Below are 143,349 nucleotides of genomic sequence, written 5' to 3'. Positions count from 1 at the left end.
CCAGATGCCACAATCTTAGTTTTCTGAATGCTGAGTTTTAAGCCAACTTTTTAATTCTCCTCTTTCACTTTCATCAAGAGGCTCTTTAGTTCTTCTTCACTTTCTGCCATAAGGGTGGTGTCATCTGCATATTTGAGGTTATTGATATTTTTCCTGGTAATATTGACTCCAGCCTGTGCTTCATCCAGCCCAGTGTTTCTCATGATGTACTCTGTATGTAAGTTAAATAAGCAGGGTGACAATACACAGCCTTGACATACTCCTTTTCCTATTTGGAACCAGTTTGTTGTTCCATGTCCAGTTCTAACTGTTGCTTCCTGACCTACATACAGATTTCTCAAGAGGTAGGTCAGGTAGGTCAGGTGACTATGATCCACATAGTCAAAGGCTTCAGTGTACTCAGTGAAGCAGAAGTAGATGTTTTTTTGGAATTCTCTTGTTTTTTCCATGATCTAATTTGATCTCTGGTTCCTCTTCCTTTTCTAAAACCAGCTTGAACATCTGCAAGTTCACGGTTCACGTATTGCTGAAGCCTGGCTTGGAGAATTTTGAGCATCACTTTGCTAGTGTGTGAGATGAGTGCAATTGTGCGGTAGTTTGAGCATTCTTTGGCATTGGCTTTCTTTGGGACTAGAATGAAAACTGACCTTTTCCAGTCCTGTGGCCACTGCTGAGTTTTCCAAATTTGCTGGCATATTGAGTGCAGCACTTTCATGGCATCATCTTTTAGGATTTGAAATAGCTCAACTGATTCCATCACCTCCACTAGCTTTGTTCGTAGTGATGCTTTCTAAGGCCCACTTGACTTCACATTCCAGGATGTCTGGCTCTTGGTGAGTGATCATACCATCATGAGTATCTGGGTTTGAAAATCTTTTTTGTATAGTTCTTCTGTATATTCTTACCACCTCTTCTTAATATCTTCTGTTTTCTGTTAGGTCCATACCACTTCTGTCCTGTATTGTGCCCACCTTTGCATGAAACATTCCCTTAGTATCTCTAATTTTCTTGAAGAGATCGCTAGTCTTCCCCATTCTAAAGAGTTGGAAATATACATATGCTACCAATTCAGTTAGGGCTCTCTTTCTAGAACAGAGCTACCTAAAAGCAAGCAGTCATATAGGTTGTGAACAGAGGGTTTGTTTTTTTTAAGGTGTATTTATTTCGTTTTGGCTGTGTTAGATCTCTCTTCGTGCAGCTGGGCTTTCTTTAGCTGCGGTGAGTGGGGGCTACTCTTAGTTGTGATGCATGGGCATCTCATTGCAGTGGCTTCCCTTGTTGCAGAGCACCAGCTGTGGGGCACACAGGCTTCAGTAGTTGTGGCATGTGGGCTCAGTGTTTCAGTTCCTGTTCTAGAGCACTGGCTCAGTAATTGTGCCTCATAGGCCTAGTTGCTCTGAAGCCTGTGGGATCTTCCCAGAGCATGGATCAAGCCCCTGTCTCTGTCTTTCCCTTTCCTTTTCCAGTTTGGCCCACGCACATTTCACTTTGGGCTTTGACCATGACCATAGCCTAGGATAGACCTCCCTGTCTCCAGTCTTTCTTGTCCAGTCTGTTCCACAGCTCACTGTCAGATTAGTCTTGGCTTCACTCAGGCTTATAGATGTCAAGTCCCACATCAGAAGCATTCCATGGCTTCCTGGTGAAGCATCTGAAAGCTTCAGCTGAACTTCAAGGCCTCTGCAGTTCCTCCCCAACTCAACTTTATGGCCAAGCCCCCACCACCACCACTTCCAGGAACTTCCTGCTCCTGACCAATCAGATTCTCTGCTGACCTGCCAATCCTTAGTCTTCACCTCCTCCATCTTTTCGTCAATATGTAGTCCAAATCCCACCTCTCAGGACTTCCCTGCTGGTGCAGTGGATAAGCATCCTCCTGCCAATGCAGGGGACATGGATTTGATCATTGGCCTGGGAAGATCCCACATGCCACGGAGCAACTAAGCCCTTGTGCCACAACTACCGAGTCTGCGCTCTAGCGCCTGTGTTTTGCAGCAGGAGATGCTCTCGCAATGACAGGCTTACGTTCTGAAAGGAGGAGTGGTCCCCACTTGCTGCAACTAGAGAAAGCCCTCACACAACAAGAAGACCCAGCACAACCACATACAAAAAAAAGAAAACAGCAGAGATTAAAAAACAAAAGCCAACCAAACAAATCCCACCCCCAGGTAAGCGTCCCTGCCCCCTCAGCCAGAGGTGATGCCTCTCGGTGAACTCCTACGATCCGGAAAGGACTGTGCAAAGTCCAGGCGGGAGAGCTGAGGGAAGGATAACTGAGTCCCATCAATGAAAGAGCCTGTGCTTGCTCACTTGGACAGCTCTCGTGGTCACTTAGGGGAACTTGGGTGTGCCTCCCTGTGCAGAAGTTCAGCAAACTCCATCCCGGAGAAGCCAAGGGGTTAACCCTTGGTGTCGTCTCCTCTTCACTCCATTCTCTGGTTTCACTCTCTGTTTCCATCACGTGGTGATGCCAGTGGCCTCCCTCCCGCTGGCTCTCCCATCTGAGTCAAAGGGCAAAGGTTAAGTCAGCATCTCGAAGATCCTGGAGACTGGGCTGATCTCCATTCACTGGAAATCTTAAGCAAGTACCAGGAAGGGCTTCCTTTAAGAGGTGCACTCATGGCATGATCTGCTTATCTTCAGATGGGGAGTCCCAACCTGGCCCATGGAAGTCAGGACACTTCCTGCCTTCTTCCACCCATATAGAAAGCCCAAGTCTTCTCCTACCCTTGAAGTTAAGCCTCAGTTGGCTTCAACCATCTTTGGTTACACACACACACAGAGCCTTGAGTATTCATAACACTTTTGATCATCCATCCCAGACTTTGTAATTGCCTTGACTATAAACAAATGCCTTTACAACACTGTTACAATGAATATCTTGCAATTACTTTTTTGGCAATGGATTATGCATGTGTTAAGAAACCATAGATTCATAAGTTTCTTTTTATCCCTGAGAGAATGCCAAAACAATTAGCTACACATTAGACGGTCATCACTTACAATACAAATTGGAAACAAAAGGAACTTGAATATTGCCACTACTCATCTATTAGAATGGCCAGTACACTAAACAAAACAAGACTAAATGCTGATGAGGATGTAGGGTAGCCGAAGCTCTCACTCGTTGCTGGGGGGAATGTAGAATGCACCATACTTTAGAAGACGATTTGAAAGTTTCTGGATCCCTGTTCAGGGAATTGCTCCATGTGGTGCTGTACTTTCGGTGGATCCATGAGAGGAGGGAAATTCAGGAGCCTCCTATGTCCCCAGCCTGGTGACGTTGTGCATCACCTTTTTGTAAGAGCGTTATGCTCATTCATTAGTGGTCTTGTGTCATCACCAGGCATTAGCAATCCTAGATCTATGATATTCAAAATAACAGATTTAGGATAAAGATAGAAAATTAAACAGGATTCAATAATTTATGTCAAAAAAAAGGAAATTAAATTAGAATATTTTTAAGGTTTGAAAAAACAAAAAAAGAGAGAGCTTCCCTAGAGCCTCAGTGGTAAAGAATTAACTTGCCAATGCAGGAGACATGGGTTCAGTCCCTGATCCAGGAAGATCCCACATGCCACGGAACAACTAAGCCCGTGTACCACAGCTACTGAGCCTGTGCTCTAGAGCCTGGGAGCCACAATTACTGAAGCCTGCGTGCCCTAGAGCCCGTGCTCCGCAACAAGAGAATCATGTGCCCCGCAACTAGAAGTAGCCCCTGCTCTGCACAATTAGAGAAAAGTCGGTGCGGCAACAAAGATCTAGCACAGACAAAAATAGAAAGAAAGAAATAAAACTATTTTTTTTTAATAGAGAATATACCAGTCATTAGAGCCAGTGTTTTTCTGTTGTTGTTATTTTGTTTTGGAGTTTTTTGGCTGCGCTGGGTCTTAGTTGTGACATGCAGGGCTCTCCAGTTGCAGAACACAGGATCAGTGACTGCCAACCTCAGGTTTCTCTAGTTGTGGTTCTCAGGCTTAGTTGCCCTGTGGCATGTGGAATCTTAGTTCCCCGACCAGGGATTGACCTGTGTCCCCTGCGTTAGAAGGCAGGTTCTTAACCACTGCACCAACAGGAGGTCTCAGAGCCAGTGTTAAATTTAAGTCATGCCAAACTAGCTTCATTTTCTTTCTTTATAGAGTCACCAGGTGGATAGACAGACAGTCCAAGAACCTTAGGTAAAGTGTATTGGTTTCCAGTAGCAGATCATAACGTCCCTCATAGTAGCTGGGATAGGCATTAACACTGTGCACAAAGACGCCATCTCTCCTCCTCTCACCCATGTAGTGAAGCTGAATCTGGCCTCTGAACCCCAGGACTGAACTAAATCTCGGAGGCAGAGTTTTGGGTGAAGTAGAAAAGAATAGCATTATTGCTTTGCTAGGCAAACAGGGCCACTGTGGGCTAATGCTCTTAAAACTGTGTGATCCAACTTGGAGGAGCTAGTGAGAAGTAACGGTTCAAAGAGGGCATGATCAGCTTGTGGACATTCTTCTGATTGGTTGGTGTGAGATAAGTGGGAGTCAGCATCCTCCACCTTCTGCCTCCAACTTTTCTGGTGTCTCTGTGCTTGTGGGCAGTCTACTGTCATTAACCTTTAACTTCTCCCACCTGGTGGGGGTTTCAGTATCTGCAAAACAGTTCAAAGATATTGTGTGTATCCCCTGATGGGAAACCAGAACCTTGTCCCAAGCCAGCACTATTGTTTCTTTTGGCTGTTACTTCCCTGTCTCTGTCTCTGGAATCTGCCTGCAATGCAGGAGACCCAGGTTCGATCCCTGGGTTGGGAAGAGCCCCTGGAGAAGAAAATGGCAAGCAACTCCAATATTCTTGCCAGGAGAATCCGCATTGACAGAAGAGAACCTGGTGGGCTACAGTCCATGAGGTCACAAAGAGTTGGACACAACTGAGCAACTAACACTTTCACTTTCAATCCTGTCTCTGCAACCCCTTCCTTCCCTAATTAGCAGCTATTTGAACCTGCTGTAGGAACTCAGGGAAGGTCATGGAGACTGAAGGAAGTCTATTTCCTATAATCAAAGAAATGGAGAACAGGGACTTTCCTGGTGGTCCAATGACTAAAACTCCATGCACCCAATGCAGGGGGCCAGGGTTTGATCCCTACTCAGGGAACTAGATCCCGCATGGCACAACTAAGTGTTCATTGCCTCAACTTAAGAGCCTGCATGCGGTAACAAAGATCAAAAATCCCAGGTGATGCAGCTAAGACCTGGCACAGCGAAATAAATTAATAAATATTAAAAAACAAATGCCAGGCTGGATGAAGAACAAACCAGAATCAAGATTGCTGGGAGAAATATCAATAACCTCAGATATGCAGATGACACCACCCTTTTTGCAGAAAGCAAAGAGGAACTAAAGAGCTTCTTGATGAAAGTGAAAGAGGAGAGTGAAAAATCTGGCTTAAAACTCAACATTCAAAAAACTAAGATCATGGCATCCAATCCCATCACTTCATGGCAAATAGATGGGGAAACAATGGAAATAGTGAGAGACTTAATTTTGGGGGGCTCCAAAATCACTGCAGATGATGACTGCAGCCATGAAACTAAAAGAGGCTTGCTCCTTGGAAGAAAAGCTATGACCAAGCTAGATAGCACATTAAAAAGCAGAGACATTACTTTGCTGACTCTGATTACTGGTTTTTCCAGTAATCATGTATGGATATGAGAGTTGGACCATAAAGAAAGCTGAGCGCTGAAGAATTGATGCTTTTGAACTGTGGTGTTGGAGAAGACTCTTGAGAGTCCCTTGGACTTCAAGGAGATCAAACCATTCAATCCTAAAGGAAATCAGTCCTAAATATTCATTGGAAAGACTGATGCTAAAGCTGAAACTCCAGTACTTTGGCCACCTGAGCAAAGAACTGACTCATTTGAAAAGACCCTGATGCTGGGAAAGATTGAAGGCAGGAGGAGAAGGGGATGCTGGAGGATGAGAAGGTTAGATGGCATCACCAACTCGATGAACATGAGTTTGAGCAAGCTCCAGGAGTTGGTGATGGACATGGAAGCCTGACATGCTACAGTCCACAGAGTCACAAAGAGTCAGACACAACTGAGAGACTGAACTGAAAAAAACAAACTTTCAAACTGTGGTACTGGTGAAGACTCTTGAGAGTCCCTTGGACAGCAAGGAGATGAAACCAGTCAATCCTAAAGGAAATCAACCTGGAATATTCATGGAAGGAGTGATGCTGAAGCTGAAGCGCCAATCCTTTGGCCACCTGATGTGAAGAGCTGACTCATTAGAAAAGACCCTGATGCTGGGAAAGATTGATGGCAGGAGAAGAAGGGGAAGACAGAGGTTGAGATGGTTTGATGATTTGATGACACCATTGACACAATGGACCTGAATTTGAGCAAACTCCAGGAGATGGTGAAGGACAGGAAATCCTGGTGTGCTGCAGTCCGTGGGGTCACAAAGAGTTGGACAGGACTGAGGGACTGAACAACAACAACAAAATAATAAATGGGGGACACAGAAAAGGCCTTTGTGCCCAGGAACCCCCAGGGTCCTGCTTGATATCAATAGCAGGGTTGCATTTTCTTGCCTTCTTTGAAGTTAGGTGTTATCATGTAAATAGCTTTGGCCAATGAAATGTGAGTGGGAAGACACTCCATGATGCATCCTTGGATGAGCACTCACAGACAGTGGACACCTTGACTGCAGCCTTGTGGGACCTTGAGCAACAGCCCAATTCAGTCAAGCCCAGATTCAAGGAAACTGTATTATACTTGGGTGTTCTTTTAAATAAAGTTTGTGGTTATTTGTTAGGCAACCAATACAAAGTTAATATACCCTATTGTGGATCTAAGATCTCCTGTGTCCAAGGAGAAGTTATGGGCTTCTTTAAGGATGAGACTGTCAGGATCAGATCTATCTATACATATATATATATATATATATATATATATATATATATATATTTTTTTTTTTTTTTTTAAGTTCACTCTGCTTTAAAGACGGAGAAGGCGATAGCACCCCACTCCAGTACTCTTGCCTGGAAAATCCCATGGATGGAGGAGCCTGGTGGGCTGCAGTCCATGGGGTCGCTGAGTCGGACACGACTGAGTGACTTCACTTTCACTTTTCACTTTCATGCATTGGAGAAGGAAATGGCAACCCACTCCAGTGTTCTTGCCTGGAGAATCCCAGGGATGGGGGAGCCTGGCAGGCTACCGTCTATGGGGTCACACAGAGTCGGACACGACTGAATCGACTTAGCAGCAGCAGCAGCTACTTTAAAGAAGCTGAGTATGGGAGCAGGGGAACCACTTGGGAGGCTACTGAGATGACAGAGCAGAGGCAAGAGATGACACATTTGCTTCGACTCCACTAGTGGCAAAGAACAGAAAAAGATGGACTAGTTCAAAATATACTTGGGAGGTAGGTGACAGGTTGGGAGGGTTGGGGTCAGTGAAGAAAGAGTCAACAGTGTCTTCCTGCTTTGGGTGTGAGTAGCTGTGATGAGGAATCCTAGAAGGGAAATACCTCCTTGGAATCCTTCCTGAAAATTCTCTGCTATTCAGGAATGCAATTGCTGCTAGTGACAGAAAACCCAATGACTGGGGTTTAATGATAAGGATGGTTAATTACATTGCCTAACAAAGGCCTACAAAACAGGAGTACCAAGTTGGTTCAGCAATTTGTGGAAAGAGGAAACTATATGAGCCACATATTCTTCAATTCAGCCCTGGCTAGACAAGTTTAATCCAAGTTCAACGCTGCAAGACTGAGGTTAATGAAGAACTTTGACAGAATGGGAGTCAATGACACAGATGATTAAGGAAAACAGGCCCTGAGCCAGCCATTATATCTTGTGAGATAAAGAAAAAGCAAATATTTACATGCCTATGGAGCCTGGTACTTTGACCACCTCATGCGAAGAGTTGACTCATTGGAAAAGACTCTGATGCTGGGAGGGATTGGGGGCAGGAGGAGAAGGAGATGACAGAGGATGAGATGGCTGGATGGCATCACTGATTCGATGGACGTGAGTCTGAGTGAACTCTGGGAGTTGGTGATGGACAGGGAGGCCTGGCGTGCTGCGATTCATGGGGTCGCAAAGAGTTGGACACAACTGAGCGAGTGATCTGATCCGATCCGATCCGATCTGATGGAGCCTGGTAGGCTGCAGTCCATGGGGTCACTAGGAGTTGGACACAACTGAGTGACTTCACTTTCACTTTTCACTTTCATGCATTAAAGAAGGAAATGGCAACCCACTCCAGTGTTCTTGCCTGGAGAATCCCAGGGACCGGGGAGCCTGGTGGGCTGCTGTCTATGGGGTCGCACAGAGTCAGACACGACTGAAGTGACTTAGCAGCAGCAGCAACAGCAGTACTATACAATAGAAATTAAAACTATACTTTTGGGGGTATAATTTCATTATAAAATTCAGTTTCTGCTGGTTCACTTCTTAATGGAGAGGGACAAGATCTCTCCCAAAATAGGGAAAGTTTGCAATCATAGGTTTAAGAATCCTACAAAACCTTGAAATATTGACTTACAAAACCTTGAAACCAGAATATGTTTATTCCAGCAATATTTACCAGGACACTTGTAGAAAACTGAATTTTTTCACATGCATGCTAAGTCATTTCAGTTTGACTCTTTGGGACCCTATGGACTGTAGGACTGTCAGGCTCCTCTGTCTATGGGATTCTCATTTGTTCACATAAATTTTCAAATTCCATTTGAATAGCTGCTGCTGCTGCTGCTAAGTCACTTCAGTCGTGTCTGACTCTGTGCAACCCCATAGACGGCAGCCCACCAGGCTCCCCCGTCTCTGGGATTCTCCAGGCAAGAACACTGGAGTGGGTTGCCATTTCCTTCTCCAATGCATGAAAGTGAAAAGTGAAAGTGAAGTCGCTCAGTCCTGTCCGACTCTTAGCGACCCCATGGACTGTAGCCTACCAGGCTCCTCCATCCATGGGATTTCCCAGGCAAGAGTACTGGAGTGGGGTGCCTTTGCCTTCTCTTATCCACTGGTCCAGGTGATAGTGAACTTCCCTTGACCTCACTGATCCATTCTCATTTCCTCAACTTACATATAAGAACTGTATGTAAGATACATACTGTACATACATACAAAATTTTAAGAAGATTTTCTTAAAATTAGGAAATTAGTGAAAGGCATGGTCCTTTTTGTAAAATGTAAGAGTGATGACAACAGATGAACTTTAAAATACTATGCAGAGGACTTCCCTGTTGGTTCAGTCACTGAGAGTCTGCCTGCCAATGTGGAGGTCAAGGTTCGATCCCCGGTCTGGGAAGATTCCACATGCCACAGGGCAGCCCAGCCCGTGTACCACAACTACTGAAGCACCATAACAAGAGAAGTCACTGCAATGGGAAGCCTACACATTGCAACTAGAGACTAACCCCTGCTCACTGCAAGTAGAGAAAGCCTGTACACAGCAACAAAGACCCAGCACAGACAAAAATAAATTAAATAAATGCAAAGCAGGATTGAAGTTGGTCACAATGTTACTGAACCAAACTTGGGTCTGCTTACCCACATGGAGTAAAGCCAATCTACTGATACCAGCATGGGGCAAAGTGCAATGTTTCTTGTAAGGTGCCAAGCAAAGAGACCACATGGCTCACGCTCAGAGTCCCTGAACTCCCTAAAGGATTTCAGCAAAGCATTTTAAAGGACAGGCGAGGGAGAGCGTCCCAGGGTATGTGATCAGCTCGTCACAGTTCTCTGATTGGCTGATGGTGAGGGAACACGGTGGTGTCACAGGGATTAACTTTATTCATCCTTAGGCACCAGTAGGTCTGGGGGCTATATGCTTTTAGTCATCCAGTAGTTAATTTCTTTCATTTGATTGGGGTCTTAGCATCTGTAAAACAACTCTGCAAGTGTGCATCAGATACTATTATCTAGGAACTACAGAGAGGAGCTAAAGTAGAGGATATAGGGAGAGGTCTGTCCCAGAAAGCCCCCACAGGGTCCTGCTCAGTGACAACAACAGTCTCCATCATGTCAACCGGAGGTGGCCCTCTGTGGTGATGTGGTCTTCCAGGCAGGATGTTTGCCTCAGCTCTATACCCTTGCAGGACCACACACAGCAGGAAAGGAATGATAAGAATGGCCCTTTCCCTATATAAGTGAAGAATGTATTTTCCCAGAAGTTACTTACCTGTCATCAACCAGGGTCAAGAGCAAAGGGACTGGAATTACTTTTGGCTTAGAGCAAGCAGAGTATATTGCAGCCTGGTTGAAAGTGGGGCTCTGTTAGTAAGGGATGCAGGGGGCCCAGGGTTGCTGATAGGAGCTGTACAGCCCTGGCCCCATTCTGGGAGCCCACAGTAGAAGACACATGATGGGCAGAAAATGGCTGTGAAAAGAGTCCATTTACTTTTTACTTATTTATTTTTTGGCCAAGCCATGTGGCTTGTGGGATCTTAGTTCCCTGACCATGTATTGAACCCTCACCCTGCTTCAGTAGAAGCACCTTGTCCTAACCACTGGACCACCAGTAAATTCCCCAATTCCATTCTTACAAAGCAATAAACACGAAACAACTTTCCTGGGAAGTCAGGAGCCTCATAAAGAGTGAGTCACCCTGGGTTCTTGTCACAGGACTCAGGTTTGTCCACAAGCAGGCTTTGAACAGAGTCCTGACCATTTCTCAACACACCACTGGAGGGGTCGGGTACTCAGTGGCAAGGCTGTTCCCCCAGAGCATGGGCGCCTCACCTTCTCTCTGTGACTCCACCCCAGGGGCTCCACTGCCTTCTTGGCTGGACTAGCAGGACCTGGAAGAAGATGCTGAGGAAGTGGAAAGGCCAGCGCCCTCCTTGTGGATCTTCTGAGATAACCTGGGAAGGGCTTGGGAGATGATCGCTGGCTTTATCTAGCCTTGGGAAACTCGCTGGATGCCAGACCCTGGTTGAGAGCTGGGCTCTGGACCTCCACCTTAGCACGTAGCAGAACGGGGCTCAGCTTCCTTCTCTCCCAGTAGTAACTTCATGAGACCGTGGCCATGGTAAGGAGAGAGAACTCCGAGTGAATGGGGTGCAAGAAATCCTGCTTTGTTCTTGAGGTCGCATGACCCAGAGAGCAGGCGCCTGCTCTTTGCTGCCTGGGGCTTCCCCGGTGGCTCAGACAATAAAGAATCTGAGGAGACCGGGATTCAATCCCTGGGTCAGGAAGATCCACTGAAGGAGGGCATGGCAACCCACTCCAGAATTCTTGCCTGGAGAATCCCATGGACAGAGGAGCCTGGCAGGCTATAGTAAGTACACAGGGTCACAAAGAGTCGGACACAACTGAAGTGACTTAGCACATTAGCATGTGGCTCCAATAACCACCCCCCAAATCTGGTCTCCCCTTCCCAGCCCCATGCCCCCACCATGACTGCAGGCAAACAGCAGGGTTCACTGGCCTGAAACACACCCACACACCACTGTGCCTGCTTACCTGTCCTTGCCACCCAACCAGATAGGGGCATGGTCTCTGGCCTTCCCAACACACAGCCCAAGGTGGTCCAGCTGCTGACACTGGCCACGAGCTCCTCATGGGCAGGAGCACATGTCACAGGGCTAAGCATGGCACTGCCTGAGAACTAGTGCCATGTGGGGAGAAGTCTTAGCAGGCAGACCAGGAGTGAGGCCAGGGCAGGGTGTCTATCCACAGCCCTGAAGGGGCTCAGGCACATGGCACACAGCCAGGCTGGCAGAGGCAGCATGGCTGAGCATGGGCACAGGGGTGACAGGCTGGGGAGAGGCAGCCCCATAACACACACACACCCAGACACATGCTCACAATTACGTGAGCGGTATTGCTAACAGGTATACTGGAGACTTCAGTGCATGCTTAGTTGCTCAGTCATGTTCAACTCTGTGACCCCATGGACTGAAGCCCATCAGGCTTCTCTGTCCGTGGGATTTTCCAGGCAAGAATACTGGACTGGGTTTCCATGTCCTCCTCCAGGGGATCTTCCTGACCTGGGGATTGAACCCGAATCTCCTGCATTGGCAGGTGGATTCTTTACCACTGAGTCACCTGGAAAGCCCTGTGGTATACTGGAGACTTGAGTACATTTTCCCTTTAAATGTGACACCCTCCCCCCATCACATACACCCTCACCTGCTCTCAATTTCCTGTATCACAGCAATGGTTAGCATGTGCCCCCAACTCCCATCAGAAGGTTAGTCAATCCTCACCCCCTTGTTCTACCAGACTTAGAGGCCACAGCATATGTTTGACTCATTTGAAGTGATTGGTAGCCAGAGGATGGGGTTGGTGGCTCTAGGATGAGTGGGGATGCAGGGGTGTCAGGGGACAGCAGGAAGGGTGAAGGCCTCAGCTGCTCTAGGAGACAGTGGCAGCAAGAGCCACCTGTAATCTGGATAGACTCTGGTCCAGGCATCCATGCAGCCTCTAGGTCAAATGCAGCAACTCCAGCATGGAGTGAGAGACAGAGAGAGGGGTGAACACCTTCAAGGAGATTTCTAAGTATCTTTAATTGTTTGGACTGACCTCTCATTCTGCTGTGTGAGATCATGGATGAGAAATGTGCTTTGAGACAACTACTCACTTGATTCATTCATCAAAAAATGTATTGAGAGCCTAGAATGTGTCAGGCATTGTGCTTGGGGCAGAAGAGAGAGTGGAAAAGATAAACACATAAAACAGACAAGAAAAATACACAGTACACGAGCCACCACAGTTCCTTCTTTCTAAGCCCCAGATGAAAGTGAAAGTATTAGTCGCTCAGTCATGTTCGACTCTTTGTGACCCCGTGAACTGTAGCCCACCAGGCTTATCTGTCCATGGGGATTTTCCAGACAAGAACACTGGAATGGGTTGTCATGCCCTCCTCCAGGGGAATCTTCCTGAACCAGGGATCAAAGATGGGTCTCCTGTATTATAGGCAGATTCTTTACCATCTGAGCCACCAGGGAAGCCCCAGGTAGACATGAATAATCAACCATAGGTAGACGTGACTAATCAACCATAGCTCTTTTTACCACAGAACCTGGGAAGGACCTCAGAATTCTTTTTGACATAGTTCTCTAGGCAGCCACTCCTAATTTCTCTCTCTCTCTCTCTCTTTTGTCTTCCCACAAAGCTTGTGGGATCTTAATTCCCCAACCAGGATTGAATTTGTGCCCTTGGTAATGAAAGCGTGAAATCCTAAGCACTGGATCACCAGAGAATTCCCTGTCACGACTAATTGAATGTATGTTATGGATTGAATGTCTGTTTCCCTACCAAATTCATACATTGAAGCCCTAACCTCCAGGGTGGCTGTAATTAGAGATGGGGCCCCTCCAGAAGTAACTATGGTCAAATGAAGTCATGAGAGTCATGGGGTCCTGATCTTATAGAATTAGTGTCCTTAAAAGAAGAGATGCCAGAGAACTCACTGCCTCTCTCCCCATGCTCACATATCATGTGAGCACATAGCCAGATGGCAGCCACCTACAAGCCAAGACAAGAAGCATCAGAATGAAACCTACCAAGATGCTTTAAGAGCAGAAGAAGGTGCAGAGAAGTAAGATGGGGAGATCGCCTGCCTCCTCTACCAGTATATCAAAAACTCACCAAAATATGGAACAACTCCTACAGAGCAACTTTTAAACAACAGCAGAAGACCCCAGGCCTCCAAATAGGCAAGCTAATCTCCTTGGAACAAGGTAGAACAAAAGATAAAGACATTAAAAAAAAAAAAAAAAAAAAACAGAATGAAAACTACCTTGATCTTGAACTTCCAGCCTCCAAGATCATGAAAGTAAATTTCTGTTGTTTAAACCAGCCTGAACAGACCATGGTACTGAGTCAACATGAAGGATGACATTTGTCGTTGCTGAAGCAAAGACATGGAGCTATCAATAGGCAAAGCTGGTGTGAGAAACAGGGAGCAGCATGGCATGTCCCATCCATGGTATTTAGAGAAGGGAATGGACAGAGATGGGGCTGGAGAGTGAGGCAGTAGCTGTGTCACATATAGATGTGTAGGTCATGCTGCGTCCCTGGGACTTACCCTAAAGCATTGGGGAATGATCTTCAGATCTGTATTTAGAAAGATCAATCTTCTGTTTTTGTTTTTTGTTTTTTTTTTTTTTTGGTAGCAATTCATGGCTTTCAGGATCTTAGTTCCTTGACCAGGGATTGCCCCTGGGTCCCTGGCAATGAAAGTGTAGAGTTCTAACCACTGGGCCATCAGGGAATTCCCTAGAAGGATCACTATGACATCCATCTACATGTAGGCTTGATGTGGGGTGGGGAGACCAGGCAGGGAGGAAGACAGGAGGTCAGTAGATGGCTGCCCCATGAATCAAGTCTGGTATGGACTTGGACCATGGGTGGGGACAGTCCTGGTGACCAGTTAGTTGCAGATGAAAAGGAGGTGAGGTGACTCCCAGGTTTCAGATGTGGATGATGGGTTGGATGGCTGTCCCTCCCTTTGACAGGAATGTGATCTCCTGTCAAAAGATCTCCTGTAGGCAAGCCCCAGGTTGAAAGCAGAAGTCCCTGAACCTCACTGCAACCACATTGTACTGGTCAGAGTTAGGCTCAGGCCAGCCCAGATCCAATGTGGGTGAGGGCTGCCTGAGGGTGTGAACACAGGAATGTATGAGTCCTGGGAGCCACTGGGTAACAATCTGCCACCGCATCGAAGTAAAAGACAGGAAGGAAGGGGAAGGACAAGGCCCAAAGCCAGAGAAACCTGCCACCTGGGCCTGTCGCCTTTGATAAGAATTCTCTGAAGCCCTACTCTGAATTCCTCTGGATCAGAAATGAACCAGATCACATGACTAGGACCAGGTCACATGACTACCCTTAGCTGCAAGGGAGTCTGGGAAACTGAGTGTTTTCACCTGAGCATATTGCCAGTCCTTCAGTGCTAGAGAAGACTCTTGAGAGTTCCTTGGACAGCAAGATCAAACAAGTCAATCCTAAAGGAAATCAATCCTGAACATACATTGGACAGACTGACGCTGAAGCTGAAGCTCCAATATTTTGGCCACCTGATGCAAAGAGCTGCACTGAAAAAGACCTGATGCTGGGAAAGACTTGGGGCAGGAGAAGGGGGCGACAGAGGATGAGATGGTTGGATGGCATCAATGACTCAATGGACATGAGTTTGAACAAGCTCCAGCAGATGGTGAAGGACAGAAAAGCCTGGTGTGTTGCAGTCCATGGATTTGCAGAGTTGGACAAGACTTAGCAACTGAACAACAACAGAAACCTGAGTTCTCAGTAGGGAGAAGGGGAAAGCAACTCTTAAGTAGGCTATTAGCAGAGTCTTCCGTAGAAACCTCAGAGGACTGGGGAGGAAATAACAGCCACTGAGCACCTTTCTGGGAGAGAAGCCATGCTTAGCGCTTTATGCAGAATCTGTTTCAGTAGGTCAAGGGTGGGGCCTGATTATTTGCGTCTCTAACCAGCCCCCAGGGGATTCCAATGCTGCAAAAGCAAAACCACACTTGGAGTAGCCCTGAGCTGGGTTACACCGAGGAAACAAGCAATCTCCAAATCTCAGAGGCTTCAATGACAAAGGCTTGTTTCTTACTCATTCAGCATGTCCACTGTCAGGTGCTAGGGCTTTGCTCCCAGGAGTCAAGTGACCAGAGTGAAAGGAGAGATATCTTGGCAAAGCACCACCTGGGGTGATCCAGTGGCTAAGAATCCATGCTCTCAGGGCAAGGGGCTTGGGTTGGATCCCTGGTCAAGGAACTAAGATCCCACATGCCGCAACTAAGAGTTCTCATGCCACAGCTAAAAATTCCACATACAGTCCATGGAGTCGAAAAGAGTCGGACACAACTGAGCAACTAACACACACACACATTGCAACAAAGATCGAGGATCCTATGTGCCACAACTAAGGCCCAAGGCAGCCAAATAAATAAATACTTAAAAAAATAAACTCTTAAGAAAAAAGCACCATCTGACTCTTTCAAGTTGCATGACTGTGCCAGACACAGAGGATGAGGTGGTTTGGTGTGCGATCCTGCAGGCTACCGCAGGCTTCACAGAAAAGCTGGGATTTGAGCTGGCTGGGCTTTGAAGAATAAAACAGGAGCTTGCCCTGTTGCAGGATGAGGAAACGCCATACATAACTACTGTTGACTGAGCACTGGTTATGTGCTGCGAGCTTTCAGATCACCTCCTTTCTGGCCCTCACCAGAACCCTGAGACAGTATCTGTTCATTTCATAAAAGTAGAGACTGCAAGTTTGAAATCAGGTCACAGCGTCGGAGTATGGGAGCCCAGGAAGTCGAGCCCAATGTCCAGAACTTTCTCTCCCTTGTCACAGTGGAGTCATGTGGCTGTGTAGGGTATTTGCCAAATGATCTATATGCTTTGTTTCCCTGAAATTGATTCCAATTCCCAGGGGATTTAGGGGTGGGGGCAGTGGGACTCATTAATGGATAGCAATTTTTATTGTGGTGAAATAGATATGACATGAAATTGACCATTTTAACCATCTTTAAGTGTACAGTTTCAGGGGCATTAAGTACATTCACATTGTTGGACAATCATCAGTACCGTCCACCTCGGACTTGCAAAACTGAAATTCATCTTGCAAAACTGAAACTCTGTACCCATTAAATGCTAACTCCCCATTACTCCTCCCACCCGGCCCTGGCAATCACCCTTCTTCCTTTTGTCTCTATGAAGTTCACTACCTTATTCTGTAGAAAAGGAATCATTTAGTATTTGTCCTTGAATATGTCTGGCTTTTTTCACTTGGCATAATATCTTTCCAGTTGTACCATGTTTTTGAAAAAGGGAAAGTGGTAGTCATTCAGTCACGTCTGACTCTTTGTGATCCCATGGACTGTAACCCCCTAGGCTCCACTGTTCATGGGATTCTCCAGACAAGAATGCTAGAGTGGATTACCATTCGCTTCTCCAGGGGATCTTCCCATCCCAGGGATTGAATTCTGGTCTCCTGTACTGCAGACAGATCCTTTACTGTCTGAGCCACCAGGGAAGCCCCAAGCATGTTTTGGGCGGTAGGTGACGGGGGAAGCTTTTTTTTTTTTTTTTGGCTACACTGTGCAGCATGCAGGACCTTAGTTCCCTAGACCAGGGATCAAACCCTTACTCCCTGCAGTAGAAGCATGGCGTCTTAACCACTGGACTGCCAGGGAATTCCTTGAACCATGTATTTAGAAAGAAAGTGAAAGTTGCTCGGATGTGTCCGACTCTTTTCGACCCCATGGACTATACAGTCCATGGAATTCTCCAGGCCAGGATACTGGAGTGGGTAGCGTTTCCCTTCTCCAGGAGATCTTCCCAACCCAGGGATTAGATTCAGGTCACTATGTATTTTAATGGCTCAATAATATCCCATTGCATGTATATACCCCATTTTGTACCATATTCATCCATTGATAGATATCTGGGTTATTTCCACCTTTTGGCTCTTGTGACTAATGCTGCTATGAGCATGGGTGTGCAAATACCTTTCCAAGCCCCTGATTTCAATTTTTTGTGTATATACCCAGAAGTGGAACTGCTTTGTCTGGAGGAATTTTTAACATAGAGGACTTTGCACGGGTAAGAGGTACTGGTGGGCTTTGTTGAGGTCCAGAGGAAAATTCTGCCCACCAGCACTGTAGGAGGAGGCCCAAGGCCTCCCCGTTCCTCACTGCTCCCCTTCCCCAGGATGTCCTAGTTAGGCACCCCTCACCTACTGAGGGGCTTCGCCGGTGGCTCAGCAGTAAAGAATCTGCTTTCAAAGCAGGAGATCCAGTAGACTCAGGTTCGATCCCTGGATCTGGAAGATCCTCTGGAGAAGGGAATGGCAACCCACTCCAGTATTCTTGCCAAAATAATCCTATGGACAGAGGAGCCTGGCAGGTGACAATCCATAGGGTCATGAAGAGTTGGACACAACTGAAGTGACTTAGCATGCAGGCACACACCTACTGAGGGGAGAGGTGGGGCTGTAGGAGGTCAGACCCACCACTCAAGTGCAGGAATTCTCTCCATCTGGTTATTTAAACTGCTTGTCAGGCATAGATCTTGCCCCTCAAGGAGTTGGGAACCCCTCTGAGCCTCTTTTTCTGTCTATTAAACTGAGGTGCTGTATTTGCCCTCACAGATTGTCAGTTCAGTTCAGTCACTCAGTTGGGTCTGACTCTTAGCAACCTTATGGACTGCAGCATGCCAGGCCTCCCTGTCCATCACCAACTCCCGGAGTTTATTCAAACTCATGTCCATTGAGTCAGTGGTATCATCCTCTGTCATCCCCTTCTCCTCCCACCTTCAATCTTTCCCAGCATCAGGGTCTTTTCAAACGAGTCAGTTCTTCTCATCAGGTGGCCAAAGTATCGGAGTTTCAGCCTCAACATCATCAGTCCTTCCAGTGAATATTCAGGACTGATGTCCTTTAGAATGGACTGGTTGGATCTCCTTGCAGTCCAAGGGACTCTCAAGAGTCTTCTCCAACACCACAGTTCAAAAGTATCAATTCTTCAGCTCTCAGCTTTCTTTATAGTCCAACTCTCACATCCATACATGACTACTGGAAAAATCGTAGCCTTGACTAGACGGACCTTTGTTGGCAAAGTAATGTCTCTGCTTTTAATACGCTGTCTAGGTTGGTCCTAACTTTCCTTCCAAGGAGTAAGCGTCTTTTAATTTGTCAGGTGGCTCAAATGAATTAATGGATGTGAGGGACACAGAGGTGCTGCAGCCTGCTGGAGACCCACTGCCCCGCAAAGGCTGCTCTCCAAGCGCTGCCCCGTCCCATGGGTCAAACACGGGCAGTGCGGGGGCAACTGTCTGGGAAGGCTGAGACTATTTCCTGAAGGCCAGAAGAGCCCTAGGGCTGAACTAGCTTTTTAAAAAAGGACAGTGCCGTAAGAACACTTCCTCCTGACATTTCTGGGGCAGTGATTTGCAAATTAGAGCCTGACCAAGAATCCCCCAGAGGGCTGTAAAAACAGAGCAGGGGCCCCACCCCAGAGTCTATGACTCAGGAAGGTTATGATCTGGTCCAAGGATTCGTGTTTCTACAAATGCTTGGGTGACCCTTAGGCTGCTGACCCAGGGACCGTACTTTGAGAACCACGGCTCTGCAAAACGGAGGAGAAAATGTACTTATTTTGAAGACACGACACATGAGCTCCCTGCATCGCCCTTTTCCTCTCCCCTCCCTTTCTTGTTTCTTTCCTTCCTCCGTCGGATATGTATTATTAGAGCACAGAGTCTGGGCTGGACTGACCAGATGGTCCTTGGCTGCCCAGGGCCTGAGCTGTGACCAGATGCGGAGGAGTCCAAGTGAGTCAAGCTGCTGGGGGAGGGAAAATACCCCTGATCTGGGAGAGCCCAGGGCATTGTGTAAAGCTGGGGCAGCTTTTACCCCGGGTCAGCTGGTCCCCTGGCTGCAGACTGCTGGGTGAGGAACTGGTCTTGGGAGAGGCACCTAACACAGCACCATGTTGGGTGCAGCAGCCAGGCCCCAGGGTGCTTGCCAGCCCAGGCCTTCTGACAAGGCTGGAAAGCAGGTTGGGAGGCTCAGAGAGTAGGGGCAGAGGTCCGTGGGCACTGGGAATGGCCAGCCCTTGGCCTTAGATGCCCAGCCAGGTTGTGATATTTTTCTTTGAAGGCTTCATCACCCTTGTCCCGCCCGTGACCCACAGTGAACCCTGCCGTCCAGCTTCCCGAAGACTCATCCATCAGACTTCTCTGGACCTTTCCCCCCGACCCCAGCTCCCAACTCAGTCCCTAACAGACCTGGGTCTCATTTCCCAGGGCTCCCTTTTCTATTTTCAAAGGAGATCCCAAACCCATCTGTTCAATAGAACCTAAGACTCATCCTCAGTTAGTGAGTTCAGTCAGTCAGTCATGTCCGACTCCTTGAAACCTCATGGACTGCAGCACACCAGGATTCCCTGTCCATCACCAACTCCTGGAGCTTGCTCAAACTCACGTCCATCAAGTTGGTGATGTCATCCAACCATCTCATCCTCTGTCATCCCTTTCTCCTCCTGCCTTCAGTCTTTCCTAGCATCAGAATCTTTTCAAATGAGTCAGTTCTTCCCATCAGGTGGCCAAAGTATCGGACTTTCAGCTTCAGCATCAGTCCTTCCAATGAATATTCAGATTGATTTCCTTTAGGATGGACTGGTTGGATCTCCTTGCAGTCCAAGGGACTCTCAAGAGTTTTCTCCAACACTACAGTTCAAAAACATCAATTCTTTGGTGCTCAGCTTTCTTTATAGTCCAACTCTCACATTCATATATGACTACTGGAAAACCATGTCTTTGACTAGATGGACCTTTGTTGGCAGAGTGATGTCTCTGCTTTTTAATATGCTTTCTAGGTTGGTCAGAGCTTTTCTTCCAAGGAGTAAATGTCTTTTAATTTCATGACTGCACTCACCATCTGCAGTGATTTTGGGGCTCCCCAAAATAAAATCTCTCACTGTTTCCATTGTTTCCTCATCTATTTGCCATGAAGTGATGCACTGGATGCCATGATCTTAGTTTTCTGAATGTTGAGTTTTAAAGCCTACATTTTCACTCTCAATAGTCTTCTCCAGCACCACAGTTCAAAAGCATCAATTCTTTGGTGCTCAGCCTTCTTTATGGTCCAACTGCCAGGAGATGTATGTGCAGAGGCTCAGCTCCAAGAAGGATGCCAGACCTGGGCATCTTCCCTGGAATTTTCGCTGAACCCAGAGCATTGCTCTCACTTTCTCTAGATCTATTTCCTCAGCCATGAAATGGGGTGGATAGGATGAGTGCCACTGGACTGAGGGGATCACACCAGATAATACCGCAGGAATCCTTGCTACCTGGCACTGCTCTCCTCTGCAGCCAAGGGCTCGCACCCAGGTTTTGAGATTCTTTCCAGTAACACACATGATATATTTCTCCAACTCTTCAAAATTTACCTCCAAGGACTTCCCTGGTGGTCCAGTGTCTAAGACTCTGAGTTCCCAATGCAGGGACCCGTGTTTGATCCCTAGTCAGGGAACTAGATCCCACATGCCACAACTAAAGATCCTGCATGGTGCAACTGGATGCTTTTGAACTTCGGTGCTGGAAAAGACCCTTAAGAGTCACTTGGACTGCATGGAGATCAAACCAGTCAATGCTAAAGGAAATCAGTCCTGAATATTCATTGGAAGGACTGATGCTGAAGCTGAAGCTCCAATACTTTGGCCACCTGATGTGACGAGCTGACTCACTGGAAAAAACCCTGATGCTGGGAAAGATTGAAGGCAGGAGGAGAAGAGGAAGACAGAGGATGAGATGGTTGGATGGCATCACTAACTCAATGGACATGAGTTTGAGCAAACTCTGGGAGATGGTGAAGGACAGGGAAGGCTAGCATGCTGCAGTTCATGGGGTGGCAGAGTTGGGCACAACTTAGCAACTGAGCAACAAGGAGCAACAAAGATGGAAGATCCTACATGCTGCAGCTAAGGCCCAGCACAGACAAATACATGAATAAAATAAATACTAAAAAAATTTACCTCCGCTTTGATTTGGGCCATAGATTGGGGTTCTTAGTTCCTTAAGGTGGCTGCTGGCCATTTATTCATTCCAGTTTCATCTTGTGAGCTGCCAGTTCCCCAGCCAGGCAAAGCACAGGAGCCCCTCTCCAGACCTGGCTGTCCCTTCTACACGCCCAGGAGGCATACTCAGGAGGGGTGCTCCTTGGCCTGGGGAGGCATGTGGTATCCTCACATTTACCAGCTCCTCCGATGTGAGACCCTTTCCCCAGTGCCCCAGCGGAGGGGGCGGGCACAGTGTGGAGCCCGGGAGCCCGGACTCTCGAGCCGGCAGCCTGGCTCGCATCCTCGAGCTTCTGTGTGTTGACTGTGCAGCGCTGCCATGAAAGGAGCAGCATAGCCTCATTCCTCACCACCCTGGGTGAGATGCAGGGGAGAGTGGTGTCTGTACCTGGAACCCAGCTAAGAGCAGCCACTCAGGAGTGCAGGGCTCTCTACGCTCTGCTCCTGACCTCAGAAACTTTCTGCAGTTACCATGGTTTCTCCAGCATCATGGAAATGCTATCACATGTGGAGATTTCCTGTTAGTCCCTCACAAGGGAGAACTTGCTTTGTCAATCTCTGTACCTCAGAAGACGACCAGCTGTCCTAACTAGAGTCAAGAAGTGAGCACAGCTCTATGCAGCCAGCAGTGAATCTCCTTAACCACATGGTGGTGAGTTCTTGGTCTGTATAATTTCATTCGGGCTTCCCTGGTGGCTCAGATGGTAAACAATCTGTCTGCAGTATATGAGACCCAATTCTTGGGTTGGAAAGATATGCTGGAGAAGAGAATGGCTACCACTCCAGTATTCTTGCCTGGAAAATTCCATGGACAGAAGAGGAGCCTGGCGGGCTACAGTCCACTGGGTGGCAAAGAGTCTACCAACACTTTCACTTTTCTTTATCGCCTTCATTTAATTTGGGGTGTGGGGGAAGTAATGCAGCTGACAAAAGTTTATCTATTAATATAGCTGTAAGAAATCAGAGTCCTTTAAAATTGACAGTAAAGGTCAATGGAAACCAACCAATAGGAAATGGGCAAATGATACAAATAGACAGTCTCACAATGCAAATCAGACTAGCCAACACACCTGTGAAAAAATGCTCAGAATTATAACAAGGGAATTGCAAACTAAAGTAACAATGAGATGCTGTTGTTTGGCTCTCAGAGTGGCTAAAATTTAAATGATTCCATTTTGTAAAAGAAACAATGTTACCCCCTGACACCCCCACCCCCTTACATGTGTAGGAGGCAGGGTTTCTCAGCTCTTCAGTAGTTGCAGCACACGGGCTCTACTTCCGGCACAGGTTTAGTTGCCCGGCAGCATGTGGAATATTCCTGGACCAGAAACCGAACCCATGTCCCCTCCATTGGCAGGTGGGTTTTTAACCACTGGACCACCCCGGAAGTGCAGTTTTTCCTTTTATGAATCAAGCAGTTTATTAACCCAGTATCAATTGTTGCAATGTTTCTTTTTAAGCTTTTTTTTTTTTTTTTAATGTGGACTATTTTTATTTTCTTGAATTTGTTACAATATTGCTTTGGTTTTATGTTTTGGTTTTTTTTGGCCTGGAGGCTCCCTGACCAGGGATCCAACCCACACTGCCTGCATTGGAAAGCGAAGTCCTGGAGAAGGCAATGGCACCCCATTCCAGTACTCTTGCCTAGAAAATCCCATGGACGGAGGAGCCTGGTAGGCTGCAGTCCATGGGGTCGCTAAGAGTCAGACACGACCGTGCGACTTCACTTTCACTTTCATGCATTGGAGAAGGAAATGGCAACCCACTCCAGTGTTCTTGCCCAGAGAATCCCAGGGATGGGGGAGCCTGGTGGGCTGCTGTCTATGGGGTCGCACAGAGTCGGACACGACTGAAGCGGCCTAGCAGCAGCAGCAGCAGCAGCCACTGACAGCCAGGGAAGTCCCTATTGTAATGCTTCTTGTTTGCGGCTGCCACCTGGCTTCCCAGGTGGTGCTAGTGGTAAAGAACCCACCTGCCAAAGCAGGAGATGCAAGAGACCCTGGGTCAGGAAGATTCCCTGGAGGAGGGCACGGCAACCCACTCCAGTATTCTTCTCTGGCGAATTCCATGGACAGAGAGGAACCTGGTGGGCTACACAGTTCATAGGGTCACAGAGAGTCAGACACAACTGAAGCCACTCTGCACTCACGCAAGCCACCTGTCTGGCTATTCTGTTCAGATCTCTCTGTCCTAGACATGTCCATTTGCAGCTCCCATCTTGGTCCTTTCCCACCATCTTCAGGCCCTCCAGGGCTAGGACCTGGCGAGACCTGCTCTCGGGGTTGAAGTGGTCAGGCAGCATTTCTCTAACACTCTCTAGCAATGTTGGTCATGGAACCACCTCAGCACCACCTGGGAAGTACAGGTGCCGTGCTGTGGAAGCAGCTCGTGTGTAGAACCACGGTGAATGAGCTCCTTATGCTTGGCCAGCCTGACAGCATCCACCTTTCAGCTTCCTGGACTTTGTGAGGAAGGCTGCCAGGGCTCTGATGAACTCTGGCTGGTTCACATCTTTTACGGTAACTCCAGGCATGTCCGTGCCTCTGCATGGCCACCCAGGGGAATGTGCTCATGGGCTCAGTAGTGACCCCATGGACCTTTGCGACCTCATTGACTTTTGGGATCCCATGGCCTGTAGCCCGCCAGGCTCCTCTGTCCATGGGATTCTCCTGGCAAGAATACTGGAGTGAGTTGCCATTTCCTCCTCCAGAGGATCTTCCCCACTCAGGGATTGAACCTGAGTCTCCTGCATTGGCAGGGGGGCTTCTTTACTGAGTCACCAGGAAAGCCCGCCAGCAAGCAGAATGTGGAGGGGTAATTCTTTACTGTCCTTGGATTGTAGGCGATGTAGCAGCATCTCAGGCCCCAACCCACTAGGTAACAGTAGCACCCCCTGCTCTCCAGCTGTGATGACCACAGATGACATGGCCGAATGTCCAGGGGGCAAAACTGTCCCTCACTCCCACTTAGAAAACCACTTGCTATATAGGTAAACATTTATAGCCGCATGAGCTTTTATAAACAGATTTAATTTTAATCACTGTTTTACAGATAAGGAAACTAAAGCACAAAGAGGCCAGCTGAGGTCCCAAGATTCCAGGAGGAGTCCGATTTCATAGCTCAGTTTCTTGCCTGAAATGCAGCCATGCTGCTCAGCTCCATTCTTGAGGTTTGACTGGTTCAATATACCAGCACTTCAAGTTCATGTTTCCAGGCAAGAACCATGGATCAGAGAAGAAGACCCGAGGCCTGTGGTTTCTGGCTGGCTTGGCTCCCTGAGATAATAGTGCTGGGCAGCCAGTGTGGAAAGCAGTGGTCAGTGGATGCCTGACCTCTGAACAGGGTTGACTTACCACTTGCAAAGAAAGGCCTGGGGGGCTGCACCATCGAGGGAGAAAGTGGGGGAGCTGGGCTGGGAGTGGGTGCATGAGAAGGGTAGTGATGACTGGACTGCTGATTCTCATTCCCCTCCCTTCTGGCTTCTGGGCACCCGATTGCCTCCTCACTTCTCTTTCCCACTCTGGCTTCTCCCCAAAGCCAGCTGCGTGGGTGAGGGCCTCACCCCAAGTAGCAGGGGGGAGGCAGGGTGCATGTTCATGCAATGCCTCGTGACTTCCTCAGCCTCTGGCTGGGTCACACAGGCTGAATTTCACATGTGCTTGTCAGTTTGGGGCCCTAGACCCTGAGCTCAGTCAAAGCAGGGCCTGTGTACTTCCCGTATCTTTGGGAGCCTGGTGCAGTGAGCATCAAGATTGCATGTATGCAGAAATTCCCTGGCAGTCCAGTGGTTAGGACACTGAGCTTTCACTGCAAGGGGCATGGGTTTGATCCCTGAATAGGGAGCTAAGATCCTGCATGCCGGCATGCAGTCAGAAAAATAAACAACTTGTTGTGTTCAGCTGCTTTGGTTGTGTCCGACTCTTTGTAACCCTTTGGACTGTAGCTTGCCAGGCTCCTCTGTCCTTGGAATTCTCCAGGCAGGAATACTGGAGTGGGTTGCCATTTCTTCCTCCAGGGGATCTCCCTGACTCGGGGATTGAACCTAAGTCTCCTGCATCAGTAGGCAGATTCTTTACTGCTGAGTCACTGGGGAAGCTTGCCACCTCTTTCTTAAAAAAAAAAAAAAAGATACCCATGGAAAGATAGTACATCAAAAAAAAAAAAAAAGATTGGGTGAGTGCAGGATGAGGGGAGAGGGAAAGAGGGGCAACTGCTTAAGCGCTGAGCAGCTCCAGGGACAACCAAGCCCAGCCCAGGTGAGCTGAGGTGTTCAGCCCTGTTCCCGGGTACCAGGTTCTGGCCTCTCCCTGGGGCTGCGAGCAAACCAGAGCTGTATGAACTCAACAGAGCTCTTGACTACCTCTCCAGGGAGGAGCGAGGAGCTGCTTAAAGAACTCAAGGCACGATTCTTTCAGTAATTCAAGCTTAGCTTTTTAAATAGGAACTTCTCAGAGCTGCTTCTAGAAACATTTCCTGGTCATGTCCCCTCCTCTTGCCCCTGCAGGAGCCCTGCTGCTAGGAACTTGTAAGTTGAGCAAGCAGGTGACCTGATGTGCTGGGCTGGGAGGCAGCTACAAACCTCTTGCTTTCTGGCCAGAAGCGTCACCACCTCTTTGCTGAGGCTCCAGGTAGAGCCTATCAAGGTGTCCTTTGAACCACACTGTGTTCTTGGCACCATGAAAGCTTCATCTCATACACACACACACATACTCACCTGCTTCCTGAGGGCAAGTATGCAGACCTTAAGATCTTTGTGGGGAAATCAGTTGTCTGACTCACGTGGAAGAAGTCAACTCACCAATTAGAGGGGATGCTGTCTGTGACCTGGCACAACCCAGGGCTTATTCTAATAAGTTGGCGATTCTCAACCCTGCTCATATTAGACTAATGCTTGTTGCTCAGTAGTAAAGAATCTGCCTGCCAAAGCAAGAGACTCGGGTTCGATCCCTGAATTAGGAAGCTCCCCTGGAGAAGGAAATGGCAACCCACTCCAGTATTCTTGCCTGGGAAGTCCCATGGACAGAGGAACTTGGTGGGCTACAGTCCACAGGGTTGCAAAGAGTCAGACACGACTGAGCACACACACATGTGGGGTATGCAGGATCTTAGTTCCCCAACCAGAGAATGAACCCGTGGCCCCTGCAGTGGAAGCGTATCATCCTGACCACAGTATCGTCAGGGAAATCCCAGGTGTGTCCTGTTTCTGCCAGCTTTCCCCAGGTGCCAGTGCAGGACACACAGGCTGAGTCTGGTCATCATGTGTCTGGAGGGAGTAGTGTGGTCACTTTTCTCAGACAAGGCCTCCCCTCCCAGCCCAGCCATCGCTTCTTCCCACCGGCTTCTGCTCCCCTGGCCTCAGGGATAGAAGCTGGTTGTGGATGGGGGACACGGCAGGGACTGGCTGGGGTCAGACGGGGAGGCTGCCAAGGCTGAGCTCTCCTTCCACACCCTCTGCCAAAAAAACAGGAAGAGGAACCTGAGCTGTGACTGCGCTGAGTAGTTCCAGTTGTGGGCTCTCAAATCACAACACAGAAACCATAAACCAAAGAGCCAAGAACAAAACCAAAAGCCTGAAGTCTTTTCTATGTTTCTCCTCCCGATGGCTGGTTCCAGTGATGTTTATTACTCAGCCTGAGTTGGAATAACATTAGACAAAAATAGAAACAGCCTCTGGTTCTACAAAGCCTGGGTCCAAGTCCTCTGACTTTTCTGTCCATGCCAGGGCCCCATGCTGCTGGTACCAGAGGTCAAGGGAGGCCCGGATCGGGCAGAGCCTATAGAGAGACACAGGCCTCAGTGCTGGATTGAGAGCAGAGCTAGGGAAAGACAGCCAGGCAACTCACTCCAACAGTGCAGCCCGGCTGGGGATTCAGGGTTTCAGGTGGGGGTGAGCTGCTGGGGCCCCGGAGAGGCCTGCCCCAGGCGCAGGGCTGATCTGGAGTGCGAAGCCACATGCCCCAAGCATAGAAAGTGGGTAGGGAGAGGTCTCTACCATCCTGTGCTTGGTCCAGAGAGAGCACCTCAGGAATGACTCTTACGGAACTCTGTCCCCAGCGGCTGGTGCAGCCAGCAGAAGCAGGCCAAGGGGCAGCAGTGTTCTGCCCGTTTTGAGCCCCCAGGAAGCCTGCCTGCAGTCACTGGCTGCTCACAGCACTGAGACCTCACCTCCCTACCCTGGGGGTGTCTGGGGGTTCCACCTCCGAGGCATCCTGCAGCACAGGGGGAGGTCCGGCCACTTTGAGCCGGGGTTAGGAGGTCTGGGGGGTATCTGGTAAGGACTTCATTCACATCCTGAGATGGGAAGGGGTGAGGATGAGCAACTCATCCATTTCCCAGGTGATCTCAGTCCAGCTCAAAGGCCAGCTGCTCTTTGGACCCCCAAAGTCACTGCCAGGCCCTGCGCCATCACTGTGAACTGCCCAGGACTCTGGTCTCCCGGTTCTCTCCTGTGACGGGCGGGCTGGTGCGCGGGGGGCACTATCTTAGTGGCTGCTTGAGCTCGAAGAGGCCGGTCCCACCCTTGACGACCTTCCCGACCACGAGGCAGGCTGATGGGGACCTCAGTTCGTCATGGGATCCTGGGAGACACAAGAGTGCTTGTAAGGTATAGCTGGGGGTGATGGGAGGGGAAGAGACAGGTGTTGGGGGCACTCAGCAAGAGGCTTGGTGGTTAGGGCACCTCCAGAGCCACGAGGGTGGTCCTGAAGCTTGGGGCCTGGTGGGAACGAGGCCACATTGCTTCTGCATTTTGAAGAGAGGAAGACCCTCCCCTCTCCTCCAAAAGGCAGAGGTGGCCTTCCAGTCCGGTGCCCACCCACCAGCGCTTCCTGTACCGACAGCCCAAGCTCTCCCCAACGTGCGAGGCTGTGGAAGGGTGCCTGAGGGATGAGCCTTGTCTGCCCAGAACAGATTCAGGCAGGGGTGGGGAAGGCCAAGGACGTGCCCACGACTGACCCATGAGGGTGGCCTGCTTCAGAAACTGGAAGCTGGTCTCAAACGTCATCTGCTGCAGTGGCGAGGAGTTTGACCGGATCCCAAAGCGGTTCAGTGGCTTGTAAACACCCTCGAAGCACATGTAGTCAGCCACCAGCGAGAGGTGGCGGGGGTCAACGGCGATGCCTGTCACAGGGGTGGCAAGAGCAGGATGGGGGTTCAGTAGTGAAGAGGCGATGGGGAGAGGGGGGAGCAGCGTCACCTAACTCCAGGGCTCCCCCTGACCCGGCTCCATTACCTACTCACTCAGCTCTCTGACCCGACCTCAGTGGGCAGCCCTGTGTCCCCGGGCATCACAACTGCCTCTAGCAGCATGGGGAGCAGCCCTGCAGGACATGAGCCGCTACAGCACTGCGTGCCTTTGGGAACTGAAATCCTGAAGGCGAGGCGAGGAAGAGACTCTCCCTCTTCCCTCTGAGGCCAAGATCAGAAACACGTGGCGGGTGGGGAGGCCCTGGGGACGGGACTGACAGGACCGACACACAGGGACCCTTCTTCATGGGGCCTGAGGGTCCCGTGGGCTCCACCCTCGCTGCACCCATATTTCAGCTCCTTGACGGTCTAGACCGGCACCCGGGGCCTCCTGCCTGCCACCCGCATCCCCTCTCACCGTATACGGCAAACACGTCCTTGATCTCCTTTTCAATCACTCGCAGTGCGGCCTCGATGCCGTACGTGCTGGCCATGGCATGGATGTCATTGGAATAGAGACGGCGGAGATCTAGGACCTGGGGGAGGCGGGAGAGGATGTTGTGGAGGGCCTTGCCTTCTGCTCCCTCCTGCGGACATGTCCCACCCCAGGGCCTCGCTGCCGCCTTGGCTGCAGCTGATGACAAAGTGGGCGTGAGGTGGCCCAGGACTAGCCTAAGGAATGGTGTGGGTGGAGCGGCTGACAGCATGCTGGCTGGGCGCAGGGTCTCTCTCACCATCAGCCAGGGCCGGGAGATGATTCGCTATCCACTTTCAGAGTCAGGAACAAAGGTGTTTGTTTATGTAACAGAGAGACCTGGCTCTGCTGGTAGGTGAGGCAAGTTCCCTGGCAGAGATTCGATTTCCTTCGCTGGGCATGGGGTCTGCCAGGCCTCTCCAGGGACCTGAAGCTCCAATTCAGCCATCCCGGGGCGGGGCTCACAGTGGCTGTGTGCTAGGGCATGTCACCCCCACAGGAGACAGCAGAGACCCCGGCGGGTCACCTGGCCTTGTTAAGACAAATCCCACGGGCATGACTCGAGTGTGCCCTGTCAGTGGCTGACGCTGGGGAGGCCTGAGCCCTTCCAGCTCTGTCCTCTGGGGAAGCAGCTGGTGAAAGGCTCTGGGCAGAGGTGGGGCGTGTGCAGGGCAGTGCTGTGGGAGGATGTGTGTGAGGCTGGAGGACCCAGCCAGCTTAGTGCAGACGAGGGAAGAGCGGGCTGGTCCCAGCAACTCTGGAATGCAGTGGGGAAGACTTGTGCCTGGGGATTGAGAGCATCTCAGAAGGTTCTGGGAGATGAAGTGAACTGGGGAGCAGCAACAGAGAGCTCAGAGGAAAGGATGGGTGTGCTTGGGAAGCAGGGGGAACAGGATACATAGGACTTTGCTGGGTGGGGCCCAGGGCCCCCTTCACCAGATAAACCAAGCAGCTCCCCAGCCAGCACTCAGTATAACTATTTCTTACAAGTCTATGTTCGGAGGTTTCGATTTCCAAGAAAAGAAACTACATGCAAATTAATTTGGGAAACTCTGGGTTCAGTAAAGTTAAGCAAGTTTCGTTCTGCGAATCTTAACCAGGCTCATGTGCACTGGAGATCCCCAAGAGGTGGCCTAGGCTGCAGACTTGGTTTGGGAACAGTGGGTTAGAAGCGTGAATAGCCCAGGAAGGGCCAGGACAGAGCGGCTGGAGCCTGAGCTGGTGTGAGGACCCATCAGCATGCGACCTTGAGGAGACACGAACCTCGGCGTACTTGAACAGCTCCGGGAGGTTGATGCCTTCTGTGTTTAAGACAAGCTCCTTCTCATTCTTACTGTTGATGGTCTCATTCAGGAGGCACCTTGTGATACCCTTGGTTGCATAGATGATGGCTCCTTGGGCCAAGGACGCTACCAGGGAGCTCATGTCAAAGTTGACTTTCATGAGAGGGAGCTTCAGCGTCACCTGCAAGAGGAAGGGGAGCTGAGCCAGGAGACAGGGCTGCCCCAGCCCCACACCACTCAGGGTCCCTGAGAGACCCCTCCAAGCCCCACTGGGGCAAGCCAGGCAGTGGACTTGGCACGGAACGTGGGCTGACTTAATGACCACACGGCAGCCATGTCCGGTCCCACAGACTGAGGTGAAAACAGCAGAGCGCCATCCATTTTCACAGATGTCATTGGTGAAACTCACCTCCACTCAACATGAGCTCCACTCAACAGCACCCTTGATATCCTTTCAATGACCACAAAGTGTAACACACATCCCTCTGTACGTGTACTTCTGGTCAATGACTCATATCTGTGCTACCATTTACGAATCACTGAACTGGATCAAAGGAAAGGACTAAAGCCAGTGTATGTGTAGACGTCTAGGCATCCAGACCAGTGAGCCTTCCAGGGACACTGCAATCCTGGAAGTGGTACCAGGCAGAAAGGTGGTGTGAGGAACACAGTGTCTGCCGGCCTCTGTGATGTGCATCAACACACGGGTTGTACTGAGGCCTGAAGTTCCCACATGAAAGTACCTTCAGGGCCTAATGCCTCAAACCCCTACAGGCTGTTATTGGAAAGTCAGAGTGAGCGGGCCCAAGAGGGGGCTGTGATCTGGGGTTGGTGACCCCCTCACAGGTACTGACCTGGCACCACAGGCTGCCCTGTGTGTCATACTGGTAGTCCTCTATGAACGGATGGCACTCGCGCACCGCCTGTGCCCGGCGCTCCACCGCCTCGGCCCCCTGGGGCTCCCGGCTTCGGGCGCGCTTCTGTGGCTGCGTCAGGGGGGCACCGGGGAGCGAGCTCTCTTCGGGGGCCCAGCCGCCTTCCTCCTGCTCCTGCTGAACGCCTTCTTTGAGGCCGGTCCCTTCCTCCTGAATGTCCTCTTCCTCCTTCTCCTCTTCCTCCTTCTCCTCCTCCTCCTCGCTGTCATAGTCGACCTGGCAGGGTTGGAATGCAGGCTACGTCACTTGGGCCCGACCAGCAACCTGAACTTGACCTTGTAGAACAAGTGCCACCCCCCACCCCCAGAAGAGCTCTCATCTGCTGGCTGACCCCAGCCCCACCGGCTCTATCGGCCTGGCCTCTGCCCTCTGTTTGCCCCCTGGGGACACCAGCCCCTCAGTCCCAGGGCCCCCTCCTCGGAGCTGTGTGCCCCACCTCTAGCTCTCTCACCTGGGAGCCCTACTGGCCCCTCCATACCAGCAGCAATCGTGGTGGTAAAGGACTGAAAGAGGGAAGGGGAAGGACTCATTTTCTGTAAAGACAGAAGGTGGCCTGACTTTCCCTCCCGAAGGCCTTGGGGTCCCCCAATTTGATTCAGGTACAGGGACAGCCAGTCCTTAAGGGCAGCCCTGGGCCGGCTCCTGTCTATTCATCACCCCACGAACACCACCTTCTCCATCGAATGGTTGTGTTTGGCAGACTGGTTTTGCTTCAAGGTTCCCCATGGTTCCAGCATGATGCAGAGGCATGTCCTTACACACCCAGGGAGGGCAGCCCTCAGGTGTGACAGAGGTGTCACCTCAGCCAAAGGCCCCTCACCTCCTCCTCTTGTTTTTCCTTGCGTTTGGCATCTGAGGCATCAGCATCTCCCTCCTCAGCTTCAGCGTCCACAATGTGCCCCTCCTCTTCCTCGTCGCCCTCCTGCTCTCCCTGGGGTTCCAGGAAAAGGAAGAGAAAGATGAGCTCCAATACCACGTGCCTGGTGAAGCCATCTATCCATGCACCATACTGGTCACCCATCCACCCGCCTGTCTCCTTACTTAGCCACCCAGCCACTCACCTGCCTCTCACCCACCTATTCATCACACAGTACCTACCACCTTCCCAATTCCATCTACATCCCTTCCACCCACCTACCCACCCCTGGATTCCATACTTCCTTCTCTTCAGCCTAAATCTTTACACATACCACTCATAAAACCTTGCATTAAGAAGAAGAAAAAAAAAAAGTACCAAGGCTTTCCAAGTCATTAAAAGAAGATGGTGCTAATATTGTTCCAAGTATTTATGCTTTGGGTGGAGATGAAAAGAATTACCTTGGCATTTTAGAAACTAAATATTTATTCATTTTTCCTGACCCTGGCACCTAGTTCTTTATGATCTCCTCCTGGGTGAATTAAGACTGGGCAGCCTTTCAAAGACATTCCAATTGGTAGACTCCAGGGCAGGAGACCTGGAATTCTGTCTAGGCCAGATCCTCATTTTAGGGATGAGGAGACAAACCCAGAGAGAGGAGGTGTCATAGCTGAAATCACGGAGCTGGAAAAGGATGGGACCAGTCTTCATTGCACCCCCGTCCAAGCAGAGAACAGCCAACTGTTGGCCCAGACAAGACCCAGGGAGTTGGCTCCACACTGCCTCTGCATCTCTGGGCAGATGTATATATGTATGTCTTAGTCGTTCAGTTGTGTCCGACTCTTTGCAACCCCATGGACTGTAGCCTGCCAGACTCTTCTGTCCATGGAATTTTACAGGCAAGAATACTGGAGTGGGTTGCCATTCCCTTCTCCAAGGGATCTTCCTGACCCAGATAAGGTATCATCATTTCTGGATTATTTTGCCTCCAATGGCTTCCTCTGGCTCCTTCCTTTTCCATCACTGAAGCCCAACTTCCCTGCTTCAGAATGCCTCTCTGGTCCCTGCCCAGTACTCTGTGAGTCTCAGTTTATCTGGCCTAGGTAAGCCAAAGCCAGAGCCAGTGAAAACAGATAAAAAAACTTCCAAAAGTCTAGTAGGTATCATTACTTTGAGTCTATCCTCAGGATAAAAAAAAATTACCTACAGAGGAGAGGGGGCCCTGAGAGCAGACAGACGGATGAGCTGGGGCCCGCACCCAGGGCGAGGCAGGCCGCCCTGGGTGGCTGCCAGTGGCAGGTCCCTGTCGTGGCCCTCCACACCCAAGAAGGAAACACTGCTTCTCGGCTCTCAGAGCAGCAGATAAATCCTCAGGTAAGGGACTGCCCTGGTGGTCCAGTGGTTAAGACTGACTCCATGCTCCCAACGCAGGGTGCACAGGTTCAATCCCTGGTCAGGGAACTAAGACCCCACATGCTATGTGGCCACACACACACACACACAAGCCAAGGTAAGCAGAGAGAGGGGCCAACCCTAGGAAGGAGTGCAAGGAGCACTGAAAACAGTCACAGAGCCATCCCAGGAGAGCAGACTCAGTGAGTCACCACCCTAAGGGGGCCCCAGCCTTGGACCTCCCTGTCATGGTCCCCAAGGGGCCCCCAGGGGACTTGCTCACCCGATTCCTCTCGGACTCGCCAGCATTGTCTAGATCCCGCTGGGTGGCTTTCCGCGTGTTCACATTTCTGAAAGCTGATGCTTTGCTGTTCTTCTTCCTGATGGCTTCCATCAGAATTTTAAAGAATCTAAAATTAGAAGAAAGCCCCGCAGCCCCGTTCAGTACCAGCATCTCCACTCTTCCTTCACTGCGGGGATAAGGTGCTCTAAGGACTTCGCCCACTTGAGGTGATGCTGGGGACTGATTCAGGAGACAGAGACCTTGCCTCTCCAGTCGGCTCACTTTTTTCCCCTCTTGCTACTTTTGGGCTGAGGGGGCACATACGGTGCATCAGAAAGGCAGGGCTGAAAGTGTGCTCCACCATTCGCAGGGGGCACAGCCTGGATCACCACCAATGGTCTCCTGGGCCATTCCCAGGGGGCATGGCCTCAATCACCACCGATGATCTCCTGAACTTTACTTCTCTTGTCTGGAAAGTGTGGGTGTCATGCAATCTTGCTTTAGGGATCAGAAACACCCCCACGTCCACCAAAACCTGTCATGGGGCCTGGCAGGCTGGCTGCTCAATAAGTGACAGTTGTTGGTGCCGTGTGGGGCCAGCTAACCAGTACAGCAGGGCCTTCAGTAGGAGGGGCACCCAGGCTGGGGCCAGGGCTGCCCCCAGCCCACCTACCGCATCTCCAGGAAGTGCTTGGGGCTGACAACTTCTGTCTCCTTGGTGTGGGAGCCCTGACAATTTGATGAGAGAGCTAAGATGTGGAAGAGCTTATCAGAGTCTCCAAGGCAGTGATAACGTACTTTGTGGTAGTAAAGCACGTCGACAGACTGTGGTGGTGGTTGTTTAGTTGCTCAGTCCTGCCCAACTCGTTTGAGACCCCATGGACTGTAGCGCACCAGGCTCCTCTGTCCATAGCCAGGCAAGAATACTGGAGTGGGTTGCCATTTCCTTCACCAGAGGATCTTCCCGACCCATGGGTTCGATTGGCAGCTAAAGTCTTTACCACTGAGCCAGCAGGGAAGCCCATCGACAGGTTAGAACCAAAGGAAGTTAAAAGGACTAACACGAGGCAGAAAGAGCCCAGCAGGCCTTCCCCGGCCCCTCCTCCTGGGTTATCTATTCGTCGCCCACCTTGTCTCCTGTCCCCTGCTCCTGTCTTCATATATCCTCTTGCTGGTCTTCTGAGTCAGGCTATAACAGCACACCAAATGGACTGCTTTTAATTATACAAACTATCAGTTCCTCATCTGCCCAGCCAGCCAGCCTGTGTTCTCTGAGCATCTGTGATGTGCCTGCCACGTGCCAGCCCAGGGGGCAAAGCCAGGATGAAACGACAGGCACTCAGCACCTTAACTGGCGGAGTGAGACGGTCACGTGTTTACTATTTTGTTCAGTAAAAGCAACAGACTGCTACTCTCCCTCCCAATTTCCAACCCCCCCCCCACCGCCTCAAGTTTTTAAAGCTGTACATGGTTTTGGCTGAGGTTTCTGCCTTTGGAAGGCTCCTTACCCACTGATCCAGGAAAAAGCCTGGTCAACAGGCAGGAGGAACAGGAACAAGAGGGCCAGATAGGGAGATGCCCAGCTTGACTTTAGAAAGATATAAAATCAACTGGGAAGAGAGGGAGGAAGAGATGCTTCTGAAAGGACAGGTTCAGGTCTCTGCTCTGCCAGAGTCTAGACAGAGACAGACGAGGGCCTTGACCTCATCTGCAACTGTGGGGACCACTCCCGCCACATACCCAGAGTCAGGGCGCAGTCAGTCACCACAGGCCCACAGTGATCACTCTGTGAAGGTCGTGCCATCTGTCAGAATGTGACAACTGAGGTGGAGCCGGACGGGGGCAGCAGCGGAGAAACCTCCCTCCCACATGAATTAATTACCAAAGGGAACATGACTCTCGGCTGTTTCCGAAGGTGCCTGCCAACAGCTCCACCACCTGCCATGTGCAGGGTCAGTCTCACAGAAGCCAACCTGGTGTGACACAGCTGGGGACCGGAGGTCGGAACGCACCTCCTGCCTCTGAGCTCAGTATTCTTCCCACCTCACAGCCCCAGCCTGCCTTCTGAATCATTTACACACACACCCAAAGGAATGGGTGCCAGGAGGAATATTTAGGAGAGCTTCATGGCTTATTTGTCTCCATTAGGGAAGCACCTCATGTGTTTCTATCTTTTTTCTCTCCCATTTATGGAAAAAGAGTCTCATGAGGGACTTCCCCGGCAGTCCAGTAGTTGAGACTCCATGCTTCCACTGCAGGGGCTGCGGGTTCGATCCCCGCAGTTGGGGAACTAAGATCCTATAAGCCACGCAGTGCAGTCAAGAAAGTAAAGTTTCATGATTCAAAAGAAGGGAAGAAAGGGAGGGGAAAAGGGAAGAGAGACAGAAAAGAGGTGGAGAGAGATGAGAAAGGGGAGAAGGAGAAAGAAAAAAGAAAAAGCTTCTGGGGGTGTGTGTTGGGGAGTGGTCACCCTTCTGAAGGCACATTCCCATCCCCACGTGGTCTGCATGGGGCCTGCACAGCGCAGGCCTGGCAAAGGCAGCCCAACCACTCACCCCCCGATGCTGCTCTCTCGCTTGAACCCTGCCTGCCCAAGCCACAGAGTAGCTTCACCAAGGGCGAGGGCCCATAGCTTTATCACAGCTCTTTAAGTACTCTAGCCAAATGCCAAGTAGGAGCTGACTAAGGAGCCGACTAATTTCACCACTAAGAAGAGAAGTCAGGGTTCTCCCTAACAAGAAGAAATTTTTAAACAGTGATGGATTTTCAATCCCCCAAGTGAATATAAAGAGAAAGAACTCTGGGCACAGCATGGTGCACACCTCATGCGACTTTCCTGCCTACACCTGAGATGCATGGACATAGGGCCGATCGGCCCGCTCTCGGTAATTCTCAAGAGGCCACATGATCCTAATTCCCGTTTCTCAGACAAGGGCTGCCTGGCCAGCACAAACACGTGGCACGCTGGGAGAGGTGTTCCTCCCAGTTAATTATTGAGCTGGCGTCCGGTCTCCTGCGACATGACCCAGCACCCCGAGAGCACTCCTGACAGAATGAGCCTCCTCCACCCTGGTGAGGGGTGACACACATGCTCCCCAGAGCCCGGCCGGCTCCCCCATCCAAAGGGCTGAGCTCACATCCAAGGTCATTTAAACAACCCTGGCCATCCTATACGCCACCTGCTTAGTGGGGCCAGGCTGCAGCCAGCCCAGGTCTTCAGGTGAGAGGGAAGAAGAGGGCCTGGGCAAGACAGTCGCTCCCTCCTGGCCACACTACCCCAGGACTGCCCTGCGAGTGGGCGGCACTCAGCAAATATTTGTGGAATCACTGTGTGGATGGACATCCTGCCTCCACCCTGCCCTTGGTTCTTTGATTCAGAGTAGCATTGGAAGACCTGAGGGCTGTTCCAGACTGAAGACAAGGGCCAGGGGTCCGTGGCCAAATCCTGTTAACATGTCTAGTTGAGCCTCAATGGGCTTTTACAAAGATATGAATTAGCTGTAAATGCTTACAAATTAGAGACTAATTTATAAAAGTAAAAGCAAACAAGGGCTTCCCAGGTGGCACTAGTGGTAAAGAATCCACCTGCAATGCAGGAGACATAATGAGTCGTGAGTTCGATCCCTGGGTTGGGAAGATCCCCTGGAGGAGGGCATGGCAACCCACTCCAGTATTCTTGCCTGGAGAATCCCCATGGACAGAGGATCCTGGTGGGCTACAGTCCATAGCGTCGCCAAGAGTCAGACATGACTGAAACGACTGAGCAAGCACACACACACACACACACAAAAAAAACAACCAAAGACAGGAAAAAAAAGAGAGGTAGTTTTGTTATTACTTTTTTTGAATCAGAAGGTCTGGCCACCCTGGCCCACATTCCTGCCCTCTCGAGGCAGATGACATGCTCTCCAGCTGGCCAGGGGCTCCCAAATGCCTCACCAGCCTTCTTACCTGCCGACCCCGCAGCCATTTGAGTCTGTGCTCCACCATCCAGGGTCGGATGGCAAGTCAGCAGTGCTTTATTGGCTCTTGTTGGCTTGCACCAGCGCTGATATGAAACCCCTTCCAAATCCTGGGCACTCAGCACTGTGGCCCATGCTATCCAGTGTCTAACAGTGACTTGAACTTGAGAGAAAAATGGATGCTCAATCTCCCTACCAGAAAGGAACCAGATCTTTTCCATAAAAAGGTAGAGGTAGAACCTCCCTGGTGGGTCAGTGGTAAAGAATCTGCCTGCCAAGACAGGAGACGTGGTTTGATCCCTGATCCAGGAAGATACCATATGTCTCGGAGCAACTAAGCCCATGTGCCACAACTACTGAGAGCCTGTGCTCTAGAGTCCAGGAGCCACAACAACTGAGCCCACGCACTGCAGCTACTGAAGCCCGAGTGCCCTGGAGCCCATGCTCCAAAACAAGAGAAGCCACCGCAGTAAGAAGCCTCTGCACTACATCTAGAGAGTAACCCCCATTTGGGGCAACTAGACAAAAGGCCGCGCCATGACAAGACCCAGCACAGCCAAAATAAATACATAAAATTATTTTAAAAAGCTGGAGGTTAATCCCAATTATAGAACTATGTTTAAGAGCAGCATGTTGTTAGCACAGGGCTCCTTCCTGACAGAATATAAATGTATTAAGAACCACGTCATGTCAGAAATGAACACCACATGCTGGTCTGACATCACAGCACCATCCCTCTGATAAAGTTCTGTTCTCTTCATGGTCCATGTACTCCTACACCTTAAATCCTCCAAATATGAGTAGATGAAACTCATGGGCCAGAGAGTAGGAGGCAGGCAGGGCAATGGAGTCACACCCACAAGCCAGATGAGGCCGCAGGACCTCCTGTTTTCCTAAACACTTCCCTTGAGCGAATCATCTGGGAAAGAGCCCTCAGGCCCTGGGAGTTCTCTGGCCAGGAGCCCTCGAGGTTGATGACAAAGTCGTACAATAAGAATGTGCCAAAGTCAAATGGCCTGAGTCCTGACCTGGTTTCCATGAAGTGTAAGATGTCCTCGGGCCTCGTGCACTTCTCCTGCTGGTAGTACGCATGCGGCAGGAACTGAAACCGCAGCTGGTATACCCGGAACTTGTTCTGTTTCTCCCCTATACGGAAGGACTCCTGGACATCAATTTTCTCCAACACCTAGAAGCAGACAGACAGGACCCGGTGTGCCCCATGCCTGGGACTGAGCATTATAAGTGGGAACACTGAGTTTGCAGGCACAGGGGCTGGGACCATGAGCCAAAGTTTAAAATGAGCGCTACTAATGTAGATCCCTCTCAGGGTAGGGAGAGGGACCCCCGCCCTGTAGGTCACACCTCCTGAGAAGGGCCTGAGGCTGCAGGGGGAGGGCTCCAGTAGGGCTGGTAAGTTAATCAAGAAAGTATCTTTATTTGTAAGGCACATAAGAGTGCTGCAGAACCAGTGGTTACTTTTAAAGCTTCCTGACCCACCCCTGCTCAGCACCTGGCAGAGGAAGCCTGCCTCTCTCACTGGTGAAGTCTGAGCCCAGAGTCAGAAGAGCTGACAAAGGCCCTTCTTCCTGGATGGGAGGATGGATGGAGACACAGGAAAACGCCTGCAGCCGGGTCTGAGGGAGATCATTACCTCCCCGAGACACACTCTGGTGAGTTGCTTCTTCAGGCTTTTCACTTTCTTCAGTGCTTTCTTGGTATTGAACACAGGTACACTCATCATCGGCGTCTTGATGTTGGAACTGGCCACCATGAGGATCTCCCGCAACCTGTCATGGAACAAGGGCACATCTGAGCCAAAGCAGCACCTGGAGTCTCTATTTTGCAAAGTCTTTCTCATTAACATGCTGGAGTTCTTTCAGGATCTGCAAGGGACCTTAGGATCTTGAGGAGGAAATAAGCTGATCAGGGTGTCCCTGCTCTGGCCCTGTATGTGACAGCAAGGGACTCTGCAGTCAGCTTCCTCCACTGAAGCATGGGCTCCTCAAGGACAGGGCTGTGTCTTCTTGCTCCCTGTCACCTATGCCTCACTTACAGTGCTTACTAAGGGCTTACCGAACAAACGAGAGATGCAAGGAAGGGAACCAGTGTCTGCAGCGCTCCTACTAGGCACAAGGACCACAGCCAGGCCTCAGCCACGGCTCAGTGAGCCAGCCTGGCCAGACTGCCCTGCGGCCCCTGCCCTCCTCCTCCCCACAAACCCCAAGGCTGAGAAAGCTGAGGAGCCTGAGTCACTCAGCTAGAAAGCGGCCAGGCCAGGCAGGTGAGCGTGATCTCCGTTCTCTCCTCTCACCCAGCAGCCATCATCCTGCAGGGTGCACACTTTGACCTGAAGAGCCAGGGTCCCTCTGGATTCTGTTCTAGGTGAGTGGTACCCCCAGAGCCAGGCAACCAGATGGCCTGACCCTGGGAGCCTGCAGTTTCACAAGCATTCCAGGAAACTGGGATCCAGGAGTTGGTGGAGAGCTAAATGGAGATGCTGAGAAGCCTGGGCATGGATCCAAGTGCAGAAACCAGTTGGGCTCCGGAAATTCCAACCCTGACCCCCGCTTTGATGACCCTGTCTCTTTCACAAACACATACTCTCAAAACTTCATATACACACACACCCACACTCTCATATTCATACTCACACACACCCTCACCCACACACTCATACATTCATACATACATTCACATTCATACACACTCACACACACATTCATACACACACACTCTCACTCATACACACACACACACACTTTCACACTCTAATGAAATCCCCTCCTTCCCAGGAGCAGGCTTGGACAGACCCTGCCTGTGTACCCTTGAAGCCCACCTCGGAATGCCCAGGGTGACATTCATCTCGCCTCTGCCGGCAAAGTGGAAGGTGTTGAGCGTCATCTGTGTGGAGGGCTCCCCGATGCTCTGGGCGGCCAGCAGGCCCACGGCCTCACCCGGGTCGCATAGAGAGCGCTGCCACTTGAGCTGCAGCAGAGTCCTCAAACTGGAAACAGGGTGGGGGGACATCAGGGGTCAGAGATACAGACACCACCTGCCTGTCACGAGCTGACGACAGACCCTGTGAGCAGGGTGCATGCACCTGATGCCTCGTCCTCCTTCTGGGCTTGTTTTACCAGGCAAATGGTCCTTCTAAGCCTTCAGTTCCTGCCAATGACCCTGAAATGTCCTAAATGACGCAGCACAAAGCCCAGCTGGGTGGCTGAAGCGCTGGGTGTCCACGTTCAGACTGCTCACGTCTACCCAGAGAATGCCATGGAACCTGTGAACTCACTGTTCACATTTCCCTTGGCTAATTCTTTATTCCCCACTGGCTATGACAGCTTGGAGAGGGCTGAAACCTCCCTCTGTAGAAACTAGGGAGAGGTTCACGGAACAAGCAAGGGGATCTGGTCGGGGAGGCGGGAATAGGGCACTTATCTTCTTAATTAGTGCGAGTGGCTATGGGCCACTTTGGAACTATGCGTGCTATATGATTTTGTAACCTTTGTAACTTACTAATAACCCTTTTTCCTATTTTTAGAACAGCTACAGAAACACTGTGTGACCCCAGCACACAGGACAAGGAATTGACTCAGTAAATCAAGACTAAATGGACCTTATGTGTGAGTACAGAGGAAAGTAATAAAACTACATTTCTACGCAAGTTCTTTTTATTAATAAAAATCAGACTTTTCGCTAACCTGATGTGTATTCTCTCCCAACTACTTCAAACCAGTGAGGTTTGAGTGCATATCAGTATTCCTGACAGAAAAAACCTTCGAATACGTTGGGGTTGCCCCCAGAGCTTGGGGCTTGCTAACAGAGCCTCTGTGAGAGTCACGGAAGCACACTTGCCTCCCCATCTCGGCCCACCGAACCCAAGTGATGCTCCCGGGGGCTAAGCCTGCACCACTCCTGATGCAGCACAGTTGGAGGGAGGACCCACGTGGTCCTTCTGAAAGTAAATGGCAGCATCCTGAGCGGCAGGGAGGAAGGTGAAAGGGAATCAGGGCCTTGCTTTTTCAGGGAAAACCCAGCTGGCAGCTAAACCACAACCTGCTGTGATTTAGTACTCCATCTTCATACCTCTGAGGCCTGGCTGGAGCAATCAGTTTAAGGCGTAAAAAGTGACAGCTGTCCCTCCACTCCAGGTCCTCCACCCAAGAATCTGTCTTTGCTCCTCCCCCTGTCGCAGTCCCACTCCCTGGACCCTCAGACTCCCTGTATATCTGGCAGGGTTTCATCAGGTGCAGGACATGCAGCCAAGCTACAGCAGGTGATCTCAGGCCTCCAGCTCTGCAGGCCAGGCTAAGAGAATTGAGAGGGAAGGACCCCCTGATGACTGCTCTGAGACCAGTGCCCCAGCAGACATTCCTTGGGGGTACATATCACCTTTCAATTCACTCTGCCTCAGTGCTAGTCCATGCCTGGCTTCCCACTTGTCTTGGTAAGTCACTAGTCACTAAGTCGTATCTGACTCTTTGCAACCCCATGGACTGTAGCCTCCCAGGCTCTTCTGTTCAAGGAATTTTCTAGGCAAGAATACTGGAGTCGGCTGCCATTTCCTTTTCCAGGGGATCTTCCTGATCCAGGGGTCGAATCTGTGTCTAATGCATTGGCAGGCAGGTTCTTTACCACTGCATCACCTGGGAATGGGAAGCCCAAACTCTACTTCAAAAGCAGTCAAAGACAGCAATGATCAAGGAACTGTTCATTAATTCCTTAACATTCTACTTTTAATCATGATAGTTATTTATATTAGCTTTGAGCAACAATATCACATTACACCATATTAAATTTACAGCTGACAAAAGTTTTATTTTTCATATTAATTAATTTCTTTTCCCTGTTTTATTTTTCTGTGAACAAGTCCAAGCTGGGGACTCCATGTGGTCCTTCCTCCTCGAAGCTTTGAAACTTGAAGCTCAAAGGGTCAGTGGAATCATCAGACCCAGCCCCTTACAAAAGGCTAAGATGTGGTGTCAAAGGGCAAAGGATGACCTGTGCCAGGTCCCAGGGTTGGCAGCTGCTGACCAGATTCCCTGCCTCTCACTGAGCCATGCCTACCATCCCACACTCAAAAGAACGGTCACTATGTTGAGTCTCCTTCCCCACAGAGCAGTCTCCTCCATCTTGGCTCAGGTGGGGGACGCACTCCTGCCTAAGATCTCATCTGTCCCACAGCCCTCAGGGCTTGCAAGGTGCCCTCTGTTTCACTTCCCTTCCTCCTACTGGAGTCTCAGACCCAGGAGGCTGCCGGAGTGGACAGGGAAGGGCCTGAGAGAAACAGAGTCTCCCTCTGCAGGTGCAAAAGGTCAATGTTATTACCTGTCGAGAGAAAGCCCCGATTTCTCGTAACTCCGCTCTGCCTGAGCTGCCCACTCGCAGCTGTAGTCGTCCATCTTCTTTTCAAATGTTTCTGACACGGATGCGAAGTAGATGTCTGGGCGCCAGACAGACAGACTGGGGTCGGGACAAGGAGCCGCCTTCTTCTGGTACTTCCTCCGGCTTTGTTCGTCTAACTCAGCCCACATCCTCAGCATCTGGAAGGAAGGACAGGACTCAGCTATGTGGGACAACACCAGGAATGGGCTTTTCTTCCTGGGGTGTCCAGTAGGATGAGGAGGATCAAAGGCCCTTGCTTCAAATGACAGCATGGGAAAGAGACAGAAATCTGACAGCACAGGAAAGTCATCTTGACATTGGAAGGACAGAGAACCGAATCCATCCCAGGGCGCACTGCGTGACCACGACTCTAGGAGCCATTCGTTATGGCCCTTCAAGCACAAGCAGGGCGACCATATAAGCTACTCTCCAAACTGCAATTCTTGTAGAATAAAATGCAACATTATTAATAATCATCCTGGGATGAGAGGCAAACCAGGGCTGTCTCAGGCCCATGAGGACACAGTCACCATGAGCCAGGTGATCGTGCTGATCCCTGTCTGTCCCCTGTCCAGGCTTTCACATGCCCGATGCCCTGAAGCTGTCCCATAGCAACTGCTTCAAAGTGTTCCCCTGCCTCTTGGCTCAGCTATGCTTAGAAGGTGGGAGATGGCAGAAGAAGAGGGGAAAGAGGGAGGAGAGGAAGGCTGGACATCCAGTCCCAACCCTAAGGGGTCTCTGAGCCCCAGTCTCTCAACTGAGGGCTCCTGTCACGTGGTCTCTGCCCACGGCCACCTTCTCCACTCCTGATGACTGTTCACGTCCTCGGGGAGGCTGGGGAACCCAACTTACCAGCCCTAGTTAGCTGCCTGGAACTCTGCCCACACCTTAGTAAAGATGCATGAACGCATGCTCAGTCGCTTCAGTCATGTCTGACTCTTTGTGACCCCATGCGGTATAGCCTTCCAGGCTCCTCTGTCCATTGGGATTCTCCAGGCAAGAATACTGGAGTGGGTTGCCATGCCTTCCTCCAGGGGATTCCTGGAGGAATCCTGACCCAGGGATTGAACCTGAGTCTCCTGCACTACAGGTGGATACTTGACCTCTAAGCCACTGGGGAGGCCTCTTTGTACAGATTTCCCCTCCTTAAATTGATATTTGAGTGCCATTTTTCCTGGCCAACAGTGAATGAAGCTAGATTTCATGGCTGGACCTTCCACCAGGAAAACAACCCCTCATCCCCTCAACCCCACTGATCCCCCACCTCCTCCAGCATCACCTGGTAAGTCTCGGGGCTGCGGCCGTTCTGGTTTGTGCCCTCAAGGTTCAAGGCTTTCACAGCTGCCTGAATTTTCTGGGAGTAATTCAAGAAGGCGCCTTTCCTCAGGAGGGTGTTGGAATGCTTGCTGTGCCATTTTTTGATGGCTCTGAAATGACGGAGAGCTTTCTGGGGATCCGCTCTGGATAAAACTTCATGGAGATGCTTTGATTTCATTATTACCTAGACAAACAGACCACACAAGCAAGAAAGAAGAGGTGAGGGTGTAACACAAAGGCCATGGCACACAACTCACACAAGCTCACAGGAGGTGGCCCGTGTGGAGCCCTCACGATGCCCCTTGGGGGGCTGAGTACCTGCTGCTAACCAGGGGCTCACTCGGTGCCAACCAGAGTCGGGAGCTGGCAATCTCAGGAGCTGAGGTCATGGGGCAGAAACCCTGACACTCAGAGTCCTTCCAGAACATGGGTATTTCTGGGAAGAAAGGAGGAGGGGACAGGCACCAGGGTGGAAAGGAGCTGGCCCTTAACTTTCAATCTGACCACCTGCTCATGACCTTGAACAGGCCATGTTAGTTTCAGTTTCCCAATCTGCAAAACCTGGGGGACTGCTCAGCCAATGCTGATGATCCCTCTTGGGCCAGTAAGGCATGGAATGAAAACCATGGGCTTGTGAGTCGGAGGGCCTGGGTGTAGACATGAGCCCTGCTCCTCACCAGCTCGTCACTTAAACTCTGATACTCGGTTGTCTTGGCTGTAAAATGGGCAGAGGGGTCCCTGTGTGCCCAGGCAGCAGTGAGGAGGCAGGCAGACAGCAGCCACAGTGCACTCAAGTTTAGGACCGTAAATGCCCCCAACAGTGCAGGTGTTCGAAGCATCTGCCATGTCAGGCGTTCCAGGGCGTTGCTTTTAAATTCTCCCTACTCTAGTTTTCAGCGGTCACTCTGATTGGGTGGCAAAGCTCAGGGTGGGAGGTCCACCACACAGGCCCTACCCCGCCACCCCCAGGCTTCGGAAGGCGGCACACTACCTCATAGTTGCTGGTGAGGAAGGGGAACTGCTTAGGCTGCAGGAACTGTGTCTTGGGGATGTCCAGGCCGTCCTCCCCGTACAGGAACTGCACCACGCTGCCATCACTGTCGCGGACTGTCAGGTCGTATTGGACAACCAGCCCCTCCAGGTGTTTGATGATGCACCTGTACAGAGACCCTTGGCTCAGTGCCTCCTGGAGCAGCATTTGACAGGGCAGGTGGAAGGCAGAGGCAGAAAGGTGGACTGCTGTTCTACAGCCAAGCAAGCCCCAGGACAGGCTGGCTCCCGTGCCCCTGTGCGACCCTCGCTCCAACCTCCAGCTGTGGCTGCCTGCCCTGCCCAGGGAAAGGGCACAGCTGCTGACACCTGGGCCCTTCCTGTAAACCTCTGAGTTCACGCTAGACCAATCCTCTAGAACTGGCTATTTTCTGTCTCAGAACACCCATGGATTACTTTTCAGAAGTTCCCCCCCCCCCCACCCAAAGGGATCTTAAGCGAATTGGCAATGAAAATGTGAAAAAGAGACAGAGCTTGAGTGGACCCAGGACGCTGAGCCACCTGAAGGTGGCAGGGCAGGTGCTTTTTACCTCTGGAGGTATCCGGAACGGCTGGTCTTCACAGCAGTGTCCACCAGACCCTCTCGGCCGGCCATGCAGTGGAAGAAGAACTCCTGTGGGAGAAGCGGGAAGGCCCAGGGGTGGCACAGTGAGGAGAGCTGCTTCCTGGAGGGCGGCTCAGGCCAATGTCCCCAGCAGCTCCGTTGGCTCTGATGATGCCAGGGACATCTGCGCTCCCCTGGGGTGACCTCTGTCTTATCCTGCCCGAGAGCAGAGGGACAAGTGGAGGACCAGGGCCAGTTCTCATGCTCAGGAGTCCATCCTCAGCGCCACACTCCACGTTTCAAACAGAAACGGCACTTCTGCCTCATCACATAGTGTTTTCCAAACTTCCACAATGAGACATGTGTTTGTAACAACGATCGGCAAACATGTACATACATCCACACACATGTGTGGATAAAGATACATGATTCAAGCTAAAACTATGGAACTTTATGAAATGACCCCAGCCCTCACTCGGATGCCTTCTTTATCACCCTACTCTATTCCATCACATAAAGCCAGTTGCTATCTTTTACCATGGTTTCATGATTCACTTAGGGGTCGCAACCAGCGTTCAGAACTCTCTGGTCTACATCAGCTCTCCACTACCCTTTGCCAGAGGCCATGGACAACCACTGGAGAGTCTGTGTGAGACCAAGAGAGAAGCCCTGGGCATAGCCGATGGCCTTGACACAAAAGGTCAGTTCTCTTCACAACCTAGACTTGTTGTCTGACCACAAGAGGAGTCTTTGCAGAGATGCACTGGACTAGGCAACAGAAAGCACTAATCAAAAAACCATTTCTCAAAGTGTGAGGAGAAAACCTTTCTCTTAGGGGAGAGTTCTATTGCTGATGGAGGAAAAACTAGGCATTTGCCACAACTGGTCAGTTTCTCCAGAGTCAAGGAAGAGCCGTGAGGCTCTCTTGGGGAGCTTTGTAAAATAAATCTCTGTGATGCTCCTTTTGGCAATGGAGAGCACTCTGGGGAGGGCTTCCCCTTCCCCAGCTGCCCTCAGAGGCAGGGAAGAACCGGCTGAGAGAAGGCACGAGGCAGGAAGAGGTCGAGCTGGGACTGATCTTATTCGTCTTCCCACTCATCAGCAATTCTACCCGAGCACCCACGATGTGCCAGGTACCACACTGGGCTCTGGCATTCTGAAGGTGAACGTGACGTGGCTCTTATGGTTCTCAGGGGCCCCCGCCATCTACAAGGTAAGCAAGGATGTAGAGGCATTTATTTCTTGACTATCTTTGCTTAAAGCTGTTGGTGAAGGTCATAGGCTTTCTACTTCTGAGCACAGAAATGAGGAGGAAAGCCAAAAGGAAAAACCAAAAAAGACATACCGGAGGCTTGATGCCAGTGAGGAACCTGCCAGTCACGAAGCCGCCAGCCCTGGGGGTGAATTCATAAGGCTCGAAGCAGGGCAACGACTTGCCAGATGCCATGAGCGGGGGTCTCCGACCTTCCAATTCGATCTGGCCCAGCAGGCACGAAATCTGGGAGAAGGGAAACCCAGATGGGACTGAAGACCTACACACGCCTTTAGTGATGCTCTGTCCCAGCAGGGGATGGAGCACCTGCTCTTCAAGAAAAACTGCATGGAAATGGAGTTCCTGGAGGTCAACCTACATTTCTTAATAAACCAGGAAAGCTGATGTTTCAGGAAAATACCTGTATCTTCCTTTCACTGACTGATTAGAATCTTCACATTTGGGGTCAGTTGAAATAGATAGTGCTTTGCAAAAGCAGCCATGTTTCAGAAGAATCTCGTGTTATACCTGAAAGGGACCTCCCTAACAGGGAAACTGAGACGAGCAGAAAATATAGTTTATTGTGATCCTGAACATTCTCAGGTCAAAAGAGAGTGAAACTGCCTAGTGATGCTCTTGGGGACAGTGTGTCTGGATTCTACTTAGTCAAAAGGGCTTCCTGGTGGCCTCAAGCCTTGTAAGCCCATTCCTACTGTTCTATACTCACCAAACAATGAGATGGTCCTTAAGACTCTCTCAAGGTCATCAAATTTTTTAAAAAGTTGCTAAGATTTGTGAAATCATTGTGATAGCACTGCAACATGAAAATATATAACCATACAGTATCTAAATTTATAATAGGTATTTATATGAAACACTATGGAGAAGGAAATGGCAACCCACTCCAATATTCTTGCCTGGAGAATCCCATGGACAGAGAAGCCTTGTGGGTTACAGTCCATGGAGTCGTGAAGAATCAGACACGACTGAAGAGACTTAACATGTACACACACGATACACTATCTGGATATTTACCTCCATGTGTCTACAACACTGGCGTGTTCACAGTGATTAGCTCCTGTACTGATTTCTACATATACTTCTGTATTGTGCAGTATTTGCCATGCTTTATGTGGAACATGGATTCTTTCAAAAACAGAAACAAATCTGAAAAGTGCCTCCTACAACCACCCCAGCCTTCTGCCAAGCAGCCAGCCTGCCTTTGCTCACACCTGCATGGTGTTCACTGTTGAACCTTTGGCTCCAGACTGTACCATCATCTGCAGATTGTTCTCTGGGAACTGTCTGTGTAGGCCGAAGGGCATGCATGCCTGCGGATGGAACACACACATCGGTCAGTGACTCCTCCTTGGGAATCTTAGGTTCAGAAGGTACATGCGGGAGCCCACTTAGACTATGAATCTGGAGAGCAGTGCCAGATCCCATTTGAGGTTAAGGAGAAGTCTTGTCGGCATTAAGCCTTTGGCTGGAAGCCCTGGAAAGAGGTCTAAAGAATGGCCCGGGCTGCCACGCTCTCGACACCTCTGCTGGGAAGCCGGAAGGCAGATGCAGAGGGGCCAGCATCTTTAGTTCGTGATGCTGAAATGCAGCCGATTAAAAATAAAACCTAAGGTGGTGCTCTTGGGAACTTACCCATCAGAGCATGCCCTGGCGCCGGACAAGCAGCCATGATGACCAGTGCCCGTGTCATACTTATATCTGCCAACATGCTGCCCAAGCGCCAAGCAGGCGCTTCGCCTCAGCTCCCGGGGCAAAAGAGTAGTCAAAGCCCCCAGGTGGATTGGGGAGATGCTGTGGAGAGGTGGGGGGTGGCTCTGAGTTTATCTAAGCCTCTGCCTAGGGATGCAGACACCCACCCTCACACAGGAGAGACAAGGTGGACGTGAAGAGACAGAGGAAAAGAAATAAAGTAATCCTGAGACGCTTGAGATGACGCCCCACCCACAGCATCCCCAGTGAGCCCTGGAAGCTGAGCCTCCCCGTTCTCGAGCAGTGCTGGAAGGCTGGAAGAAACCTCGCCTTGCAAGGACAGAACTGTACCAAAAAGGTCTGCTGACAGCCAATCAGAACTGAGTCAGCAAACATGACTTTGGCTAGGCTTGGTCTTCCCTCCCTTTCTCCTCCTCAGGTTGGGTGTCAAGGCCCAGGAGGCCGGGGTGAGGGCCAGTGGGTTCCTTCAAGCTGTAGGACTGGGAGCCCCAGCTCTGGGACAAGAATAGGGCCCCCTCTCCTTTCTCAGCTGCGGGGCTTTGGGGGACTGGCAGGGCGGTCAGACCTCACCCAGGACACTGTGCAGATGAGTTCCTGAATCCTGCCAGCAAATCCGTGAGGCAGGTCTCTTCCCATCCCTGCCCCAGGGGAGGACACCTCACTCAGACCGCTCACATCACACAAGGCCGGAGATCTCAGAGCAAGTCCATGGAAGAGCCAGGATTCAAACACGGGCCTTCACCCCAGCTGTCCTACACACGCAGCACTGGAGGTGCTGATCCTTTACTGTGCCCCTCCACCCTGCAGAGGCCCCTGGAAAAGACTTTCTTCAGTCCCCTTTAAGGCCGTTACCCTAAAACACAAACATTTAAAACGACAACTAGTGCAGAATTCCCTGGCGGTCCAGTGCTTAGGACTAGGCACTTTCATTGCCGAGGACCTGGGTTCAGTCCCTGGTTGGGGAACTAAGATCCCGCAAGCCAGGTAGTGTGGGAAAAAATAAATAAATAAAAGAAAGAAAGAATAATGCAATGCCTTCATGCTCAGCATTAATCAAAGGAAGACCTCTCCAGACCCTAACTGAGGGTACAAATCCCTTGGCTCTTCAAAGTGATCAATTCTACTCGCCCCATCTGGAGTCTCACCTAGTCAGCTGTTCAACAGTCAAATTGCTCCAAGAGGCCCAGAGTGAGACTCAAAATGTAATTAGAAAAAAAACCCAAAAAAAACAGCATTCAAATGGTGGTGGTAAGAGCACATGCCGCTGGACTAACCTTGTTAATTTCATTGCTGTAATGGTTCACTTCCTCCTTGAACTTCAAGTCAATCATGTTAAAATCCCTCTGATCTTTACTCAGATGGGCATCCTGCCACTTCCCTTGGACTTCATCACATGACACTGCCTCTGGCAGGTTTAACGCAGCCCTGACGGCCTAGGATTAAAAGAGGAAACATTGGAGGCTGCAGGCAAGGGAGGAAGGTGTGGGCCCCATTTGCTGGAGCCCGACCGACTCTGCTGCCGGCGGTAGCCCCCAGGCCCTCCTCACCCGGGGCCCACAGTGGGTGGAGTCTTCAATGATCCCATGTCTCCTGACATCCGCCTTCGGCTTGACCAAAATGTCTTCTACTCCTGTGAAGTGAAACAGACCAGTTTGGATGCAACCAGGCCTGACTTCTCACCAGGTTGTGAACTTGGTGAGGTCAGGGCATGGGGCACGGTAACAGGCACCCAGGAAGCACCTGAATAACGATGGGGACAGTCCCATCACCTCAAAGAGACTGCTACCATCTCTTAAGTGCTTACCATCTTACAAATGACAAAGCTAAGGCTCAAACTTGAGCCCATGGGTACGGAGGTAGAAAGCCAACCCAGGCCCAAGTCCCAAACTTGGCCACCAGATACAGGCCCTCCATTCAATAAAAACATGTTGGATGAATGGGACAGAGGTGAAGATGACATTCTGGGTGAAAAACTGGGGTTGAGGAAAACAGAAGAGGAGGGGGCAGACATCCCGTTTTGACTTCCAGAAATCACATGTCAGCAGGGACCACACTGTATAGCTTTGAGAATCCGTGGGCAAGCACAGACACATCCAAGCCTGGCTGACAGGGACAACCATTGCGGGGTCCTCTCTGTTGCTCTGGAAGGAAGAGTCCCTGGGCCACTTCAATGAAGCCTGTCCTCTGGCTTCAAAGGGCTAAGGAATTCCCCATCTTAGGCAGGAAGTCTTCCCAGTTCATTTTTCAATGAACTATTTTCTGTCTACATTTGAGAGCTACTGACCTCAACAGTCCCTCAGCCAAGGTCTCAGGAGGAAAGGAATTCAAGGCTGCAGTGTTGCAAAGCTGGGCTAAGATGTCTGGGACTCCCACATACAATGTCCTGGAAGCCTGAGTGCCTCTAAAGAACTTGAGGAGGAAAAAGAATCTGTCTCTCTGTGAGCAAGCCACACCATGACAATGGGCCCTTCCACAGGGTCGGCTCCAGGCCATCTTGCTGTGCCTTCAGTGACCTCTGGCTGCGAGGGCTGAAGGCACTTCCTCTAGCCTGGACTTCCCTCCAAGCTTGACACCCAGCTTGGCCCTGCTCCCTCTCAGTCTCGGCACCAGACAGTCTTTGCACTTTGGCCAGTTTCTCCTCGGATCATGTGCTGAGCAGAGCTGCTTGTTAGATTTGGTCCTCATCATGGTCTGGGTGTGGATTCTTCCTCCACTTTTTTTTTTTTTTACTTTTGGCTGCGCTGGGTCTTTATTGCTTTGCTCGGGCTTCTCTAGTTGTGGCGAGTGGGGGTTACTCTTTGTTGCCGTACATGGACTTCTCACTGTGATGGCTCCTCTTGTGCAGCACAGGCTTTAGGCGTGCAGGCTTCAGTAGTCGTGGCACACAGGCTTACTTGCTCTGCAGCCTGTGGGATCTTCCTGGACCAGGGAGCGAACCCATGTCTCCGGCAATGGCAGATGGATTCTTATCCACTGTGCCACCAAGGAAGTCCATCTACTTTCCATTTTTAAAGGCATTTGTTCAAGGAAGCTCATCTGAGAAATACTGTGAGAACCAGGAACCTAATAATAGGAACTGGTAAAATTAACCATGGTACATCTACAAAAGCAGAATAGTTTATAGCCACGGACCTGAGGAAGTCAGTTTATATTTGCTTACAGAAGGACATTTATAAAACATTATCTGTAAATGGTGGAGGGGAACAGATCACAAAACACTAGGTATTACTGTAGGAACCCCTTTTTCCCAGAAAGTGTTTATACTTGGAAAGTCTAGAAAGACACATATCAAGTCAATATTGGTGTTATCTCTGGCAGTTGAATGCTGGGTGATTTTTAATTATTTTCATGTCTGTGATTATTTTGACTTTTCCACAATATAAATTTTATAATTATGATGGCCTTCTTGCAGGCCAGTGAGCAAACTCCAGCAGACCCACTGGCTCCCTGTCTGCATGTGAGCCAGTCCGTGAACTCAGTCTCATCAGCGGGATGATTCCCATGCTTGCTGGGAGTCCTGCTTAGTGCAAGGCCTGACACCCATTCCTCATGCATGGGAAACTGCAGAAGGGCTTGGACTCCACGGTGAATACCGAGAGACACACTGCTCTGAATGAGCTCGTGGCACGGAAAATATCGGCCCCCTTGTTTTCTTTATCAGAGTCAACTTCCTAAAACAGTGGGCTGTCATTTCCAGGGAGAGAGTTCCTCTTTCTGTCTTACAATCACTTGACAGGTCAGCCCCAACGTGGTGTTTCCAACAGAACCCGCTGTGTCGGGTGGTGTGGGCTGTTCTGACAACAGGGAAGACTCCAGGTGGGGCACAGAGTGCCAGAAAGATTCTGGAAGGGCACTTGCAGGAGAGAATGGAGGTATGAGTGTGAAGAAAAATCAGTCTAGGACACTGGAGACCATAAGGAAAGGTGTTGATAAAGGGACAGAATGGAAATGCAGATGGGGAAGGGCGTCACTCTGTGCTGTGTGAAGAAATGAAGAGACTAGGGTGGTATGGGTGTGTGTCGGGGGGTGCGGAAACACGGAGAAGCAGCAGGCTGTGCAGTGTCACCGGAGGCCCCATGAAGATGCCCTCGTGAAGGGAGCCCGGCTGTTCCCCTGGAACCGGGAGACACCCTGGCAGGTGGGCTGGCTGCAGAAGCGGACTGAGCAGGGTGGGGCCCCAGAGCCACCTGCCTCACTCACCCAAGGTGAAGCCTCTGTAGAGCTGCAGGTAGGCGGTGAAGAGGCGGGCCAGGCAGGTGAGAACCCTGCCGCTGGTCTCCCCACCGTAGATCTCGTAGCAGCAGTGGACCAGGCCGTAGGCGGAGCTTCCGTAGTGCGCCTTGTCCAGCACCCCGCACAGCAGTTCCCCTGCTCTGATGATCACCTGCGGACGGATGGCCACTGGCACTGGGTGGGGGGAGCCTCCCTCACTCCATGTCTTACTAACCTTATAACCCTCAACTGCCTCAAATTCTTGATGCAAAGAAGGGGATAAAGCAGGTGAGCACACAGAGAACAACATTCAGGGCTTCCCTGGTAGCTCAGTGGTAAAGAATTCATCCGCCAATGCAGGAGACGTGGGTTCAATCCCTGATCTGGGAATATCCCACATGCCTTGGAGCAACTAAGTCTGTGAGCCATAAGTACTGAGCCTGTACTCTAAAGCCCAGGAGCCACAACTGCTGAGGCCTGTGCTGCCCAAAAAAAGGAGCCACTGCAGTGAGAAGCCTGTGCACCACAGCTGGAGCGTAGCCTCCAGGCTCTCCGCAACTAGAGAAAAAAGCCCACGTAGCAACGAAGACCCAGCACAGCCAAAAATAAATAGCATAAAAAAAAGAACATTAAACAAAATTCTTTTTCGGGGACTACACCCCCTCCCCAACTATAGACAGTTCAGTGTGTTCCTACGTGCCCCACTCCCATCACCCATCCATTCTGACTTGGGGTCATGTATCCTTGATAAAAACTTTGTGACTGGAAAGGAGTGCATTTTGAGTCTAAATTTCATAACTGTGACCTTGGCCTAGGTACTTCCTCCCTGGAACCTTGGGAGTAAGAAACACAGAACCTTTCTAATACGCTTTAAGCACTGAATTTGTACTTTCTTAAAGCTTGTTTCAAGCATTAGAAGCTAATTTAAAGAATTTCTAGTTTGAATTTAAATTTAAAACTAAATTTAAATTTCTAGTTTAAAGGATTTCTAATTTAAAGAAAAGTGCTGCACACATTAAGCGTATGATCTACGAAGGGAAAGAAAAGGGGCAGCTTGGGTTCTATTATGAATGGCATGTGTGTTAGACCCTGCAACAAAGCCCTTGTGAGCAGGGGCCCTGGAGATACTTCCCCAGAAAGAGCACATGAGGCCCTGAAAATCTTCAATGTGGGGTCACAGTCTCACTCTCCTGCAACAGCGCTGTGTCCCCAGGGTTTGGTTGTCCTGGAGCTGCTGCTGAGGCCTGGTTCCTAGGCATGGAGCTGGGAGGTGTGAAACCTCAGCACAGGGTGATGATAGCCAGCCACTCACAGGTCTCAGGGTCTGCCTTTCCAAGCTTTGCAGAGTCAAGTTTGAGGCCTTCTGCTGGAAGAGCCTTCCCAAGCTGGTTATGGGCTTTACATAAGAGCCAAGTGCTAATGGTCGGGGATTTCCCTGGTGGTCTGGTGGCTAAGAGTCTGAGCTCCCAATGCAGGGATCTCAGGTTCAATGCCTAGGTCAAGGAACTAGATCCCGGATGCCGCAACTAAGAGTTCACATGCTGCAACTAAAGATCCCACTTGCCACAACTAAGACCTAGTACAGCCTACAGCCAAATAAATAAAAATAAAAAATATAAATCTGAAAAGGAATGCTAGTGGTTGACTCTACACAGCTCGGTACAACTCTTTCCTTCAAGGCACGACTCCTCTTTCTATACATGTGCCTCCACTTCTCTGTCTTGGTTTTAAATCAAGCCGCCTAAACCTGGGACTGGAAATCTCCAATGCACACAGCTGGGCAGCCATACCTGGGACTCGCACATGGAGTCGGGGTTAAAGCCGGGAACGAGCCGAGGAGACTCCTTCACCCAGGCCTTTCCACCGATCTTCGCCTTTCCTGACAAGTTCAGGGGGATATGGTCCTCTGGGATTATGTTGATGAGCAATGTGGACACGACCTGGAAAGAAAAAGAAGACAAAGCTGATGGAAGGAAGAAAAGCTGAGATGTTTCCTTTTAGGTCCACTTGTCTTTCTTAATCCTAAAAGGCAGACAACTCCATTCTGATGAGCTGTAGGTAAAGCAGAAAAAAAAAAAAAAAACCACCACCACCACCACCAACAAAGGGACAGTTTCTTGTCTGTGGGACAACCTGATCTCAGATTTTACTTTTCTGCTTATGTGATTTATGTATAATGTACAGCATGTGAGAGCTGGACCATAAAGAAGGCTAAGCACTGAAGAAATGAAGCTTTCAAACTGTGGTGCTGGAGAAGACTCTTGAGAGTCCCTTGGACACCAAAAGGATCAAACCAGTCAGTCCTAAAGGAAATCAACCCTGAATTCATTGGAAGGACTGATGCTGAAGCTCCAAAACTTTGGCCACCTGATATGAAGACCCAGCTCATTGGAAACGACCCTGATGCATGGAAAGATTGAGGGCAGGAAAAGAGGGTGACAGAGGATGAGATAGTTGGATAGCATCACTGACTCAATGGACATGAGTTTGAGCAAACTCTGGGAGACAGTGAAGGACAGGGAAGCCTGGTGTGCTGCAGTCCAGGGGTCACAGAGTCGGATATGACTGAGCAAGTGAACAACAACAGGATTAGAAACAAACACACACCACTAAGAACCTCACTTCTTAGAGTGCATAACCCCCTGACCTGAAAATTAAGTTCCTGAATAGACCAAGGGAAGAAAAGGAAAATAAATGGCTGTGGGCTCACAGCAGAGAAAGATTTAAATTTGTATGTGGTTTAAAAAAAAAAAAGAAAAGAAGGACAGCAGGATTGAGGGAGGCAAAGGCAGCCCTGACATGTCAGCCCCAGGACCGGGGCAAAGGTCCAGGAACGCTCATCGGAAGCATCCTTCTCCCATTTTCAGACCACATCAAAGCACGTGACAACTGTCTCATACAATCAGTTAAGATCCTCCTGCAGAATAGCGTTGACTTTCTGGCGCCAAGGAGGAAAGGATGTGAAGACTAAGAATTCAGAGCTTTCCCTCAAAAGAGCTTCACAGAGGAGGCCCAAGTATCTGACTGAGAAGCGAGCTGCAGCTGAAGCTTTGAGACTCTGGGGGTGTCCCAGTGTCCACTCCACCATACTGGTCATGAGTTGTGGGGCAAATGGTTATGCTCTCTTAGCCTTAGCATTGTGAATGTGTAGAATACAGTTACGATCTGTTCATTCATTCAGCAATTATATGTTGAGTGCTTACTATGAACCAGGCGCTGGGGGGAGTAGTGAATAAAACAGTTGCCACCCTCAACAGAGGCTCCAGTCCCAAGCGGATCCACATTCTGGAGGAAAATAAAGCAGGGAAGGAACAGCTAGGGTATAGCAGGGGGAGAAAGAATACCTGGGATTTTGAATAGGACAGGCAGGGCCTTACCACCAGGGAGCTCAGAGCTCAGAGCTCAGAGGAGGTCAGATCATTCATTTCGGGCAGGAGGCTTTTCATTCGAGTGTGAAGGATAGGTATTTGGAAGGTTTTGATCACAGGAGTGACAGGCTCAGATTCCACTTTTAGCAGGATCCCGTTCCACATACTGACCTGGCCAAAAAGTTCCTTCGGGTTTTCCCATAGCCTGTTACAGAGAAACCCGAATGAACTTTTTGGTCAACCCAACACATTCCTGGCCTGGACTTCGAGGCTATATCAATGATGCAGAAAATAAGCCTCCCAAGTGACACTGACAAGAAGACTTGGCACTTTAGAAGCAGTCATTAAGGCAACGTGAGTGGGGAGCACGCAGGATGGAGTCTCTGTGTGAGGCCCACCACAGGGCATGCTGGTGAGATGACAGCTCAGCCACCCAATGGGCTTCCACACGATTCACTGTAACAGAGCTGATCCCCGAAATCGATTTGACTAGAATTAATTTTGGCCACTTGAAAGGCTGCCGAGTCCTTCTCCTGCTTAAATTAGTATGGCCATCCATTCAATCTGTTGTTCTGAGTTGTTGCTGAGTCGTGTACAACTCTTTTACAACAACCCCATGGACTGTAGCCTGCCAGTCTCCTCTGTCCATGGGATTTCCTAGCCAAGAATACTGGAGTGGGTTGTTCTTTCCTTCTCCAAGGGACCTTCCTGACCTAGGGATCTAACCCACTTCTCCTGTGTCTCCTGCACTGGCAGGCAGATTTTTTTACCATCGAGCCACCTGGGAAGCTCTCATTCACTCTAAGTGTGTACATGCTCAAAAGGTCATGTTCGACTCTTTGCAACCCCATGTACTATAGGCTGCCAGGCTCCTCTGTCTATGGAAAATTTCCAGGCAAGAATACTGGAGCAGGTTGCCCTTTCCTCCTCCAGGGAATCTTCCCAACCCAGGGATCAAACCCATATCTCTTGGGTCTCCCGCATGGGCAGGCAGATTCTTTACCACTGCACCACCTATGCAGCTACCAACAGGAGGTCAAGGGAGGCAACCTCACAAGCAGCCCACATGGGAGCTGGGATGACCTGGGATGACCACGGGTCAGTTCTGGAGAAGCCAAGAGCATGCATTCCCAAGGAAGCAATAGGCTTGAGGCAGGCAGACCGGTTGGAGAGGTCCTGGGGTGGTGAGGGGGTGGGTAGGCGGGGCAGGGCTGGAGGGCATTGGGAGCCATCCGGTGGCATCAACAGCTCTTTGTATGCCTGTACCAGGCCCATAAAGAAGGATCTGTATGTACAAATGGGGTCAGGGCGGTTACGAGAGCAGCTGTCTTTTTATGCATGTGCACCAGGAGCTGGGGAACAGCTGACAACAACACTGTTACAGAAAGCAGACAATACTCCTTGATATCTCCGAGGAAAATGACCAGGAAGGTCTTGGCCCTCAGTCTTCACAAGGCTGGCACTGCCAGGACAGAGGGTAAGGAGAAAGGTAGGAGGGCGACTCTCCTGGGATGCTGACTACGAGCTGCACTTAAACCACAGTGCCACATGCGCAGTGGAACTGCCAGCTGGGCACAGTCAGGATGGAAAGTCTGGGAGAAGGGTAACACATGCAGCCATATACATGTAAGGAAGGGAGATGGACCTGCCACTTCATCTGCAAAATCAAGGGAGCAGGAAAAGTATCTGACAATCTCAATACCCTTTCACAACACAAACGGTCAACAGATTAGGAATAGGCGGCAACATCATCCACCTGATAAAGGGGAGGCACTGATGTAAAAACCACCACTGCCATTTTCAGCGAGCAAAGATGATGCTTTCTAAGATCAGGAACAAGGAAAGAATGCATGCTCTTGCCACTCTACTCAATAATGTTCTAGAGGTTTAAGTCAGGGCAATTAGGCATGGAAAGAAGAAAAGGCTTTCAGATTGGAGAGTAAGAAAGAAAACAACCTCTGAATGCAGATGGCATAACCTTATACAGAGAAAACCTGAAAGAATTCAGAAGAACTTGTTAGCGCTAGTAAATGACTTGAGCAAAACCAGAAGATACAAGATCAATATTCAAAAATCAATCATATTTCTATACATTAACAATGAACAATCTGAAAATGAAATTAGAAAAACAACTCCATGTACAATAGAATCACAAAGAATAAAATACTCAGGAATTAATTCAACCAAAGAAGTCTAAGACTTTTAAGTGGAAAACAATAACATACTATTGAAAGAAGTTAAAGAAGATCTAAGTAAATGAAAAGACATCATGGATTGGACGACTTAATATTGTTAAGGTGGCAACACTTTCCAAATTGATCTACATATTCAATGCAATCCCTATTAAAATTCCAACTTGCATAACTGACAAGTTGACCCTAAATTTCAAATGGGAATGCAAGGGACCCCAAATGGTCAAAACAATCTTGAGAAAGTAGACAAAGCTGAAGGACTCATATATCCAGATTTAAAATTTATTACAAAGCTACAGTAATCAAGACATGGCTTCCCAGGTGGCATGAGTGGTAAAGAACCCACCTGCAATGCAGGAGACATAAGACATGGGCTCGATCTCCGGGTTGGGAAGATCCCCTGGAGGAGGGCATGGCAAATAGTATTCTTGCCTGGAGAATCCCAAGGACAGAGGAGCCTGGTGGGCTACAGTCCATGGGGCCACAAAGAGTCGGACACAACTGAAGCAACAGCACACAGCACTCACTGGCATAGACAGACATACTGACCAATGGAAGAGAAATAAGAGTCTAAAAGTAAACCCATACCTCAGTGGCTAATTGATTTTTAACAAGAGTGCTAAGAACATTCAATGGGAAAAGAATAGTTTTATTAACAAATGATGCTGAGACAACTGCATATCTACCAACAAAAGAATAAAGGTGGACCCCTATCTCATAATACACAGAAAAATTAACTGAAAATGTATCAAAGACATAAATGTCAGGGAGAAAACCATAAAACTCTTAGTTGGAAACACAGCTGTAAATCTGTGTGACCTTGGAATTGGCAAACGTTTCTAAGATATAACACCAAAAGTACAAGGAACAAAAAAAAAGTTGATAAATAGGATTTCATAAAAATTTTTAAAAATTATGTGTCAGAGGACACTGTCAAGAAAGAAAAAAAGAACCCATACAATGGGAGAAAATACCTGTGTTATCATATATGTGAGACAGATCTGGTAGCCAGAATATACAAAGAAATGTTAGAATTTAACAATAAAAAGACAAATAACCCAATGAATAAGTGGGCAAAGGGCATAAATAGACATATCTCCAAAGAAGATATTACAAATGGCCAGTAAGCACATGAAAAGCTGCTCAATATTATTAATCATTCAGCTCAGTTCAGTTCAGTTCAGTCACTCAGTCATGTCTGACTCTTTGCGACCCCATGAATCGCAGCACGCCAGGCCTCCCTGTCCATCACCAACTCCCAGAGTTTACTCAAACTCACATCCATCGAGTCAGTGATGCCATCCAGCCATCTCATCCTCTGTCATCCCCTTCTCCTCCTGCCCCCCAATCCCTCCCAGCATCAGGATCTTTTCCAATGAGTCAACTCTTCACATGAGGTGGCCAAAGTATTGGAGTTTCAGCTTCAGCATCAGTCCTTCCAATGAACACCCAGGACTGAACTCCTTTAGGATGAACTGGCTGGATCTCCTTGCAGTCCAAGGACTCTCAACAGTCTTCTCCAACACCACAGTTCAAAAGCATCAATTCTTCAGCGCTCAGCCTTCTTCACAGTCCAACTCTCACATCCATACATGATCACTGGAAAAACCATAGCCTTCACTAGACGGACCTTTGTTGGCAAAATAATGTCTCTGCTTTTTAATATGCTGTCTGGGTTGGTTATAACTTTCCTTCCAAGGAGTAAGCGTCTTTTAATTTCATGGCTGCAATCACCATCTGCAGTGATTTTGGAGCCCAGAAAAATAAAGTCTGACACTGTTTCCCCATCTATTTCCCATGAAGTGATGGGACCAGATGCCATGATCTTTGTTTTCTGAATGTTGAGCTTTAAGCCAACTTTTTCACTCTCCACTTTCACTTTCATCAAGAGGCTTTTTAGTTCCTCTTCACTTTCTGGCATAAGGGTGATCAAATTGCCAACATCTGCTGGATCATGGAAAAAGCAAGAGAGTTCCAGAAAAACATCTATTTCTGCTTTATCGACTATGCCAAAGCCTTTGACTGTGTGGGTCACAATAAACTGTGGAAAATTCTGAAAGAGATGGGAATACCAGCCCACCTGACCTGCCTCTTGAGAAACCTGTATGCAGGTCAGGAATCAACAGTTAGAATTGGACATGGAACAACAGACTGGTTCCAAATAGGAAAAGGAGTTCGTCAAGGCTGTATATTGTCACCTGCTTATTTAACTTATACTAATCATTAGGGAAAGGCAAATGAAAACCATAATGAAAGACTACTTCACAAGATGGTTATTTTATTTTATTATTATTATTATTTGGCTGTGCCACTTGCTTATAAGATCTTAGATCCCTGACCAGGGTTCAAACTCAAGCCCTGGCAGTGAAAGTGCCAAGTCCTAATCATTGCACTGCCAAAGAACTCCCCTAAGATGGTTATTTTAAAAACAAAAGAAAAATAAATGTTGGTGAATATGGAGAAATTGGAACCCTCATGTCCTGTTGGTGGGGATGTAAAATTGTAAGCTGCCTTGGAAAACAGTTTGGTAGTTCCTCAAAAAAGTTAAACACAGAATTCCCATATGACTCAGTGACTTCTCTCTTAGCTATATATTCAAGAGAATTGAAAGTACATGTTCATATAAATGAGTGCATCAGTTTCATGCACCAGTTATGCATGAATATTCATTACAGCCTTATTTGTAACAGCCAAAAAGTGGAAACAAGCCAAATTATCCATTTGTCAACTGACAAGTGAATAACATGTGGAATATCCATACAATTGAATATTATTCAGCTATGAAAAGAAATGAGGTACTGTTTATGCTACAACATGGATGAATCTTGAAACTATTATGTTAACTAAAAGAGACAAGACATTTTTATGAAATGTCTCAAACAGGAAAATCAATAGGGACAGAAAGTGACTGCCAGGGGATGGGGGAGGGTGGAATTAAGGCTGAATGCTAACAGGAACAGAGTTTCTTTTGGGGATTATGGAAATATTTTTGAATTAGACAGTAGAAATGGTTGCACCACAGAGAATATACTAAAAATAAGCACTGAATTACACACTTACTAAAAATGGTAAAGTTTATGGTATGAATTATATTTCAATTAAAAAAACAAACAAACAAGGGTGGCAGACAAGATTCTGGGTCTCCTCCTGCACTGATATTGTAGAAGTGTATAATTTACTTTCTGGTCATAAACTATGCTAGGAATAATAGACCATCCACAATATTCTCAGGGAACTAAGATCCCACAAGTTGCATGGCATGGCCAAACAGGAAAATAACTGAACACTCATTAAATATTTGCCATTAGAGGGACAGTTAAATCAACTAGAGAATATCCATATTACCGGGTACAACACAGAATGGGTTAAGAAGAGTGAAGTCAATCCACATGTGCAGAGAATGAACCCTACAATAGACTATTATCATAACATGCCTACTCAGTCATGTCTGACTCTTTGTGACCCCAAGGACTATAGCCTGCCAGGATCCTCTGTCCATAGAATTTTCCAGGCAAGAATACTAGAGGGGTTGCCATTTCTTACTGCAGGGGATCTTCCGGATCCAGGGGTCGAACCCACATCTCCTGCATTGGCAGGCAGATTCTTTGATCACTGTGACATCTGAGAAGCCCACAGATCATTAAGTGAACTAAGTATGTCACAAAGCAATTACAAGAAACATTGTATCACCCCAGCACATGAAAAGAGTTAAATAAACTTCTTGCTATATCTGAAGTATGTTAGGGTGGTTCAAATGGCCTGAAATAATGGGATTTCTTAAAATAATGGAAATAATGGCATTCCCTTTGGAGGATCTGACAGCTCATTTAAAGTAAGCCATCTTACAGCTCAGTTAAAACTGAGGTTCACATACCTACGGATAAGGAAAATTCATGTCTCAGGCAACAGAATAACATGGATAAAGAAGCATTCTTAAATACAAACTCAAAATTGACTATCAAATTTAATCATGGTTCATGGTTCCCCTGAGTAGGTACATGATTTCATTTTTATTTCTTCTCTGTGAGAGTATGCACAGAGAAGATGAACAATGGAATTGGAGACAGAAGAAATTTTTCCTTTTTCCTTTGATATTACTATCTCTTTAAATAAAAACTTACATTACACTTCTATAGTTAATAAATGAAATCAGCAAGGTTGTGGAGTACAAGGACAATACACAAAATTACTTGTATTTTTATATACTAACCATAAACAAATAGGAAATTCAATAAATAAAATCATCTATAATAGCAATATCTAGGAATGAATCTAACGAAAGATAAACAAGACTTCTATGTCACTGAAAGAATGGAATATTCAGTACTGGAAATATGTCCATTCTCCCTAAAGTGATCTGTAGCTGCAATGTAATTCCAACAAAACTCTTTGTAGCTATTTTTTGGCAGAAATGTACAAGATGGCTTTGAAATTTATATGGAAATTCATGGGGCCAAGAATATTCAAGACAGTCATGAAAAACAATGTAGTATAGTATAGTCTCTATCAAAAATCAAAACTTATTATAAAGCTACAATAATTAAGAGTGTAGTATCGGTGCAATGGAATCAAACAACCAAAGGAACTGAAATGAAGCCAGTAGACCTACATGTATGCAATTAGTTGATTTAGGACACAAGAGATACCAAAGAGCAGAGGAAAAGCAAACATCTTCTTATCAATTACGTCACATCAACGGGATAGTCCTACAGGAAAAAAATGAATCCTGACCCCTACCTCACATCAACACACCCACAAAAACCAACTCTGGGCAGAAGTAGACCTAAACATGAATGGTAAAACAATAAAACTGCTAACAGAGATACAGGGAAATATCTTAATAACCTTGAGGCAGGCAAATAATTTTTATACAGGACTAGCCATAAAAGGCTGGAGAAGGAAATGGCAACCCACTCCAGTGTTCTTGCCTGGAGAATCCCAGGGACGGGGGAGCCTGTTGGGCTGCCAGCTATGGGGTTGCACAGAGTCGGACACGACTGAAGCGACTTAGCAGCAGCAGCAGCCATAAAAGGCAAAGCCTGGTGAATTATATTACATAAAATAAAGAACTTCTGATCATTAGAAAACAGCATTAAGTGAAAGGGCAAAAAGGCTAGCCATCAAGTAGAAGGTATTTGTAATATCTATAACCTGGTAATGGACCTACACAAGGATAGACTTCTAAAACTCTTATCTATTAATAAGAGAATGGCATAGGATTGAAAAAAGGCAAAAGCCTTGAACAGGAACTTCACAAAAGGTGAGATCCCATGGCCATAAGGATATAAAGAGGTGCTCAAACTCATTCGTTACTGGGCATGCTAAGTCGCTTCAGTTGGGTCTGACTCTGTGTGACGCTATGGACTGTAGCCCACCAGGCTCCTCTGTCCATGGGATTCTCCAGGCAAGAACACTAGAGTGGGTTGCCATGTCCTCCTCCAGGGGATCTTCCCAACCCATGGATCGAACCAACGTCTCTTACTTCTCTTGCATTGGCAGGCAAGTACTGCTGAGAATAAGGAGCAACCATAACTCTCCTGCCCTGCTGATGGAGGTGTAAACTGCTACAATCACTTTGGAAAACTGTTTACTCAATTATCTATTATAGGTGAAGGTAGATTTTATGACTCAGCAGTTTGATTCCCTGGTATTTACCCATGAAAATGCATACATATGTTCAATAAGAGACATATACAAAAATGTTCATAGCAGCTCTATTTGTAACAGCCAAATGAAGTTGACTGAAGATAACCCAAACATCCATTAATGGTAAAGTGAACAAGTATATAATGGTTTAGTCACATAATATAAGAAAACCACTCAAGAGGCTGTATGAAATGTCCTGGAAAAACAGTCTAAGACTTAACTTTTTAAGGCAGTACAAATAAATTTCCCAAGCTAAGTTCCTTATCTCCTGATCCAAAACATGGCTTTCCTCTGTAGAATTAGACTGGGTCACTAACAAATTCTTATGCAGTGCAATAACTGTTCCCTTCTTTCACCTACTTGTACAGAAATAACAGCCTGTACCAACCTTTCAAGAAACCCGGAAAAATCTCAACTGTGACATAAATAAAATCTGGGCCTATTTTCTAATTTTACTTGGTTATACAGTAAGCAGAGCCCAGGAATGTTAAATTATTCCTAACACAAACCAAATTATTCTATCATTTTGATCTTTTTTGTATCAAATTTTTGCTCATATACATTTTTAACATGGTTCTGTTATTATGCATAGAACTGTGTAGTCTATTTCTTCTTTCAACATTACGTTGAAAATTTTCCAGACTGTCACACAATGCTTTAAAGCCACTATTTTAAACTACACAAAGCTTCCCTGGTGGCTCAGACAGTAAAGAATCCGCCTGCATGTGGGAAACCTGTGTTCAATCCCTGCATTTGGAAGATCCCCTGGAAGAGGGCATGGCAACCCACGCCTGTATTCTTGCCTGAAGAATCCCCATGGACAGAGGAACCTGGCGAGCTACAGTCCATGGGGTTGCAAAGAGTCGGACACGACTGAGTGACTAAGCACAGCACAGAGCAATATCTTAATAAACGTCCCACAATTTACACAGCCCCAGTGCTGAGTATCTAGGTTTTTCTAATATTCCACCACTATAAACCATCATGTCATGGACTGCTTTTTTCAAGTAGCTTTTATCAATACTACATTTCAGATGATTTCCTTTGGCTGGATTCTCAGACTGAGGTGGATGAACGTATCTGTAGCTCTAGTTATGTAGTCTTTGTCTACTATTTGGTTCTATTTTGAACACACTGCTTACGTTTAAACAAAATTCTAATAAATTCTGGATGGTTCAGTTCAGTTCAGTCACTCAGTCGTGTCCTACTCTTTGCGACCCCATGAACGCCAGGCCTCCCTGTCCATCACCAACTCCCAGAGTTTATCCAAACCCATGTCCAATGAGTCGGTGATGCCATCCAACAATCTCATCCTCTGTCGTCCCCTTCTCCTCCCATCCTCAATCTTGCCCAGCATTAGGGTCTTTTCAAATGAGTCAGCTCTTCACATCAGGTGGCCAAAGTATTACAGTTTCAGCTTCAACATCAGTCCTACCAATGAACACCCAGGACTGATCTCCTTTAGGATGGACTGACTGGTTGTATCTCCTTGCAGTCCAAGGGACTCTCAAGAGTCTGCTCCAACACCACAGTTCAAAAGCATCAATTCTTCGGCACTCAGCTTTCTTTACAGTCCAACTCTCACATCCATACATGACCACTGGAAAAACCACAGCCTTGACTAGACGGATCTTTGTTGGCAAAGTAATGTCTCTGCTCTTCAATATGCTGTCTAGGTTGGTCATAGCTTTCCTTCCAAGGAGTAGGCGTCTTTTAATTTCATGGCTGCAATCACCATCTGTAGTGATTTTGCAGCCCAGAAAAATAAAGTCAGCTACTGTTTCCACTGTTTGCCCATCTATTTGCCATGAAGTGATGGGACTGGATGCCATGATCTTAGTTTACTTAACACTTAAAATCCCTTTATTTCTAAGATAAGTTGAGATGGCTTACAAAACAAACATACATAAAAAAGAAACAATAAAAAATTATAAACAGGAATAATAAGTGGACAAATAAATGTTGTTGATGTTTAGTCACTAAGTTTAGTCACTAAGCTGTGTACAACTTTTTCATGACCCCATGGACTATAGCCGGCCAGGCTCCTCTGTCCATGGGATTCTCCAGGCAAGAATACTGAAGTGGGTTGCCATGCCCTCCTCCAGGGGATCTTCCCAACCCAGGGGTCAAACCCACATCTCCTACATTGGCGGGTGGATTTCTTTACCACTGAGCCACCAGGGAAGCCTGGACAAACACATATATCCAACTAAATTAGGGGTAGCAAACTACAGCCTATAGACCAAACGTGGCCCACCATCTGTTTTTGTAAAAAAGAAGCTGAAATGAATCACAGTCAGGCTCATTCCAAAGCCCTGTCTATGTCTGCTTTCACATTATCATGGCAGAACTGAGCAGCTGTAATTTACAGATCGTATGGCCAACAAAGCCTAAAATATTTTCTATCTGGCTTTTATAACAAAAGCTTACCAATTCCTGAACCAGACTATCCATAATTACAGATTTTAATCTTAAACTGCAAAATTCCCCTACTATTCTGTTAAATCAACTTCTGTTTCTGGTCAGGATAGAGCCATGGTGACCTGATTTCACATCCACCAGAAATAACAATAACAAAAGCAGACACGAATATGAAACAGTGGTTTCAATACAATGGACATTAGGAAATGAAGGACAGAGAACAGCAAGGATATAGTAGACTTGAACCTTGTTTTGCTGTTGTTCAGTCACTCAGTCTTGTCCAACTCTGTGACCCCATGGACTGCAGCACGTCAGGCTTCCCTGTCCATCATCGACTCTGGGATCTTGCTCAAATTCAGGTCCACTGAGTCAGTAATTGACCATCTTTATCCTCTGTTGTCCCCTTCTCCTGCCCTCAGTCTTTCCCAGCATCAGGGTCCTCTCCAATGAGTCAGGTCTTCACATCAGGTGGCCAAAACATTAATGCTTCAGCTTCAGCATCGGTCCTTCTAATTAATATTCAGGGTTGATATCCTTTAGGATTGACTGGTTTGATCTCCTTGCAGTCCAAGGGACTCTCAAGAGTTCTCCAATACCACAGTTCAAAAGCATCAATTCTTTGGCTCTCAGATTTCTTTATCGTCCAACTCTCACATCCATACGTGACTACTGGAAAAACTGTAGCTTTGACTAGACGGACCTTTGTTGGCAAAGTAATGTCTCTGCTTTTTAATATGCTGTCTAGGGTGGTCATAGCTTTTCTTCCAAACAGAAACCATCTTTTAATTTTATGGCTGCAGTCACAACCTGCAGTGATTTTGAGCCCAAGAAAATAAAGTCTCTCACTGTTTCCAATGTTTCCTCTTTAGTTGCCATGAAGTGATGGGACCGGATGCCATGATCTTCATTTTTTGAATGTTGAGTTTTAAGCCAGCTTTTTCACTCTCCTCTTTCACCTTCATCAAGAGGCTCTTTAGTTCCTCTTCCCTTTCTGAAATAAGGGTGGTGTCATCTGCATATCTGAGGTTATTGATATTTCTCCCAGCAATCTTGATTCCATCTTGTGCTTCATCCAGCCTGGCATTTTGCATGATGTACTCTGCATGTAAGTTAAGTAAGCAGGGTGACTATATACAGCCTTGACATCTCCTTTCCCAATTTGGAACCAGTCCATTGTTCCATGTCCAGTTCTAACTGTTGCTTCTTGACCTTCATACAGGTTCTCATGAGGCAGGTAAAGTGGACTGGTATTCCCATCTCTTTTAAGAATTTTCAGATTTTTTGTGATTCACACAAAGGCTTTGGATAGTGAATAAAGCAGATGTTTTTCTGGAACTCCCTTGTTTTTTCTATGATTCAATGGATGTTGGCAATTTGATCTCTGGATCCTCTGCCTTTTCTAAATCCAGCTTGAACATCTGGAAGTTCACGGTTCACGTACTACTGAAGCCAGGCTTTGGGAATTTTGAGCATTACTTTGCTAGCATGTGAAATGAGTGCAATTGTGCAGTAGTTTGAACATTTTTTGGCATTTCTCTTCTTTGGGATTGGAATGAAAACTGATCTTTTCCAGTCCTGTGGCCACTGCTGAGTTTCTTGTATTTGCTGGCATATTGAGTGCGGCACTTTCACAGTGTCATCTTTTAGGATCTGAAATAGCTCAGCTGGAATTCCATCACCTCCACTACCTTTGTTCGTAGTGATGCGTCCTAAGGTTCACTTGACTTCACACTCCAGTATGTCTGGGTCTAGGTGAGTGATCACACCATCACGGTTGCCTGGATCAATAAGATCTTTTTTGTAGTTCTGTGTATTCTTGCCACCTCTTCTTAATATCTTCTGCTTCTGTTAGGTCCACACCATTTCTGTCCTTAATTGTGCCCACCTTTGCAGGAAATGTTCCCTTGGTATCTCTAATTTTCTTGAAGAGATCTCTAGTTTCTCCCATTCTATTGTTTTCCTCTATTTCTTTTATTGTTCACTTAAGAAGGCTTTTTTATCTCTCCTTGCTATTCTTTGGAACTCTGCATTCAGATGGGTGTATCTTTCCTTTTCTCCTTTGCCTTTTGCTTCTCTTCTTTTCTCAGCTACTAGTAAGGCGTCCTCAGACAGGCATTTTGCCTTTTTGCATTTCTTTTTCTTGGGGATGGTTTTGATCACCACCTCCTGTACAAGGTCATGAACTTCCATCCACTGTTCTTCAGACTTGAACCTAACTGACATTTATAGAGCACTTCATCCAACACAGCAGAATACTTGTGATTTTTAAGGACACACAGATCATTTCCCAATACAGACTATCTTTGAAGCCACAAAACAAATCTCAGTAATTTGAAAAGGATTCAAGTTATTCAAGGTATGTTTTCTGGCCACTGTGGAATTAAAATTGCAATCAATAGTATACATATCTGGAAAATTCTTAAATATTTGGAAACTAAATCAAAGATTTCTATGTATCTCAGAGGTTAAAAAAAGAAATAAAAAAGGCATTGAGCAAGTCTTTTGAAGTGAATAAAAATACAATATATTCAGTGGAAATTTTATATATAAAATGCCAATATTAAAACAGGAAAAAAGTCTCAAATTACTGACTTCAGTTCCAACCTTAAGTAACTAGAAAAAGAAAGGCAAATCAAACCCAAAGTAAGCAGAAGAAAGGAAATAAAAAAGATGAAAGTGAAATAAATGGAACAGAAACAGAAAAATAGAGAAAGTCAATAAAAGCCGGTTCTTTGAGAATAAAACTCAGAGCAAACTGATCAGGAAAAAGAGAGAAGACATAAATTATCACTATCAGGAATGAGAGAGGGGACCACTTTCAGGTTCCACAGACAGTAAAGGAACATAAAAGAGTATGATGAATAATTTCATGCCTATAAATCCAACAATTTAGATGAAAAGGACAAATTCCTAGAAAAAAACAAAGCAGTAAAGCTCATCCAAGAAGAGATGAACTAAACAGCCCTACATGTAATTAGAAAAACAGAAATTTTAGTTAAAAATAGCCTTCCTAAAGAGAAAACATCATGAGAAACGCTGGCTGGAGAAGCACCAGCTGGAATCAAGATGCCAGGAGAAATATCAATAACCTCAGATATGCAGATAACACCACCCTTATGGCAGAAAGTGAAGAGGAACTAAAGAGCCTCTTGATGAAAGTGAAAGAGGAGAGTGAAAAAGCTGGCTTAAAGCTCAACATTCAGAAAACTCTGGTCCCATCACTTCATGGCAAATAGATGGGGAAACAGAGGAAACAGTGGCTGACTATTTTTCTGGGCTCCAAAATCACTGCAGATGGTGACTGCAGCCATGAAATTAAATGACACTTACTCCTTGGAAGGAAAGTTATGACCAACCTAGACAGCATATTCAAAAGCAGAGACATTACTTTGCCAACAAAGGTCCGTCTAGTCAAGGCTATGGTTTTTCCAGTGGTCATGTATGCATAGGAGAGTTGGACTGTGAAGAAAGCTGAGCACCGAAGAATTGATGCTTTTGAACTGTGGTGTTGGAGAAGACTCTTCAGAGTCCCTTGGACTGCAAGGAGAACCAGTCCATCCTAAAGGAGATCAGTCCTGGGTGTTCATTGGAAGGACTAATGTTGAAGCTAAAACTGCAATATTTTGGCCACCTGATGCAAAGAGCTGACTCATTGGAAAAGACCCTGATGCTGGGCAAGATTGAGGACGGGAGGAGAAGAGGATGACAGAGGATGAGATTGTTGGATGGCATCACTGACTCAATGGACATGGGTTTGGGTGGACTCCAGGAGTTAGTGATAGACAGGGAGACCTGGTGTGCTGTGGTTCATGGGGTCGCAAAAAGTCAGACACGACTGAGCAACTGAACTGAACTGAAAGAGAAAATTCTAGGTCCAGATGACTACATTGGTGAATTCTACCAAACACTTAAGGAAAAAATAATATCCGTATTGTACAAACTCTTACAGAAAACTGAAGAAGCCAATGTTTCTATGAAGCCAATGTTAACCCCAATAGCAAAACCAGGTAAATGCATGACAAGAAAAGAAAACCATCCATCAAAATTCCTCATGTACACTGATGCAAAAACTTCTGAACAAAAATTTAGCAAATACTATCTCATAACCAAGTAAGGTTTATCCCAGAAATACAAGTTGGCTTAATAAGAAAACCAGTCAAATACCAGGTCCATGGATTTAAAGAACTGCAGAGGCGGGTGAGACCTAGAGCTCATCAACCTGAACACTTTTGCTTTGTAAATAATGAACTGAGGCCCACTGAACCAAGATCACATAATTGATTAAGTATAATATGATGCTCTGGGTGTCAGAAAGTCCTGAGTTTGAATCTCAACTCTACCTCCTAAGTAACAACTTCTCCAAACCTCGTTATCCTCATCTGGTGATAATGGTGATAAATGGTGATAATGATAGTGTCTGCATCACAGGGTGGTTGTGAGGGTTAAGTAATCTAACATATTTGAAGCACTCCCAACAAACATAACTACTGCTACCATCAGCACCACTGCCTATTACCACCATATCTAGACGATGAGGTCAGTGTTAAGTTAGAAGTTTCAGTTAGAAGCAAAGGACAGAAAATATGTAGTTGTAGACCCTCCTTTGAAACCATCCACACCCGAAACTCTATCAAAGAGATATTGTTTGATTTGTCATTTCTGTTTCTGGCCTGGACTCTCCTGGGAACAAAACCTTTTTACTGAGTGGCCAGTTTCCTTTTTTTTTTAATAAATATCCACCATTTGTTTGCCCCTAATTACCTGCTTTCCTGTCCACAGAGGAAAGGGCTTCAGGATGGCAGGAGGAAAGAGCTTCACACGCCCCACTTTGTCTGTGAGTCCTCGGAACACCAGCTCCATATACTGCTCCCGGTTGAAAAAGCAGCCTCGAATGGTCATGTTTGCTCCTGAAACCATGTGATCTTGGATCAGCCCCGCCAATGGCTGGCCATCCTACAAACCAAAACAGGTAAGAGAAGGACAAATTTAAAAAAAAAAAAACAAAAAAAAACCAGAAGGCACATTCTAATTCTTAGTCCTGTGCTTGGGAGCCACCCACTAGCAACAGCCCTCCTTACATCCCCATGTTGTCCAGTCATGGCCACCTAGCCAGTGCTTGGGCCTCCCATCTTGAGAGCTCCCAGAGCACGTGACCAGGGCTTCCTGACCGGCTCCCACCTTCGCCTTTTGCCCACTGTTCTATACCAAAAGTGCTTCAAACTCCTGCAGGCCCCCTGGCCTTCTCTCCCTAATCCCATCTGCTTCTCGTTAACTTCGGCATATTTCTGGCATTTACGCATAAATTCAGTCTGGCTGCTGTTGGCTGTGTTCTTGTTTTTATATTTTGGTTTTATGCTTTGGTGTTTTTCACACATTTCTGGCCTGGTTCTCCTCTAAATCAGTCACCCATTCAACAAATATTTATGGAGAGCCTACTGTATGCCGAGGCACTGGATGAGACCAACCTTCAGTCTGTTTTAGTGGCTAAAACACACAGATCCCTCACAATGAGGAAGAGCTAGACGGTGAACAAATGACTGGAGAGATACATTATTACAAAGAATTTTAAACGCCTGTGGAGGAAAAGAATGGGATGGGTCATCACATAGATTTGGGATAGGAGGGGACAGTCAGGAATGGTCTCTCTGGGGGCATGGACAGTACGTCAGTTTGGCCTGCGGACTGACCTGGACTCAGCCAACGCAGAGACCTGGGGGTTTGGGGAGAGGTTCCTTGAGTGAGTCATGGGTGGAGGTGGGGCTTTGACGTACGTGACTGCAGAAGGAAAGGGTGCTTGATGTCAGTGTGTCTTCACGATCTTGCATGTATTCATGGTAGGGTGTTATCCACCAGATGCCAAAACATGGGCTTTTAGAGAGTTCCCTGGTGGTCCAGTGGCTAGGACTCGGCCCTTCCATTGCCATGGTCCCAAGTTCAGTCCCTTGTCAGGGAACTAAGACCCCACAAGAACTTCAATAGGGCCAAAAAACCCCCAAAAAAACCCAAAGCCAAGGGCTTTTATAACAGCCCCAGTTTGGATGGATACATTCATCTTTTCTGATCCCCAGTCTCCTGAACCCTATCTGCCAGGTCTGCAGTCATGGCAACATAAGGCACACTAAGGTAAAAATAGACTTGCCCACTGACATTTATTAAGAAGGCGTTTTTACTGACTTTTCCCTGTTTATAGGAACTAGAGAAAAATCTTGGGTCTAAAGATTGTTATCATTTGCTTATTTGTTAAATACTGTCCAATATTATGGCTGTATTGCATAACTAAGGAACTCTAAAGTGCAGCCATGGAGAAGTGCCAGGAATTTAGCCACACGCACTAATTTAAAGGCTAAAAAGGATGCTTGTCAAACAGTCTAAATACCGTGGCAATGGGCTTTATGTAAACTCAGAGATAATTATTACCGAGGAGCCAGATAGGTGTTGCAGACAGAGGGCGAGATCATATGGGGCACGCAGCCCTTCTTATGAAGGCCTTGAGTTATGAACACAGACAAAAAATTATACTCTGCAACTTGTTCCAAAGGCAAGGTCTCATTTTGCTTAGGGGAAAAACTGAAAAGAGTATTAAGCATTTGACTCATCCCACAGCTCTTTGGGGGCTTCCCTGGTGACTCAGTGGTTAAAGAATCTGCCTGCAATGCAGGAGACATGCATTGATCCCTGGGTTGGAAGGATCCTTAGGCAAGGAGATTGCAACCCACTCCAGTATTCTTGCCTGGAAAATCCCATGGACAGAGGGGCCTAGCAGGCTACAGCCCATGAGGTCCCAAAGAGTCAGAAATGACTGAGCTACTAAGCAATAACAGTCTTTGGGGGCAGATATAGATTTTGCCTTTTTTTTTTTTCCTTTAAAGAACATAATTACAAGTTACAGGATCTAGTCAGTGCCTTCTCTTTCTGTCTAGAGTTTTCCATGACTAGAAAATTACCTATATGGCTAAACTGCTTTCAATGCAATAAGCATGAATTCTAGGGAGGAGTGCTGATTAAAGCAATTTACTAAGGGTCTACTTATAATGCTGAATTTTCTAAATCTGCTTAGGATCAGAAAGACTATCTCTTGATCAAAAACCCACATAATTGTCAGCTATCCTATTCCACTTAACATCACAGCAAAACGACATTACAATAGATGTCTTTGGTCAGGATTCTTAGAGAATTAGGGTATTCTGTGACTTGAATTTTCTAGCTGAGTAAGTCAAAGTCAGGAAAGTACGTCTCAAGCCTTGTTAAAAAAACTTTCCATGAAGCAGTGGCCCTTAATAGATAAAACAAACAGAAGGGAAAAAAGGAAGAATCCACAAAGAAACATATAAATGAAAAAGTGTAACTGTTTTCTTGGAAAGGAAATAGATCAAGTTCCCTTCATCTATTTTAAGAAGACAACAAACAACTCTATTAAATACATAAAACTAACAATAAAATGTACTTAAATTGGGGACTATGGTTAGTCAAGGAAAAGAAACCTAAAAAATAGAGAAGAAATGGGACAATGAACAAAGAGAAAAGAAAACAATAGGGAAATAAAATACATCAAGAAAAATTAACAAAAAATGGCTTTCCTGGATTAAGAAAACTGACTCTCGCCATCTCAGGACTTTGCCATCAAAGTACATGCTTCATTTTTATGCGTGTAGGTGTGTGTGTGTGTTAAGTCACTTCAGTCGTGTCCAACTCTTTGTGGTCCTAGGGACTGTAGCCCACTAGGCTTCTCTGTCCTTGGGATTTCCCAGGCAAGAATACTGGAGTGAGTTGCCATGCCCTCCTTGAGGGGATCTTCCCTACACAGGGATCAATCGCACATCTTTTACGTCTCCTGTATTGGCAGGTGTGTTCTTTACCACTAGCGCCACCTGGAAAGCCCTTCATTTTTATAACTATCACCAAAAATAGGATTTCTCCTCTTGGCACTTACACTAAGGGCTTACACAACATTTATCAAGAATCAAAAGCTCTTTACCGCTGACAAAAGAAGGTGTCTGAAAGTAAAGTGAATTCTCAGGTCATCTCCGAGAATTGTCTTGTTTTTGTTTCTTACCTTTTTTTTCCTGATTTTTCTTTTCTTTTTTTTTTTAACTGCACAGGTGGCATGTGGGATCTTAGTTCCCAGACCAGGGATAAAACCCTTGCCCCCTGCAGGGGAAGTTCAGAGTCTTAATCACCGGAACACCAGAGAAGTCCCATTTTTTACTTTTTAAGAAATTAATTTATTGATGAGACTTTATTTTTGTTCTATCTCTGACCCTATACTCACAGGCAGGTGAGCATGTGATGAGGCACATCTGAAATTAAATAGGCCAGCCCTTTGCAGGACACAGTGTACGCAATGAGCAATGAAGTCACCTATTCCATCTTATTCAATGAAAATCAAGTCTACATTGGTCTAGTGAATACTCAAGTTCACTGGCCTAAGCACTTCAGAGCACCCCAACTCTTCATGAGGCTAATGTCCAGAGGTCACTCTGCCAGCAAAAAAAATTAACCATCTGCTGTTTACTGGTAGTGTCCACCGTGATAAAATGTGACATTCTCTCTAGCAGGCTAGACAACTGGCACAGTCCTGTTAGTCACTTCTTTCCACAGACCCTCACCCAGGCCCAGCCTCACCTGTCAAGGAGGACTAAGAACACAGGAGGCTGAGCACACAAGCTTGGCGGGGTCAAAGGTGCTAGGTTCGAGTCCCAGCTTCTTCACTGGCTGACAAGTCACTCACCTGTGTTTCCTCACCTGAAAACTGCACCTGCCGCCTAAGGCTGTGGTGAGGACTAAGCCAGAATGTTGCAGACTGCTCAGAGTGGTACCTGAGGCACACGGAGTGCTCAGGACAAAGTAGCTTTTATTGCCACCACCATCACAGCTACAACTGACGTAATTTACATGAAAACATAAAAGGCCAATTTTCAAATTAGTCAATTTCCTTATAATTATTTCTTCTAAACTATTAATGTAAAAAATTTTTGTTTAATGTTTTTCTTTTTGGCTGCACCACAAGGCATACAGGATCTTAGTTCCCCAACCAGAGATCAAACCCATACCTCCTGCAGTAGAAGCTCGGAGTCTTAACCACTGGACCATCAGGAAACCCGTTAGTAAAAATTAATCAAACTATTTCTTCTAATTTCTTGGGGACCTGAGTGGGCCCCTTAACCCCTCCTGCTTACGGTCAGCCCCTTCACTAATCAATAGCCAGCCAAGGTGGGCAGAAAAGGGAAAGAAAGTTATGTTCAACTAACTGGATCTACAGGAAGCCACACTGGTGTGTCTGGTAGGAAAAGAGGCTGGAATGCTGGGATTCTGGTCACCTGCCTGGTTCTCCAGGTGGGATAGGGGAAGAGAAATTCCCAGGAGGAGAGGTCACTAACTGATAGGGGACAATCTCTAAGCAGCCTCTATGCTTACTGGGTGCAGATGTCTCTGTCTCTTCTGTGGAAGGGTGGCAGGGCCCACGCCAGGGAAAGGAAGAAAAGCCACAAAGATCTGGGAGCTCCTGGCCCCTCCTCCCCACCCTCTTCCATTCCAGCTCTGTGTCCTTGGACATGTTACACCATTTCTTCACATGTGATTATGGCTATTAATAGCACCTACTCCAAGGACTGTGGGGAGGAGAAAAGGAGAGGCCTCCAAGGTGCTACGTATGGTGTCTAGCCTTGAAAAAGTGCTTGGTAAATGGGAGCCATGGTTCTTTATTGTTTTATTACTACCCCCACATTACAACCCAAATGAATGGTGTGTAATTTGTGAATCGCTATGACACAAACGGTTTATAAAAGAAGGGATTCACAGTAGAGATTCCTCATGGGCTGCAGGGAATTTCATCTGGACCCTCAGGATTATGTTAGTCACTCAGTTGTGTCTGACTCTTTGTGACCCCATGGACTAGAGCCCGCTAGGATCCTCTGTTCATGGACTTTTCCAGGCAAGAATACTGGACTGAGTTGCCATTTCCTTCTCCAGGGGATCTTCCTGACCCAGGGATCAAACCCTGGGGGTTAAGTTGTCTCTTAAAACCCTTATCTTAAAGGATCAAAGTCATCTGAGGACAATGGGGATCCTCATAGGTGGGGTGCTAAGGTTTGCCAGAGGCTGATATATTGTAGAATCCAAACAGGCTGGAAGACAAGACCTAAGATGCAGGTACTGAACTCGGCTTCCTGGGATGACTGTTACAACTTCTCTCCTGACATCTTAAGAGGCAACAAGAGAGAAACCTCCTATCTCTAAGCAACTAGGGGGCTGAAGACCCCACCCGGAAGAATCTAAGACCCTCTGCTCCAAATGCTCCTGCTTAACAGACCATGCTGACTCCAGGAGCTGCCTGGGGCCCTGACCTGAACTGCCAAGTTGGAAGCCGGTGAAGATCATGGAACAGCCTCAAGGTCAGACCTACCTTGGGAACAAGGTACTGCTGATCGGTGCAGGCCAGGACGTAGGCCTCGGCCCGGCCCAGTTCACTCTGGGGAAAGTGGGCGTTCATCTCATCTCCATCGAAGTCGGCGTTGTAGGCCTTGCAGTTGGCATAGTGGAGCCGCAGGACTTTCTCCTCGGGGAGGACGCGGGCGCGATGCGCCTGGATGGAGGGCCTGTGCAGGGTGGGCTGCCGGTTCAGGAGGAGAATGTCCCCGTTCTTCACATGCCGGCACACCTGCGGCAGAGCAGAGGACGGGCTGAGCAGTGGCCACTCTGGCATCACTGCTATAATGCCAAGGGCTCACCTCGCCCTGGGCTTCTGTCTCTTTCATGTTTTACTCAATAAAAGGGGAACTTTCAGTCCAGAGTGAAACCCTAGAAATCTATGAGAAATAACTACTAAGCCCCTCTGGGACTCAGAGTGTGTGTGCGTGCTCAGTTACTATGTCGTGTCCAACCCTTTTGTGACCCCATAGACTGCAGCCCTCCAGACTCCTCTGTCCATTGGATTTTCTAGGCAAGGATACTGGAGTGGGTTGCATTTCCTTCTGCGGGGGATCTTCCCAGGGACCAAACCCAGGTCTCTTGGCAATGGCCGGCGGATTCTTTACTACTGAGCCACCCGGGAATCCCAAAATGCCACTTTGCAGAGGAAACAGGCCCCTACTACCGAATCCAAATTCAAGAACCAGGCATGTTAGGGTTCAAACTGGCATGGTTAGGGTTCTTTGGTTTACGAGACAGACGCCTTAAGGTTTTCTGAGAAATAGCTGCTAACCTAGCAGAGTCCTGTCCTAGTTCTGGGCTCAGACTATTGCTGTTGTTTAGTTGCTAAGCCATGTCCAACTCTTCGTGACCCCATGGACTATAGCCCGCCTGTCTCCTCTGTTCACAGAATTCTCTAGGCGAGAATATTGGAGTGGGTTGCCATTTCCTCCTCCAGGGGAGGGATAAGTCAATGATGCTACAGGCCCCTGTCCAGTAATATCTGTCTTCTTCAGACATGCACAACCTTTTTGGAGTTTGAATTCCCCAGAGAATTAACCTGAAAAAAGAAATGGACACATCTTAAGACAGCAGGTCTACACATAGCCATAAAATTCCTGGGCTTGAAAGGATTTGGCAGACTTCTGAGTATGTAGTCAGCCACATCTGAGTACGTTAGTCCAAATGTGAATTCCACATTTCAGAAATACTTGCCCAACCTCATCCTGCAGAGCCAGGACTGAAACTCAGGGTTCTTGATTCCCAGTTAAATGCTCCTGGAAAATATTTTATGGCACTTAAAAATTAATAACAAGTTTAAATTGCCATGGTCTTTTGGGAAAGCAGTTTCACAGCACATTTTAGAACATTAAAAACTCATTTCCTTTGGGCTTTCAGAATGAAAAAGGTGCCAATGCAAGGTTCTATGAATGATGTTTATGCACCGGTGTTAACAGTGGCAAAAACAGGGAAAAACCTGGCTGCCCCAAAGAAGGGGCATTGGTAGATAAATCATAGTATGTACTATGGAATATTATGTAATGATGAAAAAGGATTTGGTGAGGGGGCGCTCAGGCCATGGAGCATGCAGGATCTTAATTTCCCAACCAGGGATTGAACCCAGGTCCCCAGAAGTGGAAGCTGAGTCAACAGGGACTGCCAGGGATCCTTTAAAAAAGGATGATTTAAATGTATACCAGTCTTGAAAAAATGACAATAATGTATTTCAGTAAAAGAAAAACCATCCAGGTGCCATCTAAGGTGATGTATTAGTGTCAGTTGCTCAGTCATGTCTGACTCTTTGTGACCCATGGACAGTAGCACACAGGCTTCTCTGTTCATGGAATTCTCCAGGCAAGAATACCGGAGTGGGCAGCCATTCCCTTCTCCAGGATCTTCCTAGCCTAGGGATCAAACCCAGGTATCCTGCATTGCAGGCAGATTTTTTTATCATCTGAGCCCCCAGAGAAGGCCATCTAAGGTGACAGGATGAGGTGATTTTAAATCCAATCCAACTCTATGTGTTTATACACACGAGGACAAAGGTATTTAGATCCTTACTGAGCTGCTCTGTGGGATCCTCAGGGCAGGGGGACATGGAAGAAGAGAAAGATCACCACCTGGACCTTTACATGTCTTAACTGCTATTCATGTTACAACGAGCGTGTGCCACTTTTATAAAAATTTTTTTTAAAGATCTTCAACTATTTCTAAAGGAAGCATGAAAAACTGCACAAGTGATATGCTTACTGTGGGGGGGAATATAGAAAATATAGAAGAGAATGAAAACCACAAGTAATTTTACTCTTCAAAGATAACCACTGTTCACACTTTCTTGCTCTTTAGCAATATCAATATGCCATTGGTCATGTCCTCCTGACAGGACACCTCCTCCCACAAAGCTGATTTTAGTATAAGGCCTTTCATCTTTGTTGTTGTTCAGTCGCTAAGTTGTGTGCAACCCTTTTGAGACCCCATGGACCGTGGCATGCCAGCCTTCCCTGCCCTTCACCACCTCCCAGAGTTTGCTCAAACTCATGTCCATTGAGTTGGTGACGCCATCCAATCATCTCATCCTCTGTCATCCCCTTCTCCTGCCCTCAATCTTTCCCAGCATCAGGGTCTTTTCCATTGAGTTGGCTCTTCGTATCAGGTGGCCAAAGTATTGGAGCTTCAGCTTAATTAATTCCTGGGCTTCCTAAATGATGCACAGAGATGCTATTTTAAAAAACAAATACACGGGAATTCCCTGGGGTCCAGTGGTTAAAAATCTGCGCTCTTACTGCCAAGAGCCTGTGTTCAGTCCCTGATTGGGGAACTAAGATCCCACAAACTACTCAGTGTGGCCAAAAATATAAAACAAACAAAAAACCAACAAATGTATGAGGAAACTGCTATCCCAATCATTCCGCATGCTGCCCTCAACAGCCCAGAGGAATTATGGAGACTCAGTGAGCGCTCCTCCCACCCCAAGTCTTCCCCAAATTACTCAGCAGGTAATAGGTTGGAGGAAACACATTATAAAGCTGGATCAGAGAGCTGGTTACAGAAAGAGGCTAAAGGTTAACAAGAGATGCACCCACTGGCCTCCCCTTATTTCTGCTCAGCTGGGCTGAAAGCTTCCTCCAACTCAGGGAAGCAGGGAACAAACCCCTCAAATTCTAAAAGGCAGTCCTCAAAGCAGTGAGCAGGAACTTGGTCTTTCTGCTCCCTGAGGAATCCAAACCCATCCTTCTCTTGCCCCCACATCCATGTTTCCAAGGAGACCTGGATTCTGAGGATTCCCATGAGTGTCTTCCCAGGGCACGTCATGGAGCCTGAGCTGACTTTGAAGGTCTATTTCTTTAGCTTCTCAAGGGAGGAACTGCCCAGACCTGTGGCTCAGGCCCCAAAGGCCAGGCCGGGCCTTGGATTGGAGTCTCACAAATTCGAGGCATCCTCCGGCATAAGCAAACCCCACAGCTGGGAAGGCTCGCAGGCCCATCTGGCAGGCTCCGGCCAATCCAAACAGAAGCCCTGGAGCACAGGGTGCTCCCCTTGCCAACCCAAACCAGAGGCCCTTCCTTTCTCTTGTCTCTAAATAAATACCACAGTGAAAATTAGCATGCTCCAGTGCCCGGGTCAGAGTTCTCAGAAGCAGACCCAGAGCCAAAGAGCTGCTCTTGGGGCTGATTGCTGGGCCGGGAAATGAGGCTTGGCCAATCCGGCCACTTCCTCCTCCATTTACGAGGGCCAGGGGAAGGGGCAGAGACTTCACTCCTCCCACTTCTCATCGAACCTGCAGTCTGTCCTGACCTGGGTCTCTCCCTCCCAGTCACGTAACCCAGCCCTTTGGCCTAGTTCTCATCTATATGGAAGGTGTTCAGCAAGAAAACTACTTTACAAATTACAAGTAGGCTGTGAATGCACACATACTTGACTATGTGTATAAACATGACATATAACATCACTGAGGTTTTGGAAACTAAAAAAAATCATTCTTAGTTCCCAAGTCCTGATATGTGTATGCACACTCAGTCACTACTGTCCTGTCTGACTCTTTGTGACCCCATGTACTGTAGCCCACCAGGCTCCTCTGTTCATGGGATTCTCAAGGCAAGAATACTGGAGTGGGTTGCCATGCCCTCCCACCAGGGGATCTTTCTGATCCAGGAATCGAACCCGCATCTCTTACATTTCCTACATTGGCAGGCGGGTTCTTTACCACTAGAGCCACCTGGGAAGCCCAAGATCCTGATACAAGGAATACTTCTGTTTCAAAAGGTCCCTTCCTATCTTTGCCCTGGGGGAGCCACATCCTCAGCTCGGTCCACGGAGCCTCCCGCACCTCAACGTGGACCCGTCCAGTCCACAGGGTGCTGGGGAGAGTGGAGGGTCTAATACCCCGCCCTTGTCCTTAGGGGTTTAGGACTTGAAGTGGAATAGGTGGGGGCCCATGGAGTGACCCCACAAGGCAATGAGGGTGGGAGGTGAGGTGAGACACACAGGGAGGGGGATCCCACGCAAGTGTGAAAGTGGCAAACTGCACACCACCTGTTTCTATAACTAGAGTTTTCTGGGAACACGGCCCAATCCAATGGCTTTGTATTGCCCCGGTGGCTTCCACAGTTCATGCTACAGAAGTGGGGCTGAGCTGCTGCAACACAGACCACGTGGCTGACAAAGCCTAAGATGTTTACTCTCAGGTTCCTAGGTGGCTCAGTGGTAAAGAATCCACCTGCCAATGCAGGAGACGTGGGTTCAATCCTTGGATTGGGAAGATCCCCTGGAGGAGGGCATGGCAACCCACTCCAGTATTCTTGCTTACAAAATTTCATGAACAGAGAGAAGAGCCTGGCAGCTGCAGTCCAGGGGGTCGCAAAGAGTCAAGACACAAATGGGCGACTGAGCACACACACGCACGTTGGCTGAAAACGTGTGCAGGCTCCTCCCCTGAGGAATGAGGGCCTTGCTGAGGTACAGAGCAGCGATGGCTGGGGAGTCTGGGGAGGACAAAGTGTTCCCAGCACGCACACCAAGTTCAAGGACTAAAGGGGAAATCTGGACGGGATGCTGGGGCTAGGGGAGAAAGCAGAGACAGTATGCTGATGTGAACTTCAGCCAGGAGACAGATAAGGCCAACCTCCCTTATTTCCCTGCAGCTCAGAACTCATCTCCATCCCCTCTCGTAAGCTGCCCAGCAAGTGCAGTGAAGCCAACCTGCCCTCTCTGAAGCCAACTTCCAACCCCACAGATGTAGAGCGGCCACGTGAAGGAAGTGTCCCTGTGCCTCATCATCACATCCCAGTAACGTCAGGAGCCCCACCAGCCTTCTACTTTTGTTCTAGTTGGAGATGACAAAGGTTCTGGGGCCCAACTCCTCCCACTTTGTTCAAACGGCTCTCCTGGGTCACAGGTGGTCTCCATCTGGGCAAATCTGACGCATCTTCCTTTCTCCCTCTCCTTAAACTTCATATTTAATTCCACAAACACCTCCTATGTGCCTCGGGAAGATGCAAAGGTACTCTGGGGCTGGTCTTGACTAGAGGTGGGGGACGGATGCTGGCATTGAGAGCAAGCCCGGCTGCCCACCCTCCCTCAGCATCCTCCCCACCTGCCTCATGCTCCCATAGGTCCCCCCACTTTCTGTCTGTCCTACTTTGTGCTCAAAGAGCTTAACTCTCTGACAATTTCTTTTTTTTTTTTGGCCACACCATGTGACTTGTCAGATCTTAAGTTTCCCAACCAGGGATCAAACCTGTGCCCTCTACAGTGGAAACGTGGAGTCTTAACCACTGGACCACCAGGGAAGTCCTGATAATTACATTTCTTAACCCTAAATGAGGTCCCACACTTCTACCTTTTACGTGAGATAGGCCCTTAGGTTCTCCACCATCACCTCAGTTCAGAGGGGCCCAGACGCACCTCCTTCCAGAGCATTTCATCTCCTGCACTGGAAACCACATTCCTTCTCATTTTCTCTCTTCTACAGCCCTGACACCCAGCCTACCCCCAACCCCATCCTCTCCCTGGAAACGTACCCTCCTTTCACCCTGGGGTCCCCTGCAGCCCCCAGGCTGGTCCTCAATCATCTTCTGGTGACTTCAAACTTGCCCTGCATGCCCACCCCACCTCCTTTCTTCTCAGCATCACGTGGGTTCCGTCACCACCCTCCGCCACTGCCCCCTTATGTCTGCCATACCACTCAACAGCGGTGACACACTTATGGACTCATTCCCACCAGGCTGTCCACCCCAGGGCAACAAGAGCTTGTCCATGGTGCCTGGCAAAGTGCAACACAGAGCTTGCAGTGGGCCCTGCCACCACCTGACCCCACCCTGCTCTCCTCTCTCAATTTTTCTCTCAAAGTGTCCTACTGTCTCACACGCTTGACTTAATAGTATGAAAGTTATCTTGTGGTTGTCTTGTTTCACCTTAAGTTAAGAAACATATACCTTTATTTCTCTTGCATCTTTCACATAGCTCCAAGCAAAACATGGGGCTCTTAAGAATGGCAGAATAGGGGCTTCCCTGGTGGCTCAGTGGTAAAGAATCCACCTGTGAATCAGGAGATGAGGGTTCATTCCCTGTCCAGAAGATTCCACATGCCACAGAGCAACTAAGTCTAAAGGCCACAACTACTGAGCCTGTGCTCTAGAGCCGGTGCTCTGCAACAAGAGAAGCCACCGCAGTAAGAAGCTGTGTACCACAACTGGAGAGCAGCCCACACTTGCCGCAACTAGAGAAAAGCCCATGTAGCAACAGAGACCAACACACTCAAAACCAAATAAAATTATTAAAAAAAAAAAAAAAAAGGCAGGATAAGTTTGCGAACCTGAACACAAACGTCACTTAACGCATAAGAAAAGAAGAAACAGGTGGCTGGACCTGTCTGCCCCTGGCTGCCAAAGCAGAAGACGCAAGGCCTGTTAACCGCTGGACCTCGGGACAATGGTGAGATGGGGAGAAAGCAAGAGGACAGGCCTCGGTGAAGAGCAGTGGGGACCAGTGCTCACCAAGACAAGGCTTCCTCTCCCTCTCTGTCCTCCAACCAAAGCTCCTTCAAGCTTCAATAGTCCTCTGTAGAGCTCGAACCCACCAAAAAGAAAACCTAGTGGGTCTAGGCATGTCAGAGGGCAAGGGGAAACCCAACAAACACGTAGATGGGTGAGGATGATGCACTCCATCACTCCCTGACTCGGGCAGTCACCATATATTAATCCCAAATCCAACAATTTCTGCCACTCTTGCCTGGTTGAGGGTTGTTTGCTATACCCCTCCCAGCTGGAATGGTTGTTACCTGACACAGACAGAAGGGATATCACCCACCCATCTTATGCCCTCAGCAGACATTGATAATCGATCTTGTACTCTTTCCGTGAGAGCTCAGAGAAAGCCTGGGGATCCCTTAACATAGTGCTACAGGTGAGAACTAGTAATCTCCAGAAAGTGAAGCATCAGCTGACATCAGTCAGTTTTTCACAGACACAGAACGTTTCCTTCCCAGGGCATGCTCTCAGCGTGCAGAGGAACCCTCCATAGACCTTGTTAACACACAGATTCCTGGGTTCCATTTCCAGAGAGTCTAATTCGGGGCAGTGAATGGGGGAAAAGGGAGACAAACGTGCATTTCCCGCGTTTGGGAAATGGCTCCAGGAATGCTGCTGCTGAGGACCACCTTTGAGCAGCCCTGTTTAAGGGCAGCAGATCACAGTGGAGTTATAATGAAAGGGCATTTCTCCGTCCCTAATATGTAACCGGAATTGTGCTGCCTGCATGGGATGATCAAATGAAGTTTTATTCATGGTGCTGAGGCCCTAGGGAACACCCACAGGTGGGGTCAGCCCCCTGTGGGGTGCGGGGGGTAGGGGTCGGGTGGGGGGAGCAGGAACAGTTCTCACAGCCCTCCTGCACTGGCACCACAGCTGAAGTCACGGGGGAGCCCAAAAGGAGCAGCCTAAGCCCGACCAAATATGCCCGTTACTCACAATTTTTGTCCCCTGGGGCTTAGGGGCCCCCGTAGCTGGTGTCAGGAGCTGTTTGGCCACGGCCTCCCGCTGCGTGAGGTCCGAGGCGCTCAGGGCTGTGCGACTGCCATCCTCGTTGATGACCATAGAGGCTCCAGGGTGCATGTTGGGGCCGTTGATGACCGCCTGCCTCAGTTCCTGAACGTTCCAGGGGGTGACTGGTTGAGGGTAGGTCAGCTTTGTGGCAAACACCTGGAAACAAGGAGGGGATATGAAAGTTCAGGGTGGGCAGAGAAAGGTCAGAAGGACCCCCAGTGTGACTCAACAGGCTCACACCCCCAGTGTGACTCAACGCATTTCCCCTAAAATGCGGATGTGCTCCCTGAGCCAAGAAGGTCCTTCAGCCAAAAAAGCAACATCTCCCTGTCTTTTTCACAATCATTTTTCCAGACTTGCTTCCTCCAAGGAAGAGAGCAGGTCTCCTTTTCTACCAGAGTAATCTGCCCCAAAAAAGTTATCTCAGAATAGTAATTTATGCAGAATTTTTTTTAACCTATTTTAAAATTTCATCGTTTACTAGTTTGCCAATAAATTCAAGGTCCCAAATGTAATATAGCCTGGAACACGAGCTTTAGACAATTGGCGAATACCTGCTCTCAAGTATCACCCTCCTCCACTAATAATTCCCCTCCCCTCACCCCCCAGCAGTCATCACTAATTGATGGTGGCCTGAGCCCAGACACGGCATCTTAATCTCTTTACTTGGCCTGAGATAAACCTGATTTGGTCCTCTGATACATGAGAAAATAGCAGTGATCCATTTGACACACCAGGCCTGCACCACATTCCAAGAAAAATGAGTGCCCTGGTTAGGCGAGTTCTGAGCTACTGAATATTAAAACCCTCTGGTGCTTCAAAAGGAATATAACTACGTTAGAGACTCTTGAGAAGTCCCATGGAAAGGAACTTGCTGAACACTGGCCAGCTCGCTGTGTGAATGGCACCCCCGCCCCAACCCCCGCCACCCTGCCCAGTGCTCCCCGCCCTCTGGCCCTCTCCACCCCTGCCAACAAACTGACCACTACCTGACAGAGTATTTATGTACAGACTGTGCCCAACTTAGGATTTTTTGGGACTTTGTAACAGTGTGAAAGCAACATGTATTTGGTAGAAATCATACTCCCCATTTTGAATTCTGGTGTTTTTCTGGGCTTGTGAAACATGGTGTGATCTTCTTGTGAAGGTGGGCAGGGGCAGTGAGCCTCAGCTGCTGGCTGTCAGCCCTGGGATCATAAATATCCCATACACTTAGAGCCATCCTGTTGCTCATTTTCAGGATAGTGTTCAATAACTTCCGTGAGACATTCAACACTACTACAAAATAAGCTTTGCACTGGATGATTTTGCCAACGTAGGCTAACATAAGTGTTCTGAGCAGGTTTAACGCGGGTTAGACTAAGCTATGCTGTTCAGTAGGTTAGGTCCATTAAATGCACTTTTGACATACGGCATTTTCAGCTTACCACCACACCATCATAAGTCGAGGAATACCTTTACTTGTGTTATCTGTTTATGTGTCTCCACCACTGGAATATAAGCTTCACAGGGACACACTAGTCTTGTCTGGTTCATGACTGGGTCTCTAGCTTATCCCCCAACCTTCACCTCTTCTGCTTCTGTAACAACCTGTCCACAGTGCTCAATGGGAAGGGTGTGCACAAGGGATCAAGAGGCAGTTTCACACGCTCTGCTCCTGAAAACCATCCTGTGAGCAATAGGCCACTGTGGCCCTAGGCTTGGGGCAGGCCTGGAGGTGGGCAGAGGGGGAACTTCAGAGTCCCTCCAGTACCAAATGAACCCAGATCCAAGAAAAAGAAGACTGCTGAAGGTGGAAAGAGGAGCAACACTAAAGGTCTCTCCCGAAGCTGGGGACCCTGAAGGCACCATGAGGCGAAAGCCAACAGAGCTCCCTGTCCTCCTCTGTCCAAAGAAAGCAATGAAAAGGTCACGGGCCTCTCCTCCCAGGGCCTCAGACTCAGGAATGTCACCGCTGGGCTTCCCAGTGCTTTTCCCTGCCCCTGATCCAGCTCCCGGATGCAGAGACCCCCAGGGCCCAGGAATGGGTGTTCTCTGACTCTCGTCCCCTCACACGAGAGCCCTTGCCTAGGAAGCCCACGTGTGCCTGGGGGACAAGGAGGCAGCACTCAGGAGGCCATAAGAACACTTGAGCTGTGCTCTCTGCTCCCTGCCAGTCCTCCCCTGAGAGTGGCAGCAGGGCAGTGTGTGAGGAAATGAGCCTCTCCATGGGGTGAATTAAACCATCTTCTATTACTGACCTCAAGGCCCATTAAGGAGGAAGACAATGAAGGGGCTGTTGCTAATGAGTACCGCAGCCTCAAGTGGTGGGGAAGTGAGAAAAGAAAACTGGCTCCCTAAGGAAACACTAACGGGTGGACGGGGCAAACCGCCTACCCCTGAGGATCTGGGAGTGACGCCTGCTCCCTGGGGCTCTCTCCCTTCCTCCGCGGCCCTGACTCCTGATGCCAGGCAAGTACACGGGACAGAAAGCCCCGCTCCCTCCTCATCTCTGTCATGTATACCATCTGACTAGGAAGGTTTAATGACTAGACCAAGACGGGCAGGAGGAGGAGAGGCAGGAGCTGTGCCCTGGTAGCCCAGGAGCAGGGGTCTTTCTTGTGGGTGGAGGGTGTCTGGAGACCTGGTGGGGAGTGAGAGCAACGCCACGCCACGCCACGGCCTCAGGGTCCCCTTCTAAGGACTCAATACGGGGAGAGGCAGATGCTGTCTTCACCCAAGCCACCGTGATCCCACGCCTTCTCCCTAGCCCTCCTCGCCACTCCCATCTGCCACCTAACAGCACACACCATGGGAATTCCAATTTCGTTGGTACTGATGTACATGTCCGGGCAGATGACCGAGCGGGCTGCGTAGTCTACGCGCTTCCCCATCATGTGCTTTCGGAACAAACCATCCTTCTTCTCCAGGATCTTTATGGGGGAAAAGTCCACAGAAATCATTAAAAAAATTTAAAAATCAAGACTTAAAAATATTAAGTTGTTAGAAAATATATGTTGCTGTTTTTTAGTTGCTAAGTCATGTCCAACTCTTTTGTGACCCAATGGACTGTAGCCCACCAGCCTCCTCTGTCCATGGGATTCTCCAGCCAAGAATTCTGGAGTGGGTTGCCATTTTCTCCTCCAGGAGATCTTTCCAACCCAAGGGTTGAACCCGCATCTCCTGCATTGGCATGTGGGTTCTTTACCACTGAGCCACCAGGGAAGCTCTAGAACATATATATGCCTTATTTAATTGTGAGCACAACTTAGCGACTGAGCATGAGCATGAAAGATGACACTTCTATTATTCACAAGCCTGTATAATGGTAACGGGTTGGCGAAAAAGGATGGATAAACCCAAACTTTTTGGCCAACCCAATACTATGCACATCTTTATTACGTTTGGGTTTTTTGGTCTGCAATTTTAGTTTCAATCACTTCTTCAGTGAGGACTATCTTTTATTAATATCTTCTTTTACTCCTCTTTCATTTTATACAGTTGAAATAAATCTTTCATATTTTACACTAAAAAATAATAAAATAAAAAGTAAACCAAAACTACAGTAGTGCCAATTGGTTAAAATAAAAAGTCATTGTCAAGGGAAAAAAACAAGTATGGTTACTATTTTCTTCCTTAAGACAAACACGTTTATTATTTAACCCCTTCGGCTAGCAATAGGGATCCAACTGCTCACCTGTCTAATGCCGGGGTACTTTTCCATCATTAATTTGTCCATCTCGCTATCAAACACAATATTAACGTGGCTCTGAAGGCGAATCCAAATGTTGTAAAGTCTGTCTGTGAGGGACTGGCCTGGAAGCTGACTCAAAAAAGATCGGTCCATAGCCATCCAGGAGTCTTTTTCCTGCCAAGACACAACCAAGAAAAACGGGCGTGATGGAAAGCCCTCAAGAAGGTCAGGCCTGGTTCCACTTTTCTTTTTCACTTGAGCTCTGACAAATGACGAACTCTGAAGTTGGCCTTTATGTCTTTTGAACTTGACAGATTTGTGGCCCAAGTGCTCATAAATCGATGTTGTCCGTGTGCATCGACAACATATGAGGCGGTAAGCTGCCCTAGAGCATCACCTATTGACCGACTGTCTGGTCACCTGGACTGGCCCCCTTGGGCTGGGTACGTATGACACAGGAGAGAGACAAATGGTCCCTCGACCCAGTGGGTTAGAAGAGAGAAGAAACCGGTCAGCGCTGATGGAAGGGGGATCCAGTAAGTGAGAATGTCATGGAAAGCACTGGTGATAAAGTGGGCCTGTCCTCAATCCTGAGGAACACAAGACTTCTCAGTTATAGAGAAGACAGGTGCGGTTTCTATTCTGGCTGAAGGAGCCTCCCAGGGTCCCCTGTGTGATGACAGCACCCCTGTCAGACTAACTCACTTGTGAAGGCATCAGCTGACAAGTAGGGCCACACGCCTACTTGTGAAATGGGTGAGACCAGTCTCACTGGCACATCCTCAGTGCCTGGAATGGCGCATGCCTATTCACACCCAGGCATTCATGATTCATGAGAGGGCCGCCGTGGAGCAAGTATGGGAAGAAAGAACTCTTGCTATTGATCAGATGGAAAAGAGGGCACTGTGACTTCAGGCAGCAATGACCTCAGGAATCTGAGAGGATGCTGCTCATTTCTGCCAAGATTTAGCTTTTTTCTTGGACAAAGGCTACCCTACTTTCAAGAGACATCAACATGAAATCTTTAGCTTTGGTCACTGGAGGTGGCAATCCTATGGCCATCTCTTTGAAAGTAGACCAGGACCTGCAGATGGCAGATATCTCTAATATATTGAGCATTTTTTTTTAAAGCACATTTACACAGGCAGATCAGAAAACTTAAGCAAAACCAAAGAAACCCAAGCAAAAAGGCTGAGTAACCAAGCACGGGTGTCCCTGACAGACTGTGGCGCCACCTGGTGACAGGCCGGTCCCACCCAGGGAAGGGAGCCTGGGAGCCTGTCTGGTCTACTCAAGGCTGAGACAGTCCTTCCTATTTGCATCTAGAAAGAATCTTAAAGCTGAGAAAGATGTCAGCAATCTCAACAAACTTCCTGAGTGCCTGACTCATCCTTATACCCACCGCAGACCTAGCACACTAAAAGGGATTCAGGAAACGTTTGCTGTAACAGGAAAATGGAATTCAGCTCCACCATTTATTGGGGAGAAAATTAAGCCCCAAATCTGACACTCCTATTGCGGGGAACTCTTCCAAATGCCAACACTGCCTTCCTGACCCTGATGCTAGAGATCTTCAAGAGCCAAAATCAGAGCTAGGTGGCATGGGTCTCTGGTACCATAGCCCAGTAGGGACAGGTTTAGAGCCTGAGGACCACAGACTGTTCTTTCCAGAACTGCCAGTGACAGCAGGTAGCCCAGACCACAACCACGGATAAAACCTCCCCACAGATCACTCATTTTATTGTGGAGATAAGAACAAGAAACCAAAGCAACTCAATCATGGTCACTGGGCATGGTCATTGGGGTCATGCTCAGACCCACACTTTCCCCCAGACATTGCCCGGTCCTCCCAAACCCATGGCTCACACACAACCATGCAGAATTGCCAACCAGTATCTCCCAGGACCCATAGCATTCCCATAGCATTCTGCACCCACAGCATAGGAAGCTAGAACTAAGGCATCAGATCCTGACCTCTTCTGTAGTGGGTGCTGCCACCTCACTTGGCAGCTCCTGTTCTTGGGCCATCAGTGCCAGAAGCTTTCGGATCAGAACCACGTCCTTCATGACAGCCTGCAAGTTCACCGTCTGCCCGTTGGTGAACATCTGGTCCCCAAGGCGGTTGACAGGGCGATACCTGCAGGAGGACATGTGGAATCAGTGCACATTTCCCTCAGCCGCTTACCCATCCCTATTCACACGCCCCAAGCTCCAAAAGAAACCCACATTCCTCCTGCACTCAGGAAAAATGAAGAGGAAAATAGTCCCACCACCTGCCACCTGGGAGTGGAACTGCTGCTCTATTTTTCAGAACCTTTGACCCTTCCTTTCTCTCCCAGAGGTCATTATTCAATTATTCCATAAACCTTTTTCAGGTGAAATAAAGCCAATGAAAGGGTATTACCTTGAGGGTGGTACCACCAAGAAATCCAGAAAGAACATACTGGGGTTGAACCTGGACTCCATGCCAACATCTTCCAGTCCCAAAAAAAGGTAATTCAGAAAGAACCCTGTGTTTGAAATAAATCAAAAGATCATTTAAACCTATACATTAAGAGCATGGAAGGGTGACCACAAAAATTTTTACAAAAAACCCAGAATATAGGACAATAGGGAGAGTAAGATCACATGTGTCTTCATAAAAACTAATGAAGGAAATTGCCTGGTGATCCAGTGGTTAAGACTCTGCACTTTCACTGCAAGGGGTGCAGGTTCCATCCCTGGTCAGGGAACCAAAATCCCACATGCCACATGGTGCAGTGAAAAAAATAAACAAATAAAAATGCAATATTAAAAAACAATAATGAAAATAAATAAGCAAATAAAATACATTAAAAAAATAAGGTGAGTTACACTGCGCCTTCAAGACACATGTCAAACTGTACTAAGCAATGCCCACCCACAGCTGTCATTTAATGATCAGGCTCAGTTACAGTAATCACCAAGTTCATGGTTCAAGGAATAAAGACATTTCCCACACTATAAATATCAATGACAAGGTACCCTGAAGCCTGCCCCAAATCTATGGTTCAGTTTCAGGAGACAGCTACAAGAATCACAATTTTGAAAACATAAAAAGGCAGGGTGAAGGAGTCCAGGAAGTCAATGGGCTGTTTCTTCAGCCTGGCACAGCACCTTCATTTTTCCAAAGAGCTATGAGATGTTCTTGCGCACTGGAGGGTGTCAGGTATCCTCGTTTTCCCATCTGAGCTTCCTCAATTCCTGGAGTGGAAGAGGGTAAGCGAGCACAGTAAGTCAATTAGAGACACTCTTTCCATAATGGGATTTAGCAATTCCTTTCCCCACTCCTCCAAGCCTGCAATCTGACCAAAAAATCAATCTCTACAGACTTCCCTAGCGGTCCAGTGGCTAAGGCCCCACACTCCCAATACAGAGGGCCTGGGTTTGACCCTGGGTAGGAGAACAAGATCCCACATGCTTCAACTAAGATCTGAGGCAGCCAAAGAAACAAATTAAAATAAATAAAAATTTTTTTTTAAGTCAATCTCTAGGACAACCTAATTTCTAAACTAATGAAAACCAAACAACTATTGTATGAAACCTAAAAGGTAGAACCAAAGGGGGAAAAAAAAATCACCCACAATTATATCATGTTGTCACCATGACCACTTTTACATATTCTTTTCTGGTCCTTTGGTTTATAAAGTGTTAGGTGCGGATTCACCCTGTACCACTTGCTCATTTCGTGTTATCTTACGAGCATCTCTCCATGTTGCCTTATAGCTTGTATCTCACCATCATTTTTATTTTATTTATTTATCTGACTGTATCGGGTCACTCAGAGGCGGCACACAGGATCTTCTGTTGCACTGTGCAGGCTTACTTGCTTTATGGCACATGGGATCTTAGTGCCCCAAGCAGGGATTGAACCCACATCCCCTGCACTGCGAGGCAGACTCTTAACCACTGGACCACTATGGAAGTCCCTCGCCATCATTTTTAATTGCAGCATGGTATTCCTGAGAGGATGTTTTATAAGTGACTTAACCACATTCTAATAGTTGGACATCTGAGCTGACCTCAATTTTTTTTATTATTTTAAGTCACACTGTGATAAATAGCTTTATGTACATGGCTTTTACCAGAAAAGTTCACAGCAGGAGAATTATGGATAAATGAAGATGAACATTTTTATGAGTGAATGTATATTCAGTTTCTTCTTATAACTATCATGCTGGTGATAAGTAGATAGATCTTGATTTCTCAGATTAACCAAGATCACTCTGGGATACTCTTTAATCAGCCACCCCCAGAGTAAGTTACATTCAGTAGGTGTGGCCCCAAGCATTTAGATGATTAAGAAAGTGAGTAATGTGACCTCTAGGTTCAAAACTATCAACTTCAGCCTTTGTATAGTGGTGAGTATCCCCTCCTGTCAAAACTATCAACCTCTTTTGGAACACATTCATCAAAATTATATACTGCTTGGGAATTTCATGCCAGTCTAGTGATTAGGACTCAGTGCTCTCACGGCCGAGAGCCTGGCTTTGACCCCTGGGTCAGGGAACTAAGATCCCACAAGCCTTGTGGCTCTCAGCACCCCACCTCTCCCCACAAAATCACTCAATATTTTTTTAATGCACTTATCAGGATAGAAACTGTGTCTTGTCTGTGTTCCTAACAATTAACAGCATCTAAGGGGTCACTAAGAGTTGGATAGGACTGAGCGACTTCACTTTCACTTTTCACTTTCACGCTTGGGAGAAGGAAATAGCAACCCACTCCAGTGTTCTTGCCTGGAGAATCCCAGGGACGGGGGAGCCTGGCGGGCTGCCGTCTCTGGGGTTGCACAGAGTTGGACACGACCAAAGTGACTTAGCAGCAGCAGCAAGACCCAGCAGATACTAAGTTTTCACTGGCTTAAATACACATGTTCAAAATACTATAAGATAATTTATATTTAAAAAACCCCACTCTTCTGCTTTTTTCTATATTTGTAAAACCCAGCTTCATTCACCTCTAATTCTCTACTTGGTTTCTTTACCAACTGCAGAAGATACATCATGGAAAGTTTTTAGAGAAATTTGTAACTTAGAAAACAATAAGATGTACCATAATTTATTTAATTAGTCTCTACTAACAGGCATTTAAGATATTTCCAATTCAAAACTACTTAATACTGTGGGCATGCATAATTCTTAGGATAAGATCATAAAAGCGGAATTGTTAGGTCAAGAGTGAACACATTTAAAATTTTGATTCCTATAAAAGCAAAACATTTCAACCAGTTAATGCAGTTGAAGGAAGTGAGGGGAATGCAATGGAGAAAGGCTCTGACCTTTGGGAATAAGCCAGATATAGAAAGCTATGGGTGTTCAGTGGGGAGAAAAGACCTCATTAACCTAAAGGACAATTTTGTGGGCATTTCTGGAAACTTCTTTCTCACTAATCTGCCTTGATGAACTGAGGAAGATGAGCCGCATCTGGTAGCTCTCTTCAGCTCCTGACTCAGAGCTGCTAGTGCAGGAAGTGGCCCCAGCACGGTTTAACCCCTATTGAGGCAGATGGAGGTCATTCACTCACTGGGTTTGAGTCAGAAGAGACTTGCAGAATGCCACCTCCTCACATGGACTGCACCCTTCCTAACCAGGTACTTTTTGAGCCTGCAAAAATGCTATTTGCCTCAGAGACTTCCCTGGTGGTCCAGTGGCTAAGACTCTGTGCTCCCAACGCAGGGTGCCAGGGTTCCATCCCTAGTCAGGGAACTAGATCCCACATGCCACAGCCAAGAGTTTGCACACCACAACTAAGACCTGGCACAGCCAAATAAATGAATAAAAATGAATATTGAGGAAAAAATACCATCCAGTGACCTTGTTTAAAAAAAATATGAAATCTCTTTCAATAGGACTTCAGAACAGCTGCAACATGTATTTAGTTTAGCTCCAAGAGCTCCTGTATGAAAGAAAAAAAAAGTTGCGAAGTCAAACAGTGGGGAAGATTGGCTCATGGTGGGCGAAGCACCTTGGCTGTAAGAGGTCTCACTTGAAAACTCTAGCAGGCATAATGAGGCTTGAATAGCACACTGGTCACATGTGAATTTCACAAGCTAACAGCACTCCTAGTGAGATCAGGAGTATGTGGGAACCACTGAGCCACAGGCCCAACTGCATGGCCCCATTAGATACCAAGGACATGGCCAGATCGTTTGTCCAAATGCTCACCTGCCTCTGCATCACCTCTCCCTGGAGTAATTGACCTGCCTCACCCGCAGCCTTCCCTGAGAATGGAGGCCACAAGGTCAGGTCCCCAGCTTGGCACTGGGCTCAGCCACAGGATGTTCCTGGGCATAAGGCTGAGTGCCCAACAAGTAAACGCCTGCTAAATACCACCAATCCAATCCGAAAACCATCCAAGACCACTGCTGACTTGTTTCTGAAGCACAGGATTTTGGTTGGCACCATCATATTCTCATAGTTGCAGTGACAATTACTCCAAAGAATTGGTTTGGCAAAGGCACTTAAAGGCTGCCTGTTAGATATTTGCCCCAAATAGTCATCCTCTAGAATTCTGACCACCTTTCTTCTCAATCTATGAATATTCCCTGAAGTGCCCTGAAGTCTAGAGTAGCAGTTTCCAACCTTAAAAATTGTTTTAAGGGCTATGTATAGTGCAGGAAAATCCATCCTTGTGCCTGTTAATGGTTAAGCATTAAATAGACTTTCTAAATACAGTGTAGTATCCTGGACTGGATCCTGGAACAACATAAGGAGGACATTACTGGATAAACTGGGCTTCCCAGTGGCTCAGAAGGTAAAGAATCCACCTGCCAATGCAGGTTACAGTCCATGGGGTCACAAAGAGTCAGACATGACTTAGTAACCAAGCACACACTGGATAAACTGGTGACATTCAAATAAAGTTTGCAGGTCAGTTAACAGTAGTATACCAATGTTAATTGCTTAGTTTTGATAAACACGCCATGGTGATCTAAGATGTTTCATCAGGGCAAACTGAGTAAAAAGTACATAGGAATTTCTGCAGCATGTCTGCAATTCTTCTACACATCTAAAAATTAGTCTAAAATAAAAGATTTATCTTAAAGTAATAAACAAGTTTGCTATACTATGGTCTAAATGTTTATATGTTCTCAAGATTCATGTGTTGAAAGGGCTTCCCTGGTGGATCAGTGGTAAAGAATACACCTGCTAATGCAGGAGATCCAAGAGACTTGGGTTCCATCCCTGGGTCGGGAAGATCCCCTGGAAAAGGGCATGGCAACCCACTCCAGTATTCTTGCCTGGAGAATCCCATGGACAGAGGAGCCTGAGCCTGGTAAGCTACAGTCCATGGGGTCAAAAACAGTCGGGCACAGCTGAGGCAACTTGGCATGCACACAGGCACAAGGTGTCCAAAACAGATGATGCTTTTTCTGCCCTGGCACACTGACTGCATTATAATAAAAAATGAATGGCCAATATCCACAAAGCATATTCAACATAGCAGGTACTGGGCTCAATATTTCAAATGGAAAATCTTATTTAATCTTCACTACTTCAGAAGAAAAACCAGAAAGCATTGTTCAGTTCAGTTCAGTCACTCAGTCGTGTCCGACTCTTTGCAACCCAATGAATTGCAGCATGCCAGGCCTCTCTGTCCATCACCAACTCCCTGAGTTTACTCAAACTCATGTCCATCGAGTCGGTGATGCCATCCAGCCATCTCATCCTCTGTCGTCCCCTTCCACTGTTTTCCCATCTATTTCCCATGAAGTGATGGGACTAGATGCCATGATCTTAGTTTTCTGAATGTTGAGCTTTAAGCCAAGTTTTTCACTCTCCTCTTTCACTTTCATCAAGAAGCTCTTTAGTTCCTCTTCACTTTCTGCCATAAGGGTGGTGTCATCTGCATATCTGAGGTTATTGATATTTCTCCCGGCAATCTTGATTCCAGCTTGTGCTTCTTCCAGCCCCGCGTTTCTCATGATGTACTCCGCATATAAGTTAAATAAGCAGGGTGACAATATATAGCCTTGATGTACTCCTTTTCCTATTTGGAACCAGTCTGTTGTTCCATGTTGTTATAACTGTTGCTTCCTGACCTGTATATAGGTATCTCAAGAGGCAGGTCAGGTGGTCTGGTATTCCCTTCTCTTTCAGAATTTTCCATAGTTTATTGTGATCCACACAGTCAAAGGCTTTGAAGGTAGAGGAACCCGAGATCAAATTGCCAACATCCACTGGATCATCGAAAAAGCAAAAGAGTTCCAGAAAAACATCTATTTCTGCTTTATTGACTATGTCAAAGCCTTTGACTGTGTGGATCACAATAAACTGTGGAAAGCATTGTTCAACAAACTTAAAACTACAAAAAGAAAAAGCAGGAGTACTAAGTCTCTCAAATTTCTTCCCAGGTACCCCTAAGAGCAGGGCAGAGCTGAGTGGGAGACACTCTATTCCAGGGATCTGAGAGGACAGCTAGAGCAGCCTGCATGAGGCGCTAATGTTCTTTAGATGCTCACAGTTTTTCTTTAAAACTCACCTACATTTTTTATTTTTAAATATATGTATTTTTTGTTTTGGCTGTGCTAGGTCTTTGTTGTGGTGCGTGGGCTTTAGAGTTGTGGCCCATGGGCTGAGCTGTCCCAAGGCATGCGGGATCTTATCTCCTGGACCCGGAATGGAACCAGCGTCCTCTGCATTGGAAGGCAGATTCTTAACCACTGGACCACCAAGGAAAATGTCCCTCACCTACATTTTAGTTCAAAATATATCCACACTTGTTAGTTCAAAATATATCCACACTTGTTTGACAACAAAATGGTTTGAACTATTTATCAAGTAATAACTTCTTCCTCAAAAATCTTTCAGAGTACTGGCCACCTGTGGCAAGAGATGCCTTGTTCAGGCGGTGGGGCACTGCCTCGCACCGTGCACCAGTGGCAAGGACTGAGCACGCACCAGGATGCCCGCCGGTCCTAAGACCCCAGACCCACCATCTGCTGGCCCACCACAGACACGCAGCCAAGAAGCATGTGGTACAGAGGACCAGGGATCCCCAAGTCGTGGCACACGTCTGATGGTCACACGTGAAACACACACGGAGGGCCTCCCAGGGCCTGCTTACCCTGGGGCTCACTGTCCTTCTGGTCAGCTCTCCTGTGCACCATGGCCGGGTACGTGATGGTCAGTTTGCTATTGTGCTCCTTCCGGACCACTGACCGCCCAGTTCTAGACATGAGGACAGTTGTGAGGAGAGAGAGAAAAAAAACCCAACAATGTAAAATCTAAGATACGATACAAATGAACATATCTAGGAAACAAAAACAGACTCACAGATTTAGAGAAGAGACCTGTGGTTGCCAAGGGAGAGGGCAGGTAGCTGAGGGAAGAACTGGGAATTTGGGATTAGCAGATGCAAACTATTATGTATAGGATGGATAAACAGCACAGAGAATGATATTCAATATCCTACAATAAACCATAATGAAAAAATATGAAAAAGAATACATATATATAACCAAATAACTTTGCTATATAGCAGAAATTAACACGATATAGTAAATCAACTATACATCCATAAAATAAAATAAAAAAAATTAGAGGGAAGTGCCTAGGACTCACTTGCAGTGGGGACATCTCTTAGCAGTCATATGTACCTTCCAGAAGACAGAGATGAGTTTGCTCTTGCTCTCACAGACATTTTTCACCTGTTAAAAAAAGTCAAAAAACCTGAGTGCCATCCTGAAGAGAATCTAGTAGGTATACATTTTGTAGTTTTCACTTATTATTGAAAAATCAGAGGAAGCCATCCCATTTCTTAAAATTCTCCACAAAACTCTAATATAACTAAACACTGCCAATCACTAAGCGACTTCTTTAAGTTTCTTCATTCATAATAGGGGAAACTTACCAGGCTGTTACTAAGATGAAGAGATCATGAGGGCAGTGGTAAGCTTGGAAGACAGCAAGGATGAATAAATTCAAATAATTTAATAAAATAAATAATTAAATTATTTAATTAAATTAAATACTTTAATTTTAAATTAAACCTGAGACAGCAGCTGCTATCTCCCCTGGATGAACCTCAGGGCTTTGAGGCAAGGCACATCCACAGTTAAGCAAAACTAGTGGTTTGGAGCTAGTTCTGCAAATGAGACCTACCCTGGGGGCTTTTGTACCCCTCCGTGGGGCCCCAACCCAGACCACTTAAGTCATAATCTCTGGTGTGAAACCTGGGCATTAGGTGAAGCAGATCTCAAGATTAGCCCTGCAGGTTGATTACCTACACCATTCACTGGCTGAACAAATTAACACTTACACAGATGCTATGGGGGAATGGGGAGGCAGTGGTCACTTAGCACTGGAGAGAGAAACAAGAACAGGACATGGGCCTCATTCTCCAAGTGAGACGTAAGTCAGAACCTCACTGGACACTGTACCCAAAGCACCTAATTTCTTCTAAACTTCTCCTCAGTTCTACAGGCAGGCATCAAAGATGAGGAAAGAGTGGCTTGGGGACAGTTATGTGACCTTCATGAGAGGCAGAGCTGGGATTCAAAGCTGACCCAGGTCTGCTTTGGGAAGCCAAAAAAAAAAAGTGTTTTTGACTCTTTGCAACCCTATGGACTGTAGCCTGCCAGGCTTCTCTGTCCATGGGATTCTCCAGGCAAGAATACTGGAGTGGGTTGCCATTTCCTGCTCCAGGGGATCTTTCTGACCCAAGGATCAAACCTGGGTCTCCTGCATGGCAGGGGGATTCTTTATCATCTGAGCCAAGGGATAAGTCAAAGACAGTGCAGAAGGAACTGTGATAATTATGCTAAAAACCAAGTGTTCAGGGAACACAGAGATGGGATAACTCACTTGTGCACCCTGGGATCCTGGGAGGTTGTTCTGCAGGATTTTGATTGTATATTGCTCTAGCTCTTCCTGAATTTCACAGGCAGTAGGATCAGCATTTTCTTCCAGAAACTGAAAAACAAGAGAAAAACCATGTGATCAAAATAAAGCATGTGCATGACAAGCAGTACCAGGGGCAGCCCCTCCAGGGGAGGGGGAAAGCTTTATCTGAGGGGAGAGAAAGGAGAAACCTTAGGGCTGCGGTGGTGCCTTTTCAAAACAGTTTGGCCACGTTGCTGGTTTAAAAAAAAAAAAATCAAAACTGAGAATGTCCTGGGACTTCCCTAGTAGTCCTGTGGCTAAGACTCCAAGTTCCCAATGCAGGGGGCCCAGGTTAGATCCCTGGTCAGGGAACTAGATCCCACATACCACAACCAAGAGTCCACATGTCACGATGAAGACTGAAGCTCCCACCTGCCACACCGAAGACCCAGCATGACCAAATAAATAAACAAATACATATAAATGAGACTACTCAGCTTCCAATGGTAGTGGGCTAGATTATTAAGGCTTCCCTGGTGTCTCAGACAGTAAAGAATCTGCCTGCAATGCTGGAGACCTGGGTGCAATCCCTGGGTTGGGAAGATCCCCTGGAGGAGGGCATTGCAATCCACTCCAGTATTCTTGCCTGGAGAATCCCGATGGACAGAGCAGTCTGGCGGGCTACAGTTCATGGGGTCACAAAGAGTCAGACATGACTGAGGGACTAAGCACAGAGCAGCACACAGATTATTAAGACCAAATGAAAAAGTTAAAAAAACAAAAACAAAAACAGGATAAAGTATTTTTAAAAACGTAAAGTTCCAAAGAGTTGTCAGAACTGTGAAGGATAATCAGGCCATAATGAAGGGAAAATGGGGATCCAGGTCAAAGAGCCCAGGGGCCAAGGCTGCTCTGAGCAGGGCTGCCACATCGCCCAGCACTGGGGCAGCCTTCAGCGTAGCTATGTCCCTCAGGGGAAGATGCTGACAGAGTTAGGATGCTCCCTGGAGCTGTACAACATGCCAGCGTGGCCTCAGAAACATTTTACAATCCAGTAATTTTGAACTTTTCCTTCTGAGGGTCTTAAATGATGAACAGGACAGAAATCAAAGCCTAGAGTTAGTAAAAGGACAGGAATCAAACAAGGTATCTTCCTGCCACATCCCACAAACACAGAAAGCTGGGGACCTGAAGGACTGTGTCCTTGGGAACTAGCTGAGCCCTGGAACAGAACACCTGGATTCCCATGGCCTGCAGTCCAGGGAGCCTTCAGCCTTGACTATGCACTCTGATGGTCCCAGGTCACCAAGCAAAGGGCAAAAGCAGTAAGAAGTCTCTCTGGGGAAAGGGGGCAGCATCCTAGACCTCAAATTATTCCTGCAAAGAATTTGCTAAGTACACTGTTGTTGCCTAGTTGCTAAATTGTGTGAGACTCTACGTGACCCCAAGGACTGTAGCCCTCCAGCCTCCTCTGTCCATGGGATTTCCCAGGCAAAAATGCTGGGGTGGGTTGCCATTTTCTTCTCCAAGAGATCTTCCTGATCCAGGGATTGAAACCACATCTCCTATATTGGCAGGCAGATTCTTTACCACTGAGCCACCAGGGAAGCAAGTACAATGACAAACTGTCAAAAATAAGCACACCAGGAGGAGAAAGAAAAGAAGTTTCTGGAAATACGGACTGTAGTTTGATGTTGAAGGCACTCATACCAGTGATGGTTACTTTATAACTCTTTGTTAGACTGTGGGTATAATTAATGAATTTCTGTGTGTATAATTCACCCCAAAATATTTTAAAGTAGTGGGCATCTCAAATAATTTTACAACAACAGATCTGACACTTTAGACAAAATGGACAAATTCCTACATGATAAGTCGTTTCAGTCGTGTCCGACTCTGTGTGATCCTATGGACCACAGTCTGCCAGGCTCCTCGGTCTATGGGATTTCCCAGGCAAGAATACTGGAGTGGGTTGCCATTTCCTTCTCGAGGGATCATCCCGACACAGGCTGGAACCCGTATCTCATGCCTCCTGCACTGGCAGGTGTGGTTTTTTACCACTAGCGGCTCCTGGGATTCCAAAAGAGTAAAATTTACTCTGAGTAAAAGGTTTAAGAAAACCCTTCTCTCTCTCACACACAAGCTCTCTCTTGGACAAATCTGACCTGAGATTAGTTTTTTAGCCACGTGCACACACAGATAAGGTCTTGTTTTGGATGCTTTTCTCACCTTGTTTGGGCCCTTACAACCCACAACCAGGTCGCATCTGTGTGGAAGCCTACCTGCTCTGCCCACCTAATGTCATTAAGACTGAATTTTTCAGGAAAGGGAAGGGGAAGAGGAAAGGTGAACGGTTTCCCTTTGTAACAAGAAGCAAGACAAGGATGCATGCTGCCCCTTGAACAAAGTCATGTAGATCCTAGGCACCTAATAAAGTCTGAACAAGAAATGAAACATATAAAGGCTGAAATAAATAAACTTACTATTATTCACAGGTAATATGAGTGTGTCGAAAATCTGAAAAAAATCTACAAATAAAGTATTAGAATTGATGAGATCCTTGTCTCATTGAATTCATACCCTGATGAATAACCAGGTTATTTCATACAAAAGTGAGTAATATTTTGATCTATCAACCAGAAATGAATTTTAAATAAGATATTTATAATAACACTAGGTAGTCCCTGGTCACTTGAACTGTAAAGAATCAGCCTCCAACACAGGAGACTTGGGTTCAATCCTGGGTTGGGAAGATACTCTAAAGAAGGAAATGGCAACCCACTCCAGTATTCTTGCCTGGAGAATCCATGGACAGAGGAGCCTGGTGGGCCACAGTCCATGGGGCTGCAATGAGTCGGACACGACTGAGAGACTAACACTTTCACTTTTTACCAGGTTATTAATTATTAATCATGAATAATATATTTATAATAGCACCAGGTTATTATTCATCACGAAGAGAACGTCTCTTTACAAGAGAGATCTGGTGGTCACCATCCATTCCAAATCACCAAACCCAGCATTACCAGTAGCAGAACAACTGGATAACAGGTGCCTCCTAAAATAATGCAATACAAAGGATTCTACATCAGGTACGTATAATCTTACCAAAATGTGAATCTCATGAAGAAATAATCAGATAAATCCAGAATGTGAGAAGTTCACAAGACAAACTAGTCTTATGTCTTCAAAAAAGTCAGTGTCAAGGAAAGAAATTCCCTATATTAAAACATCTTACATTAAAGCAGACCAAAGAGATATAACCATTCAAAACAGTGCATGAACTCTGGTTGGATCCTGGGTTTGCGGGGCAGGGGGGAAAGCTCACTGACGGATAAAATTGTATTTGTATGTTGTTTTCACAAACATTTCTTTAATTATTCTTATAGCTTCATGTTTTCAAGCCTAGTTATTTGTACTCAGTCACAAGACTTAAATCTCCAGCATTCTGGTGACCTTTCTTTTTGGCTGCACGGGGTTTTAGCTGCTGTGCATCTAAGCAAGTGGGGGCTACTCTCTAGTTGCAGTGCTCGGGGCTTCTCACTGCAGTGGCTTCTCCTGTTGCAGAGCTCAGGTTCTAGAGTGTGGGTTCAGCAGTTGTGGCGCACAGGCTTAGTTATTTCACAGCATGTGGAATCTTCCCAGAACAGGGATTGAACCCTGCATTACCCCTGGACCACCAGGGAAGTGCTTGGTAACTATTCTTAGGGGACTATTCATACACAAACAGCTCTTACGCCTGCTGCTCTAGCTTGTCTGATTACCAGGATAGTCACGTTACCTACCCTGTAGAGAATTCTCTCCAGCTCATACACTGCTTGCAGGGCCCCAACTTCCAGGACTCTCAGCTGGCACAGTAAGAGGTGAACCACAGCCCGGGGGCAGGTCAGCATGTGACAGTTTAAACAGGAGCCCCGGAGCAAAAGGTAGAGTTTCTGAAGAGAGGTAATAAAAAGAGACAGGATATTAGAAAGTGACAGAGCAGTCAAAGTGATTTTCAACATACATACTTACGGTTTTTGTTTCTATGCCAGCAGTTTACCCTTTTAAGAATTCCACTTTGACCTGTTGCCTTTGAGCCCCCACCTTGCCTGGCCATGGCAGGCTACAGTGCCAGAGCACATGTGCTCGGGCATAACTGGGGTCGTCAGCCCCCTCAGAGGCGGCCCTTTTTTAACCTCGAGTGACAGGGCAGCCCTGGGTTGCTGGGGGTGGGGTATGGGGTAGGGGGAGAATTCTATCTCACTCAATGTACCTGGAAAGTCCTTCTTCACCTTAAGAACTTGATAGATATTCTTCTGTATTTTTCACTTACGGTTTTATTTTAATCCATTAACATTAGAAATTTACTTTGGATCTGAGGTAGGGAACTACCTTTACTTTATTTAAATACTAAATTTAATACTTATTTAAATATTGAAAATTATTTAAATATTTAATATATAAAACATTTAGTATTTAACAAGACATTCCTCTTCCCCTAATACGATTAAGACAAAAATCATGTCCCTGTACACTAATCTGAGTAGCTTAAAGTGAATCCCGGAGGCTGAGTTAACTGATGTAAGAAGCTGGAAGTGTCTAAGCAGGACTGGACGGTCATCATTCTCAGCTCAGCGCTGGGCCTTCTGGCGCTCTGTTCCTCCTGCCACTAAGCAAGCGCCTACAAATCCACCTGAAGGCCTCAGAGAGGCCCAGAGAATTCCAAAGTTGTCTATGGCAGTGGTCCCCAACCTTTTTGGCACCAGGAAGTGGTTTCATGGAAGACAATTTTTCCACAGATGATGGGGTGGGAGGTGATGGTTTCTGGATTACATTCATTGTGCAGTTAATTTCTATTGTTATCACATCAGCTCCACTTCAGATCATCAGGTATTAGATCTAGGGGGTTAGGGACTCTTGCTCTATTGCCAGGGAAACCCCACCCACATTTCTGAAAGGCATAAAGCCTCTGAAACAAAAGGGATTGGATCTGAACACTGCTCCCCTTGCTCCTCTTCCTCCGTTCCCTCCCCCTAGCTTTGCATAAAGATAACCCAGCTTTGTCGATTCTCAACAAGAATCAGACTGAAGTTCGTCTAGGCAGGGCTAGAGGCTAAGTCGAATATACCGGCTTTGGCTCCTCCAGGTTTTAAATCTCAAAGTAAAGAGCACTTTCACTCAGAGTGTCTGGAGCTAACCTCCTCCTGAGACACCTGTCCCGGGGCAAGGGCCAGCACTCACAAATCCCACCCGCAGCCCCAAGACCCACGTGGCCCAGGTGGCCGGGTCAGGACTTACATCGAAGAGGAGAGGGTTGTACACGGTGAGCGGGAGGTCGATGTGGCCCAAGTGCCCAGAGCAGTTGGTGAAGTCCTGCACGCAGGTGGAGCACACCTCTTTGGAGTCAGCGGGGCCCAGAGCTAAATCATACAGGCCATTTACCGAGGGGTTCCCCAGGCTGTCCAGGTACCGAGGGTTCGTAATGGACTTCACGCTTAATTTCCTAAGGAGATAAAAACCACCAGGGTAGACTAAGGTTACCCAACTTCTCTGATGTTTCCTCTTCGGCACGTACAAATTCATGCTCTAACATCCAGATCCTTAGCTGCGTGACAGATCCAAAGGGCAGATTTGGTGTCTGCCTTGCTCCTCACTGCAGCTCAGCACTTAGCACACGACAGAGGCTGAATGAAGAAGAGTGAGTGGTAACGTCTCTGAAAGCCAGATTTAGTACAAATCTTGAACTAACTGAGCACACTGGAAGGCTTCATGCTGCTGCTGCTGCTAAGTCGCTTCAGTCGTGTCCGACTCTGTGTGACCCCATAGACGGCAGCCCACCAGGCTCCCGTCTCTGGGATTCTCCAGGCAAGAATACTGGAGTGGGTTGCCATTTCCTTCTCCAATGCATAAAGTGAAAAGTCAAAGTGAAGTCGCTCAGTCGTGTCCAACTCTTAGCGACCTCATGGACTGCAGCCTACCAGGCTCCTCCATCCATGGGATTTTTCAGGCAAGAGTACTGGAGTGGGGTGCCATTGCACGAAGGAGTTAAGTACTCACTACATGACAAATGCTCTATAAGCAGCAAGCTACCCAGTATTTTCCAGTATTCTTGCCTGGAAAATTCCATGGACAGAGGAGACATGGAGGGCTATAGTCCATGGGGTCACAAAAGAGTCTGACATGACCGAGCATGCACGCATGTGTGTGACTTTAACCCTCCGAGACAGGCATTATAATGTGCGTTATTCAGAGGAACAAACAGGCTTAGAGTGGTAAGGTGATTCAATCCAGGTGACACAGCCCAGAAAGGCGGAGGCAGTGTTGAAGGTAGGAGAGAGATGTGGACCAGACTTAATGCCAAAGCCCACGCAGTTCAAAAAAGGAAAAGTGTTAGCACTCAGTCGTGTCCGGCTCTTTGCAATCCTATGGACTATAGCCTGCCTGGCTCCCCTGTCCAGGGGATTTTCCAGGCAAGAATACTGGAGGGGATAGTCATTTCATACTCTAAAAGAAATCCTATACACATTAGCAGTCACTCTCCATCCATCTCTACCTCCCTCCACCAGTCCTAGGCAGTGACTTACTTACTTTTTGTCTCCAGAGAATTGCCCATCTAGCCATTTCACATAAATGAAATCATGTGATATGTGGTTTCTTATAGCTGGCTTATTATACTTTGCATGCACTTTTAAAAATATTTACATTTATATTTATTTTGGCTGTGCCACTCTTAGTTGTACCACACAGGATCTAATTCCCTGACTGAACCCAGGCCCCCTGCACTGGTAGCACAGAGTCTTGGTCACTGGACCACCAGGGAAGTCCCTGCATATTTTTAAGGCTCATCCACATCATAGCCTGTATCTATACTTTTTTGTTTGTTTGTTTTAATAGCCAAATAATATTCCATTTTGGGCTTCCCAGGTGGCGTTCGTGGTAAAGAATTTGCCTGCCAGTGCAGGTGATATAAGATGTTAGAGTTCAATTCCTGGATCGGGAAGGTTTCCTGGAGTAGGAAATGGCAACCCACTCCAGTATTCTTGCCTAGAGAACCCATGGGCAGAGGAGCCTGGTGGGCTATAGTCCATGTGGCCACAAGGAGCTGGACACGACTGAGAGATTGAGCACATACACAAAGTATTCCATCGTATGGCTATACCACTTTTATTGGCTTACTTTTACACTTTAGCTATTATAAATAATGTTGACAGAAACTTCTATATACAAGTTACTGTGTGAATATATTTTGTCTATTTCTCATGGATATATACCAAGGATTGGAACTGCTGAGTTACATGGTAACTCTATGTTTAACTTTTTTGAGACCCTGCCAGACTGTTTTCCAAAGTGGCTGTACCATTTTACATTCCCAGCAGCAATACACCAAGGCTCTGGGGGGTGTGTGTGTGTGTGTGTATGTTAGTTGCTTAGTCACATCCGACTCTTTGCAACCCCGAAGACTGCAGCCCACCAGGCCCCTCCGTCCATGGGATTCTCCAGGCAAGAACACTGGAGTGGGTTGCCATTTCCTTCTCCAAAAGGAACTATAGAAAGAAAGAAAGTGAAGTCACTCAGTCATGTCCAACTCTTTGCAACCCCATGGACTGTAGCCTACCAAGCTCCTCCATCCATGGAATTTTCCAGGCAAGAGTACTAGAGTGGGTTGCCATTTCCTTCTCCACACCAAGGCTCTAATTTCTCCAAATTCATGCCAGCATATTTTGTGATCTTTCTGTTTCCAGTCATCTTAGCAGGTATGAGGTAGTACCTCACTGTGGTTTCGATGACTAATGATGGTGAGCATCTCTTCATGTACCTATTGGCCACTGGCATATCCTCTTTGGAGAAACGTTTATTCAAATCCTTTACCTATTTTTTAACTGGGTTATTTGCTTTTTTATTACTGAGTTACAAGACTGCTTTATATATTCTGAACACATGTATTCTATCAGACATATGATTTGCACATACTTTGAGTCCTATCTTTTCACTTTCTTGATGATACTGTTTCCATAGTTTAAAATTTTTTAATGATTTAAACTCACTACTATTACTACTTTCTCCCACTACCTTTAGGCTAAATCATTCTTCACTGGACTTGGAGAAATATTCATCTACATTTCCGTCTCTCATTTTACCTGGAGCTCTAAAACTTAACTGGAATTATAAATAAGAAAAACATTTACTGTGTCAGGCAAACACAAACTAATTAGAATAAGGCAAACACTAATTAGGTCTGGGTGCAAAGCCTTTACCACTAGATCTTCTTTCTATCATGTTCCATAAGTTGGTACTTCACTTCCCTTGCCTGGAGCCTATAATGATGGAAAAAGAATAGGCAGGTGGGTCTAGCACAGACCTGTGCCAACTGGCAGAAGAACTGTGTCCTGTGCTTTTAAAGACTATACAAAGACCTCACATCCAAAACTGAATGTGTGTTTTTGTCTTCATCCTCAGTCTTTCTACGGTAAGGAACAAAGCACCTCTCTCTAGCCGGGGAAAAGCAGAAAATTACTCTAATTATTGCAGGAATGGGATATAGAGCAAGGGCAACCAGCAAGAATTCCACCAGAGAGAACAGAGTTTAAGACTAACTAACAAACGTGGGTTTCAGGATGACCTTTGCTGCCTCCTAGAGTCAGGAATTTTCTCTCCTATAGCGAGCCTCCCCCTCGCAAATGGTTGTAGTAAAAATGGAGAGGACCAAGAGCTGAACAGATAGCTCCTCCGCCCACCCATGCATGCACTTAACAAATAATGTGGCAGACACACTTTTAGATGCTGGGAAAACAGACAAGAGTCCCTGCGCTCATGGGCTTTACATCCTACTGAAAGCAGGCAGACAAAAACCAAAATTAGTAAGCACATAGTTTATTAGATGGAAGAAAATGCTATGAAGAAAAGTAAGCAGAAAAGGGGGAGGATGATAGAGTGGGCCAATGGTTGGGGGGAATCCATACTGAGAAGCTTATGCTTGAACAAAGGCCTGAAGATGAAGGAGCCGGCCATCACAGGAGGTCACTTTCACAGGAGGAAGAAGCAGGGAGTGCAAAGGTCCTGAGACAGATGTGTGCTTATGGCACTCTAGGAACAGCTAGGAGGCCAGGATGAGTACAGAGGTAAGTTCAGAAAAATAACCAGGGGGCCAGAATGACCTTTTCGGGCCATTTTAAGGACTTGGCTTTTACTCCAAGTGAGCTAGGAAGCTACTAGAAACTAGCACAACAAAAGGTGGCATAATTACTGAAATTTCTCAACCCTAGACTCAAATAGATCAAATGTTAGTAATGGGTATAAATTTACTCATGCAGTTCTCTGAAAACTCTACAACTCACTTGTAAAAAAATCAATTCTATTGCTTTTGAATGAAATAGTATCAATTTATGGCTAGTGATGATACAATTGAATTTCAGAAGCAGCATACTGTTGTAGCCCAGGAGTTATTCATCCAGTCAGTCAATAAGAGTTGAGGATAAAAGAAAGGCCAGTGGAGAGACTAAAATACAAACAAGCACAAAAAGTAACCAAGGAACCATGACACAACTGTACTAGGTGTGGAAAGATTTCAGAAATGAGGGAGGTTGAGCTGCGCCTTCAGTGTAAGAGATGCTCTCCAGGTGCCTCCAGGGAGGGGTGGTGGGGTGAGAGCAGGGAAGTAGACCCCTCTGGCAGAGGGGATAAGGCATGTGGAGGAAACAGCTTGAAGAAAGGCGCAGATGATGAAACCTGATGGCAGTTTATGGAATGTGCAAGTGGTTTATTAGGGTGAAAGAAGGGATGATGTTATACCTAAAATCATCACTGGACTGATCATGGGTAAACCTGTAGGCTAAGCTAAAAAAGTATCATTTACCTGAGGGAAACGGAAAGCCTTTGGAGGATATTACGGGGAATAGGAGCATCATCGCATTTATTTTAACAGCAAGGTAGAAGATGGACTGGAGTGGTGTAAGGGCAGGGAGATGGAAGAAAAAGACAATTCAAACAAGAGATACGGTGTGATGAAAAGGAGGGTAGAGAACAAAGAAATACATAGATGACACACAATAAGAACCCAATAAGCAAATGAGATGTCAGGAGAAATGGGTCTAGAATTACAGCCCTGTCACAAAATAGTGAACATTTTGCACTAGATTAAGGTATACCATTTTGGAGGGTCAAGTTCTCCCTTCCTGTAGGGATAGGAAAAGTTTTTGGAATATGAGTTTAAGATCTCGGTGTAAAATTCAAATAAGATGTCCAACTGCAGCTGAAAAAAACAAGTCTGAAAAATCAGTGAAAGAAATTTGGGTTGGAGATTTAAATTTGAGAATACAGATCATGAAAGTGGTGAAATCGTCTAGGGAGGACATTTTGGAAAAGAAAAGCTATTTGATTAGAATAGAATCTGAAGGAACAGCAAGATTTAAGGAAAAGAGGAATCAGCTAAAGAGCCTGAGATGAATTCGAGTATAAGCCACTGAATGCAAGGACATCGTTCACCAATGTGTCAGGAATGCGGCTCAGACGGTAAAGAATCTACCTGCAATGTAAGAGACCTGGGTTTGAACCCTGGGTCAGGAAGATCCTCAGGAGAAGGGAATGGCAACCCACTCCAGTATTCTTGCCTGGACAACCCCATGGACAGAAGAGCCTGGTGGGCTACAGTTCACATGGTCGCAATAAGTTGAACAGGGCTGAGAGACTAACATTTCACTTTTCATGAACACCTAGCTTAGTGCCTGGCAAAAACAGGATGATCAATAAATGTTAGTGGGTTGATAAACTGAGTCAGGAAGGAAACAATACATGTCACAGAAATAGAAGAACCTGAAAATAGTAAAGTTCTGTCAAATGCTACGGCGATGAAAAGGAGGACTTAAGAGAGTCTTTTTGATTCAGTATTAATAACTAGGCAGAGAATATAGACGGTCCAACCAAGAAGCTGTCCCATGAATTGAGTCTTGAAGAATAATCATCTTACAGACAAGAGGAGACTCATCATGCGCTTAATAAACTACGTCAGAAACATTACAGTAACTCCACAAACCAGGCTGATTTAACGAGGAGACTGGCGGACGATAACGCTTCCATCTGCGAACCCCTAACCTACCCAAGTGCAAACCAGCAACACCGGGCTCTAGGCAGTCAGTGCTCACTAGCCCAAGACGTTCCCAGAACTATAGGTCCCAGCAGGCCATGCGCTACACAGCAATGGACTCTGAGGAGAAACTGGGCGCAAGACCTGCTGGGAACAGTAGTTTACGGCCCCGAGCCCAAGAGGCTCTTGCATGCTTCCCACCAACTCCTTACTTGAGTTCTTCGGCCGAATACATCCCGAAGGAAATGCCCTGCAGCCGCCGCCAGGGCATGTTCTTTGAGCCCAACATCCTCCAGGTTAGTTCCGAGCTCCTACACCCAGAGAGACGGCCCAGTCACCACTGTTGTAGTTTTCACACCACCTCCGGTCCGCCACCATGTGATTTTAAACTGCGCTTGCGCGCGAGAAAGACTCGCCGTAAGATTTACAGGGACAATATCATTTCCGCTCGAGGTGGGGGGAGGGAGAAAATAATTTCACGACTCTCGCGCGCCCCTTTACTTTGAAAATAATCGAACATATATAAGAAATTAAAATAACCTTTTAGGAAAGATCTTCGAGGGAAATGAGGCCTACTGAGCCTTTAACTTCTGAAGCAAAGTCTTTCAAACCATGAGCTTGTAACCTATTTTATGATTGATTTCTTCTTGTTCCGTCTCAGCCAATAGCCGAGCCATTCCCCGCCCACCTCTCCCGCGTTAAGGTGGAGGGCGTACTTTCCCAGCATACTATGCGAAGGCGCCAAATATGGCGTCCGTGGCGTCCGCAAGGTGGTTGAGGGTCAGCTGTGGGCTTTGCGTACCGCTGACGGCTCGGCGGGCAGGTCCCTGTGGACGGACCCCTAGTAGCAGGTGAGAGAAGCTTGGATAACCCATGAGAAAGAACCGGGATCACCTTGGCTCTTTGTATCCCTTTTCCCCCTTATTGCTGGGGAACTAGATGCGGTGGAGTGGAATGAGCGCGCTCGTGGCCGGGCGACCCGGCAAGCCAGCACGCGGTGCGGCACGTTTTTGAGCAAGGGCTCCAAACGCGCTTTTTAGGGGTGGAGATTTCTTATTTGGCTGGTCTACGCCGGGGTTAGAACTCACAGGAAGATTAGGATTCTTCTCTTGGGGAATCCTGCATCCTAATAAGTGTGGCTATTAATCACTCCATTCCACGTGTTTTTTTAAAAAAGGAAAACTATCCTCCCCTACGCGTTTTCTCCCACCTGGGAGGAACGCGGGAAATCAGGTTTTCCCAGATTAAAGGCCGTTTACGAGTTCCACTGGATGTTGTAGGGATGGTTGACGGAAGAAATTTTCCAAGTGTTCATAAAAACAGGAAAGCCCACAAGATGTGAACACAATCTGAATGAAATCGCTGTGATTGTTAAAACTTGGCACGTGTATCATTTATGTAGTTATTTTTCAATACAAAGCGTTGTGGAAGTATAAAAGCCAGCAATTGCTTGTGAAAGTTGGAAATAACCTAATTTTAGATTGGATGTTTGCATTTCCTTTGCGAGGTGATAGTAGACAAATTCCCTTATGTGTAGACTGGAGCTAGTAGCAGCCATGGAAAAACAGTGAGGAATAAGTGAGTTGTGTAATTTACAGTATACATTTTATATTAAGGCCTTCCCTAAACTCGGCTCACAAAAGAGAAAACGGCTCCACCAGGTAGTGCAGAGGGGTTGATTTAAGAGGACACTGGAGACCAAAACCAGTAAAGGAAGTAATTTTCTATTTTAATCACATCTTGACAATTTTCTGAAGGGTATCAGTGCTGTTTAGGAGGAAAATACTTACAAGATAGTGTATGTAATCTGTGTGATATGTTGACTTAATTTTTTTAACGTGATAACATTTTAAAACTCATTCAGGGGTCAGTGGTTCTATATTTTGGGTTAAAAAAATAATAACAGTTCCAAGTTTATATTAGGACAAAGGTATTTGGTACATTCCTGAGTGTTGAAGCAAGTGAAATGAAAAACCATGGTGATCTTAGTTTCATAATTTGCTTTAAATGGCTTTGAATATGTTATTTATTAACATTTGATCATTAGATCATCATCCATGTATAATCAGGAGCCCGTTAAATCATTTCTTTTAGCCCCAGTGTTTTAGATCTTCAGAGTTGAAAGTCCTTTATATTTCAGGTCAGCTGTTAAAATGTTCAAGTACTACTAAATTTTTCCTTTTTTTCCTATGATTTGATTTAATGAGACTGCCTGATTTTGAAAATTGTTGGCCATATTATATCTGTATCTTGTACTTATTTTGTAATGGTTTTGAACTTGTTATTCAGGCCATGTCTTCTCAGCATACCTTGACATGAATTATCCAATCAGTTTGATCCATGATAATTGGAAAATTTTGGCTCAGTTGCACATAGTTGGGGGTGAGCTGGAAAGTTCATTAATGAGTATTAGCTTTAGAGCTTTTATTTATTTATTGCAGATTTTATTCTGGAAGTGCAGCTGTCCCAAAGGATGAAGGAGCTGATATAGCAGGTATATAAAAATGTATTGAAATAATTCCATTTTTATGTTAATGCATTATACTTCTTTATAGTAGTAGTATTGGAAACTGATTTGCTTTTGTTTTATTTTTCACATTAAGGGACTGAAGAAGTAGTCATTCCAAAAAAGAAAACTTGGTGAGTATTCAGCATTCATTCAAAAAGTGGTTAAGTGCTTATGAGAAACATTGTTAGGTAAGAAGCCAGTGACAGGAATGGCAATTGGAGGTAGAGAGTAGTGAGTGAATGGGGAGTGAGATTTACTTAAAAGACCTATCTGAACTAAGTTTGAGTTAATATTTATGTAGTGATGGTCAGTCATGAGTATCATTATTAGAATAATTTCTGTTTTTCTTTCTTAAGGAGGTTTTACATTGTTAGGAGACCCAAAAAAAGAATTATCTTATGGTGTTTAGTAGGTAAATGGTGCAGACTGCAAAATTTAGCTTTTTTAACCCACCGGCTAGATCCTTGAACAAATTGCCTTATACATATTCAACATTTGTTGAATACATAAGAATTAAAACTTACAAAAATTCATATAGTAATGATATTACTGAATGCGTTGAAAGATCTTTCAAAAAACTAGGTCTTTTTTGAGTATGACTTAAGATTCAGACTCATTAAAAAAAAAAAAACTCTGTTAAATTAATGACCATTGCCTAAAGGGGATTGGGATAAATTGAACATGCAAAAAGGAAATAAAATTACCACCAATCACCATATTCAAAGACAAGTTACTTAATCTCTCTTTGCCATAGTAGAATGTAGGTAATATACCACCTGCCTCAGAGGATTACATGAGCATTTCAACAGTTACTACCACATAATCAGATCTCAGTAGATGGCAGCTATTATTTTAAAGTTCTGCAGTATAACCTTTTATATATAAGTTGTACGTGGACATTTAGTTTAGTGGTGATTTGTTAGACATACTGTTCTGTACTCTGATTTTAATTTTGAGTGATTACATAGTATTTTATTGTATGGATATATTCAGGTTCATTTTTACCTTCCCTAGTGGCTCAGTGGTAAAGAATCTGCTGCCAGTGCAGGAGGTGTGGGTTCTATCCCTAGGTCGGGAAGATCCCCTCGAGAAGGAAATGGCAGCCCACTCCAGTATTCTTGCCTGGGAAATCCCATAGACAGAGGAGCCTGCAGTCCGTGGGGTCACAAAGAGTCAGATACGACCCAGTGAGTAAAACTCGGGCCTGAGAATCAGAACCAAGATCAGAATAGGAATATACATAAGCACGAACAAGGCATTTCTCGAATGGCATTCATGTCCAGTGCGCTTTACCAACTCATTGTGCCTCTTTCCCTTCTGACAACGGTCCCACGGGGAATACAAGAGAGGAAGTGTATTGAGGGTGTGTTCAGATGGCCTACAGTCTAGTTAGAGTGCATATTTTATACTTTATTGCTTCCCTGGTGGCTCAACTGGTAAAAAATCTACCTACAGTGCAGGAGACCTGGGTTCTATCTCTGAATTGAGAAGATCCCCTGGAGATGGGAAAGGCTACCCACTCCAGTATTCTGGCCTGGAGAATTCCAGGGACCATATATAGTCTAAGGAGTCCTAAAGAGTGGGACACAACTGAGTGACTTTGACTTTTCTTTATTGAAAACGCAGTTTAACTGTACCTTAAAATGGGTCAGATGATTTTATTGGCATCAGAATCACCTGGGAATTTTGTTTAAAATGCATGTTCCTGCAGGTAATTCTTCTGTATAAGCCCCACAAATCTGGAAAACAGTAAGGCAGGGTGGGGTGTGATCATGACCTAACTGTGGTGGTGGGAGACCATGCAGACCAGCCTCTAAAAAATGCTCTTAGAATAGGAGAAATAGGGTAGTTGATACAGAGCCTTAGTTAACAGATTGAGGCCTGTTTATTTATAGCCCATTAAGTAAAGGTTTAAAAGAAGACTATTTCATAACAAATTTTGGTGTCAGTTAATTTTTTTTTTTCTTTTTTAGAACACAGCCTCAGTCACTTACTAACTTACTATCTGCGGCTACTTTTATGCTCCAAAGGCAGAGCTGAGTAGTTGTAACAGAATCCTTATGGCCCATAAAGCCTAAAATATTTACTGTCTGTCCCCTTAGAGACAAAGTGATTGATAGAGGTTTTCTAATAGAGAGCCTCTGCTTTCCAGGCTCAGGAATTTGTGCTTTTAGATTGAAAAGAAACTATGAAGACTATAAGTTCGTCTTGCCTTATTTGAAACATGAAGCATCTTTTAAGGCTATGATTTCCCAGATCACAAGTGCTGTAGAAGACTTTAACAAATTGTAGAGGGTTATAGTGAGTTTTAATATACAACTGTAACAGGATAGAGTATTCTGAGCACGTCAATCTGTATTGTATAGTTACTTTAGGGAGGGTATGGAGCCCAATTATGATCAGTGCATAGGTGACTGGACTCATTGAAGAAATGGATGTTAAAATTTACCACACTGGCAAGAAGATGTGGAAAATGGATACTCAAAATACATTTGTTGATAGGGCAGTCAACTGGAACAACACACTGGAGAGAAGTTTGGCAGAACCACAGTTTTAAAACGTGCAATACCAATTGGTTAGCCATTCTGGAGGATCACTTGCAAATACACCCAAAGAGACATGGATGAGAGTGCTCTTTACAACTTGGGAATAATAAAGTGAAATGGCCCCAATGCCCATAGTAAGGAGATGGTTAAAAAATGGTTATCATACAATATAACATTTAAAGAAATTAATTAGATTTGCACATAGTAACATGGATAGTGCAAACTTATGGAACACATACCCGGAATGATGACATGTGTTTTTGTTTTGTGTTTTATGGTGGTGTGTGTGTAAAAGTACCCTTTAAAGTTCTGGAAATATAACCACTAAACCTACAGTAGAGGTTAAGTGGGGGCAGGGGGTCACAAAATAACATCAGATAGAATAGTTTTGTTTTTTTTTTTAATTGAAGGATAATTGCCTTACAGAATTTTGTTGTTTTCTGCCAGATATTTTTTTCAGTATAATGTATTCGTTGAGATAATTTTTAAAATAACCTTTAAGAAACTGGTGACTGATTTGAATGTTCTTAGTGTTTTCACTTGCATTTGTTGAGTATACTCACTTGATAAGACTTAAATATGCTAATGAAAGATTTAGTTAGGGAATACTGAGAAAAGAATGTCTTTCTCTTGCTAAAATTACATTAACTGCTATTTTAGAAAATCCAGTAGATATTGTATACATCAGGGAATTAGTTTTGACATGTAAAGTTTTGTAGATGTTTTCTTTTTTTCATATGTCTATTCCCATATATAGCTGAATTGGGAGTCACCAATTTAGATAATAAGGCAGGAATATTACAGAAAGCTGCAGTAAGAATGCAGAGGAAAATGGATAGGGTGAAAGATTCAGGGTTAAGAAAGTTTTATGAGGCTGAGGATGGAAATTGCTAGCCCGGGGTGATGGTTATAGAGACCAGGCCAGGGAGGGTAGCAAAGCATAGTAGGAACATGTACTAAGCACCTTTGGTAAAAATAACTGAACAGTTTTCTCATTTTCTAACTTACTATTCTAGTGATATTATTCTAGAGATCAGAACTGGCTTTACTTAAGACGTGATCTTTGTTAATGGCCAGTCCATTCTGAGAGTAGAGTCACTTGTTAACGTTGTAAGTATGAGAAGCCCTGATGAGGGTTAACTTGTGATTCTCATTCTTAGGGATAAAGTGGCTGTTCTTCAAGCACTTGCATCCACGGTGCACAGGGTAAGTAGGAATTTCAGGGTTTTGTATCTAATTCAGCTAATAATAAACTTAATGTTCACACCTCTTCTTTATTCACAGTTTAACTGTTGTGGATCTAGAGAGTTTCATAGCACTATCTAGTCCAGACTCTTCATGTGACAAATGAGAAATCTAAAGCTTTTAAAGTGATTAGCTCAGGGCTGCTTAGGATATTAAAACCTTGACTTGGTGCCATGGTTTTTTTCCTCCAGATTCATTGTTTTTATACTATGCCAGTGATTTTTAACCTCCTGAAGAGCTTGTTGAAATACATGTTCCTAGGGAATGGTTGGGTGTGATACTCTAATGCAAGTGACAGAACCACTTTGAGAACAGTGTACCCACCATACTGAAAGAAATCCAGTGATTAAGAATCTGGGTCTTGGGGCCAAATGTTCTTTTTCATCTTTATCACAAAGTTACCTTTTCTCTTGATACGTCAGGGAATTAGTTTTGACATGTAAAATTTCCTACATGTTTTCTTTTTTTTAATGGCTTATATTAATGAACGTTATATCAAACTTACTTTAGAAAAATACATCTGGATTATAATCTGTTTCCTTATCTGTAAAATGGGTGTTTACTCACAGCACCAAACATTAAGGTTTTTGATAAGAAATAAGTTAGTACACGTGAAAGGGCTTAGGACATCACCTGGCACAAAGGACATGCTCAGTAAATGCTGGCTATTTTATTATTGCTCCAGCTATCTGATTAATTTGTGAGTAAATTCCTCCCTTCACAATTCAAGAATAGGGTCTGTAGTCTTGATAGATAAACTGAAACCATAGTAAATGCCTCAGAAATAGAACTTTCAAGTTCTCTTTTTTTTAAACCACAATATCTGTGGGTTCTCACCCTCCTTGAGGCGGTTGTCACAGATTTCCAGAACGGTTCTTCAATTGTGGGTGTTAAACTTAGGGGCCAAATACATCCTGGAAGTTTCTGACGTTGGTTTTAAAATACTGCATCTCCATAGTAGCAAGATACTTAGATTTTCAGTTCACGTATCCATAAATAGGCACTTGAAATGTAAACTCGGGGAAATAGACCTTAGAGATTGTTGTCAGTTTTTCAGTGAGATTGACCCAAGGCGCATTTAAGTCAAAGAAGTTGTAGAATTACGTGCACACTTGTCTGATTTGGGCTTGGGCTCTTAAAATCCAGGGGACAATTATTCATTCATTCAGGAACCACACATTCTACCCTTAATGGTGCTTACCAGGTCATCCAAGCCACCATCATCTCTTACTATGTTGGATTAATTACAGCAGTCTCTGTTCTCTTGACTTCCTCAACCCATTAAACAGCCATAGGGACCCTGCTAAAAGGTTGACTCACATCACTCTTCTACTCAGAGCTCAAATGGCTTCTCATTTGTTACAAACGAAACAAAAATTGCAGTCCCTCCCCACCCCAGCTCTGACCACATTTCCTACCATCTTTCTTGTACCCTCCTCTAACCAGGCAGCCTCCTAGCTAATTCTCAGTTTCTTATCAGGCACAGGTCTGCCTCGAGGCTTTAATGCTTGCTCACTTCCTCTGTATAATCATAAGGGATTTGATTTAGGTCATACCTGAATGGTCTAGTGGTTTTCCCTACTTTCTTCAATTTAAGTCTGAATTTGGCAATAAGGAGTTCATGGTCTGAGCCACAGTCAGCTCCTGGTCTTGTTTTTGCTTACTGTATAGAGCTTCTCCATCTTTGGTTGCAAAGAATATAATCAATCTGATTTCGGTATTGACCATCTGGCGATGTCCATGTATAGAGTCTTCTCTTGTGTTGTTGGAAGAGGGTGTTTGTTATGACCAGTGCATTTTCTTGGCAAAACTCTATCAGTCTTTGCCCTGCTTCATTCCGTATTCCAAGGCCAAATTTGCCTGTTACTCCAGGTGTTTCTTGACTTCTACTTTTGCATTCCAGTCCCCTATAATGAAAAGGACATCTTTTTGGGGTGTTAGTTCTAAAAGGTCTTGTAGGTCTTCATAGAACCGTTCAACTTCAGCTTCTTCAGCGTTACTGGTTGGGGCATAGACTTGGATTACTGTGATATTGAATGGTTTGCCTTGGAAACGAACAGAGATCATTCTGTTGTTTTTGAGATTGCATCCAAGTACTGCATTTCGGACTCTTTTGTTGACCATGATGGCCACTCCATTTCTTCTGAGGGATTCCTGCCTGCAGTAGTAGATATAATGGTCATCTGAGTTAAATTCACCCATTCCAGTCCATTTCAGTTCGCTGATTCCTAGAATGTCGATATTCACTCTTGCCATCTCTTGTTTGACCACTTCCAGTTTGCCTTGATTCATGGACCTGACATTCCAGGTTCCTCTGCAATATTGCTCTTTACAGCATCGGACCTTGCTTCTATCACCAGTCACATCCACAGCTGGGTGTTCTTTTTGCTTTGGCTCCATCCCTTCATTCTTTCTGGAGTTATTTCTCCACTGATCGCCAGTAGCATATTGGGTACCTACTGACCTGTGGAGTTTCTCTTTCAGTATCCTGTCATTTTGCCTTTTCATACTGTTCATGGGGTTCTCAAGGCAAGAATACTGAAGTGGTTTGCCATTCCCTTCTCCAGTGGACCACATTCTGTCAAATCTCTCCACCATGACCCGCCCGTCTTGGGTGGCCCCAGGGGCATGGCTTAGTTTCATTGAGTTAGACAAGGCTGTGGTCCTAGTGTGATTAGACTGACTAGTTTTCTGTGAGTATGGTTTCAGTGTGTTTGCCCTCTGATGCCCTCTTGCAACACCTACCATCTTACTTGGGTTTCTCTTACCTTGGGTGTGGGGTATCTCTTCACGGCTGCTCCAGCAAAGCGCAGCCATTGCTCGTTACCTTGGACAAGGGGTATCTCCTCACCACCGCCCTTCCTGACCTTCCACGTGGGATAGCTCCTCTAGGCCCTCCTGCGCCCACGCAGCCACGGCTCCTTGGAACTATGGAATGAGGTTCGTGACATTGTACAGGAGACAGGGATCAAGACCATTCCCATAGAAAAGAAATGCAAAAAAGCAAAATGGCTGTCTGGGGAGGCCTTACAAATAGCTGTGAAAAGAAGAGAAGCGAAAAGCAAAGGACAAAAGGAAAGATGTAAACATCTGAATGCAGAGTTCCAAAGAATAGCAAGAAGACATAAGAAAGCCTTCAGTGATCAGTGCAAAGAAATAGAGGAAAACAACAGAATGGGAAAGACTAGGGATCTCTTCAAGAAAATCAGAGATACCAAAAGAACATTTCACGCAAAGATGAGCTTGATAAAGGACAGAAATGGTATAGACCTAACAGAAGCAGAAGATATTAAGAAGAGATGGCAAGAATACCCAGAAGAACCGTACAAAAAAGATCTTCACGACCCAGATAATCACGATGGTGTGATCACTGACCTAGAGCCAGACATCCTGGAATGTGAAGTGAAGTGGGCCTTAGAAAGCATCACTACGAACAAAGCTAGTGGAGGTGATGGAATTCCAGTTGAGCTCTTTCATATCCTGAAAGATGATGCTGTGAAAGTGCTGCACTCAATATGCCAGCAAATTTGGAAAACTCAGCAGTGGGCACAGGACTGGAAAGGGTCAGTTTTCATTCCAATCCCAAAGAAAGGCAATGCCAAAGAATGCTCAAACTACCGCACAATTGCACTCATTTCACACGCTAGTAAAGTAATGCTCAAAATTCTCCAAGTCAGGCTTCAGCAATATGTGAACCATGAACTTCCTGATGTTCAAGCTGGTTTTAGAAAAGGCAGAGGAACCAGAGATCAAATTGCCAACATCCGGTGGATCATCGAAAAAGCAAGAGAGTTCCAGAAAAGCATCTATTTCTGCTTTATTGACTATGCCAAAGCCTTTGACTGTGTGGATCACAATAAACTGTGGAAAATTCTAAAAGAGATGAGAATACCAGACCACCTGATCTGCCTCTTGAGAAATCTGTATGCAGGTCAGGAAGTAACAGTTAGAACTGGACATGGAACAACAGACTGGTTCCAAATAGGAAAAGGAGTTCGTCAAGGCTGTATATTGTCACCCTGTTTATTTAACTTATATGCAGAGTACATCATGAGAAAAGCTGGACTGGAAGAAACACAAGCTGGAATCAAGATTGCCGGGAGAAATATCAATAACCTCAGATATGCAGATGACACCACCCTTATGGCAGAAAGTGAAGAGGAACTCAAAAGCCTCTTGATGAAAGTGAAAGTAGAGAGTGAAAAAGTTGGCTTAAAGCTCAACATTCAGAAAACGAAGATCATGGCATCTGGTCCCACCACTTCATGGGAAATAGATGGGGAAACAGTGGAAATGGTGTCAGACTTTATTTTTGGGGCTCCCAAATCACTGCAGATGGTGACTGCAGCCATGAAATTAAAAGACGCTTACTCCTTGGAAGGAAAGCTATGACCAACCTAGATAGCATATTCAAAAGCAGAGACATTACTTTGCCAACAAAGGTTCATCTAGTCAAGGCTATGGTTTTTCCTATGGTCATGTATGGATGTGAGAGTTGGACTGTGAAGAAGGCTGAACACCAAAGAATTGATGCTTTTGAACTGTGGTGTTGGAGAAGAGTCCCTTGGACTGCAAGGAGATCCAACCAGTCCATTCTGAAGGAGATCAGCCCTGGGATTTCTTTGGAAGGCTTGATGCTAAAGCTGAAACTCCAGTACTTTGGCCACCTCATGCGAAGAGTTGACTCATTGGAAAAGACTCTGATGCTGGGAGGGATTGGGGGCAGGAGGAGAAGGGGATGACAGAGGATGAGATGGCTGGATGGCATCACTGACTCGATGGACATGAGTCTGAGTGAACTCCGGGAGTTGGTGATGGACAGGGAGGCCTGGCGTGCTGCGATTCATGGGGTCGCAAAGAGTCGGACATGACTGAGTGACTGATCTGATCTGATCTGATCTGATTTGTTCTGCCTAGTTTATATCTCTCTGAGATAGCCACATAATTTCTGCCTTTATCTCTTTAAGTCTTTTCCTTGAGGTCTTCCTGGACCACACCATATAAAATTGTACGTTTATTTTCTCTGACAGCTTGTCCTCCCTCCCTTTCTTTTCCATAGCAGTTATCACCTTTAAATTTACTATATGTTTTATTTGCTTTTTTTTCTGGAGATTTTATTCCCCACTAGATTGTGAGTTCTGTGGAGGATAGGATTTTGTTGCTCCCTGGCACATATGAGGTGCTCAGTAAATATTGAATGAGTGAATAAGGCAGGCACTGAACTAAGGCAGTGATGACTGGGAAAAGGGACCGTGGAGTAGGTAGAGGATTTAAGAAACTGGAGTCAGCCACAAATGATGACAACTTAATTGAATGGAAGTAATGGGAGAGGATCTTTGATTTGGATTGCAGTGTGCTTGGTACCCTTCCCTGAAATGGAGACAATAAGAGGGGAGGCAGCTCTGTCAGAGAAGTACAGTTGGGGGTAGATTTGGTGTGAGGCATCTGAGCTACATGGCCAGAGTCAAGGAGGAGTTTCTCAGAAACCATTAAGGGCTTGGAAATCACTGAGGGAGGATAATGTGGGAAACAAATAATAATAAAGTCTAGTGAGAGAGGTCCAGTGTGTGACCCAAAACTAGAGGCCCAGACAGGTATTTGATAAAATGGTGGACAGGACAGAGCCAGGCAGCGGTTGGGAATCATGGAGTAATGGTTCAGGGAAGCCATCCTAGAACTGCTTCCTCTGAGTTGTCCTTCATACCCGTCACGTCTTGGTAGAGAGTGGATGCATGCGTGCTAAGTGGTTTCAGTTGTGTCCAACTCTGATCCTATGGACTGTAGCTCGCCAGACTCCTCTGTCCATAGAATTTCCCAGGCAAGAATATTGCCATACCCTCCTCCAGGGGATCTTCTCAACCCAAGGATCAAACCCGTGTCTCTTACTTCTCCTGCGTTGGCAGGCAGGTTCTTTACCACTTTCGCCACCTGTGAAACCCAGAGATCACCTGTGAACCAGATGAAGTGAGCCTCAGAGGAATGTAAAGGGAATACAGGGTTTGAAAGTGGTATCAGGAAGTGAGAGCCCTAAAACGTACTGCTTCCAGGCCCTAGGTCAGAGCATTCTTCTATTAAGAACCACAGGGAAGCTCTCCCCCAGAGAGTCCAGGTGAATACTTCAGGGTGGCAAGGGGACTGTCAGAAGAGATTAGGGATGTAGGTTTGAGTTTTTTCTGTGAAACGAAGTTGCCAGAGGTGCAGAGAAGGGGGCTGTGAAGGAGAGGGGAGGAATAGAGGAAGTAATTTGGGGGCCATTCTAAGAGAGACTGCTGGTGCCAGAGAGTTAATCTTGTTCAGAGTTCTACCTGAAACAACTTAAAGGAACCTTGGGAAACAGGACACTGGAGATGCTGCTGCTGTTCCCACTTCCTGAGAGGGCCCCGTAAATATTATCCTCCATTTGAAGGAGCCTCTTGGGTAGTTAGTGCCATGCATTGAAGGGACACCCTAGTTCAGGAAACTGGTGCCCAGGCTGGTTAATTCAGAGGCTCTTGACTTTGCATTTAAAACAGTGATATCCCTGCTGATAGCAGCCCCTAGTTAAAACCAGTCTGGGGATTTGAGCCAATGTTTGCTTTAAATTGTGCATAACTACAACCAAGTCTCACAGAGCCTAGGGTACAGCGTAGGTGTTAGTGTCTACCAACATACATATTTCTGCTTCTGTGATACATGCAGTTAAAACTTCCACAAGGTCCTCTTAATAAAAGCCTGGCTAAAGAGACTTCTGTGTCTTCTCCACAGGATACCACAGCTGCACCTTATGCATTTCAGGATGATCCTTACCTCATACCGACATCCTCTGTGGAATCTGTGAGTATTTTTAGGTAACTTGGCTAGTATTATGTTTTACCTTGTTGGGGTAACAGGATGACACATAGGACTTATTTTACTTGTAGACACCTTTGAAAAATTCATAGAGGCTGATAGATAAACTGGTAGATTTTCTGATCCTTTTACTACTTTTATCAAAAACTTTTAGACATTGGCTATGGAGAAGGTATTTGGTTTGGATTTTTAGTACTTAGAGATCTTTCCCACTATAGAGCAATTCATTCAGTTTAAATGTATTGTTTTTACACACCTCAAGCGGTATGTAGGATCCAACCTGAAATTGTCACATTCAGCAGAGGTGGATAAATAATAATTAGGTAGTTTAACTTGGAATTCTGTGTATTACAGTGTTCTTTGGGTGGGGCGGGGGAGGGCAGAATAATTCTTGCTGAGGGTGTAACTTTGATCTTAAGTATATGTAATATCAGTTTACGTCTAACTCTTTTTCTTTATACAGCATTCATTTTTGTTGGCAAAGAAGTCCGGAGAGAATGCAGCAAAATTTATTATTAATTCATATCCCAAATATTTTCAGAAAGACATAGCTGAACCTCATATACCGGTAAGGAGAGGTAATTGCAATTTTCAGATAATAACTATGTAAATAAAAACTAAGCTGTCACAACTAACGTTTAAGTAGCCATTTGAATGCCTACAGTATTTGGGTGAAATAATATATTTCACCCAAATAATATTTGGGTCTTTTAATATTTATGATTATCATTGCTCACAGTACTAACCTTTATTATCGTTTTTAAAACTACATGTATTTGCTCTTCGTTTTGTTTTCTTCATTTGGCTTCTGCAACACCGGGCTCTCAGATCTTCACTTCTGACTGCCCTTTCTGGTTCCTTTAGTTGGTTTTCCATCCACTCCTCAAACCTTGGTGTCTTTTTCTCAGGATTCCATACTTGGTCACTCTTTTTTTTCTGACTATAATCTTCCTGCTTCAGTAACCCTTATACTCCATTTGGCATTCTTGTATGTTGGCCTCAATGTCTCTACTTTGGACTCCAGACGCTTTTTTCCCAGCCCCCTCTGTTCTGTGGTCGCGAGGGGCGAGTGTGGAGGGCCTGCTGGGTGTTAGGCATTGCACTTAGTGGGTCCCACAGTGGTCAGCTGAACATGGGCTCTGCCTCTGAGCTAAGTAGCGGAAATAGTAACTCAGACTCAATGTGTCTAAGCTTCCTCTCACATCTCCCTACTTTCTAAGCGCACACACCCAGCCACCCAGACACCCCTATGCTTCTCAAGCGGCAGATCTTGGGGACAAATTAGGACGTTAGTGTGATTGTGTCCATAAAGATTGAAATCCTGAACTAAGACAGTGACAGCAGTGGAATGACCATTTGTTGGGCCTACTCTCTCCCCCTATGTTTCTGACTAATAGTTACTCTTCTGTGTTTAGTTCACTTCTGCTTGAAGCCTTCCCTGGGTCCCTAAGTATTTGACTAATTTGGTGAGTGAGGTAAAATCAACATACCTTGGTAATACTTAATGTTTACAGTAAAAGAAGTTATCAGGGGTGGAAGGTTTCCATCTTTACAAACTAGGTGTACTGTGGAACCTTCAACCAAGATTGAGAGGAAAGTATGAAGGATGGTTTTAGCAAGGGAAGAATAGTAAGTTCAGCTTGAAATTAGGGAATTTAGTTCAACTAAATTCACTGGGAAAAGTGAAGACTTTTAATCCAATAGGCTTTAGTTCTTCGATATAGGATTCTTCAAATACAGACTAAATATTTATAATTAGGAGCTTTTAAATTCTCTGCCCCAACTTAGGAGATCTCTAAGTAATCTTGTTTTGGTGACTAGAGAGGTAAAGTTAGATTCCTTAAAGAGACATTCATGTTAAAATGATAGGTAGTATCTAATGCATTAAGCATGAATATTATGGTGTGTTAATCAAATACTATGGTGTGCTGTCTTACTCTGTTGTGCTTTCCCATTGACCTGTTTGCACTGACTTTAACCATCTTATTTTCTAGTGTTTAATGCCTGAGTACTTTGAACCTCAGATTGAAGAAATAAGTGAGGCTGCTCTGCAGGAACGAATCAAGCTCAAAAAAGTCAAAGCTTCTGTGGACATATTTGATCAGCTTTTGCAAGCAGGTGACTAAGTTCATTGGAAGCCCCCACGTTCATGTGAAGCTCCCCCAGGAATGTGGGCGTGGAAGTAGGCCACAGTTGTGCGCGTGATCTAGATAGTTGTGAGTACGAGTTACAAGTGCTGTGCTACTCCCTCTGCTTAGTAGCTGTTTTTATATTTTTTATAGTGTAAGAAGTCATATTTCAAGTTCTGCTTTAGTGTCATTTTGGAATCGTGGGTAGGATAGCGTTGTCCTTGCTGGTGTGTTGTCCTCTTGTGTAGGCAGAGAAGTCTTACAGCCATTCTTCCTTAGCTTCTGTTTTTAACATGAGGTTTGTTCATACTGTAGTCACATTTCTTATATTCTTTAAGTATGTTTGAGAGGCATAAAACAGACTAGAAAGAAATATTTAAAAAGGAAAGAACACTAAGCTGCAGGGTCAGAAGCTTGGGTAGGGTCTGGCACTAATTAGCACTGTAGCCTTGAAAAACTCAATTCCTTTAATCCTCTTTTCAATTCCTGTGCCTTTCTGAATTTGATGTGGATGAAGCTCTAGGGATGTAGGTGGCAGGGCGTGTAAGCTACCATGAGATGAGAATATACCTATAGTGGCATGGAAGGTGGAGAAGGCAATGGCATCCCACTCCAGTACTCTTGCCTGGAAAATCCCATGGACAGAGGAGCCTGGTAGGCCGCAGTCCATGGGGTTGCTAAGAGTTGGACATGACTGAGCGACTTCACTTTCCCTTTTCACTTTCATGCATTGGAGAAGGAAGTGGCAACCCACTCCAGTGTTCTTGCCTGGAGAATCCCAGGGACGGGGGAGCCTGATGGGCTGCCGTCTATGGGGTCGCACAGAGTTGGACACGACTGAAGCGACGCAGCAGCAGCAGCAGCATGGAAGGTAGCAGCATTGCTTAAGTTTCGGAATCTGGTGTGCTGGTCAGTGGTTTAGGATAAAAATCAGCCGAACATACAAGAGATAGAAACTGGACTGAATCACTCAGTATAGTCTTGAATGTGGCAAGAAACATTTTCAGAAAACTTTTAAGAATTTTGGTGTGTAGCCTGTTAAAGCATCAGGTGTACAAATGAATTGCTGATGCAGATTGTCATTTAGGGAGGCTTTTCCCTCTGCTTGTTGAATATGATAAACATCATTATGTTAAAACTTGTCTTCCTCTGTTTTACACACTGGGATAGGTGCAAGCAGCTGTCCAGTGAACCTTACTGAAGACAGGGTCAGAGCCGTAACACTCAGCTCATTCAGAGTAACGGAATGAGTCAACATACTAGGAGAGGAAGTATAGAACATTTTAATATCAACTCCTAATAAGTGCCAAGCACTTTGTAGGCATTTAATTCTATAACACCTTATGAGTTGGTGTGCTTGTAGTCATTTATAGAGGAAACTGACTGACTGCAAATAATTTTCAGGGTCATACAGCTTTGAGATGCTATGAGGCAATCAGGTTACACTCCATTGCCTGTTTCCCCTCCACTCTGCCGTTTTGTCTTTTCTAAAGGCTTTTAAGTTTCCTGATGGGCATTTGTATTATCAGTATTATTTTCTTAAAAAAAATGCAGCTACTTTCTTTTTAAAGCACTAAATTATATTTCATACTTCTTCCTGTTCCCTTTTCTCCCTCTTGATAAGTGTCAAGATGGGAACATAATGTTTGGAGCAGTAATTTTTTAAAGGCTGCTATCTCTAGGCATGTATTTCAGCGAGGGCCTGGATCCAAGCGGAACAGTTCCAGTTGCGTATGTGAAGATGGAACTGGGCCCTGGGGGACTACATGGCAGTCATTTCCAGAGCATTCATTTCAGAGATGATAGGTAGAACTATGAGAGAGTTTCTGTGGGGATATGAGTACAGAGAATAAATGAGCCCAGGGTCGAACTTGACTCTGGTATTTTATCTCTTCTGTCAGACAGCACTGTCAGGGATTGTGTGCTGGTTGCATCACTCCAGATGTTTAAGCTGATGTGGGGTGCAGCTCGTCCTTGGAGAATGGAATCCAATAGACTTTAGTTCTTTGATGTTTCAAAGTTTCTCTCCCCCGCCCTTTTTTTCCCCCACCCATAGGAACCACTGTATCTCTGGAAACAACTAACAGTCTCTTGGATTTGTTGTGTTACTATGGAAACCAAGAACCCTCCACTAATTATAATTTCCAACAACATGAACAAACAGAAGAGTTGGTAATGATTTTTTTAAGTTTCTTTTGGTAGTAATTCTTTCTCATTTTAAGGTGAGTTCTTGTGCCTTATGTTAGGGTAGAGATTTGTGCTGAGGTGTGATAGAGCACAGTATGTATGTAGCCTGGACAAAAGGTGATGTGGAGGAAGAGATGGGTTTTAACAATTGTTTTACCCTGGTTCCCTCCTTAAAAGTATTTTGAGCTTGCCTGCCACATGCAGAAACCAGTGACCAGAAGTGTTTGGATGGGCCCCTTTGTTGTTGTTCCTCAGAGTGACAGTATGTTGTGTATGGGACAGAGGGGAAAACCCCTGGCCCCAGCCCTCTTGAAAATTCATGCATACGTAGGCAGAGAGGAATGAGCATACTCTCGAAATTAATATTTCTTAATAAACAGTGGGTCTCCTTCTTACCTTCTACCGAATCTTTATTTGCTTTGCTTTTCTGAAATTTCCTCTGCCTTAACTGGTTCTGAGTAGTATAACTCTGAGAATGCTTTCCGTTGTCGTATTCTGTTTTATGTCTGTTGGTGGCGGCTCATTTCAGGAAGAGGCTGAAGAGGGAGATAACATGAAGTCTAAGAAGAAGGCTGGTCATCAGCTTGGAGTTACTTGGAGGTATGTTACAGGATAATTAGAACTTTTATGGATCCGTACGGTTGTGAAATGTTCTTCATCACCCCCTGAAGAAGATACAACCCTGTAGTATTCTAAAATGCAGTCTGTTCTCTGTGTGCAGTGTAAATGTCACAGTTGGTTTTCATATGTGTTTGGACCATTTTTTATTAAATCTTTACCTCCAACCAGGTAGAGGTACAGGACTGGTGTTGATTTCTTTTTTTTCCCCCACCTAACTCCATGTAACCATCCTGGTATGGTTCTTCTGGTAGTTTCATTAGTAGTCCTACCTTGCAGTATACCTCTAATTCTAAAAAGGTTCAGAGTTTTTAAAAGTATGTTAGAATACACATATGCCAGAGCGTAGTTCTAAATTAAGACTGCTGGCTAACAGAGATATTCACTACCGAACAAAAGATAAATACCATTTATGTAATGATTCAGAATTCAAATTAACTGAGTAAAACTAAAAGAAAGGTATTTTGTAAGGGTGTCTGGAAAAGGAAAGCTACTATTAATATCAAAATGAATGGAATAAAAAATTAAACTTCTTCAGTAGATACTAATAATTTCCTATAGTGATTAAGAGCAGCGACTTGAGAGTACCATCTGGGCCCAAATCCAGGCTCTATTTTCCAAGATGTGGTGGTAACAGAGAAAATGAAGGTGCAGCATAATTTGTATAACATAGCACATTGACTGACTGAAAGAGCCAGATGATATAAGCTCGAATAGGACAGTGGGTTGCAGGGCACCACATGTCTGTGGTTGCCTCTGGTTAATTATATCCAGTTGAAAGAGGGTGGGGGAACTTGACTGTGTACCCTGCTGTGTAGTTTGCTTTCTGTTTACAATGCTGAGTACATATTACACCTTTCAAGTCCTGGTTCTGCCACTTATCCAGTAAATTTTTGGACAACTTAAGGTCTTTGAGCCTCAGTTTTTCCCATTTTTAAAATGATGGTAACCAGATCTCCTTCTCTGGGTGGGAAGAATTACTTGAAATTATATGCAGAAAATGCTTGGAACATTGCAAGTACTCCACGTGGTAGCTGTTACTGGTTTTATCTGTTCCTGCTGGTTCACGTTTACTCTTGTATGTAGAGCCAGAAACCACGCTGAGAGAATCTTTGCTCTGATGCCTGAGAAAAATGCACATTCTTACTGCACAATGATTCGAGGAATGGTGAAGGTAACATTTGTTCTGGGTAGTTTTATGTTTGGGTCTTTAATTTCTACTGAGTCGGGGTTTCTCAGCCTCAGAACCCTTCACAGCTGGGCCACATAGTTTGTTGTCATTGGGGGTTTCCAGAGCCTTGAAGGATGTTTGGGAACTGCCTCTACCCGCTTCATGCCAGTGATTCATCCTCCCATCCCCCAATTGTGACAGTGTAATTCTCATAGTTGTTTTTTCATTAAAATAAGATACAGTTATTGAAAAAAAAGTATTAGGAAAGTTTTTAAAAATTGAAATCACTGGGTTGAAGTAACAGGAATAGAAACTGTATTATACCATACTGCTCATGTAAAAAGGAAAAACACTATCCATTCTGGTCTATCCTTTGACTTCTGAGAACAGTAGATAATGCAAATATTTATAAAAGACAACTTTTACGGTGTTTAATTTTCATCCTTTCCCTCTTCCAGCACCGAGCTCATACACAGGCATTAAGCATGTACACTGAACTATTAAACAACAGACTCCGTGGTGAGTTGTGTTTGGAGAATTCACCTCTGTCCTTCCTTTCCTTCTCTTGGCTGGGCGTGTGTGCGTGCTCAGTCGTGTCCCAGCTCTGCCGTGGACGTAGCTTGCCAAGCTCCTCTGTCCATGGGATTTCCCAGGCAAGAATACTGAAATTGGTTGCCATTTCCATCTCCAGGGGATCTTCCCAACCCAGGGATTGAACCTGCATCTCCTGCATTGGCTGGTGGATTCTTTGCCTCTGCATCATCTCTGCATTCTTACCTATGCATCATTATATCAGGAGTCTATAAAATCACAGGATTTTACCTTAATGATTCGCTCATTCTTAATCTTCTCCTGTGATGTTGGTGATTGAAGCGAGAGGCCAGAGCCAGAGAGAAGAGTGGTTTTCTAGTTGTGGGACTCATGTGCATGACCACTTGGCCTTTAATCACCAACCCCAAATTTTGTTAAAGTAGTTTTCTTCTTTTATAGCTGATGTGCACACCTTCAATTCATTGATTGAAGCAACAGCATTGGTGGTGAATGCGAAATTTGAAGAAAAGTGGAATAATATATTGGTAAGGAGGAACCCTCACTTTGGCTACTAATAAGCCAAAATATCCTTTGCTGGGACTCCTGAAATGCAGGAGACACAAGTTCAATCCCTGGGTTGGGAAGATCTCCTGGAGAAGGAAATGGCAACCCACTCTAGTATTCTTGCCTGGGAAATGCTATGAACAGGGGAGTCTGGTGGGCTACAGTCCATGGGGTTGCAAGAGTTGTACATGACTCACCTACTACACCACCACCAACCACCATCCTTTGCTCGGAGTGCATGGGGTGGAGAGAGCATTCACTGAGCATGTTTGTGGTGGTCACTGCACTGGGCTCTCCACTTGCAGTGGTCTGTTCACACCCTTCTAGCAACCCTTAGTTTAAGTAGCTGTATCTGACATGTGACCCAAGCATACAGCTAGAGTCCAGGAAGACCAGTTTGCTTATTATATTCATTTATTTCCTTATAATCGTGTGTTTTTTTTTCATTAAAACATTTATTGAAAAAATTACTAGGAAAGTTATTAAAAATTGAAATCACAGGAACGAAGTAACAGGAATAGAAACCACACTATACCATTCATTGTTGTCCAGTCACTCAGTTGTGTCCAACTCGTTGTGGCCTCATGTACTGTGGCCCGCCATGCTCCTCTGCCCATGGGATTCTCCAGGGCAGAATACTAGAGTGGGTTGCTGTTTCCTTCTCCAGGGGATCTTCCCGACCTAGGGATCAAATCCACGTGTCCTTCATTGGCAGCTGGTTTCCTTACCACTGAGCCACCAGGGAAGTGCATACCATACCATACTGCTCACGTAGAAAGGAAAAAACCAATCTGTTCTAGTCTCTTCTTTTGCTTCAGTCTTAGACCCATTAGGCCGCTAAAGACAGTTGGACACGGACATCACATGGGGGTTAGGGTGACTATTGAAAGGGCCTTCTCTTAGGGGCACTAGATAATTCTTAAATGGGGGGCTTATTTATTAATCTGCTTTAAACATTGGCAGACAGCCCAATTCTTTTAGTTCTGTTTATTGGACAAATTAACCAGGCATTAAAAAAAATAATACTGCTTTTGATTCAACTAGGACCTGCTGAAACAAATGGTTGCACAGAACGTGAAGCCCAATCTACAGACTTTTAACACTATTCTCAAATGTCTCCGAAGATTTTATGCATTTGGAAAATTGCCAGCCTTACAGACCTTCCGGGAAATGAAAGCCATCGGGATAGGTGAGGGGTGTCCTCATGTCCCCGACTGAAGGCAGTGCTGACCTGAGCCTTCAGGTCCAGGTGATCCAAAAAGAGACTAAACTTTTCTGTGCTGTTTACATAATATGGTAGGAATTTCCTTTCCACCATTAAGCACACTTTTTAATTATGTATATTTAATATAATGGGAGCTCTTCTTTATCATCTTTTTCTGTTTATAGCAAATTATACTCTTAGGATTTTAGATACTTTTTAATGGATTTTTTGATTCCTGAGAGAATTGTTCACTTACGGTTGGCTGGTTTTAAAATCTCATGACATTTTCTGGCATAATTAAGTATTTGAACCCAATTGTATGCTAGTATGTTGTATATTTTTCAGTATTTATGTTATTGAATCAGTTCACTTCAGTATCCTTTAGTGTTCTTAAATGAAACTCACAAGAGTATTGACTGTAATGTTTTAGTGATAGGTATCTGGACTTTCTAAGAGGAATTTGATCTCTATGACACCTTTCCACCTTTACATTAATTATATCAGCTGGGAAATGTCTTTGTTCAGAGGAACGGGATGCATCTTCTATTTATGTAACACCGCTCATGTTTTTACTCACTATACCTCAGTAAGCTATATTTTGTATAGCTGTGTTTGACATTTCTTTTTTTTTTCTTTTTTCTATGTACCTGGTAACGTAAGAACCCTCACTTGCAACATATCATCATATTATTCAGCTGTTTTATCAACATGGTATGTATATCATTATGTTATTTATGTAGAGATTAGGCTAACTTCACTGCTAATGAATTAAGATCGGATAGTTCACAGAATAGCATTGTCTACAGCCCGAGCAAAAAGTTACTGTTGAGGGTAGTGTCATCTTTTTGTCATGTAAAACTTAAGTCGGAGTGGAGGAAGGTCATTAAATGTACTAATGGGCAGTGTATGGTTTTGGCCAGAAGGTACTTGAGTTTGGAATTCCTTTTGCCCTCCAGAACTGTGCTGTCCAATACAGTAGCTACTTAGCCACACATGGCTATTTAATTAAATTCCTTCATAGCATTAGTGCTCAGTAGCCACTTGTGACTGCTGACTGCATCGTCAGTGATGCAATTATAGAACATTTCCGTCTTTGCAGGAAGCTGTTGGATAGTCCTGCTCCACAGTAAACCTTGACATTTTGAAGCCTCATAGGAGAACTTCAAGGCTCCATTTGTTACCTAATTTTAGGTCAGCTGTGCTCTATTGAATGGATTTTGGAGCAAGGCACACCTGAGTTGAAATTTCATCTCTACCATTTACCAGATGTGTGGGAAGGGACTGGCTATCTTACCTGAGTGAAGCCATCACGATGTAATGATGAAATGAATTATGTGTAGTGTCCTGTTCATGCTTGGGAGGCATGTAGTAAGCACTGTAGGTTCTTAGCCATTTGCCCCAACATGAGAAACAACCCTAGGTTTAGAAATGACAGTTCCAGTCTTTCTCTCCTGTAATGGGCTTTTTGTGTGAAAACAACAGAAAATCTTTATTTTGGAAGGGTAGTTTTGCAAAATTCACATTCTCACACATAGGGAAGTAAGAGCAGTTAAATGACTTTATCTTGAAAACAGGTGAACCGTTTCCACAGTAATTTTGTCATTTAAAATTTTACTAAACTTTGGTGGTATTGTACTGCTACTGCTAAGTCACTTTAGTCGTGTCTGACTCTGTGCGACCCCATAGACGGCAGTCCACCAGGCTCCCCCGTCCCTGGGATTCTCCAGGCAAGAACTCTGGAGTGGGTTGCCATTGCCTTCTCCATTGCATGAAAGTGAAAGTGAAGTTGCTCAGTCATGTCCTACTCTTAGTGCCCATGGACTGCAGCCCACCAGGCGCCTCCGCCCATGGGATTTTCCAGGCAAGAGTAGGTATTGTACTAAAACTAAGTAATTCTCACCTTAAAGCGTATTCCACTACAACATCACACATCACCTTGGCTAACTAAAGTCACTGGTGTTTATGCTTCCTAAGTAACACCCAGGGTCATAGGGGCAGGAGTGTCAGTGTGTCTTAGGGATATAAATTGATTGTCTGTAATAATAATTGCTAGGAATTTACCCAAAGGAAAAAGCCTAAAATAATGAAGAGATGATACATATAAAATAGTTTATTAGGACAGTAGAATAATTAGAACTGTAACAAATGCAAACATCCTTGAGGAACTTCAAAAGTACATCTGTGCTGTCACCGAAACTATATTATCACTTGCAGGTGGATAGGTGGGGAAGGGAATAGAAATAAATAATGTGAAATGTTTAACTGGAAACGTCATAGATGCATTTTGATTCTCCAGTTTTCTGTTTCTTGGCTCTCATCCTGGTTATATTTAAAAGGGGCACAAATGTTTATTAGCAAAAAACGTGTTTGTTTTCTAAGTAGGCAGGCTTGGCGAGGGTGTCCGTCTGTCTTCCATTTCAGTGCACGTCCGCCTTGTGAGGAGACTAGGAAGGAGGGGCTGAGTCTGTTGGGAGCGCTGTAGCTGACCAGGCCTTGGGGAGAGCGGCACTCAGCAGAGGGTGCGCTGACTCCTCTCACAGGGATATGCCTGGCCAGCTCCACGGCTTGGGTGGAGGAATGAGAAAGGTGGCCCTAGGACTAGTTCTGCCTACCCCATGGTTGTGCAGGAAGTGGGCTCCTGAGAAAACCCAGTTGCCTTCTTTTTCTGCAGAAAGCCCTTCAAAAGGATCCTCCCTCATCATCTATGATATCATGGATGAAATAACGGGAAAGACGTTTTCTCCAAAGGACCCTGATGACGGTACGTGCAGAAATTGCTGCCGTAAGACAGACAGCCTCTTTTCCTGACTGCCAGGTTATCGAGCCTTATGATGAGGATGGGGTTTGATTTAGTTCGGTCATCTTTGGGTGATTATTCTGAGAAAGCAGAGTGTCAGTGGATTGTGCTGTGTGTTGTTTCTCCTGTGTTTTCATTCATTTAGGTTTGTCCTACACCTTACCAGTTTTGTTGGCAGGATTTTTAATTAATGTTACTGACCTGAAAACATACTTGATGCATAGTAACCAAGGCTCTTCTGAACTTTGATTTTTCAGATATGTTTTTTCAGTCAGCCATGAGGGTTGTAAGTACCATTTCTTGCTTAAAACTTTTTTTTTCCTTTTATCCATTTCCTAAATCCGTCATTGGTGGTTGGGAGGACTCTCCGTGATTCTTTCTCTTCCTTACTCTTAACTTGTTTTCATGTCATTAGTCCTAATTTTTTATTCCTCTAAAATCTCTACAAAATCAAAGCATTCCCACCCTGTGCTGATTGTGTTTGTTGTCTTTTTTCATACCTTTCTTCAGATAAGCTTTCAGAGTATTTCATATTTGCCTGTTGGTAACTTATTAGATTGATGGTTATGTCTAATTTTGTTTTTTCAGCTTATCATGCTAATCATAGGGAAAATGTTCAAGCAGTTTCAGAATGAATTTAGCAGTCTTATTCCCTGAGGATAATTGCTTTACAACTTAGTGTGTGTCTTTCCAGCTTCTTTCCTCTGGGTATTCAGACATGCATGTCCACACTCATTTCCATGGTGTCTTGTTTGTTGTTGGCAGTATAGTATTTCATAGATGGGAATGACTTCTTGTTGGGTGGGTGTTGGAGTTATTTCATGGGGATTTTTGCCAGTATAGTGATGCTAGAGATAGCACTCCATCTGTCTTATGCATGGCATCCCGAGGGTTTTTGTCTAATACTAAATACGGGTGAATACTAATTACTAGATGAACATTATTTTGTTTTAAATTTCACTGAACTTGGTGATTTGAACCCACCCCCAATTTCTTATAATTCATTTGCTGTCAGTCAGTAAAACGTTAAATCAGTATACGTGTTTCCCCAGGTATCTACTTTCCTGCTTCATATAGTGAGCCACCTTTGGCTGATAAGGATCACTGAGTGATGGTTATTTACTACTTCTACATTTTCAGTGCTCTTCTCTCAGAGATCTAGAACTTGCTTACCAGGTCCATGGCCTTTTAAACACTGGAGACAACCGGAAATTCATTGGCCCCGATCCTCGCCGTAATTTTTATTAGTAAGTGTATTGGAAATGTATCCCTTGCATTAACGGAACACCTGTATGCAACCAGTAGTCAGTTCTGCAGGTGGGAGACTTGGCACTCTTATTGTAGGTCGCATGATCCTGACTTTACCAATACGAGTTATTTGAACACTTGTGAGATTCAGTGGTCAAACTAATTTGTCAATACCTGGTAGCTTCAAACAGTGGTTAAAACTGATTTGTCAGACTGAGGCGTCCACTGTGTATGTTTTAAGCTATTTGTAACTTTAAATCCATGTATCTTTTCCTTCTGCTGTTCTGTACTTATTCTCTCAGTCCTCTCAGACTTTTTGCGACCCCACGGACTGTAGCCCACAGGGCTCCTCTGTCCATGAGGATTCTCCAGGCCAAATACTGGAATGGGTTGCCATGCCCTCCTCCAGGGGATCTGTGCAACCTAGGGATTGAACCCAGGTCTCCTGCATTGCAGGCAGATTCTTTACCCTCTGAGCCACCAGGGAATCCCAAGAATACTAGAGTAGGTAGCCTAACCCTTCTCAAGGGGATCTTGCCAATCCAGGAGTAGAAATGGGGTTTCCTGCATTACAGGCAGATTCTTTACCAGCTGAGCTACCCAGGAAGCCACACCGTCCTATTTTATATTTTTGAATTCATAGCAGAGTGAATCCCTAAAGATTTCATCTTAGCCTCTTTTGTTTTTAAAGATGTTGGAGCCCAAAGAGACTCCTTACATGGGTTTGCTTTTAGGCAGATAAAAACAAGAACGTAAGAAGGCAGCCTGTTCATAGGTGTGTGGTGGTTCTCTTCCACATGTCCAAATCCTCTCCTCACATTGAACACTTGTTGAGTAGTGTCCTCACTCCTCTCCACCACCAGCTGAGAGTGTATGGAGGTGGCATCAGTGACCAGTTGAAGATAAGGAAGTGTCAAACTGGAAAGTCCAGAAAACACAGTTAGCAGCACCTCCTGGGGCATGCACTGACCTGTGTCACTTGAAATTGTAACTTATAAATTGTCTTTAAGTTCTGTGTAATATGTCATTATATGGCTGTGCTGTAATGTAATCATTCCCCTACTAGGTAGGGATTTTAGACTAAACATGTTTTCTTTCTCCATCACAGTTCCAAGTTCTTTAGTTTGCTTTGTCTAATGGAACAAATTGATGTCACCTTGAAGTGGTATAAGGACCTGATACCTTCAGTAAGTGATTCATGACTTAACATTTATCATTGTAGATGTTTGTGGGTGTCTTTGCTGAGTAATACTTAAAAATGTATTTGTATTTTTCTTAACCAGGTCTTCTTTCCCCATTCCCAAACATTAATAGATCTTCTCCAAGCATTGGACGTAGCCAATCGACTAGAAATGATTCCTCAGATCTGGAAAGGTCAGTTTCAGTTTGTGTGTCCCGACCCACCTTACTCTTGTCTTATATTTTGATTCACAAGTGTGTTAATGTGGTTAGGGAAGAAAGCTTCCATTTTTTAACTAAATTAAACTCTGTGGTTGAGGTCTCCTTCAGGGTGACCTGCTCGTGTTTCATGTTGGATTGCATGAGTAACAGTGGGGTGGAAAGGACTTCAGTTGGTTCCTTTGTGACCAGAAAAGGCTGAGTTTTGTGCACTTGTGTTAGTTACATGGGTCACCCGAAATCTCAACCTGCAAAGCCTGTGCCATTCATTCACTGGACTGTGATGCATCTCTGTGCTTCAGTAGCTAACAGTGATATTGGTGACAGTATGGTTCCTAAGGAACAGCCGTGACTGTGTGTGTGTGTTATGTGTGTAAACTGACTGCAGAAGATGCTGTAGCTCACCCACTAGGTGACTGTGATCGTAAAATCCGTTCCTGTTTGCCTCAAGTTGACATGAGACACTGAGACCATAGCCCTGCCGTCCTGCCTTACAAGACTGCTCTGGTGATAATGTACAAGGACCATTGACAATTCCCATGTGCTATAAAACCATGGGGAGCGGGAGTCTGCTTGAGTGTGGCCCACATGCTGTTAACAGTTGCCCGGGAGCCAGTTACTGGCGCTGGCTTTCACTACTCTTTCGTCCTTTTCCTACGGTGAATCATGCTAGTTTCTAGAATCCTGGCATACATGTCGGCAATGAATTTTCTTATTTTCTTCTCCCTTCCCCCACCCCCTGCCCCAATATGGATGACTGCTGACAGTGGACAAAGGTCAGAGAATGTTGGTTTTACATGGTGGTGATCACGTCTCACTCTGTTCCTTTTTGTTTTAAGATAGTAAAGAATATGGTCATACTTTTCGCAGTGACCTAAAAGAAGAGATTCTGATGCTCATGGCAAGGGATCAGCACCCACCAGAGGTAGGCTTGTTTTGCTTTCATTGTTAGATATACACTAGCCAGCGTATCCTCTAATACTGAGCACCTGGGGAGGGTGATTCCCATGGTTTCATCTACTGTGCAGAATTCTGCCACCTAAACCCAGATTTAAATCTACACATCTGACTTCCCTGGCAGTCCAGTGGTTAAGACTCCGCACTTCCATAAGGGGGGGGGCCAAGTTAAGATACTGGATGTGTGTGGTGTGGCTGAAAAGATAAAAAAGATACATCTCAACATACCCAACCAATTAGAATACCCTTCCTTCCTTTTTCTTTCCTTTTTATCTCTAAAGAGAAAACCCATGGTTGGATTTGAAATACATGGCTAAACAAATTATCACATCAATGTCGGGTGCTTTGCCTTTTTTTGTCGTTGTTAATATGTATTACTATGTGCTGTACATGCGATGTGTTCAAATGGTAAGATGCAATGCTCAAAAATTTTAATGGTCCTGTGGAGTCTCCTGTTCTTAAATTGTCATAAAACTAGCGAGGCAGTTCTGCTGACTCTCGGGGCCTCTCAGCTGCAGGCGGCATTTGCTGACTGTGCTGCAGACATCAAATCGACTTACGAAAGCCAAGATGCTAGACAGACTGCTTCAGAGTGGCCAGCCAATTCTCTGAACTACATAGCCATCCTCTTCTTAAGGGCTGGGAGAACCCAGGAAGCCTGGTGAGTACACGAAACACCACACATGTAACGAAGCATCTCTAATATGGCTGTGTGATGTGTGGTTTCTCAGGAGACAAACGGGTTTCTGCCCAATGAGGTGTTTTTTGGTTTGGTTTTGTTTTTTTTTAATTTTTTGGTTCTGCTGGGTCTTCAGTGCTGCACCCGCTTTTCTCTAGTTGCAGAAAGTGGGGCTCCTCTCTGGTTGTGGTGCACAGGCTTCTCATGGTGCTGGCTTCTTGTTGTGGAGCGTGGGCTCTAGGGCTTCAGTAGTTGTGGCTTCTGGGCTCGCGCACATAAGTTCAGTAGTTGTGATGCACGGGCTTAGTTGTTCCATGGCATGTGGAATCTTTGCACACCAGGGATCAAACCCATGGCTCCTGCATTGGCAGGCAGATTCTTTACCACTGAGCCACCAGGGAAGCCCTGTAATGAGTTTTCTATGAGAACGTCCAAATACTAACTAAAAAGCAAACTTGGGGAAGAAGAATGAATGTGCATGTGTAAGAAAGGGTGTGGTTCAGTGGGCTCAGTCTCTTTATTTTCATTTTCTGTATCTCCAGTCACCTACATAGAACACAATGACCAGAGAATCTTAATTTTGAAAGTGTTTTGGGCATTGATATCTCATTTATGGATGGTTTCCCCACACCCACAGCCCCGGCTTAAAATGTGGGCTGTATACTGGAACTTGAGAAAAGTGACATTTACCAGTATTGACTAAACGTAGCCTTGACTAGAACCCATCATTGGTTTGTGCCACTGTATTCTATTTCTGTGTGTTCCTGTTGGCAGTTCATTCTCATACTCATTTCTAGTGTTTAATTGTGAATGAAGACCTTATGCATATTCATTTTTCCAAAAGCAGAGAAGTCAACAAAGGAGCACTTGGTTGGGGTGGTCATGGTTGCGTGGGTCCACTGTATGTTATTTTGGATGTAAATGTTAGTTCTTAGGGCCAGTGAGGGGGTAGTTGTGTATGGTTGTTTCCAAGAGACGACCTTATGTTGAACATAAGACTGTCAGTCCAGGGTGTGGGTGTTTGCTCTCTCTAGGAAAAGCTGGTGGAGGCTTGGCTACCTCAACTGGTCTTGACTGGTGGTGAATCACACAACCTGCTGCACAGCTGCTGACCCGTGGTGCTTGGAGTCGTAGACTCGGGCAGGTTGACACATGTTGTGAATCAGGCTGTGATGATTGGCGCAGGGGTACGGACCTCAGCTGATGATGGGAGCTGAGTGTATGTGCTTCTCCTTCGTCCTGCATGTGGCAGGATGCTGGTGAGCACTTACATGAGACTTGTGCCTTAATCTGAGCCTGCTCTTCATAACATCAGCTTAAGACACACTGGACTCACACACAGGATCACAAAAGAGAGAAGAGATTGTACAGTATCTGCCTCCCTCCCTTCCCTCTGCCCACGTGATACATTCCCTCCCTGGGGGGGCTGAAGTGATTCTCTAGAGGAGGGTGAACCCCAGCAATTCTCAACGCTCGTAACAAAACACATTTGCCTGTGCAGTATGTAATGTCCACACATGAAGTTGGAGAAGAGGGTTGAGGCACCTGGAGTGATTCTTAAGTAGAGACGAGGCTGGGAGCTGGTAGAGCTTACAGATGTACGTCTCCAAGAGCTTCCACTGTAGGTGGAAGGAGGACACTTAGTGTCTGCATCTGGGAGAATAGCTCTGGTCACTTGATTGCCATCTGTTCTATTACTGTTCCTAATCTCTTTCCTATCTCATCTTGAACAGGAAAATGCTGGGGCTTTTCAGGAAACATAATAAGATCCCCAGGTAAGTTCAAGTTAACAGGCCTTCCTGCATACATCCTAGATTAGTCATGTGGGTTTCACTCTTATGGGGTGGGGGGCAGTGTGGAATTTCTCTCAGTGGTGGCAGTTGGGCACCTTTCTGTTAGGCAAGCAAATAGACAACCACTCCCACCATCTAAGGCATCCTGCGGCAAGTGCAGTTTTTTACTCTGTGCTCAGTGATCACAACATGTTGTTGATACACTGTGGATAGGTCCACATGAAGGCATGCTGAATCATGTTGAAGATGGTAACTTTGATGAAGATGTTGAGGATGAAGGCGTGTTGAATTAAGTGTTCATTATCTCATTAGCCCTTTAAACTTCATGTAACTGTCTCCAAAGCTGCTGATCTTTGTAAGATACTAGATTCTGTATGTAAATCTGTGAGGGGTGTAGTTGGCAGATGTTGACATTTTGCCTTTTACAGGAATGAGTTGCTGAATGAGTTTATGGATAGTGCCAAAGCATCCAGCAGCCCTGCCCAGGCCGTTGAGGTTGTTAAGCTGGCAAATTCCTTCAGCTTGCCTATTTGTGAGGGCCTCACCCAGAGGTTAACTGCTGACTTCACCCTCAGCCAAGAACAGAAGTAAGTGGGCTCTTGGGCTCTGTGTCATCACCATGAAGAAAAGTTAAGAGATGGAGCAGCCCATCTATCTGCCCATTCACGTGTCTGTAGCTTTCTACCCCTGAGTTCCCTTTCTTTACACAAAGTCAGGATGTGTTGATTTAATGATACTTTTTGTCATATGAGTCAGGGAGGCCTATCCGTTGACTTACTGGATCTTGTCCTGTGTTGCTGTAGTGCAGCTGTAGAGACCCCCAGCCAAGCCTGAGTTTCAGTGTGACCCTCCTATTTATTTTTCTTACAGGGAAGCCCTGGGAGACCTAACTGCACTGACCAGTGACAGCGAGAGTGACAGTGATAGCGATACCAGCAAAGACAAATAAAATAAAAAGTGAGTGAATCCGGAGCATCTGTGACCAAGCATAGCTGTGCTGACACTGGATTCCTGAGATGTTAATATCTGTAATATGAAGAAAACAGGGTACAGATTTGGCAAACCTTGAAATATAGTTGATACACACTGGCTTATTTGGGTTCACTTCCTCGGCTGAGCCACCTGTGTGAGGGTTACCCTGTGAACAGAAGCAGCGCCACTGTTCTCACCTCTGTGCACACACTGTGAGGTGTGCAGCTCGTTTGAGCACACCTGCAGCAGGCGTCTTGTCAGCTGACGTCAGCGCCATTTGCCCTCCCCTGCCATGGACTGTACCCTTTGTTGGCTGATGCTATGACGATGGCACTTCCTCCAATTCACAGAAAGAGTCTAAAGGAAGATTTTGTGCAGTTTCATCACATTGATACTGGGTCAGTAGTATCCCAAGTTCAGGCATCTGAGAACTGAACAATCACAGGGCTTTAGGCTGCACAGCTGGGAAGATGAAAGCTGTAAATAAATATTGTAACTAAGGTATGCACGTGTGCGTTTGCCTTCTTTCTGCACGCCCCCGTCTCCCAGTAGGCTTGGGGCTTACACAAGTGTGTCCTCTCTTTCTCTGAGCGTGCTGGCACCTTCTTCAAGTATGCTGTGCTTCCAGTGATCTGAATGAAGGCTTGTGAAAAGAGGACTGAAGTGTTTCCTTGACATGATTGCCTGTTGCTGGTAATCAAATCATCATGTAAGTGTACCTGGTCATGATGCAAAGCTGTTTTACTGCTGGTAACAGGACCTGCTATGAGACAGCAGTCATTAGTGTGGACGGGTGACGCAAGGTTTATGGAGTCATTTCGATCTTAGTGGTGGAGTGGCAGTATACCAGAGAAATGGGCTTATTTCTTTGAGATAAGGCAGTGTGCTAGAGCAAGGGATGCTGAAATGAAAGGTACGCAAAGGAGGG

The 143,349-nt window shown here is 46.1% G+C and overlaps 2 protein-coding genes, 3 non-coding genes and 1 pseudogene across 6 annotated transcripts; 3 read left to right on the top strand and 3 right to left on the bottom strand.

Moving 5' to 3' along the window:
* Positions 1-21,760: 21,760 nt before the first annotated feature.
* On the bottom strand, positions 21,761-27,009 carry LOC132346584 (small ribosomal subunit protein eS19-like; annotated as a pseudogene).
* A 97-nt stretch (positions 27,010-27,106) lies between these two features.
* Positions 27,107-111,334, bottom strand: POLR1A (RNA polymerase I subunit A). The gene is made up of 34 exons (NM_001192876.2): positions 111,258-111,334; positions 105,264-105,468; positions 103,769-103,918; positions 99,966-100,073; positions 98,724-98,809; positions 98,227-98,330; positions 92,275-92,361; positions 91,544-91,649; positions 91,114-91,276; positions 89,143-89,313; positions 88,256-88,378; positions 85,392-85,622; positions 77,420-77,674; positions 71,779-71,970; positions 55,181-55,330; positions 53,379-53,562; positions 50,726-50,808; positions 50,453-50,611; positions 48,680-48,778; positions 47,541-47,693; positions 46,182-46,264; positions 45,593-45,758; positions 44,564-44,785; positions 43,228-43,442; positions 40,736-40,903; positions 39,551-39,686; positions 38,928-39,085; positions 33,938-34,064; positions 32,227-32,337; positions 31,326-31,622; positions 30,452-30,652; positions 29,132-29,249; positions 28,483-28,647; positions 27,107-28,106 (listed from the first exon to the last, which is right to left on the bottom strand). Exons 1-34 carry the CDS (start codon positions 111,332-111,334, stop codon positions 28,006-28,008), a joined length of 5,154 nt encoding a protein of 1,717 aa, NP_001179805.1. The 3' UTR covers positions 27,107-28,005.
* MIR2285AT-1 (microRNA mir-2285at-1) lies at positions 56,935-56,993 on the bottom strand. The gene has a single exon (NR_162236.1). It is a non-coding gene; the product is annotated as a microRNA mir-2285at-1 (primary transcript).
* On the top strand, positions 104,049-104,175 carry LOC112448932 (small nucleolar RNA SNORA76). Its single transcript, XR_003037390.1, has one exon. It is a non-coding gene; the product is annotated as a small nucleolar RNA SNORA76 (small nucleolar RNA).
* A 436-nt stretch (positions 111,335-111,770) lies between the features above and the next one.
* PTCD3 (pentatricopeptide repeat domain 3) lies at positions 111,771-142,925 on the top strand. 2 transcript variants are annotated; one of them, NM_001046034.1, is given in 24 exon segments: positions 111,771-111,896; positions 113,487-113,539; positions 113,649-113,685; positions 117,261-117,306; positions 124,090-124,158; positions 124,637-124,741; positions 126,168-126,291; positions 128,359-128,474; positions 129,019-129,089; positions 130,194-130,281; positions 130,737-130,797; positions 131,269-131,354; positions 132,418-132,562; positions 133,238-133,288; positions 135,249-135,338; positions 135,632-135,660; positions 136,515-136,621; positions 137,731-137,809; positions 137,906-137,996; positions 138,860-138,945; positions 139,490-139,638; positions 141,390-141,431; positions 141,878-142,036; positions 142,320-142,925. In NM_001046034.1, coding segments are annotated over 24 exon segments (2,067 nt in total). In that variant the 5' UTR covers positions 111,771-111,792; the 3' UTR covers positions 142,399-142,925.
* On the top strand, positions 140,820-140,955 carry LOC112448933 (small nucleolar RNA SNORD94). Its single transcript, XR_003037391.1, has one exon. It is a non-coding gene; the product is annotated as a small nucleolar RNA SNORD94 (small nucleolar RNA).
* Positions 142,926-143,349: the final 424 nt, after the last annotated feature.

This window comes from Bos taurus, chromosome 11, assembly GCF_002263795.3.
Source record: "Bos taurus isolate L1 Dominette 01449 registration number 42190680 breed Hereford chromosome 11, ARS-UCD2.0, whole genome shotgun sequence".
Taxonomy (NCBI): domain Eukaryota; kingdom Metazoa; phylum Chordata; class Mammalia; order Artiodactyla; family Bovidae; genus Bos; species Bos taurus.
The sequence above is the reverse complement of the archived record's forward strand: the minus strand, read 5'-3'. Positions and strand labels throughout refer to the sequence as shown.

Coding starts and splice junctions, on each gene's coding strand:
- POLR1A (NM_001192876.2), bottom strand. CDS start 111,334: ATGTTGGGCTCAAAGAACATGCCCTGGCGGCGGCTGCAGGGCATTTCC. Junction 29,250..30,451: donor AGCTGTTCAAGTACGCCGAG/GTTCGTGTCTCC, acceptor CGCCTCCCCCAG/GTCCTAGATCTCCGCCGTCT. Junction 28,648..29,131: donor GGACGTGTTTGCCGTATACG/GTGAGAGGGGAT, acceptor CCCCTGTGACAG/GCATCGCCGTTGACCCCCGC.
- PTCD3 (XM_059891153.1), top strand. CDS start 111,793: ATGGCGTCCGTGGCGTCCGCAAGGTGGTTGAGGGTCAGCTGTGGGCTT. Junction 113,540..113,648: donor TGAAGGAGCTGATATAGCAG/GTATATAAAAAT, acceptor TTTCACATTAAG/GGACTGAAGAAGTAGTCATT. Junction 130,282..130,736: donor TGATTCGAGGAATGGTGAAG/GTAACATTTGTT, acceptor TCCCTCTTCCAG/CACCGAGCTCATACACAGGC.